General features: G+C 44.8%; 1 protein-coding gene and 2 pseudogenes across 1 annotated transcript; 1 reads left to right on the top strand and 2 right to left on the bottom strand.

Annotated features, from left to right (window-relative positions):
- Positions 1-25,675: 25,675 nt before the first annotated feature.
- On the top strand, positions 25,676-26,702 carry LOC105744656 (EKC/KEOPS complex subunit LAGE3-like). The gene is made up of 3 exons (XM_012519472.1): positions 25,676-25,960; positions 26,299-26,393; positions 26,591-26,702. Exons 1-3 carry the CDS (start codon positions 25,676-25,678, stop codon positions 26,700-26,702), a joined length of 492 nt encoding a protein of 163 aa, XP_012374926.1.
- Positions 26,703-31,234: 4,532 nt separating this feature from the next.
- Positions 31,235-112,131, bottom strand: LOC131277141 (seizure 6-like protein; annotated as a pseudogene).
- Positions 112,132-140,511: 28,380 nt separating this feature from the next.
- On the bottom strand, positions 140,512-141,586 carry LOC101423680 (very-long-chain (3R)-3-hydroxyacyl-CoA dehydratase 3-like; annotated as a pseudogene).
- Positions 141,587-144,179: the final 2,593 nt, after the last annotated feature.

Raw genomic sequence — 144,179 nt, 5'->3', positions numbered from 1 at the left:
ACTGAAGTGCATCCCAGCAACCCCCACTGTTTGCCCTTGGCTGCATAGTGTTGACCATCAGTAAGGAGTCCCTGAAAGATGACAACTCAGACCAAGGAGAGCCCCAGGGACAGGTGGAGCAGGGAGAAGAGTTGCCCTACACTTACCTCTCTGAGAAGCCTGAGTTTCAATTTGTAGTGATTCACATGGCCAGATTCAAGGAGGAAACCCAACACTCATATACCAACCCTTCACTTTAACTAGAAAAGCCACACCCCACCATACTCTTTAACTGGAAAGCCACACCCCACCATACTCTTTAACTGGAAAGCCACACCCCACCATACTCAGAGAAGCCTCAGGCCATGACATACCACTTCCAGTCCATCATACAGACCCACAAACCCACCTGGGCTGAATGTGAACAACTTATGACTTTACTCAACTTTGAGGAGAGAACACGAGTCACACAAGGGGCTCTAACCTGGCTCAAAGAGCACTCACCTGAGGGAACCACGGACAGCGAACAATATGCCTGCACACCGTTCCCAGACCAGGACCCCCAATGAGATCCCAATGACATGACCAGTGTCAACCAACTAGAAATTTTCCATAGGGCCTTAGTTGAAGAGTTTAGAGCTGGGAGTCTAAAAGCAGTAAACATGACAAAGACCACCCAAGTCTTACACTCTCTCAATGAAAGTCCAGCACAATTCTATGAGAGACTGTGCAAGGTGTTTCATGTATACATGCCCTTTAACCCAGACACTCCCAAAAGCCAAAATTAACTTTAACGCCACAGGGAAATGCGCATTAACACTGGGATTGCCAAACCCTCCGAAAATAGTTCTACCTCTCCCTCTACAGGAAGAATGGCTTCCTCAGTGAAGCCAGCCGATCTGTGGCCACACAGATCCCCATCAAAGATGTACCTGAAGTATGGGCAGAGGGGAACCCAACAGGGATGGTACATAATATTCCTCCAATTACTGTTGAAATAAAGCCCACAAACAGCTCAATAATCATAAAGCAGTATCCAGTTCTGCATCAAGTGCAAGAAAAAGTCTGGCTACATATTCAGAGATTGCTGAATGAAGGCATAATAAAGCTGTGCCAGTCTCCATGGAATACCCCACTCTTCCCAGTTAAAAAGGCTAATGGGGATTACCACCCAGTCCAGGCCTTGAGAGCAGTCAACTCAGCAGTATTAACCCTACATCCAGTTGTCCCCAAACCTTAGACTCTGCTCAGCTTAATACCCTCATTGGCAGTCTACTTTTCATGCCTAGATCTTAAAGACACCTTCTTCTGCATTTGGATAGCACCCTGGTGTCAACCGATTTTTGTCTTTACATGGGACAATCTGAGCTCCAGTGAAAAGCAACAGCTAACCTGGACACAGCTCCCTCAGGGATTTAAAAAAGCACCCACTATTTTTGGACAAGCCCCTGCCAGTGATCTCAAATCCTTTAAACCAGAAAGCCATAGTTGGTTTCTCCTCCAATATGTAGATGACCTCATCCTCAGAAGTCCCACCTACCAATATTGTGCTAGCACAACCCATGCTCTTAAAACATCTGCAACAAAAGGGGTATTGGGTGTCCAAGCAAAAAGCCCAAATCTTCCTACATCAGGTCAAATATTTAGTTTATAAAATAGCACAGGGGCTCTGTCAATTGGGACTTGAAAGAAAAGAGGCAATTTGTAGCCTCCCTGAACCCAGCACTCACCAAAATTGTGAGAATTCCTCAGAGCAGCTGGATTCTGCCACATTTGGATCCCCAATTTTGGGGTCCTCATGCACCCTTTGTATGAAGCCACAAAGCGGGGAGATCATCATCCCCTGATCTGGAAAACCCACAGAAAGATGCTTTTGCCACTCTCAAGCAGGCTCTGATGGAAGCATCGAGCCTCAGGCTTCCAGATCTCAGTAAACCATTCTACCTATACATTCATAATCACCAAGGCCTCACAGCAGGAGTACTCACTCAATACCTGGGTTCCTGGCAAAGACCTGTAGCCTTTCTATCCAAATAACTGGATACTATAGCATAGGGATGACCCTCATGTCTGAAGCTGTAGCAGCTGCAGCAGGGGTAACTCTTGAAGACATAAAATTAACTCTTGGGAAGCCTATAATTGTTCAGGTTCCGCATGCAGTAATCACAATCTTAGAAGCCAAAGGAACACACTGGCTTATTAACAGCTGCCTGGTTAAATACCAAACCTTATTATGTGAAAATCCATCTGTCCATCTGGAACTCATAAAAACCCTGAATCTTACTAGCCTGCTACCCATTTGGCCAGGGGTTCCAAGCCATTACTGCCTGGAAACATTGCAAGAAGTGTATTCCAGCTGGCTAGACCTCCAAGACCAGCCACTACCAAATCCGAACATGGAGTTCTTCATGGATGGGAGTAGCTTTATGCAGGGCAGTGACCAGTGAGCAGGATACACATTGTAGTAACCTCTGAAACCACAGTGGAGGCCCAGTGCCTCCCAGATAACACCTCAGCACAAAAAACTGAACTCATTTCCCTCATCCGAGCCCTACAACTTGCAGCTGGGGCCAAGGTTAACATCTACACAGACTCCAAATATGCCTTCCTTACCCTGCATGTGCATGGAGACTTACACAAACAAAAAGGACTCACTAACTAGGGAGGAAAGAGCATTAAATATGGTAAACAGATTCCGGGAATACTAGAAGCAGTTTGGGAGCTCGTTAAAGTGGCTGTGATGCACTGTAAGGGACTCCAGACATGCCACAGCACCATCACTCAAGGAAATCAGAGGGCAGATGCTGAAACAAAAAAAGTGGCACGGGAAGGATCCCTATCTGAAAACCTAGCATCTGCCCTCATTCCTCCACCTCTTAATTATCAGAAACTCCAGTATACACTGCGTGCTCTCATCCTGCAGCCTCTGAATCACAAGAAACCACAATATACTCAAGACAAAAGAGAATGAATACACTCTGAGAGTGGAACACAAGGAGCAAACGGGTGGTGGACATTGCCCAGAAATTAAAAGTGCAGCCCAAGAAGGGGGCTTCTGGTGCAAATACATAGGTGCATATTACTGCCGCTACTGATCCTGTGTCACCTGGGCCACCTGGAATACAGACACAACTAAACAAACAGCTGTCCTCACCAAAGGAATGGCCCCGACTAACAGTCTTCGTGGTCAGTGTAACCCCTTAAACCTCATCATCCTAAACCCTGAATCCTGGCAGACTCAGGGATTCCAAATGGGCCTCCACATTGACCATAGAAGAGTAGACCCAGGAGCCTACATCCAGGCTGGGTATAGGTAACATCCACTCACAAGTAAAGCCCACTCACTCTGTGTTCCACTCCTTTTATGAAGAAATGGAAAAGCCCTTTGCCATTCCACAAGCAGCAAAAAACCTCTTTATAAACCTAGCTGAAGTAGTAGGGGCAGCCTTAAATGTCTCCTCGAGCTATGTAGGTGGAGGTACTAATATGGGAGAACAATGCCCCTGCGAAACTAAAGAATACAATTACAAACAACCTGTAATGAAACTGGCCTCCCAGCTATCGCCTGAGATAGTATGTGGCCCTTGCAAACTTCTGTCATAGGAAAATATTGTGCTTCAATGGCCTACCTAAACTCCTCTATATCTGCTGGAAACCTAACATGTATGGGGGGAAAATTCCAAAATTACACCACCAATACAATGGAGCCTTGGGGAATATGGAATGAATGTGACCTCATTCTCATAAGTATACTTTCCCCAAATTAATCACAGTGTGGAACTCCACCACAAAGAGCCCCCTTTACTGCCCCAAACAGTCTGTACTGGATTTGTGGAAAAGTTGCATTCTGAGAACTTCCCTGAAACTGGTGTGGTATTTGTATGCTTGGTTCAATAAAACCCTCCTTCTTCCTCATTCTCTCAGCAGAAGGGAAAGAGCTAAGCCAACCAGTATATCAATACATAAGAGAAAAAAGGGCTGTCATTACCTGAGTAGGTAAAAAATGGCCCCCTGAGCATATAATCCATTACTATGGGCCAGCAACTTGGGCAAAGGATGGCATGTGGGGTTATCGAAGCCCTATCTATATGATAAACCAAATCATCCGCCTACAAGCCATGGTAGAAATAATAACTAATGAAACCGCCTATGCTCTAAACTTACTAGCCTAACAGCAAACTAAATAAAAAAATGTTATCCACCAAAACTGTCTCTCCCTAGACTTATCTCCTCGCCGCTGAAGGGGGAGTTTGTGGAAAATTAAATAGCTCTAATTGCTGCCTTGAACTAGATAGCACTGGAAAGTTTATCAATGAAATTACAAACAAAATGGTAAAATTTGCTCATGTTCCAGTGCAGACCTGGAATAGTTGGAATTTAAGTAATCCCTTTGGAAACTGGCAGTCAAGAGCAGACAATTTCAAGCTTCTAGTGGGAATAACTGCTTTCTTCATAGGAGGATGCACCATACTTCCTTGCCTTCTGTCTTCTCCCTTTCATCGTAAACATGATACGTGCCCTAATAAATGGTATAGTAAAAATGCAGACAGTTGCCCATCTTATGGCTCTATATACACACCAGTCAGTCCAGAGAGACTGTAACAATAGCGATGCCAAAGCTTAATAACCTTAAGCAGGCATCAAAGGGAGGAAGTAATATGGCCTGTGCATAAAATCAAACTTATTCTATATCCAAGTATGCCTAGTTCCCAGAAAGCCAATTGTGAGGTAAAAGTGCTATAGGCTTTGGATATTCAGGGAGGATGCAAACTATGTGTTAATTCAAGCTTACCTGGAATGTGTGCAGTATGTGTTAACTCAAGCTTACCTGGAGCATATGTGTTAATTCAAGACCTATCTGGTACTCAGATAAAACACTTGAAACTCTAAGAAACTAACAAAAATTAAAGGGTCCTTTTGCATATAAGCACCATTTGACTCCCCACTCCTACATCCTCTGTATAAAAGGAACCAAAAATCCTATTTGGGGCTCAGTTTTTTATGAGGACAGGAGTCCACGGGCCCAGCCAGTTTTTAATAAACCTTCCTTCTCAGCTTCTCACATCCTGGACTTCAATACCGCTTACACATGACTTCTCTCTGCTACAACATCTCAATAAATAAAATTTCATTTAAAAACTGTGCGCTTAACACAGTAGGTGTTTAGAAATGCAAAGGTAAATTGTATGTAAATGTACCTATGTTGTAGAATTTGAGAGAGGTTTAATTATTTGCATATAGAGAGGCCAGGACTCAGGAATGATTTTGAGAAGGAAAAACGGTTTATTGACAGCCGGCCAGACTCAGGAGCTTTCTGTTTGAATCCCGAGCCCTGAACAAGATTTTCAAATGTCTTTTATACAGAGAGGAAAGGCCAAATGGTCGCTTTGTTTCAGTTCTCAATAGGCTTCAATTAGCATATATATCTTCCACATCTTAGGTAAGCTTTTAGCATGGACTCCAGACATTCTAGATAAGCTTTTAGCATATTTTGTTTGCATTTCCCCAAAATACTTAAAGTTTATAGACCTTGCATTGTTAAACTGTTTCCTGGGACTGGAGTCATTGCCATTGTCACTAAGGGCAGGACAGTAGCCTCTTACCGTTCCACACCCACAAGTCAAACAGCTTAGGTTATCTCTGAAGAGACAAAGAGCCTCCCACCCATAGCCCACATCACCTACACATGTCATAGGTAAATTGCTTAAAGAAAAAAATCTTAAAAGTATCCAAAGAGAAAAGACAAATTTCTTTCAAATGAGAAAGAATAAGAGTGATGGCTACCATTTGGACAGAAAATAAAAATTAATTCCAAAACAATAGAAAGATATCTTCTAAATGCTGTGGGAAAGTAAAAGAAAACATACAAATGTAGAATTCTATATACAGCAGAACATGCTTAAAGTATGAAGTTGCAAAAAGACGTTTTTAGTTATAACACAAATGAAAGAATATTTTTCCAGAAGACATAAACTAAACAAAATGCTAAAAGAGGGAAGCGGCCGTGGCTCAATCATTGGGGCTCCTGTCTAGCATATGGGAAGCCCTGGATTCGCGTCCCAGGGCCTCCTTGTGAAGGCAGGCTCGCCCGCATACTGCGGAGAGTCACCGGCCCAGGCACCACGGAGTGCCACCCAGTCCCCAAGCTCCACGGAGTGTTGCCTCACCCTCAAGCACCACAGAGTGTCACTGTCCCGCAAGTGCCACAGAAAGCCGACTTAGGAAAGTGATGCAACAAAAAGGAAGACAAGCGAAAAAAATGCAGAGGAGCGCACAGCGAACAGACACAGAGAGCAGAAGGCAAAAACAAAACAAAACAAACAAACAAAAAACAAGCCATAGGGGGGAATAAATAAAAATAAATACAGACACAGAAGAATGCACAGTGATTGGACACAGAGAGCATGCAAAAAACACAAAGGGGGGGGGGATAAAAATGCTAAAGGAATTTTTCAAATTTGAGGAAAGTGATTGCAGACAAAATTACGGAAATACAGAAAGAAATGAAGAGCAAGGGATAGGGTACAAATGTGAGTAAATATAAATGGATATAAATGAATACTGAATATATAAAAATCATTCTCATTTGATGATTTAAACAAGTCAAAGGAAATGGTGGCATTTTTAGGTCTGTAAATATTTTATTTCAAAGATACAAATAAAATTCTTTTTTAAAGTCCTGAGCTCTGGAGATCCACAAAAAGCAAATAAATTGAGAAGCATTTATTCATGAAAAAGTGTTAGAAATTTGGGTAAGAACAGTGGGAATTTGCAGTTATCCATCCCCCAGATTGATCAGTGTGGTAGTTTTATCAGAGTCGGGCAGGCTGTGAAAATTATCAGTTTAGCTGCCATATTGACTTCCTTCATTTGATTCAGCGGTCAAAAACTCACATGCAGTAGAGTTGTCATTAAAAGTACTAAACTCAGAAAGAAGTGAAGGCAGAAACCTGCAGTTCTGCTATCCTGACATTGTGGTCCTATTTGGGTTGAGTACTGATGCAACCAGAAATTGAATGGAGAGTATAGAAAATAAGAGTGCTCTACAAATGCCAGATAAACCTCCATGTGTCACTGACTGTGCACACATGCAGGGGACACTGGATTTCCAAGCAAAATGTAAAACCAGGGCTGGCTTGAAAATCAACTGAATTCTCCTGAATATTTTCCTCAATCTACACCCAAATGCATCAACAGAGGGTGGAATCCATACAGGCTTGAGGCTTTTGAGCACAGACTTAAAAATAAAAAGTAAAAAATATTGAAAAATAGGAGAAAAAATTATGTGAATTTGCACTTTACCAAGGAATGACCAATAAGCACATGAAGAAAAAGTTCAACAACATGAACTATTGAGGAAATGTAATTAAATAATTTAATCTAAGTAATTAAACCTCAATGAGAATTCAAACACTCCATCTAGAATGACTATGGTGTAAAAACTGACAATGCAAAGTGCTGGTGAAGATGTAGAGAAACTGAAAATGTCATATAGTACCAGTGGGAATGGAAATTTGTATAGCTAATTAGGAAAAAGTTTGGCAGGTTACTAAAAATTCAAACTTACTTTTATCATTCAACTCAGGAACTTCGCTCCGAAATATCTAAGCAAGTGAAATGAAAACATATTTCTACACACTTATATGTTAACATTCAGAGTAGTCTTATTCATAATAGCCCCACAATGAAAACAATCAAAATATCTGTCAATTGATGAATGGATAAACAGAATACGGTATAGCCATACAATAGCTATACTTTTAAAAAATAATGAACTATTGTATGTGTTATAACAAGGATGAATCCCAAATGTACTATGATAAGTGAATGACTATAGACACTAATGACTGCAAGTTTTGGTTGCATTTATATGAAATTTCTAGAAAATATAAACCTATAGTATATCAGTGACTGTTTGTGGGGAGGGGATGGGGAGCAACGATTATCTTCAAATTGATTATATGGAGGTATTTCGTCTGAAGGAAATGCCATACAACTGGATTGTGGTGGTAACTGCACAAATTAACTAAAAATCATTTAATTGTACACTCACAATTGGTACATTTCAATAGTATTTGCTCCACATGCCAATAAATCTCTTAAAAAATTAATTGAATGAATGAAGATTCATGACAGCAATAATAAAAAAAGGACGGATTATAAATTGGGCTAAAGAATTCTTACTTCTTATTTCTTCTCAAGGTCCTGGTCTTCCGTGTGCAGGTGCTCTTGGGACAGAAAGGCAGGTCGAGGGCCCGGACACTTTGCAGATGCATCGAGGTGCAGGGAGGGCTGGGGTCCGGCCCGCCGCTTGCCCTACTGGTGATGCGACCCTGCGAGGCGCGGCGGGAGGCCGGTGTGATGGCACCGGCTGCGAGGACTAGACGGAGCCACTGGATGGCTCCGGCTAGCGGTGAGGGTGCAGTCAGCCCGGCGGAGCTGGAAGACGAGGAGACCCCGTCAGGGGCGAGGGCGCCGAAAAAACTTGCACCTCTGAGAGCTGCGCAAGACCACGAGCCAGGTGGCCAAGCAGCGCAAGCCGTGGATGTGCAAGAAGCACCTCCAAAAGATGCCCAAGAAGTAGAAGAGCAACCAGGCCCTGAGTGGCGGCTGCAGTGGAGGCAGGGGGCGGTGTCAAGGTGGAGGATAGAACCCTCACCAGCGTGAAACAAAGGACGAGATCTTTTGGCAATACCCTGCAAGACCTACTATTTTAAGAACAAGTGCTAAATCAAAAAAAGGCTGTCCGTTGGGAGTATCTACACTGCAGACAAGACAGTTCCATCCACCTGACCCATGGAATCTACACTTCTCAATAAGAAGCACTGTGGGGAAATGGACTTTGGCCCAGGCGTTAGGGCGTCCGTCTACCACATGGGAGGTCCGCGGTTCAAAGCCCGGGCCTCCTTGACCTGTGTGGAGCTGGCCCATGCGCAGTGCTGATGCTCGCAAGGAGTGCCGTGCCACACAGGGGTGTCCACCGCGTAGGGGAGCCCCACTCCCAAGGAGTTCACCCGTAGGGAGAGCTGCCCAGCTCTAAAGAAAGTGCAGCTGAGGAATGGCGCCGCCCACACTTCCCATGCCACTCACTACAACAGAAGCGGACAAAGAAACAAGAGGCAGCAAAAAGACACAGAGAAGAGACAACCGGGGGAGGGGAGGGGAATTAAATAAAAATAAAAATCTTAAAAAAAAAAAGAAGCACTGTGGGCATCACCATCCCAAAATCCTCTGAGGAATGAGCAAACATAAGGGGAGGAATGCAACTACGGACTAAAGTAGGCTTAAGATTATTCCAGCAATGGAAGAGCTTGTATCATTGTAAAAAAGGCAGTGGCCACCAGAGGTTCTGAGGGGAAGGGGAGGGAAGAAGAAGTGCTACATGGGGCATTTTGGGGACATTGGAATTGTCCTGCATGATATTGGAATGATGGCTACAGGCTCTTATATATTTTGTCATAACCTATAAAATTGTTCAGGGCAGAATGTATACTATAATGTCAATTAGAGTCCACAGTTAGTAGCAATGCTCCAATATGTGTTCATCAATTGTAACAAATGTACCACACTAATGAAAGATATTCATGGGGGAAAGGAGGTGAGGGGAGGTAGTGGCGTATATGGGAATCCCCTATAATTTTGATGTAACATTTATGTTACATTATGTTATCTAAAGCTTCTTTAAAAATAAAAATTAAAACTTAAGAAAAAAGACTGCTCTTACTAAGAAGTCCTGAAGTTGTACAATTTTCACTGAAACAGCAACAATTACTAAACCAGCAAGTTTGGGGCAAAGACAAGAGTTTCCAGGAGCACCCGTGTGAGGGAGCTTATCAAGAGTATCTACAATTTGCATCCATCATCCATGTGGAATCTATACCCCCTCTTGATGTAGAGAGGGACTGGACATAGCCATCCCAGGTCCACAAGATGGAGGAATAGAGTATGGATTAGAGTGGACTTACTGGTGTTCTGCTGGAAGAAACTGTAGTAGTGATGTGGAGAGGGTGGCCACGGTGGCTGCTGATGGTCGGGAGAGGGAAGAAGAGATATGGAGTGGGGACATTTTCAGGAGTTGGAGTTGTCCTAGGTAGTGCTGCAGGGATGGATGCTGGCTGTTGTGTGTCCTGCCGTGGCCCACTGGGTGGACTGGTGGAGAGTGTGGACTACAATGTGACCACTGTCCATGTGCTGCAGCGGTGCTCCAGAATGTATTTGCCAGGTGCAGTGGATGTGCTGCGATGGTGGAAGAGGTTGTTGATGTGGGAGGGGTGGGGTGGGTGGGTTTGGCTGTATAGGGGACTTCATATTTTTTTAATGTAACATTTAAAAGAAAATAAAGAAGAAATAATTAAAAAAGAGTATCTACATATTTTTTATCTTATTGTAATAGATGAACATGTTTTTATACTAAAGATAAATGGAGTAAGATGGCAGTAAAGAATAGTCATTTTCCTGTAAATGTATGTGTGCATTTGGAGATAAGAATTGTACTTTGTGCATCTAAACATTTCACATTGCCATGAGTTTAAAGAAATCGGCTTACTTTTCCAAAATGACATTTAATTACAGTGGTTTATTTAACAAAATGTTCCTCTTCCGTCACTGCTACTGAAGATAAAAAGCAGTCACTTTCTGTGGAAGTCATGAAGTTAATAGTTATTAATCTTGAATCATCTAACTCGGTATTTCTCATTAAGGGGCAGTTGGAAATGTATGGGTATGTTTATTGGTTGTCACAGTGACCTTGAAGACTGCTGAATTTTAGTGGGTGGGCCAGGGATGCTAAATGCTCTGCGGTGTCTGGCATAATCCCACACAGCTAAGAGGTGACCCACTCTCAGTGCCAAATAAAACCCGTCTGGAGAACACTGGCAGGTACTTGTGGTGGTGGCATGGAGCTGGGGCAACTAGACCTGGGTTCTAGCAATAACTTTTTCTTTGCAGTTAAGACTGGAACTATAAAGAGGTAAGCATATTTTATATCTCTAAGGAAAGTGATTGTTGTTAAGTATCTGTGAAATTAGGATGTGCTGGTAAAATCTAACGAGGATGAACTAAGTACACTGGAGTGAACACATCACCTAAACTAACTTCTCTACTTCATGCTATCAACTAGTCTTTATCTCTTTTAAAGCAGACGCTCTTTTATGCTGAATTTGTGAACAGTATAGATATGCCTCAGTTATCCCACCAAACAAAATTGTTTTTCTCATACTCATTTCCTTTTCAGAAAGAGATCCTGAAAATAAGATCAACACTTCAACATTTTGTCAGTGTTTTTCAAAATTGAGCTATTTTAAGACTGTGCTATTCCTAAGTAATGTTCAAAGAATGATGGGTAATCTGGATATATGTTACTTTTTCTTGTATTTTCTCCTAGGAAACTTTAAAAAGGCAAATAAGAATAATGAATAAATATCAAGAGAGTGTTTTCAATATTAGGATAATAAATGTAGGTGTTTTCAGTTTAACTGTGCAAATACCTAAAGATTTGTTAGTTTCTTATAGATGGTTTTTAATCTATGAAATATATATATAATTAAACTTTGGCATGGCTGTTCTAAGAAGTACTTATGTAAAGAAAGGATGTTCTCATTCATTTTTGTGTGGTTTGCATGTCTGTGCAAAAACACTAGTACCCAAATTAATAATTAATGTCCATTTGTTGACAAAAAATAGTTCCTAATTCCTAGCATTTTGGGGAATATAGTAAACGTTATAATTATCCATCAGACAATAATAATTTGAAGATCCATATTGGATATGTATCTTGAATAACTACAAAAGAAATAGTAAAAAACACTGACTTCAAGGCAAATAGAGAAGAAATTCAATAGGCATTTTTGCCCTTCACAGTCATAGAGATTATAAATGAAATCTGAAAATGAATAAGTCATCACTGAAAATGAGATGTGTAGTTTCCATGCTGTGAAAGTCAATAAAATTACTTTCTCCCTCTTTTGTTTCATATAAAAAGGTTTAAAATATTTTTAAGAATAACATTATTCTTCTTAGATGGTAGACACCTTCAGTAAATTTCTGGCATTTATCACATGTTGTCATGCTCCAAAATGTACTCACCAAATGGAATGAATGTACCATGATGATGAAAGATTTTGTTGATGTGAGAGGAGTGGGGTGAGGGGAGTGGGGGGTATATGGGGACCTCATATTTTTTAATGTAACAGTAAAATATAAGGAAAAAGTTAAATTCTGTTTTTGAAGAAGCTACATGTGCACAAGAAAGTATAATTTACTGTAACTTTCCCAATGGACAGTTAGTGACTGAAAACTCTAAATAAGATATCAGAAACAAGTATCATTAAAATCATTAAAGATTTTTGAAAATTTAGCAGAATAAGAAACTCCAAGGCAGTGTTCCCCCAGAAAAATAACTAAAACCTAGCAAAAACTGTAAGAATCAAATTTTACAGAACTCTGGAATCCGGTCAAAAACTTCAAACAACCAAGGGGAAGGTTAATGAAGAAAGTAGCTGCTGCACTGAGATAAGAGAGCATGTGTGGTGTTTTATATTGCTCACCAAACATTCCCCACTCTCAAGACCAGCGGAAGCCTTCGGAACAACAGGCCGTACTCCTGTTGCAGGTTGCTGTACAAGAGTGAGCAAGAGACCTTATTTCAAAATAATTGTGGTTGTGTGTTTTGATCAGTCTGGTAGTTCCCTGAAATATTGGACCAAGGGCTTTTTTTTGTTGGCTAAGGCAGAGTTGCAAGCTGCTTGGTTAAGTATTGAAGGAGCACCTAAATAGGGCCATCTGAAAAACTGGCAGATACTTTGGGGACTTTTTTTGGCTCCAGGCATTTGAGAAAACTCTGCCAAAATACTTGTGGACTTCAGTGGCCACACAAAATAACAATGCAGACTTTATAAAATTGTTTGGGAAAATTCACTAAACTCCTAACAGTAACATGCAATAAGCAGCAACAAATAATCCTGTGGAGGAAGGACAATCTGATTTCTAGAGTTGAATTCCAGAGTTGATTTCCAGGGTTGGATATTAAAATATTTTAAATGCCCAGTTTTCAAAGAAAAAAAAATGCAGGTATGCAAAGAAACAAGAAAATAAGGCTCATTCGCAGGAAATAAAGAAATCAATGAAAATTGTCACTGAGGAAACCCAGGCATTGGACTTAATAAACAAAGACTTTAAATCAACTCTTTTAGATAAACCATGGAAAAAGTCTAAAAGAAACTAGAAGAACAATGTCTCACCAAATAGAGAATAACAATAAAGAGAGCGAAATTCTACAAAAGACCCAAACATAAATTCTGGAGCTTTAAACTACAATAGATTAAATGAAAATTTCATGACAGTTTAAACAGCAGATTTGCAATGGCAGAAAACAAAAGAATCAGTGAACATGAAGATAGTTCATATGAAATTATCCAGTCTGAGGAACAGAAAGGAAAAAGAATGAAGAAAAATGAATAGAGCTTAGGAGGACTTTGGGTCTCCATCCAGAATATGAATATATGCATCCTGGAATTCCAGAGAGGAGAGAGAGAAAGGGACAAAAAATATTTGAAGAAATAATGGCTGAAAACTTCTCAAATAATGAAAGACTTAAATATAAGAATTCAAGACACTCGATCTACTCCAAGCAGGATAAACTCAAGGATATCTACAGTATTAGGGTTTTTTTCAGCCCCTTTAGAACCCATTATAGTGCTTCTGACAGTTTGATTTTGGTGAATACCAGAAAAGTTTGTTTTTGAATCTATTATTGTGGGTGTGAGGCCCTGTGATTGCATTCAATCTAGTTAAGGGAACTTTGATTAGATCAGTTGTTTAAATCACTTTAGGGCTTTTGATTGAGCTACATCAGTGAGATGTGACACATAGTGGGTCTCTGCCCTCTTACTGGAGTCTTATATAAACTGAGAACTGAAAGCAAAAACACACACAGAGAGCAAAAACAGACAGAGAACAGTGAGCTCTGTCATTTTGACCTGGCCATGTGAGAGAGAGGATTCCAGGTTCACCTACAGCTGCAAAAGAAAAGGAGGTGCTCAAGGAGATGAGGCCCAGGGAGAGATGCCTCATCACCCACAGCTACGCTTGAGGAAAATGTAGAGACTGACCAACTCACTGTCTTGCCTCACCACATGGCAGGACTATAGGACCTGCTAGCAGCCGACCTTAGGTGAGAAAGCATCTCTGATGATGCCTTGATTTGGATATTTGCAGAGCCTCAGAACTGTATGCCTTTGCCCCAAAATCCCCTTTATAAAAGCCAACTCTGGGAAGCAGATGTGGCTCAAGCTGTTGGACACCCGCCCAGCATATGGGAGGTCTGGGTTTGTTTCCCCGTGCCTCCTAAAGAAGATGAGCAAGACAGCAAATTGATGCAACAAGGAGACACAATGAGAAACACAGCAAGTGGGGAGCAGATATGGCTCAAGCAACTGGGCACCTCCCTCCCACATGGGAGGTCCCAGGTTCAGCTCCTGGTGACTCCTAAAAAGAAGACAAGGAGACACAGAGAGCACACAATGAACAAACACAGAAAGCAGACAATGAGCACAAACAAGGTGGGTGAATAAATAAATCTTTTTTTTTAAAAAAAGCCCAATGATTTCTAGTATTTTGCATTGGCAGGCTTTTGCAAACTAAGATAGTGCTTTGAGCTTAATCAGTGTTTTTCAATTAATTGGTGAAAGAATTTGCATTTCTTAATTAGGCACCATTAAGTACTCATAACATAAAAGCTGATACTATACATCTACAGTTTAATTTTTTTTAAAGTTCAGCAGCTTTAGGTCTATAGAAACATCATGCATGAAGCTCTGATTTTCCACATTCCTTGTGGTGGTTTGGAGTATGTATCACAGAAAAATTTGTTCTTGAGGCAGGCTAGTTTAGGAAAGGGGAAGACAGGTCTAAGACCTGGCAGAAGAACATGTCTGGGAAACATGTGACCCTGGAACCCTGCCTGGAAACCCCCTGAGGGAAAGACCACCACCAAAAAGGTCATAGGAAGGACTCCATGAGAACCCTATGTGGAACAAGATCTCATTCGGGGTCAAGGAAAAGCCCCAGATACCCTCAATGGGCCTCATCTTTAGGCCTCCTAGGGAACTGAAGGGTGGGATAATCAATCAGAACAGCCGACAGCCAGGCCCCCTCCCCCAAACATAAGCAAGGAGAGAACTAAGTAATAGCTTAAAAGGTGAAGGCACAAGCCAAATCTCACTCTCTGCCCAAGGAGGCTGCATCAAATCTCAGGGCATATTTCCATCCTTCTCTCACATTTCTCAGCAAGCTCTGTTCTTTTCCTCATTTCTCAGCAAATTGTTTTAACTGACCGAACTGGTGTATTCTTAAATTCTTTTATGCAGCATAGCCAAGAGCCTAGAGGAATCCAAAGCTTCCCCAATTTCATTCTTAAACTTAATCCATCCTTTTGGGTATGAGCTCTAGTAAAATAAGACCTATTGATGAGGTCGTTGCAGTGAAGGTGGGGCCCAGATGACTCAGGATTGGTCTTTTGTGATTTTTTAGCATTTATTTATTTTGTATTATATTTTTTGAAGATACATAGATCACAAAAAAACGATACATTAAAAACTATAAGAGGTTCCCACATGCACCACACCCCCCACTCCCCCTCTATGTGTTTGTATGTGTGTGTGTGGTAATTTATATAAAATCTAAATTTCCCTATTTTCCCCTTTTTGAATATACGATTCAATGGTTTTAACCACATGTGCTTCCGTCCCCATCATCTGCCAAAACTTTTTCATCACACCAAACAGAAAACTCAATATCAATTAAACATTAATGCCCCATTCCCCTCTCCCACTTGGACCCTTGTAACCTGTATACTAGTATCTTTATTCATGAATATGCTTATACTGCTTATTTCATATAAGTGAGACCACACAGTATTTATTCCTTTGTGTCTAGCTTATTTCACTCTTATGTCTTCAAGACTCATTCATGTTGCAGCATGCATCAGAATATGATATAATTTTAATATCTTTATGGAGATGTAATTCACCTACTATAATGTTCATCAATTTAAAGTATATAATTCAATGGTTTTTAGTATATTTACTATAGTGCAACCATCACAATAATCTAATTTTAAAACATTTCCATCACCCCAAAAGGAAACCGTGTACCCATTCATAATTACTTCCCATTTTCCTCTTCCTGCTCTCTCTCTCTTTCCCTACCTTCAGCACCCTCAGTCTACAAAATCACTAATCTACTTTCTATCTCTATAGATATGACTATTCTGGACATTTAATATAAATGGTATACAATATATAGTCTTTTGTGCCCGGCTGCTTTTACTTGTCATAATGTTTTTGAGATTCATCCATGTAGTATAATAGCATGCTTCAGTACTTCTTTCTTTTTCATTGTCAAATAATATTCCATTTGTTTATCCATTCATCATATGATGAACATTTTGGTTATTTCCACTTTTTGGCTGTTACGAATAATGCTTATATGAACATGTAGGTGAAGTTTTCATGTAGACATATTCGCATCTTTCCGTCCTAAATTTCTAAGAGTAGAATTGCTGGATCTTCCATTTGGATCAAAAATTATCTATAATATGATAGCACATTATTTGAATTATCATGTTCATTTGTTTTATACCCATGACTATTATATTCTATTTGTCCAGACCATGCATTGGATACCTGAAACTTCCATGTTTTAAACATGTCATGCGTCTGCTACATTTGCAATTTTTTAAGGGTGTCCATTTTTGGCCTGCAATTTTAAAAAGTACAAAACCGCAACTTCCTAATCAATAGCTTATTTACATAAAAGTAAAAATATATGCACAGAGATTAGAAAAGCATGTGTGCTCATGGGCTACTCAACAATGAGTTAGCCTGGCAGCACAAATCAATCTGTTTATTGATCTTCAAAGAATTCAATTAATTTACATAATTGAATCTGTGTGAGAATTGTATTTCTGTTTTGTTGTAATCAATATGTTTCAAACTATGAAAATCAAACCACACATTTGCATAATATCGGATATGCTGGTAATCAGTAGAACATAATTTGAAAAACGATGATTCACCATAAGCATGCAGGCCAAACTTATTCACTGACTTCTCTCTATTGTTAACAGCCCTGCCATAGTCCTCCCTTCCACTCCACCTGTCCAAATCATTCAAGGTACAACTCACTTTACACCTAAGCAGGTGACTTTTGTGGATTATTTTTCCTATAATAATTTAACAACATGTCTTCTTTCTTACTGTTATTTTCATTATCCACTAAATGAAGTAAAACACCTAGCTCTTAGTAGATGCCTAATAACTCTCATGAGACGTGTTTTTATTTTTCATTTAATATTGTTTTCTTTTTAAACAGGATGGAAGTAACAGATATTAAAAACCCAGATTCTATACAAAGTGCTTCTTTTTTTTAACTTTTTTGTCTTTATTTATTTTTTTATTTTACATTCAATAAATATGAGGTCCCCATTTACTCCCCACCCCCCTCACCCTACTCCCCCCCCCATGAAAACAACCTCCTCCATCATCATGAGACATTCATTGCATGTGGTGAATACATCTCTGAGCACCGCTGCACCTCATGGTCAATGGTCCACACCATAGCCCACACTCTCCCACAGTCCACCCAGTGGGCCATGGGAGGACATACAATGTCCGGTAACTGTCCCTGCAGCACCACCCAGGACAACTCCAAGTCCCTAATACGCCCCCTCATCACATCTCTTCCTCCCACTCCCTAACCCCAGCAGCCACCATGGCCACGTTCTCCACACCAATGCCACATTTTCTTCAATAACTAATCACAATAGTTCATGAATCGAATATAAATAAGTCCAGTCTAATCCATCCTCTATTCCTCCATCCTGTGGACCTTAGAATGGTTGTGTCCACTCCACATCTATATCAAGAGGGGGCTTAGATTCCACATGGATGCTGGATGCAATTCTCCTGCTTTCAGTTGTAGCTTTGTATTTTTAAGTGCAGAACATGTTCTTCTTAACTTAGTCTGGAGAGAGAGAGAGAAAGAGAGAGAGAGAGCCAGTGAATGTGTGGAATCTTCAGGAATTTGTCCTTTAGGGTGGAAAATTTAAGAATAACTTGGTATTCTTTTAAATTCTGCTTTTAGGCCAAGGATAACATTTTAAAAATAGTTTCTCAGTTATAAAACAAAACTGTCTTTGGAGTGATAAATTACAGTTGCTATTTATTTAAATTTTCATTTAAAAAAACTTAGTTTCATAAGTCAATATTTCTCATACTGCTGTGCTCATACTCCTGGGGGATTCAGAAGAACAATTTTCATAATTTTTCTCTAATGGAGGTCTGTCTGTTACTCATATTTGAGGAAAAAATTTAGAAAATATTGATACAAACTATATGTTTGAAGGCTGTTGTAATTGGGATAAAACCCATTAAGCTTGTCAATTATATGCTTTTTCTATTTTTTAAAGATATTTATATCACAAAAACTGTTACTTTAAAAAATATGAGGTTCCCATATACCCCACCCCCCACCCTACCCACTCATTCCACATCAAAAAATTCTTTCATCATTGTTGCACATTCATTGCATTTGGTGAATACATTTTGCAGCACTGCTGTACTGCATGAATTATAGCTTACATTGTAGTTTACACTCTACCCCAGTCCATTCAGTGGGTTATGGCAGGATATATAAAGTCCAGCACCTGTCCCTGCAATATCATTTAGGAAAACTTCAAGTCCCAAAAATGCCGCGCCCCCCCCACACACATCACATCTCTTCTTCCCTCTCCCTGCCCTCAACAAGAGTGGGCATTACCATCCCAGGGTCCACAAGATAGAGGAATAAAATATGGATTAGAGTGGACTTACTGGTATTCTACTATGGAACTAATTATAGGCTTTTTAAAAAAGATTTATTTATTTTTATTTATCCCCCTCCCCTGGTGGCTTGCTTGCTGTCTGCTCTCAGGGTCCATTCACTGCATGTTCTTCTGGGTCTGTTTGTCTCCCTTTGTTGAGTCATCTTGCTGCTCTGGCTCTCCGTGGGTGTGGGCCATCAGCTCTCTGCAGGCACGGGCCATCAGCCTTCCGCAGGTGCAGGCCAGCTTGCCTTCCCAAGGAGGCACTGGGACGTGAACCCTGGGCATCCTGTATGGTAGATAGACACTTCCTAATTATAAGCTTTTTATGTCCCAGTGCTTTAAATGTCATCAGCCATATCCTAGGAACCCTAGGTATTTTTAAGTATTTTTAAAGAAATTTGAAGGAGGATAAATGAATATTTTGCAACAGGGTATGTGCCATGCAAAGAGCTGAGAGAAGAACATGCCGAAGGAGAAGGTGTAGATGGATGGGAGAGAGTAATAGATGATGTGCCTAAGTATCAGGATGTAGACAGAATAGAGACTATGAGGTTAGAGGAGAGATGATGCCAGAGGCAGAGAAGGTTTACATTTACCTTGATTTTAAATTCCACCTTTCTAATATAACACTCACACATGTAGACCTAACTGTAACATTTCACCTCCCTACATTTACCAAGTGTGATTTGCTTTGGTTTTAATCAAATAAAACTTATTTATTGCTCAATATATATAAAACTGTAATAGATAATCTTTACCATTATATAATACTAAATAAATTGCCTATTCAGTGCTAGATAACTTTGCCATTTTATGAAATATTAGCACTAATGTACTGGGAACACATCCTCCTAAAAGCAACTGTATTTTAGGGTATGTGGGCATTTCTAAACATTGGGAGAAGTGGGAAAATAAGATTAGGAGATCCAAATAGTCTTAGTGCTTTTCAAATTCAGAAGCCATGAAAAATGTTTAAAATGATGCAGATTTTCAAATTAGGTGAAAAAACAGATTTAAGTTTGTCACTTCAATTCTATGCTAATTTTTAATTGCTAGAAAGGATATTTGTTTTTTGGCACTACTGAGAAATCATGAAGATATTGCACTTTGATTATGAAAGAAAGTGCAAATATTCTGCCCAGTTCTTTATGCAACCCTGCATTTATGTCTTTGCACTTGACATAGGTGCCAACCATTTTCCTGTTTGCTGTCATATCCATTCCTTGTTTTCACCCTCCTCTTTTCAGCTCACAAATAACATTTTCTAGGTTTCTCTGCCCACTTGTTTCAAGTTAGTTTTGGTCAATGGGAGGGACTTATGTGAAACTGGAGGGCAAGAAGGAAGAAAGGGGTGTGGCTTTCCTGCCAGTGGCTAAAAATCCTCTGGGATGCAGACCCCGCCAGGGGTCCTCTCCTCCATGGTTCAAGCTCCAGAATGGTGGGTCGAGCCTCCTAAGTCCTCAGCTGTCTCTTCCTCCAAAGTTTTGGCTCTGTCTGGGTAGTCCTGGATCCTGTACTCTGGCATTACCACCTCCTTTCCTTCTCCTCCCACCTCTGGATTTGATAAGGGCTGCAGGTGTTAACTCTTAGTTGACTCATGTTCCCCCTACTCCTCTGTGACTAGTTCCCCTGTTAAACTCCCATGGATGAAATTCATAACATGGAGTCTGTTTCTCTGACTGGAGGCTAATAAAAAGTAGTTTGGTAGGATATGTTAACATTATTATTTATTTCATTATTTTAAGACTATGTTGTGGCTTATTAATGCTTTATATAGCTTCCCCAAGAAATGATTATTTTTCACATATACTCCATTTGGATTTAAACTAAAAATCACATGTAAAATTCAGTATTATCTGATAAAATCATCTGACTCATAAACTATCTATCTTAACCTGTACATCATTAGTTACTGAAATAATTCATTCTCTTCAAGAGGATACAAAATGTGGCAGGAAGACAATTTGCTTTTCAGAAACTTCTTTGTATAGAATCATGCTTGCTCACTTTATGACTGATTTTATGCTTTTCAAAAACAGATGAAGTATATAGAAATGTTAAAATAATCCTGCTGTTCCAAGTTTCTCTATATATGACCATATCAAATCCAAAACTGGAAACTGCACATTTGCTGGAGGGAATGTCAATTGGTACAAAATTATTGGAAAAGGATTTGGCAATTTCTTATAAAGCAAAGCTTGTGCTTACCATTATGACCCAGAAATCCTACTTTTGGGTATTCCCCCAAGATAACTGAAAATATATGTCCACACAAAGATAGTATGTGAATTTTTATATCAGCTTTATTAATTATAACCCTAATCTGGGGGCAACTCCAAGGTCCATCAATGGGTGAATGTTTAAACACATTGTGGTTCATGCATACAATGAAATACCAGACAGCAATAAAAAGGAATGACTTAATGATACAAACAACAACGTGGATGAAACTCATAATCATTATGCATTGTGAAAATAGAAGTACACTGAACAGAGTACATTCGGTATGATTCCATTTATTTGAAATTTTAAGAAAGACAAACACACAGTGAAAAAATGCAGAACATGGATTGTCTAGGGCAGAATGTGGAGGAGGGGCTTGACCAGAAGAGACACAAGGGGAAATGTTGAGGATGAAATGTTCTGTATCTTGATTTAGGCTGTATATATGTTTTCCTATCTCATGGAACTGCATACTTAAGATATGCCAAATTTTTGAATGTAAATTTTCCTGAATCAAGTAAAAACAAAAGAAAAAGGATAAACAAGGAAACGAATAGTAGAAGAGTAGAAATATCATCCAAACTTCAGTAATTATATTAATATTAAAAATATTAAATGTGAATTTGTCAAACACTACAATTAATTTCAGTTCCAGAAAAATGGCATCAAGTAGGCAGGCAGGGCTCAAGTCTCTCACAAAAACAATGGGGAAAGGTCAAAAAACTGTCCAAGGGACCTGCTTTGGGGATCCACAGTCTAAGACAGTGCTGCACAACTTCCAGGAGGGCAAGGGACAGAGAGATGAAGCACCTGGAACAACAAATGTGAGTTACCAACCCCCATGACTGCTGAGAAAGTCTCCCATCCCCAAGACATTAAGCTTGGATAAAACCCTTGGCTCACTACAGCTAACTGAGATGGGAATGGTCATCTTCTTTCCTGTCAGCAGTTACAAGGGAAGAGGGAGGGTGAGTTCGAGGGTTTCTTTTCAGTGAATTTGGCCAGCAGAGCCTGCTTCAGGTCTCAGCTCTGGCCAGACCAGAAACACTGGAAAGCAAGGGCTGAAAATAACACTTCTGTGGAAAGTTTCATCAACGAATGTCATCTACTGGCAGGCCAGGAAACTACAAGAATAAAAACTGTTTTTAGGTCTCTCTTTTAACCCCCTGGGAGGAAACCTGCACCATGTTAGTGAGTCTCTGGCCTGATTTTGATAATTTACGCTGGGCAATTTTAAAGACTCAGAATAAACTGGGGGAGAGTGTAAACTACAATGTAAACCACTATCCATGTGGTGCAGCAGTGCTCCAAAATGTATTCACATAGTGCAGTGAATGTGCCACGATGATGAAAGAGGTTGTTGATGTAGGAGGAGTGCAGTGAGGGGGGTGGGAGCTATATTAGGACCTCATATTTTTTAATGTAACATTTTAAAAAAGCAAATAAAAGAATAAGTTGAACTAAAAATCAAAGTAAAACTGTGAAAAAATACATTCAGCAAAAGGAAGAAATTGACCATCAGAATAAACTCACCAAAATATTCAGGTGCCTACACATGAGCAAAAAATTAAAAGCCAAACTAGAAAACAGGAAGAGATGCCCAGCCAAAGGGGAAAAAAAAAAAAGCAAATATCAGGCAAAGATTCAGGATTTAAGACAATTAATCAACAATAATGAACACCTCTCCTAAATCAAAGAATTGAAGGAAAATCTAATAAAGAAATAAAAGATATTAAGAAGACACTCTGTGGAAATACAGAACAATTCAAAGAGAAGTGACAGAGATGATCGGAATGAAAGGCAGAATGGATGAGATTAAAAATACATTAGAGGGTGGCAGATGTGGCTCAACTGATAGAGTGTCCGTATACCATATGGGAGGTCCAAGGTTCAAAACAAGGGCCTCTTGGCCCGTGTGGTGAGCTAGCCCATGTGCAGCACTACCTGCCATGCACAAGGAGTTCCATGCCATGCAGGCGTTTCCCCCGCATAGAAGAGCCCCACGTGCAAGGAGCGCCTACCTCGTTGAACCACCCTGCGCAACCAGGAGTGGTGCCACACACATAGAGCTGACCCTGCAAGATGATGCAACAAAAAGAGACACAGACTCCTGGTGATCCAGAGAATGCAAGCAGACACAGAAGAACACACAGCGAATGGACACAGAGAGCAGAAAACAGTGTGGGAGGGAAGGGGAGAGAAATAAGTAAAATAAATCTTTAAAAAAATACATTAGAGGCACACAGAAAATTTGAATTGCTCAAAGATAGAATTATTGGTTTCAGGGACAGAACAAAAGGAACTGGAAAAGACAGGAGAACAGAAAGGGACAAGAATTGAAAAAATGAAACAAATTCTCAGGGAGTTGAATGACAATGCAAAATGCACAAACATATGTGTTATCCATGTTCCAAAAGGAGAAGAGAATGGGAAAGGGATAGAAAGAATATCTGAAGAAATCATAACCAAAAACTTCCCAACCCTTATGAAAGACATAACTATCAATATCCAAGACGAACAATACACCTTAAGCAAAACAAATCCAAATATACCTACTCAAAGACACTTACTATTCAGAATGCAAATATCAGAGATAAAGAGAATTCTGAAAGCAGCAAGAGAAAAACTAAGTATTACATACAAGGGAACCTCAGTAAGATTAAATGCCAACCACTCATCAGAAACTGTGGAGGCAAGAAGAAAATGGTTTGGATGTAAGGTACTGGAAGAGAAAAACTGCCAGCCAAGAATTCTGTATCTGGAAAATTCTATATTTGTCTTCACAGACAAACAAAAACAAAGAGTATCTTAACAAAACACCAGAATTGCAAGAGATCCTAAAGGGCGTGTAGCAGTATGATGAGAAGGAAAAAAAAAAAGGTGAGAGAAGAGACTTGGAGAAGAGTATATAAATGAAGATTTGGAAGGGTACATTAAAGGGTAAAATAACAGATATTAATAAGATGAAATCAGAAAGCCAAAGACAAAATGAGCTTCAGGGTTAAAAGCTTCTCTGGGCGCTTCATTTCTTACTGGATTCCTAGTCCATAGAATAGTGCCAGGCAGAGGCTCTCAGAACAAATACTTGCTGAATGAACCAACTGGATGTGGGAGCAGGTCTCCTCCCCAAACTTCTGGGACCACTCCCACCCACCCACCTACCCACCCCAGAAAAACAGCAGGAGAAGAAGCAGCTAGCTTTGAAAAATGATGTTTTCGTTGCTATGTTTGCACTGGCTTCTACACTACACTGATCATGTCCCCACAGGGCTCCTCCTCAGCCAGCACTCCAGGTTAAGCGGGATGTGGGAGAGCCTCCTCTGTCTCAGGATGTGACGAGACAGACATGGGTTAAAGAAGGAACACAGAAAACTTCAGATGTCAAGAGCATCAGTCTTCAGCTCAGAGCTGGACCATGTGCAGGACCCCTTCCCTGGGTGGTGCACTTCCTGCCCATGGCAGCCCAGCCCAGGGAGCAGGGTGTGGAGGCCTGGGTGTCACCCCAAGGCACAACACTGTGTCCTCTCACCCACAGGCTTGTAGGCACAGGGGCAGGCCAGAGAACCCCTGGATGACTCCACCCTTGCAATTTTCCTTCCACCCCATGCTCAGCAGCAGGAATCACACACAAACACTCACGTTCCCTGACTCGCATGCTAGGCAGCTTGAAGTTCTGGCTTATGAAAATGAGATCTAGGAATTAACAATCATTGGCAGCGGCAGAGGAATGAGATGGGGGCTGAAAGGAAAAGCAGTGGCAAGAAAAGCGACAGTTTGGACTTTCGTCTCTTTTGGATATACACAAGAAGAAAACTCACTCTATTCTCAACTTTTTCCTAAACACAGAACCAAAAATCCCACTCAACCCTTTGCCAGGAAGGAACCACCCACAGCCTGACTGCCTGCAAGGTTGCCAGGCACAGCCTCCAGAAGGCCTGAGAGACCCAGGCTGAGCACCAGGCCTCCGCCCCCTTAGCAATTTCGAGAGGATGACTCAGTCTGTGTCCCATACACAATCTTTGTCGGCAAAGTTGGGAACTCGTCACGTGCCAGCAGCCTCACTAGAAGGCTGTTTGCACAGGCACACTTGGGTGAAGTCCCATGCTGAGGGGGCTCAGCCTGACCCGTTTCCTGGGCATGGGCAGAGGCTCCTTGGCCGAATAGGTCACGTGCCCTGAGGCCTCACCAAGGCTCCGTTTGCGCATTTGAACGGAGTCCTGCGCTGAGGGTTAGAGAGTTTCATGAGTGAGGCTCAGTTTGATGTGGTTTCCAAGCCCTGTGGCAGGGCCCTCTTAGCGAGAACCAATCACTGCCCTGGAGAGTTCCTAGGGGCCTGTTTGCGCATGCGCATGAGGGTGAAGTCCATCTCTAAGGGGCGGAGCTTCGTGAGTGCTCTTGAGGCCCTCCACAGCCAGGGCAGGGCTGCCTTGGCGAGAACTGTCCTGTGCCTGGGAGGTTTTTTGCGCAGGCGCACTGAGAACCCACACAGCCCAAAGCGCTAAGGGGCGGGGCGGAGCTTCCATGAGGAGGCACAGTCCCTGGGCTGCGGGTAAAGACGGAAGACTTGTTCCCGCAGCTGTGAGTGAGAGGGAAGGCGGAGGCGCGGCAGCCATGCAGGCGGAGGACGAAGGCGCAGGCGCTGTGGGTGAAGCGGCTTACCCTGAAGGCCAGGGTGCCATGGGTGACGCCGACCGCCACGAGGAGCCTGTGAGTGCTGACGACCAGGGCGACCCCAGCGGCCCTGATGGCCAGGGTGGCCCCGGCCGCCCCGTCTGCCAGAGCATCCCTGCTGACTCCGAAGGCTCGGGGGTCCCCAGCGGCCCTGGCAGCCCCTGTGACCCCTGCGACGCGGGAGCGGAGGGCGCTGCCTCCCGGGATGCGCCCTGGGCCGCGCAGGCACCACGTGCCCTGGGTTCTGGTGGAGTCGCAGTGCCGGGGGCTGGAGGAGCAGGAAGCCGACTTCTGACCTTGTATCCTTTACAGGGGCCATGGGGGGGCCAGGGCCGGCTCTAGGTGGAGGGGCTGCCGTGGGTGCTGGTCTAGCGGATGAAGGGGGGATGCGTGAGGGCTCAGAAGGGGGAAGGAGGCAGGCCAGAGCTGGTGTGAGCTGACAGGAGGGCGGAGAGTGGGTCGCGTCCCAGGGGCCAGGTGGCCCAGGTGAAGGCAGCAGAGGATGGTCCCTTAACCGCGCCTCCCCCAGCACCCTCACCATGCCCTTCGGGTCTGCACTGCAGGCGGAGATGGCCTGCAGGTCCTTGATGCTAAATTCCAACCGCCAAGGGCAAGCGGTTCAGAAGGAGTTCATCGTGAATGGCAGCGTCCTGGCTGTGTGAGTTCTGGACGGGGCCGGTTTGGAGGGTGGCGGCGGGTGTGGGGCCCATCTCACCCCGAGGAAGGTGGTCTGAGGAAGGTGGTCATGGAGACGGGGAGCCACCACAGGGTTGGGTCTCTGGAGGGAGCGTGGGGCCCCGGGCCTAGGGCAGCGTTCTCACCTTCTTCAACTTGATATTCGCCCCTCACATGTAGGAGATGGAGTGCCGAAGACCTTGGTATTCTCCGAATTGCCATCAACACCTTGTTCAACCAGCTCTCCCTGATCGAGTGGAACATCCAGCGCCTTGGGCCCCTGTTTCCGTGAAGCCTCGTCTGGGAGAAGAAATCTGAGACCTCCTTCCCCAGGGCATGGGCCCTGTAGGCCCTGACACTTTATTGTGCTCACCTAATGTGAGCTCCGGGCACACTTGTTTTGTGTGGCACTTAAATGTCTGTTAACTGCATACAGTAAAGCTGAGTTGCTATTCCTTGTCTGAATTTCTTTTCATTTCCTGCACATTCAGATTGTATTACCTTGTCTTCAGGTCGAAGGGGTCGATCTGGAATTCAGGTATGCAAGTAATGCAGAGAAAATAAGGTAATTTAGAAAATGTGAAAGCATTTAAAATCAATTCTGTTCTGTCATTTAGCTTCAACCACTGTCAGTACCTTGGAATGTTTCCTTAGTTCAGTGATCAGATTTAAATATTAAATATATAACAACCATACTGTATGCTTGATAAAGTTTAGCATTAATTTTCCCTGATTTTTTCACTTACTATATGACTTTCACTCTTTCTAAAAATCAATTGAATGGATGCTTAAAAAACACTTTATACTCTAATTGTTGATTAGTTAAATTGTTTCCAATTTTTCCGTATTATAGGTAAATATAAAATGGCATCCTTTTATATTTTTGCAAGAATGTCTACTTACTTTAGATTCCTAGAGGTAGAATTATTGAGTTAGATTAATTTTCTATTTATTTTCAGAGCTCTTGGTGTACAATATAAAATTCTTGTCCAGAAGGTGAACCTCCCACCAGAAGACTGGTGATAGGGGTTGACGAAGCCTGATATGAGACGGCCCTCTGTCGTCTCTCCTCCCATTCTGCCCCTTCTCCCTCTGACCCAGCCACACTGGGCTTCTAGTCCTTCTCTGAAGCAAAGTAGGCCCACTCCTGCCTCAGGGTTTTTGCACTGGCTGTTTGCACTCAGGCAATCTCTTGCCCAAGTTTCCACCTGGCTCACTCCCAGACCTCCAGGTCCTGCTCAAATACTACCTCTCAGCCATATCTTCCTAGCCACCCAATTGACAATGGTACCCACCTCCCCACCTGCCTTGCCCCCCCCCATTGTACCCCCAGCTCCTAGAGCAGTGCCTTCCTGCACAGAGTAGCTGGACACACTCACTCCTTCATCATATCTCATCAAATTCCATTTCCTCGACCCAGAACGATCCAGGTCTGTCCCAGCCCCCACCTTCACCCTCCTTTTACAGGTGTGAGTGTAAGAGGTAGGCAGGGATGTGCCCTTGGAGGGAGATGCAAATGGGACAGGAAGGAGCTGCCAAACTTTAAGGAGTCCTGGGAGCAACTGAAGCCCTGCAGGGGGGTGAGCAGAGGGGGACGTGACTTGCCTCACAGCTTTGCAGGATCCCTCTGCCTCCCCGTTGAGCACAGGCTGAGGGGTCAGGGCCGACGTGGGGAGACTGGCTATCCACGCAAGAGGAAACAGTGGCTTGACCAGGGTGGGGACAGTGGAGGTGTGGAGAAGTGAGGAGATTGTGAAGAAATCCAGAGGGTCGAGACAACAGGAGGTGCTGATGGACTGGACATGGCCTTGGACCTCCCCAGAGTCCTGGGGAAATGGCCCTTTCCCACACAGAGAGAGCCCAGCTCCACTGCATCCCGATGGTTCTCATCTCTCACCCGTAAGCCACTCCAACTCCAGAGCTTTCTTCTCTTCTTCTCAGTCAGGGTGCACCCCCTCCCAAGAGGGTTCTGGGCTCTCTGTCTGCGATTCCTCATTTCCAGTCCCACCTGACCCGCCTCTCTCACCTCTGCCATTGGAGTCGTTCCTGTGCTGTCACTGAGATCTTCTGGGCCCCATCACCTGTCTAGAGAGCTCGTGGAAACTTCTAGATGTACCCAGAGGAAGTGGGAGGAGATGTCTGTGGGTGGGAGTTGACATGGGCCAGGAAGGGTCAGAACTCAAGAAGCACCCAGGACGGCCAGGCAAAGCTGGGTGCTATGCCAATTCTGTACACTTTCCACTTGATGAGCATGTGTGTGTGCATGCGTGTGCACCACGTGGAAGATGCACATACAGATACCTAATACATGCATGTGGAGCCACGTGTGTGTAGGGGAGGAGACGGCTCAGGGGCTCAGTAATCCTGGCCTGTGCAGGAGACTGGTCTGACCTGCCCACAGCAGGCAGGTGTGTTTTAAAGGTACAGTTGGCTTTGTCTGTGATCATACATGGGTGAGGCCGATGGAGGGAGAGTGACCACTTCACGCGCCAGTAACTGATGGGAAGCCAGTGGGATTTGGAGTGCACTTGAGGAGGATGGGAGCCCTGCCCTGGGAGCCTGCAGGAGGGGGCTTATGGACTTGGTGGCCTGGGCAGGAGCCTGGAAAGAATCAGAGTAACCCTTCTTAGAGGGCTTGCACCTGCACCTGCACCATCACCAGACGCGGACCTTCCTTTCCTCAGAGCCTGGGGACAGGGGATGCCTCTTCCCTGGTGAGGAGCAGGAGTGGCATGACCAGAGAAGCCCTTGCACCTCCTGGGCACTGCAGCATGTCAGAGCGCTTGGCACTCCATCCAGGGATGCCCTTCCCATGGGCACAGGCGGTCTAGTGGGGGCTCGGCCTTCCACATGACCCCAGAAGCGGGACACCAGGCAGCTTGGTGTGTGCAGAATGCGCCTCCAGATTTACAACTTGGTGCGCAGGCCCAGGTGGGGGCCTTGAGAATTCTCAGGGCAGAATGGAGAGGGGCAGGGAGGCCCAGGCAGAGCTGGCCGCTGGTCCAGGGGGCCCAGGCAGTGCATCTCAGGGAAGGGACTCGAGGGGTGATCACCATAAAATTAGTCTCAACACTTTTCAAAGAGTTTATATCAGAAAGCTTTTGAATGTGGTGCAATTAACATAGAAATCAATACCAAGAAGAAAACACAGAGAGAATTTTCATGTGAGCTTTTGTGCACGGTATTAAAAGGAAGAGTATAACTTGAAATGTTTCTCTTTCCCAACAAAGAATAAGGAAGGTGGCATCCCTTTTGTAAAAATGACCTTTTATTTTGCCAGGTCAAAAAACAGGAACCTCTGAGTGAGTTGATTTGTTGCAGCAAATCTAGGAATTCTGAACTGGAGAAAGCCCAAAAGCGGCATTCTAGAGAGGTGGACAAACAGATTTATTATGCGTGGGGCCAGGGGAGAGTCAATCTCCAAATTCTGAACCCCGCTTTTCAGTTTCATAGGTTTATATGGAATTTCAGGTGTGATCAAATTAACGTTTGCTCATTGGCTAAAGTGTTGCTAGGTGAAATTTTGCCAGTAGGGGATTACAGAGGCCGAATGCAGCTGGAAGTTTGCAGAATGATTTATAGAAGGGGGGAGGTGATTGGAAAGCCACTCGTTTGATAGTTTGATATCTTTCTACTAGATCATGTTTTCACAGGCTGAATTACAGAAACAGGGCAGGAGTTAGTCACTTGATTTTCTCTTGCAAGGCCATACCCTCACAGGCGGATCCACAGAAGTGGGGGCGGGAGTGACTTGTTAAGATACTTTTGTATGGTTATGCTTTTTGTTTCTCAATATTTTCTCTCTCTGATGCCCCTATACATTTTTTATAGTTTGTGTGTTACTCATGCTCAGTGGAAAAACAAGTTAAGGAAGTAAAGCATTCTAGAAGACACAAGTATGCTATTTAGATTAGTGCCCTTTCAGCTACACTCCACTTTCTGGGAATTGTAGCTGCCAGTCTCGTTCCAAACTCCCAGCCGAGCAGTCCGAAGAGGAGTAGGAACCAAAGAGAAGAGGAGTTCATCTAGTCAGGTGATAGCTATAATTGGTGGGTCTGGGTAATTCAGATTTTCAAGGGATAGTCAGTTACAGGGTGTATTGTCCTGTTGTTTTGTTTTTCTTGGAGTGTATCCTTTTAACCCTAGTATGCTGAATCCAAGGGCCTGTACCTGAACCTTTGAGAGCAGTATGAGGGCCCATCCAGGTAGGTTAGAGGGGCTCTTTTTCAGTTTGTTTTTTTACCCAAAGTATGTTTCCTAATGGGATGGGATCCTGAGACAGGACAGCTTTACTTATTTATGCTAAGATATTTTAACTGCTAGAGGATGCAAGAATTCCCTTGAAGGTTTGAATAATTCACTGTGGTTATTTAAACAGAACTTCAAAAGGTAAAATGCCTGAGGGTCCTGGGGTGCAGTCTGATTTAAAGAGGGCTAATGGGAGTAGATTTACTCACAGGAGGCCAGTTTTTTTAAAATTTTTTACAGACCTTGGCTAGGGTGGTTTTAAGGGTTTGATTTATGCATTTAATTTTCCCTGAGCTTTGGGGCCTATGTTCTGTGTGGAGTTTTTACTTAATTCCTAATGTTTGCTAGGTCTTGTTAAACGGCTGACCGGGCGTTGTTGCCGCTTATGGATAAAGGTATCCCGTGCCAGGGACGTGACTGTGGGCTGCCTCGCTCCTTCCAGTACCCTCTGAGGAGCGCTTCTTGACCCTGTTGAAGGGCCGCCCCTGAGCTGTGACAGTCCCAGGCCGGCTGGGCTTCCGGGGCCGCCTCTCGGGCCCTTTCCTCTGGCTCCAAGACACCTGCGCGGGCCTGTTCTCACCACCACTTTCTGGCCTCCGTGAGGATCCGGCGCCTCTCCTCTGTATTGACCAGGCTTAGGAGGCGTTGGCCGCAACCCTCCCAAGTGGGGCGGTGGGTGTGGAAAGTGGACTCCATGAGGTTGGTAAGAGCCTGGGGCTTTTCTGAATATGAAGGGGTGTGGTGATTCAGGTTTAAGAGATCTGCATTGTGAAAGGCTGATGAAACAGGATTGGCCTCCTGGGTTGGACAGTCCATTCTGCACTGATCTAGGCTGGGCCATGTTTAATGGAGGGCCATCTGAAGTGCAGGCTGTGTGAACCGAAGTTTTCTTGCCAAAGGGGTGTCAGGATCCCCCTCATGGGAGGCTGACGGGCCCAGGGAGACTGAAGGTGGAGGAGCCTCCGGGAGATCTGCTTACGGAGGCTCCAGGGCAGGAGATGGCCTGAAACAGCTGGAACATAAGGCAGGGTGAACTGTCTTCCTCCCGAGGTCCTCGTGGAATAATAGGCTTTCAAGGTCTGGCCACCTGCGCTACTAGGGCCCTGCTCTGACCCTTCCTTTCAGCACAGAATCGAACCTAATGGGGCAGGGTTTGGGCAATGTTTGACCAGGAATTGATGTGGGGAAACTGATCAGGGTGGCCAGGTCTTCAGTGACTGCCTGCCAAACTGCATGAACTTTCGCCGCCTCTAGGGTTTTCTCTGAGGGCTAACTAACACTAAACTTAGGTCACTCGAATTTGCACAGAATCCGGAGAGTTCTGGGGGACATACGGACACTATAATCCCAGGAAAAGCCTTTTTTGAAGTTTTTTTTTTTTTTAACATACACTCTATAATTTCTTTTTAAAACAAAAGGAACAAGGGTGGTGGGGGCTGGAAGGGGAGGAGGGGCGGAGAAAGGCGGCAACAATCTATGACTGTGAGTTTGGACTGTGATGATCACATCCCTGAATCGGTGTCGCAGAACAAGCAAAGAAGGGGGGGCATGCACAAGGCCACTCAGATGCCCACCAATCCGTGTCTTTCACAAGAACATAGACTCATATTAGCTAAGGCGTCCATGTAGAGTCCGAATTAGCCACTATGCCGTATGACGTAGCTGCGGAGTGCAGTTTGGGGTGCACTCGGACTCCATAGTGTACAACGTGGAGCCACAGACAGGATCAGCAGAGGCAAGCCTCTGTAGGCTCCATTCATTCACTCACTCAGAGGTTACACAGTCCCACCCAAGGGACTACTCTATCCTGGAATGTCGAATCTTGAGGTTTCAGAAGGGGATCATTCTCCCCTTCTGTCCATAGACGGGTCTGACTGGGACTCAGAACCCTGCCTGACATCTGATATAATTCGAGTACAACCTCATTTCACTTTTACTAAATTGAACTATTTACAAACATAGAGTCTTCATCGGAACTGAACTTAGTTTGGAGAAACAAGCAAACCTAGCTTTGATTCTGACATTTGGCTAATTATGAAATTTCTTAACAAATGAAAATCTCTACTCTGTCTTTCTATGAAGTAACAATGTGTTCAAATGTTTGTAGTGAACTAAAGAGGTGACCATTTATCAAAATAATTACAATAGATAAAATAGTTAAATATTAAAAGGAATCTCTAAAAGTGTAGCAGAAAAATAGATAGAAATTTCTCAGTTTGGGGGTAGGAAAAGCTATTGAAATCATAAACACAAGTGAAAAAATCCTAAAAGTAAAGTAATAAATTTGAAGCTATAAAATTTACAACCATAAACAGAAGGCCAACTGCGAATTGGGGAAATATTTTACAATATAGGAGACAAAAGGTTAATATTGTCAATATATAAAGAACATATATGAAACAATAAGAAAAAGATGACTGTAATACAAGAAGGGACAAGTCACATAAACAGTCATTTCACCAAAGAGAAAGACAATTGGCCAATAAAGAAGAAAAGAAAGACTGGATCTCAAAAGGACTTTAAAAACTAAAACACAGAGATAGAGTTTTCTCTTACCAAATTGGTAACATATATTTTTTAAAAATAATACTCTCTACTCTTGATAGGGTGAGGGGAAATAGTTTCATATACTTCTGTGGTCAATAGGAACAACCTTGCCAAAGGGCAGTTTTGTACAGGGATTTAAAAATCCAAATTCCCATTAACCTCATAATTATGCTGGGAATTTACGCGAAGCCTCTGAGTGTTGGCCCCTTTCCCGTCTCTCCGTGTGCTCCCCCATCATCTTGCCTTGTGTGGTGGTTTCCTGATTTCCACATCCACCCCTGCAGCCTAAACGACTCCCTAAGCTCCTGGCTCTTATATTCAGACTCAGCATCTCGACGTGGGTGTCTAATCGGTGTCTCTAGTTAACACATCTGTGGTAGAGACTCAATTGTCACGAGTACTGGCTCTCCCTTTCCTGAACAATAGTATTCCTGCATGTTAGGAATACATGAATGCACATTTTCTGCAGCTTGATGTGTTCATGGGATTAGGTTCTGGCCAATGGCATTGTGTGGCAGGAAGGCTACTGCTGCTAAGAAGTGCTCCTAACAAAGGTGTCTGCACTTGTCTTCATCATTCCCTCCCTTATATTTTTTCCCTTGCCGGGGGGAAGGGGGAGTGGGGGTGGGGGTGGGGTTCATTCACTGTTCTTTTTTCCATGTGAGATGTACTTGTTTCTCCTTAAGATCGATGGATCATTGATCTGCAGCCTCCTTTTTTCTCTAATATATACATTTAAGGTCTAAATTGCCCTCTCTGAGCAGATTTAGTTGCTATTGGCTACCACATGGTTTCAGATATAACATTTTCATAATCATTCAGTTAAAAGTATACTCAATTTCCACTGTGATTTCTCCTTTGATAACAGGATATTTTGAAGTATATCCTTAAATTTTAGACATTTTGAAGTTTTCTGGTTACTCGTATTCTTTCTAGCCTCATTGAACTCTGGTCAGAGAAAATATTCTGTATGATTTCATTACTTTGCAATTTGCTTTAGGTCTTAGCATACAGTTTGTTTGTGTAAATGGTCCATGTGCATTTAAAAAGAATATATCGTGTAGTTTTTTGGTATGGAATACATGGGAGTATGCATATTTATTGCATTGTTCAACTATTCTGCATCCCTAGTGATCTTTTTGTGTGCTTGTTTTACCAGTTACTAATTGAGGCACCCTAACATCTCCATTAGGCATTTATCTAATTGTCCTTTTAGTTCTGTCATTTTTTACTTTTGAAGGGAAACTAATGAAATAAAAACATGTATAGAATAGTAAAGAGAACAAAGCCAAAGTTGGTTCTTGGAAAGCAGTTAAATTTTTACAAGGTCAGTCCTATCAGAGTGGCACTCATCTGCCCCCAACTCTGCCCCTTCCATCCTCTCCTCCCCTCTGCTCTGGCCCAGGAACTTGGCTCCAGGCCTGCTGACATCTCGAGCCCCACCCTCCCTGCAGCGCCCACGTGCTCCAAGCTCACTGACCTTCACCAACCCGGCCGCAGCCACTGACCTTCTGTGTGTCTTCTTCTGGAATTTATTCTTTTATCTTTTCAATTTCAATATGAACTTATACTTACAGAAAAGAAGCAAAGACAGTACAGAAGTTCCCATATAATTCTTACCCACTTTTTTTTATTCATTTTTTGAAAATATTACATTAAAATATGAAGTCCCATTCAACCCCACTGCCCCCACCCCCCACTCCCCCCACAGCAACACTCTCTCCCATCATCATGACACATCCATTGCACCTGGTAAGTATATCTCTGGCCATTGCTGCACCCCATAGTCAATGGTCCACATCATAGCTCACACTCTCCCACGTTCCATCCAGTGGTCCCGTAGTTGTCCCTGAAGTACCACCCAGGACAAATTCAAGTCCCGAATAGGCCTCCCAATCTCATCTCTTCCTCCCATTCCCCGCACCCAGCAGCCACCATGGCCACCCTTACCACAGCAATGCCACATTTTCTCTGTGGACATTGGATTGGTCATGTCCATTGCACATCTATGTCAAGTGGGGGCTTAGAATCCACATGGATGCTGGATGCAATCCTCCTGCTTTCAGTTGTAGGCACTCTAGGCTCCATGGTGTGGTAGTTGACCTTCTTCAACTCCATGTTAGCTGAGTTGGGTAAGTCCAATAAATCAGAGTGTAGGAGCTGGAGTCTGTTGAGGCTCAGGACCTGGCTATCATATTGTCAGTCCAGAGATTCAAATCCCCTAAATATATCTTAAACCCCAACACCAACTACAATTCCAGTAAAGTAGCATGAAAGTCTTGTGAAAAGAGATTCCATCTGAGTCCAGTTCTATCACGCAGAAACACCAGCTCCAAAGAAGGGCCATCTGACATGGCAGTGAACCCCATGTCCCATGACCATAGAACCCGTGGGTCTCTTTAGCCCTCAAAGGAACCAATACCTGGGGTTGTATCTACTTTATCTGTCTCTGAGACTCTGCTCAGATGTGCATAAGGGCAATCCTTCTGACAGCCTCCAGACTCTTTTTTAGAGACTCGTAGCCATATAAACTCATTTCTCCTTTCCATTTCCCCCTTACATTAAATTCTTACCCACTTTCAACTATTTTTAACATCTTGCATAATCATGATTTAGTGATGAAAACTAGGAAATTAACATTATACGATGCTGTTAACTAAATTCCAAACTTGACTAGAAAATCTTTTTAATCCCGGGGCAGTGTGTTTGGAAAAGGGTGGGGTGGAAAATAATGGAAAGAGCAATACTGAGCTGGCATCACTGCAAATGAAATTGTTGTAGAATTTGGATATTAAAAGTGATCCCCATGGTAACCACAAAGAAAATAATTTATAAGTCTACACAAAGAGAAATGAGAAGCTATCCAAAGGGCTCCTTACAAAAGATTGTCTAAACAAAATGAAGACAGTAATGAAGGAAATGAGGGACAAAAATATAGAAGACATTCAATAAACAATTCACAAAATGACAGAAATAAATCTTCCTTTATTGGCAGTTATCTTAGGTATAAATAGATGAAAATTCCCAAACAAAAAGCATAGATTGGTAGAATATATTAAGTAAGATTCAACTACATGCTGTTTATAAGAGACTCACTTTAGAGGGAAACAAAAACGTAGATTGAAAGCTAAAGTTGTAAAATATTTTACTGATTAGGAAACAAAAGTGAACTGAGATTACTATACTATCAGATGACATAGTCTTTAAGTTAAATAAGTTACAAGGGGCAAAAAGGCCATTAAATATTGAAAAAAATGGTCAATTCCATAAGAAGATATAACGATTATAAACCCATGTGTACCTGCTAGCTCCACTCTGCATTTGAACCCCTCTAGGGAGTTTTTCATCTCTGTTGTTATGGCCTTCAATTATGTTTGGTTCCCTTTTATAATTTCCATCTGTCTATTGATATTCTCTTTGTCTCATCTATCCCTTTCCTGATTTCCTTTAGTTCTCTGTCCATATTTTCCTGTAGATGTTCAAGCATACTTACCTATATTAAAAAATCTTTTTCTGGAATTTCCCAGTTCTGATACTCCTCATTTAAGGTCTCTAATGATTTAATCTTCACCTTTGCCTGGGCCATCACTTCCAAGGGCCTAAATATAAGAGCAAAACCCTAAAATGCTTACAGAATAATATAGGGGGAAATCTTCATGCCTTGTGCTTTGGCAAGGAATTATTAGATATGACACGAAAAGCACAAACAATAGATAAATCGATTTCATCAAAAGTAAAAATTTTGTGCATTGAAGGACATTATCATGAAAGTGAAAATATAACCTCTAGAATGAGAGAATAATTTGCAAACCATGTATCATTTAAGGGCTTAATATCCAGAATAGATAAAGAAGGTTGACAATGCAACAAGAAAAAGGAAAAAAAAATTAAGAAATGGTGACCCAAGAAGATCCAGGTTTCCATTCCCCCGAAGAAAACTGAATGACTAGCAAACATTGGCAGAGTCATCTTCCTCAGAGCTCTGGAAAACAATGAAAAGGTTGCAGTAACTGGGCAAGTACTGAATCAAGAAAATGCCACTTAAAACTAAACCCTGCACCCCCATGTGAACAAGTCTTGGTTAGCTACCTGGATTATGTGACCTAGTCACCTTCACTGCTGCAAACAAGAGTCAGTCACCAGAAATGTGAGTGAATCCATCCTAGACCCACCAGCCTCCAGTCAATTCACCAGTTGACAAGAGAGGCATGAACAAACAAATCCATGCTCATTCCAGCCTAGCCCAGAATTAATACATGATTATTGTTTTAAGTTTAAAAACAACTACGAAGAAGAAATTAACAGACGTTTTTCCAAAGGGGATATACAAATGGCCAGTATGAAAAGATGTTCAGCATAATTAGCCATTAGGGAAATGTAAAAAAAAATGAAAACAGGATACCACTCCATACCCACATGGATGGGATGCCTGTTAATAAATAAATTTTTAAAAACACAGTAAAGAAGAAGTGTGGGAAGGGATGCGTAGAAATTAGAATTTTGGGGCATTGCCAGTGGGAATGTAAAATGGTGTGACCACTGTGGAAAGCAATATGGCAGTTCCCCAAAAAGGTAAATGCAGAATTATCTTATGACTCAGAAATTCCACTCTCAGTTATATATACCCGAAGATAGTAAAAACAGGGTTTCAAACAGATGATCATCCACCCATGTACTTAGCAAACTTATTCACAAGAGCTAAAAGGTACAAACAACCAAATCGTACACCAATAGATGAATGAATAACAGAATGTTGTACCTATATACAACAAGGTATTATTAGGCCTTCAGAAGGAATGAAATTCTGAGTCACGTTGCAACATGGACAAACCTTGAAAACAATATGCTCAGTGGAATAAGCAAGGTGCAGGACAATTATTGTACAATGTCAGTGATATGAAATATCTAGAAATAGCAAATTTGCAGAGTCAAACAGTGGGTTAGAGGTTACCAGAGGATGGAGGGAGGGCGATGGAGGGATTTTTGCTTCGTGAATATATAGTGTTTATAAATAAAAGCTAATAAATTCAAAATGACAAAGAAAAGAATGGCAATGTGCTAGAGTGACAGTCTTTGGTAGACAGGGCTGAGTGAGCAATGCACGTTCTCTGCAGTGCCTTGAAACGGTCATCATTCATTTATTCAGGCAATATTTAGTGAGCATTTCTTTTTTTTTACTTTATTATTATTTTTAATTAATTTAATTTTAATGTTACATTAAAAAATGAGGTCCCCATATACCCCCCAATCCCCTCTCCCCCAGTCTACCCAGTGGGCCATGGAAGGACATACAATGTTCATCATCTGTCCCTGCAATACCACCCAGGACACCCCCAAGTCCTGAAAATGCCCCACATCACATCTTATCTTCCCATTCCCATCCTCAGCAGCTACCATGTCCACTTTCTCCATCTCAACGTTACATTTACGTCCACTACTAATCACATTAGTTCCAGAATAGACTATCAGTAAGTCCACTCTAATCCATATTCTTTTCTTCCATTCTTTGAACCCTGGGATGGCTATGTGCACTCCACCCCTCTATCGAGAGGGTGCCTCAACTCCACTTGGACGATAGATGCAGTTCTCCTGTTTGCAGTTGTAGGCACTCTTGGCTCCTGGTGTGGTGTTTGACCTTCTTCACCTCACCTCACTTTTAACTGGCTTGGGTAAGTCCAATAAACCGGAGGGTAGGATTTGCAAATCTGTTGAGGCTCAGGGCCTGGCTATCACATGGATAGTCCAGAGATTCAGGTCCCCCAAGTATACACTAAACCCCAGCTCCAACCACAGGTCTGGTAAAAGTGACAGGAGAGGCTTGTGAACAAAGATCACACCTGAGTCTAACTCCATCACACTCAGGACCACAAGCTCCAAATTAGGGCCAACTGACATGGCGCTGAAGTCCATCTGCCATGACCATAGAACCTGTGGGCTCAGTAACCCTCAGGAGAACCAATACCTGGGCTTGTATCTAAGTTAGCTGTCTCGGGGACTCTGCTGAGGTAAGCATAAGGGCCACCCCTCTGATGACCTCCCAGCTCTTTTTAGGAGACTCATAGCCATATAAACTCATTTGTCCTTTCCAGTAACCACTGGGACCCTGAACAAGTCTGCTAAACTCCCAGAGCTTCGGGCTCATTTTCTGCAGATGCACTAACCCTTCTAGACCCAGGTGTTGTGATGTGATGATGCAACTCTAGCAGGAAATGGGGGTGCAGGGCAGTGAGCATTCCCTGCCCCTTGCTCCCTGCTTTCTGAACTGTTCCTTTAGGAGGCAATTGGTATCAGTTTAAAGCTGCCTACCTAAATATGAAATTCAGCACCATTTTAGAACTCTCTGACAGGGCAGGGCATGGCAGGGTGGGACAGACGGCAGGTGTCTAGGAGCAGAAGGACAGGGTTAACCGGCTCTCACCCCTTTTACCCTCTTTAGCTCGACCCATCCCCACAGGGGAGCCAACATGACAAGTGATGAAAGCAGGGTCTCTGCGGGGCACTGGGCCTCCCTGTCCTGACCCACGTTCCAGCAATTGCCCTAAGCACCTCTCCCGAGGGGTCTACCCCCACTGCCCCATTGCTCCTTAAGTCTACCTCCCGTCAGGAGACAGGCCTGCCCTGTGACTTGATGGATGTGGGGGTTGCTGTCAGTATCCCCATTTTGCAGATGGGGGTCTGAGTCCCTGGGAGGTGCTGTTTTTCAATTGCAAGCTTTAGCCCTTGGTGCGATAGTCAGGAATAACCCCAATGTCTCCTGATTGACAATCAGCTCTTCTTTCTCCCCCATCAGGGTTCACGCCGTCCTTCCTCCCTAAACTCCCCACACACTTTGAAGGTGCCCTGCTGCCCTGTTCTCGGCGGCCCTCCAGAGCGATTCCCCCTGTTCCTTCAGCGTCCTCAGTAGTTGAGGACGTACACTCTGGTCCCTGCTCAGGGGACTCCCTGCAGGATGTGCCGCTGACAACTGGGGGAATGGGGCCTCCCTGTGTCCGTCCTGATCCCGCCTCTAGCCCACTGTTATCTAACAAGACTTTGGTTCCCGCAGTTCTCAAAAGCTGTGATGATTACAGTGCCCCATTAGGCCCTAGGGGCAGGTTCTGTCTCAAAGCTGCGGTCTGTAAGGGGACATGCCAAAGGCAATGACAGGGACAGAGAGAAGGCGCAACACACGGTGACAGAAACAAGTCTTACAAAGATAGGGGGAGACAGAAAGTATGACAGGATGAGCTTCACAGACAATGACACAGAGAGGGAATGTGACAGTGTGTGAGACAGACCAGGAATGTTTCTGAACAAAGTAATGTGACAGAGAAGGATGACGTGACTGAGAAAGTTAGAGACAGAGGTGACAGAGAGTTTGATGCAGACATAGTGAAAGAGTCACTTTGTGGCACAATGAGTCAGAAATGTGGTCTAACAGAGATAAGAATGTGACAGAATGTGATTGAGACAATGATGGAGTGACATAGGAATATAACAGAGAGTGTGTGACAGAATTAATATGACAGCCATGCATGAAACATGTGTAAGTCAGAGTGTGTGAAAGAATGATTCTGATAGAGAGTAACACAGAATATGATTGAGGTGTGACAGATTGAAACAAAATGAATGTGACAGCGAGTGTCTCACAGTGAGTTTGAGATAAACACTGTAACAGGTAGAAGTGACAGAGAGATTATGTGACATAGGAAAATTATTCCAGAAAGTGGGTCAGACAACACGAGTATAAGTGAATGAGTGTGACAGAGACAATGTGGTGATAGAGAGGATATATCAGGGACAGTGTGAAAGACAGGGTAACTGAGTGACTTTGAGACAAATTGGGGCACAGTGTGTAACAGAGAGAGTAAAACAGGGAGTGTGACAGAGAGTGTGTGAAAGTGTGACAGGGTGTGACTGAACAAAAATGTGAAACAGAAAATGTGGGAGCAGAGGAGAAAGTGAAAGAGGCAGCCTGTAAGAGAGAATTTAATAGATGGGGGAGAAATTAGGTGATAGAGTTTGACAGAGAGATATAAGCTAACAGGAGGAGGGTATGACAGAAAAAAGATATTGGAGAGGTGCAGAGAGACGGTGCTTGTGTTGCAGAAAGAAAATGTGATGCAGAGATAATGACAGAAAGTGTGACAGGAAAAAATATTAGAGAGTGTATGAGAAGGTGAGAACCAGACCAAAAGAGCAGCAGACAGTGGGTATGAGAAAAAGCATGTACTAAACTCAAGAAAATTGAGTTGAGTAGAGAAACAGTAGGAGAGATGGACTCTGAAAAAGCTTCGGTTTTACATAGAAAGAGTGCAACTGAGAGTTTGAGAGAGGCAGTGTAATAGTGTATATGAAAGAGACGATGACACAGAGAAATTGTGACAGCAAATGGATCAGAAAGCAAGTTTAACAAAGAGTGAGTTTGAAAGAGAATGTATGACAGAGAGGATGTGACAGGGAGAAAGTGTAAAAGATTGTAATAGAGAATATGAAGAACAGAGTGATAGAGTTGGAGTCTGACAGGGAAACAGTACCGAAACTGAATGTAAGACAATGTGATGTACAAATTATGAAGGAGAGAGAGTGTCAACAGGCAAGAAATCCGACCAGGATATCTTGGTCTGTGTAATATGACAGTGTGTGAAAGAGAGTGTGACAGAATTAGATTAAAGGATAATGAGTATGTGTGTGAAATGGGTGACAGACATGATGTGAAAAAGATTGTGAAAAATATAGGGTGAGAGTGTTTCTAAGTATGACAGGGAATGAATCTGACCAAAAAGAATGATAAGGTGTAAGGGTGTGACAGGAAGACTGTGAAAGAGTGTGACAGATATTATTTGGTGAAGAGAAAATAGAGACAACCTATGACAGAGTGTGATAGATTTTCCCTGATAAAAGACTATGACAAAGATAACATGATAGTGTTGGAGAGTGCAACAGGCAAACCATCTGACGGGAGCTAGAGTGTGACCGGGAGTGTGTAAAAGAGTGACTGGATGGAAACAATTTGATGAAGATGTGAGAAAGTGTGTGATAGACTGTGTGGAAGAGTGCGTGAGAACATGACAAGGAACGAATCTGAAAGTTTAAGGCGACACCCTGGGTCAAAGTCTTTCTTAAGCCCCAACCCTTCCCTTAGCTGGGCTGTCCCAAGGTCCAGGTGGGCGGTAGGGGTTGGCACGTCCCCTTGTCCCTCCCACCTAAGCCACATTCTTCCAAATCAGCCTTAGAAAGAAGTGATATTTTTGTTGAAACATGTCAGAGACTCATTTTCAGACGGAAAGCTGACCAATTTGAAAGGGATGAAAAAGGAGTCCACAGCAGGTGTGAGTCGAAGATATTAGTGAACTCCTTGGAAAGCAAATGTTTCAGCTTGTCCAAATAACGAAGCCACGCGTTTTTCTCAGGAGGAAGCAAAGGGGAGGATCAAGCCCTATTGGCCAACCCTTCAAACTAAAACCCTCTGCTCACAGCTCCACCTTTGCACGCCCACAGGATAAACTGGAACAGAGCATTTGTTTTGTCTCCTGTAATTGATTGCGAGGGTTGAAGTCCCACTTAACTTTGTACAAGGGCATATGCAGATCTTGCTAATCTTGCTGCCCACTGCCCATTACTCAGAGAAACTTTTTACTTGCTCGCTTTCTTCTCATGTTTGCTTCTCTGGTCAGAGTCTTAACAGAAAGAGTCCCTGAGGAAGCACAGATTGTACTTACAATCTCAAATCAGAAACCTAAGGAACTAGTAGAAGAAGAGTGCACAAATTCAAAACTATCAGAAGAGAGAAATAAGAAAGATTAGAGCAGAGAGGAATGAAATAGGCAATAGGAAAACAATGGAGAAAATCAACAAGAGCAGAAGCTGATTATTTGCAACTATCAAAAAAAATTGGCAATTTTTCGTCCAACTAAGGAAAAAAGAGGTTGTTGATGTGGGAGGAGTGGGGGCGGGTTGGGTTTCTGAGGGAACCACTTACATTTTATGTGGTCTATGTACCATAAATAAAATAAATTTTGTAAAAAATATAAAGTAATGCAGAAAAAACTTACTTGATATAACATCCAGATGATGACCTGTGAGTACTTTCTATTTTAATTTTCATAAGATTCTTTAATTTCTTTGCTAAGCACATATTATTTTCACAATAAAAACAATGGATGGCATTTGAAAAAATCAAAAAAGAAAAAAAGAAAAAAGGGACAAAACTAATAACTAAAATCAGAAATGGAAGTGGGGGCATCACTACTAAACTTAAGAGAAATAAAATGGATTGTAAAAGTATACTGTGATTAACTGTATACCAGCAAATTAGATAACTTATATAAAAAGGACAAATCCCTAGAAACACACAAACTAGCAAAACTGACTGAAAAAAGAAAGTCTGATCAGACCTATTGTTGTAGCATTTGAGAGAAGTTTAATTATTTGAGTATAGAGAGGACAGGACTCAGGAATGATTTTGAGAAGGAAAAATGGTTTATTGACGGCCTGCCGGACTCGGGAGCTTTCTGTTTGAATCCCGAGCCCTGAACAAGATTTTCAAACTTCTTTTATACAGAGAGGAAAGGCCAAATGGTCCCTTTGTTTCAGTTCTCAATAGGCTTCAATTAGCATATATATCTTCCACATCTTAGGTAAGCTTTTAGCATGGACTCCAGATATTCTAGATAAGCTTTTAGCATATTTGGTTTTTGCATTTCCCCTAAATACTTAAAGTTTATAGCCCTTGCATTGTTAAACTGTTTCCTCGGACTGGAGCCTGTTGCCATTGTCCCTAGGGGCAGGACTGCAGCCTCTTACCGTTCCACACCCACAGCCTTCAGCTTAGGTTATCTCTGAAGAGACAAAGAGCCTTCCACCCATAGCCCACATCACCTAAGCTGTGTGATATAGAATGTGATGACCCCTTAGCTTTGCGATGTAGAAGGTGAAGGTCCCTTAGCTATTTGACTTTGGCTTATTTAGAAGGGCGTTCTCCCTGGGTGGACCTGACCTAATCAGACATCTCTGTGTTCAGAGACTCTCCTGCTGGCCTTGTGAAAGCGTGTGGATGAGTCCCATAATGGCAAGGAAAAGAATTTTGCCAACCACAATGTGAACTGGAAAGAGATCCCAGACCTCAGATAATACCCCAACCTTATCCAACACCTTCCTTGTAGTCTTGAGGCACCCTGAGTAGAGGACCCAGCTAAATTGTGCCTGGATGGATTCCCCTCCCATGGAGACTGTGAGATGATTAATTGGTGTTGCTTTAAGCCTCTGAGTTTATGGTGATGTGTTACACAGCAGTAGAAAACCAGTACACGTCCTGGAGGAGTTCGGAGAATCTCTGGATCCTTTACTAGGCACATGCAGAGAAAGCTGAAGAACACAATATATGTGTGTAAGCCAACCTGTGCCTATAGGCATCACATCTTCCTATCATGTTCAAACGGAACAACTCAGACCCCTCTACCTCATACCACTCAGAGTGTTGAAGGCAAAGCAGACATTTTGAGATGGGAAAAAATGCAGGTTTCCCCATCCAATGTAGTTCAAACACATCTGACTTATCTGATTTAGAAACAAAGATGAAACACAAGTAAGTAAGATTAGCACTGAGAATGGGAAAGAGATTAAGTGTAAAGAATTGAATCTATGTATGTCCTCCCATGGCCCACTGGATGGAATGTGGGATAGTGTGGACTATGGTGTGGACCACTGACCAGGAGGAGCAGCGGTGCTCAGAGATGTATTCACCAAATTCCATGAATGTCTTATGATGATGGAGGAGATTGTTGCTATGGGCGGAGGAGGGGGGTGAGGGGGGTGGGGGTATATGGGGACCTAATAATTTTTTAATGTAATATTAAAAATATATATATAAAGACAAATGCAATAACAACAACAACAACAACAACAAAAAGAATCCACCACCTACCACCAGGTCTTGAAGGTATTTTCCAGTAATTTCTTCTAGAATTTTCTTGCTTTTATTTTTAGTTTTTTGATCCATTTTTAGTTAATTTTTGAATAAGGTGTGAGATAGGGGTCCTCTTTCCTTCTTTCAGCTATGGATGTCTAATTCTTTCAGCACCTTTTCTTGAATGGATTGTTCTGCCCCAGCTGGGTAAGTTTGACCAGCTAGTCAAAAATCACTTGACCATACCTGTGAGGGTTAATTTTTGACCCATAAGTTTAGTTCTATTGGTCTACTATATCTGTTTTAGGTCATTACCATGCTGTTTTTACCACTACAGTTAGGTGTTATGATTTAAAGTCTGGAGATGAGGGTTCATTTTCCTTTTTATGACTTGTCTGATTTTTCAGGACTCCTTACCCTTCCAAATAAATGTAATGGTCATGTTTTCAATTTTTCCTTTAATGCTGGTGTTATTTTTATCGGGATTGCATTAAATTTGCATATCAATTTGAGTAGAATTGACATCTTCATGATATTTAGTCTTCCAAACCATGAGCATGGAATGTTCTTAAGGGCTTTTTTGATTTCTTTTACCACTGAGTTGCAGTTCTCTGAATACAAGTGCTTTACATCATTGGTTAAGTTTACTCCTGACTATTTGAGTTTTATCTGTCATATTTTATTTTCATCACTCTTTTGACACTTTCAGTTACTTTTATTAATATAGTCTTCATTTCTAGACTCTCTTCCAGGCCTCTCACTACTGTCTTTTCTTTTCAGGCTCTAGCACACCCTTTGGTATTTCCTGAAATTCTGATCTCTTGCTTAGAAATTCTCTCAGTTTCTGTTTATCTGTGACTATTCTAATTTTGCCTTCATTTCTGAAAGACAGTCTTGTTGGATATAAGATTCTTGGCTTGAAGTTTTTCTCTTGCAGTATCTTAAATATATCAGACCACTGTCTTTTGCCTCCATGGTTTCTGGTAAGAAATCAGCACTTAAACTTATTGGGTATCCCTTATATGTTATGCATTGCTTTTCTCTTGATGCTCTCAGAATTCTCTCTTTGTCTTTGGTATTCTTATAAGTATGTGTCTTGGAGTTGGTCTATTTGGATTTTTTCAGGTGGGAGTGTGTTGTGCTTCTTGGACAGGGATATCTATGTCCTTCAGTAAGTTTGGGAAATTTTCTACCATTATTTCTTCAGATATTCCTTCTGCCCCTTTTCCCTTCTCTTCTCCTGCTGGGACACCCATGACACATATGTTTGCACACCTCTTGCTATAATTTAGTCCCCTGAAACCTTGTTCAATTTTTTCGATTCTTCATCTGTTCTATTGTATGTTCACTTCCAGAGGCCATTTCTTCTAGCTCACCAATCCTTTCTTCTGCCTCCACAGATCTGCTATTATATGAATCCAATGTCTTTTTTAGTTTCATTTATTCTACCTTTCATTCTTATAAGATCTGCTATTTTTGTATTTATGCTCTCAAATTCTTCTTTGTGCTCATCCAGTGTCTTCTTAATATTCTTAATCTCTTTAGCAGGTGTCATGACAAAAATCAGAGAGATATCCATCAACCAGTCTCCTGCAGAAAGTGGGTTGGGTTGGGAAGCAGATTTGGCCCAATGGATAGGGTGTCTGCATACCACATGGGAGGTCCAAGGTTCAAACCTAGTGCTTCCTGACCCATGTGATGAGCTGGCACACAGGCAGAGCTGATGTGCATAAGGAGTGCAGTGATGTTGTAGTGGAGAAATCGGGTATGCGCGGTATCGAAGGCCAGGACACGAGAATACTGAGAAGGAAGGTGGTTTATTTCGACTGGCCGGGCTCGGCGGACTCTTGTCCTAATAAAAACCGAGCCCCGAACAGCCTTTTCCAGACCCTCTTATACAGAGGATATAGGATTAGGAAGACTAACAGTGATGGTAAACAGACCTTTGGTTAGGTTCTTCAGTGTTTGATCTTAGTATCAGATAGGTTATTTCCTCCAGGTGAGTTACATATTCTCCACATCCAAGCCAGTTTGGATTAGCATATCTTCCACATCGTCTGGAGGCAGCCCTGAATACACACTCAGTCTCACATCCCTTCTGAACATTCAAAGACTGTAGGGCCTATATTACTTATTTGGCCATCTTGGAGACTAGGTACTCTTGGAAATAATTTTGATTTAATGCACAGGCTATATCAGTGTCTTCTGCATAGGGGAGCCCCAAATGCAGGGAGTGCACCCCACAGGGAGAGCCGCCCTGCAGGAGAAAAGTGCAGCCTGCCCAGGAGTGGAGCTGCACCCATGGAGAGCTGATGCAGCAAGATGATATAACAAAAAGAGACACAGATTCCTGGTGCTGCTGACAAGAATACAAGCAGACACAGACGAACACACGTGAATAGACATAGAGAGCAGAAACCTGGGGTGGGGAGAAGTGGAGAGAAATAAGTGAAAAATAAGATAAAATCTTTAAAAGAGATTAAACAAACTTGTCAGAATAATGATTTGGCTTAGTTTTATGCAACCATAACTTCTCTGCATTTTAAATACCTAGTAGCATGCAATTCTGGAACATTGATAGTTCAAAGGGGTTCTTCTCAGTGATATGTTATGAAACTTACAAGGACACATTTCATGAAACAGCTTACTGGAGGCAAGTTATCAGAGGTGCTGGTTGCTATCAGGGCTAAGTCATGATTTAATTTCAGGTTTACAAAAGCAGATGGCATTTTATTTTATAGAGTTGTCTAATTCAAAACTTACCAAACTTAAAAAACAACAATTTCCTTAATGTGGTTATCAAGACCCAATTAGAATTAACATGGAAACAGAACAGAGAACATTAATGTTGCAAAGTTTTCCCACTTCTGTAGCCGTGCAGTTAAACCAATTCAAGTTGTGATTTCTTTGACAAAACGAATCCAATTGCAAGATAGTACAGAAATTTAAAGATTCATTTTTACGTTACTTTTCACTGTCATCCAATTTATGCTCTGGGCAGGCCACGTTGTAATAGAAAATCTTTTTTTTTTTTCTGAAGGGGTTCCCTCCAACTTTAGACCAATTCTCTAATATACAACCCAGGGGAGACATAGCTATCACATTCCGAGTGTTTCCCATGGGTAGGCCACCACAACAAAAGCCACAAAGCACACCAAGAACTGGAATGCCTCAGTCAGCACGTTCCTCAATTCAAAATACAAAATCAGCAGGCAAACCCTAAATATGATTTATGAGCTTGTAGGTATGAGCAGACTGACAAAGTGAAAGAAAGCCCAGAGCAGAACCAAAGAAAAAGTTTCACATACTTGCCTAGCACTGGGAAAGACCCAGCTTCAAAATCACCTTCACACGAAGCTCTCAGCGTCTGTCCACAGGACCAATCTCTCCTGGAATCTCTCGCTTTAGTCCTCCAGGGAAATCCCTGGGCAGATGCTGGGCATGGAGCTGAGAGATCCAGGGAAACCCCATGGCCAAGGAGACACGGATTAATGTCCCTCAGGGTCTGCATCCCAGAGTAGTATGGCTCCTAGCTGTCTTGCCAAATTTTTGTTACCATAAGCACAGCTATATGCAATAGAAGCACTTGCCCAATCCGGCGCCCCAAAGGAGAAGCACGTCTCTCGGTGAGAAGGTGATTTATTGTGAGTGCACAAGTAAGGGACTGGAGTAATATACCCGAAACCAGTTCAAAGTGAGAATGGGAGCTAGGGTTTTATAGGTAAAGGCAAGGGAAAGGGGAGAAGCAAAACAAGAAAGAAAAAAACGAACAAAACAAACCAGTGATGTCAGGGATGTCTGAGAAGATCTGGTTAATTGGTTAATGTTTGGGGAACTAAGAACAAAGAGTAAAATCTTCACATTAGATTAATAGAAAACTATCTCAGTTATGTCTGGGAAGATCCAGAGTTGCTCATGTGAAGAAATTTTTAATAAATACATACTGAAGCTATCAATTTCTCCACCCCTTAAATCTGGGCTCTGCTTGGTGACTTGTATTGACCACAGGACATCAGCAAACTTCCCTCAAGCAGAGGCCTGAAGAGCACATGCACATCGGGGCTTGCCCTCTCTCCTTGTTGCGAACACTTTTTGACCGTGTGATCAAGCAGGCGCCAACCTCCTGTAGCCTGAGAGATCACATGAAGAGAAGAGCCAGACATCTCAGACATCATAACCATCTTAGACACGTGAATGAGAACATTAGATCCTCCAGCTCCAGGCCAATTAGCCTAAACCAGAAAAATTGCCTAGCCAATGCACAACACTGAGAACAATAAGAAATCCTTGTGGTTTGAAGCCATTAAGTTTTGGGTGATTTGGTTTGCAGCAAAAACTAACCCAATGAGTGTCCATATATATAGATTTGTTCAGCCTTATACAATTAAACTTTTTTCAGAACTTTCAGAAAAACAGAAAGGTTACAGTGTGCGATGCGATCAAAACAAAAAGTTGAGTTAAATATTTATGTGCTTACATCACAGTATAACAACATTCTTAACTAATCAATAATAGAAAATATGTAACTGTCCATTAATTTCATGAATTCTGAAAGAACTTCCAAGATTAGATGTTTGATAGGCAGTTGAACCAATTAAACCTTATTCCAAATAACGTGTAATGCCCTAAGAACTCTTAGAACTTATCTCTCTGCAAAAGTCTTTTATTAGATTTGATGGTCTTACAACGTCCCCATTTGATAAATTCTGTTATCTGGCATGGTCAGGAGAAGCAGAAACCTTCCTTATTTTGTTTTTTGTTTTTGTTGTTATCCCCCCTTGTGGCTTTTTTTCTGTGCTGTGTCTCTCTGTCCATTCACTGCACATTCTTCTGTGTCTGTATTTATTTATTTCCCCTCCCCCCTTCTTGCGGCTTGCTTGCTGTCTGCTCTCTGTGTCCCTTTGCTGCGAGCTCTTCTGTATTCTCGCTTGTCTCCTTCCTTTTTGTTGTGTCACCTTGCTGAGTCAACTCTCCACGGCATCTGCAGCCAGGAGGCTCTCTACTGCGTGAGGGCGAGCCTGCCTTCTCAGGGAGGGCTCGGGAAGCAAACTGGGGGCCTCCCATGTGGTAGGCGGGAGCTCCTCTGATTGAGCCTCAGCCACTTCCCCTCCTTTTTTAGTTTTTGAACATCGAAGGAGAAACTGAGTTGGCGGATGTGAAATAAGGGGAGTGAAATGCCACATGAGGAACTGATGGCAAATCACAAAAAAGAGAGCCACAATGACATGATTTTACATAGATGCTGATAAAGCAACACAACACAAAAGAGCAGCACATGCCACAGCTAACCTTCAGGTATTTCCATAACTTGTGTTACATTTCTCTTTTCCTACATCAGGATAAAAGGGAAAAATATCCTATATTACATTATCAAACCCAAATAAAACGTAGGGAAAGAATGGGGCAGAAAGAAAGGGATAAAAACAGGTGTTAGTAAATTACTTTTTTTCCACTTACAAACAATACAGGATAAAAGGTAGAAAGATGGAAGATGCTACTTTCTAATAGCTTGTTTCAGTAATTCACTTCACAAATATGCCCCAGCAAGGAATGAAACAGCAAAAAATTCCTAATTGCATCTGAAATGTATTGAGGGAGAATATTTGCACAATGTTTCATTTCAAGAAATAAGAAAATGATAAAGAAAGAAAATGAATTTAAATTAAACATTTTACCAGAAAGAAAAGAACAAAATACTGCTAGAATAAATTCCTTACTTAATTATTACTAAAGCATCTGTCAAGCATGAAGCAGTGAATGCAGCACACTTTAAAAACGTGATGTTTAATTAGCTGTTTAGGCATCTCCCTCATTTCCCAGTCATTTAAATGACAAAATAAGTATTTTTTTGGTAACCCAATTAAGGCCTAGAACCATGCAACTCAGGTTCAGAGTGGAGTTAGGGTCTAAGAAAGAGTTCAACAGCACAACGTACGTCGTGGGAGTTCAAAGCCTTCATTTGCATATCTTAAAATCCACTAAAAGAATCTCAACACATAATTCTTTCTCCTCCCCTATCCACTTTTATAGCACCAGGCAAATACACACAGCACTTCCCGGATTTCTTCTCACTCTTCTCAGTCTTTTTCTTTTTTCCTGAATTATATAGATCGACCTAAGCACTGTTTAGCAAAAAAAAAAAAAAAAAAACTCCTCTTGTGACTCTGTACCTAAGGAGAAAACAAAGGAAGTTACAAGATTCTCTTTGGCCCTGAAGGAGGGTGTTTTAAAACTGAGGCCCGACTCTGTTCTAAATTTTGTTCTATGACATTTCTTGCAACAATTTCAACAACACAGAATTGCCTAAATTCAAATTGTATTTTGTCTTCATGTTTAATCCCAATATCTGATTAAATTTTATTAACAAATTGATTGGTATCTGTCATCAGTTTTTCCCTTTATTACAGAAAAATACACAAACATATTTACTTAAATGGAATATATCTATGTTCCTTCTACGTAAATATACCTAGATGGTTGTTCTTGCAAGAGAAGGAAAGAGTAAAAGAGGATGGGCAGACAAGCCAGAATACCTCAGTCATATGGCAAATGAACTTACAAAACAGGAGCATCTACTAATTCAGTACAATTGTTCACATTGCTGTAATGTAATCACTCTCCATCTCCATAAAACTTACAAAATCAAAAATCATGTGTGACTGTGTGTGTGCACTTGGGAGGCCAGGAAAGAGGGAACATTCAGGAAATGACAGCGATCCCTGTCTGGGCAGATGGCATGGGAGAGGAAAGAACTTTCCTGTAATGCAGGGAGCGGGGGGAAATAAAGGAAGAACTCAGAGTGGACAGGCAATTGGAGGCGACCTTGGTCATAGGGTCATAATGCGCTGAAAATCCACTGAGTTGTCATTATTATCACTGGATGCTCCATAGACCATAGAACAAGAGTTGAAGTCACATTTCTTAGTTTCTAAAAAGCAAGGTGATCAAAGGCAATATGTATGTCCAACTGTAATAAAAATATTGCCCTCCACATCTTAATAAAATTAACAAAACCTATGTTGATTATAATTTTCCCTTCTTTTCTTTATCCCTGGGAATTGCCGGAACTTGATGTTTCTCAGTACGTTTGTGATAAAGATTGCTTATTTTTTATCACAGATGTACAGATTAAAAGCAAGTTCTGATTTATAAGAGGCTGCCAAAAATTTAAAATGAGATTTTAATTGCTATGAGGATAGAAAATTAACAAGGAGAGATTGTATCTTGCATCATTCAATGATTTTATTCATGCAATCCAAAGGGAAATTTGAGAGGACGTGTGGTGGAGGTGAGTGAAAAGGTAAAATCATTACCAAGATAAATTGTAAGCCTTTACATGGATGACGAGGCTTGTTTTGATAAAACATGGATAGGTAAATAGTTACGGTGTTTGTGATTGGGGACTATTTTGATTGCTTTCCTGAGTGCACAAAGGTAAAAACATAGGGTGATCTCGAGGTATTGGTCAGAACCCATGTTTCTCTGGCTATAATCCAAGAGTAACAAGGGTTCCATGCATCACGGCCATGGAGAGGGCAGGCCTCTATTTTCATTTCATTTTTATTGCTTACTTTTTTGTAAGATTATATCTGAAGAAATTACTCGATATCTAAAAATAAGTTTTATAAACCAGCCAGCGAGCCAATGATAGTATTTTAATTTGGAATAAGTAAGAGCAATGGACTTCAAATTATATATCTTTAACTATTCTCCAGTACAGCACCTTTTTTTTTTAATTGATTCTGTAAAAATATTACATTAAAAAAAATATATGAGGACCCATTCAACCCCACCACCCCCACCCCACCACTACCCCCCCAGCAACACTCACTCCCATCATCATGACACATCCATTGCATTTGGTAAGTACATCTCTGGGCACCTCTGCACCTCATGGTCAATGGTCCACATCATGGCCCATACTCTCCCCCATTCCGTCCAGTGGGCTCTGGGAGGATTTACAATGTCCGGTGATTGCCCCTGAAGCACCACCCATGGCAGCTCCAAGTCCCAAAGACGCCTCCACATCTCGTCTCTTCCTGCCATTCCCCATACCCATCAGCCACCATGTCCACTTTTCCCAATTCAATGCCACCTTTTCTCTGTGGACATTGGATTGGTTGTGTCCATTGCACCTCTATTTCAAGAGGAGGCTCAGATTCCACATGGATACTGGATGCAATCCTCCCGCTTTCAGTTGTAGGTACTCTAGGCTCCATGGTGTGGTGGTTGTCCTTCTTCAACTCCATCTTAGCTGAGTGAGATGAGTCCCATAAATCAGATTGTAGGTGCTGGAGTCTGTTGAGGTTCAGGGCCTGGCTATCACATTGTCAGTCCAGAGATTCAGATCCCCTAAATATATCTTAAACCCCAACACCAACTACAACTCCAGCACAGTAGCATGAAAGTCTTATGAAGAGAGATCCCATCTGAGTCCAGATTCATCACGCATAAACACCAGCTCCAAAGAAGGGCCATCTGACATGGCAGTTAACCCCATCTGCCATGACCATAGCACCCATGGATCTCTTTAGCCCTCAAAGGAACCAATACCTGGGGGTTGTATCTACTTTATCTGTCTCTTAGACTCTGCTCAGTTGTGCATAAGGACAATCCTTCTGACACCCTCCAGACTCTTTTTTAGACACTCGTAGCCATATAAACTCATTTCTCCTTTCCATTTCCCCCTTACATTAGGTCAAACAGCATTTTAAAGTCATGTTATTTTATGTAGACAGGGATATTCTGCTGATCCGCATTGAACCTTCCTTTCCAGGTCATTTTCCAGTTGCATCATCAGTTGGTAGTTGATAGTGATCCCTCGGTGCCAGGGAGGCTCATCCCCGGGTGTCATGACCCACGCTGGCGGGAAGGCATTGCATTTACATGCTGACTTTGGCTTCGAGACTGGCCACATTTGAGTAACATGAAGGCTGTCAGGAGGAAATTCCCAGGCACAATGCTGCTCTAGGCCTTGTTCTTATTTCAGGCATATCAGCTCACAAGCATAGTCATTAGCGTCAGGGGCTCACTGTTGGACCCTCATTCCTTCCCCGGTCCTTGCTGCTGCACCTGGGAGACTGTCGCTGCTCCCCTAGGGACCACGACAGAGCACCTCCGGCCAGGAACCCAGTACTCCCCCAGCTGTAGTTTTTAATTGTTGCCACTATGAATATATCCAAACATTACCATGCACCCTAGACATATGTCCTGTATAGCTCCCTGTCAGCCATATATCACCTGTCAATAGTATCCTATACCAGTATTCCTCCATTGCCATTGTTGAACCACTCTGTGATCCAGAACTTCCTGAAAATTGAAGCCCAATATAATGTCAGGATCCCTTACTAGCTAAATGGCATATAGCGATGGGTTTAAAGGTTAGATATAGAATACGTGTTGACTTGGAAAAAATTCTACATCCTATCTTTATCCTTTTTTTTTTCCCCTAATTATTGAACTTCTCTTAACAAGAGCCCTAGACCACAGCAATTCATATATATAATATACAGCACTCCCACACATCCATCACAAAACCTTTTCCCTTCCACAGCAATACTCTTACACCCTATTCACATCATATTTACTTAAATTGATGTATAGAGTCTGAGACAATAGCTTTCAAACAAAGTGACATCTGTGCTTACATTGTGGTGCATACTTTAGGATACACAGTTTTCTAATTTTTTAGTTATCCTATGTTTTACATTATGGTTTACATTATCAGTCTGTTGTCTCCTATATGTTATGGTGTAATATTACATGTTTTATATCCATCCTGTGTACTCTCGCGAAACTCCTCTTACCCCCCATTTACCTTGGTTCCACACATTTAACATCCATTTTCCCATCCACCTTGGTGCCCACGGTGACAGCCAACCTCCGTTTCCCGAGGAGCCACGTCCAGAGATAGTTGGAATAGTGTTCAGGGCCTAACTTGCTCAACTGCCCCAATGCCCTGGGAGCCACCCTTTCTCTCGAGAGATACAGTTCCCTCTATTTGATGGCATTAGTCCTCCCCAGGATGTGGGTCCACCCCCACTCTCACTACTTGGGTCTCTACCCAATGGTGCCACCCACTCTGGCAAAATGAGCATTCAGACATTCCCCAGGAGACTGTCCCGCATTGGACCATCCCCTCCAAGCATTCTAAACAGGTAACCCTCTTAATTATATTTTGATACGATTTTCTCGGCCTTTTACTCTCCACCAACACCTGACACTCTCCTATGTTCCTATGCTACCCCTCCCTCCCCCTACTTTTGGGCAATATTACCCATCCGCCCATCCCCAGCCACCCTCAAACCCGCAAAGCCCCTCCCAAAGGCAACCCCTTGCCCCCATTTTATCTCTTCTTTGTGTTCATACTTACCACCAGCTCGTAGTAAATTCCACCCCTGCAGACGTCGGCTCACTTCCTTCCTTCACCCCCCGATTTCCTGTAAGCCTATCGTTCAGTCTCTTACTCTCTGAGGCAGCTTGCTTATTTCATATCATTGAGGTCATGTAGTATTGTCCTTCAATGCCTGGGTTGCTTCACTCAACATAAGGTTCTCAAGATTCATCCATGTTATCACGTGTGTTTGTAGTGTATTTGTTCTTATAGCCGAGTAGTATTCCATTGTATGTATATACCACATTTTATTGATCCACTCATCTGTTGATGGGCATTTGGGTTGATTCCAACTTTTGGCAATAGTAAACAATGCTGCTATGAACATTGGTGTACATATATCAGTTTCTGTCCTTGTTTTCAGTTCTGATGGGTATATACCCAGCAGTGGTATTGCTGGGTCATATGGCAAATCTATGGCTAGTTTTTTGAGAAACCGCCATACTGTCCTCCAGAATGGTTGGATCCTTCTGCATTCCCACCAGCAGTGGATGAGTGTTCCCCTTTCTTCACATCCTCTCCAGCGTTTGTATTCTTCTGTTTTTTTCATAGCTGCCAATCTTATGGGTGTAAGATGGTATCTCATTGTAGTTTTGATTTGCATTTCCCTGATAGCTAGAGATTTGGAGCATTTTTTCATGTGCTTTTTAGCCATTTGTATTTGTTCTTTGGAGAAGTGTCTGTTTATCTTTTTCCCATTTTTTAAATGGGTTGTTTTCTTTTTATTTTCAAGATATAGGAGTTCTTTATATATGCAAGTTATAAGTTTCTTATCAGATATATGGTTGCCAAATATTTTCTCCCACTGTGTGGGCTCCCTTTTTACTTTCTTGACAAACTCCTTTGAGGTGCAGAGGCTTTAATTTAGAGGAAGTCCCATTTATCTATAAGTTCTTTTGCTGCTCGTGCTTTAGGTGTGATATTCATGAATACATTTCCTATTACAAGGTCCTGTAGATGTTTCCCTACACTGCTTTCTAAGGTTTTTATGGTCTTGGCTCTTATATTTAGGTCTTTGTTCCATCTTGAGTTGATCTTTGTATAAGGTGTGAGATGGTAATCCTCTTTCATTCTTCTACATATGGCTATCCAGTTCTCCAGACACCATTTGTTGAATCGGCCACTCTCTCCCAGTTGAGAGGGTTTGGTGGCTTTATCGAATATTATGTGGCTATATATGTGAGGTTCTATATCAGCGCTTTCAATTTGATTCCATTGGTCTGTGTGTCTGTCCTTATGCCAATATCATGCTCTCTTCACCACCGTAGATTTGTAGTATGTTTTGAAGTCAGATAGTGTGATTCCTCCAATTTCGTTTTTCTTTTTCAGTAGGTCTTTGGCTATTCGGGGTCTCTTTCCTTTCCAAATAAATTTCACAGTTAGTTTTTCTAGTTCCTTAAAGAAGGCTGTGTTGATTTTTATTGGGATTGCATTGAATGTGTAGATCAGTTTTGGTAGGATAGACATCTTAATAATATTCAGTCTTCCTATCCATGAATAAGGAATATTCTTCCATTTATTTAGGTCTTCTTTGATTTCCTTGAACAGTCTTGTATAGTTCTCAGTGTATAAGTTTTTTACCTCTTTAGTTAAATTTATTCCTAAGTATTTGATTTTTTTACTTACTATTGTGAATGGTAGTTGTTTCTTGATTTCCTCCTGATCTTGCTCATTATTGGTGTACAGAAATGCTACTGATTTTTGCACCTTGGTCTTATAACCTGCGACTTTACTAAACTCATTTATGAGTTCTAGAAGCTTTGTTGTAGATCTCTCAGGGTTTTCTATGTATAGGATCATGTCATCTGCAAATAATGAAATTTTGACTTCTTCCTTTCCAATTTCAATGCCTTTTATATCTGGTTCTTGCCTCAGTGCTCGAGCAAGTACTTCTAAGACAATGTTAAATAGGAGCGGAGACAATGGGCATCCTTGTCTTGTTCCTGAGTTTAGAGGGAAGGATTTTAGGATTTCTCCATTGTAAACAATGTTGGCTGTAGGTTTTTCATATATACTCTTTATCATGTTCAAAAAATTTCCTTGTATTCTGATCTTTTGAAGTGTTTTTATCAAGAATGGGTGCTGTATTTTGTCAAATGCTTTTTCTGCATCTATAGATATAATCATGTAATTTTTTTCCTTCAGTCTGTTTATATGGTGTATTACATTGATTGATTTTCTTATGTTGAACCATCCTTGCATACCTGGAATAAATCCCACTTGGTCTTGGTGTATAATTCGTTTAATGTGTTGTTGAATACGATTAGCAAGTATTTTGTTAAGTATTTTTGCATCTAGGTTCATTAGAGAAATCGGTCTGTAATTTTCCTTTCTTGTGGTGTCTTTGTTTGGCTTTGGTACCAGGGTAATGTTGGCATCATAGAAGGAGTTAGGCAATGTTCCTTCTGTTTCGATTTTTTGGAATAGTTTCAGCAGATTTGGTGTTAGTTCTTTCCAGAATGTTTTGTAGAATTCACCTGTGAAGCCATCTGGCCATGGGCTCTTCTTAGTTGGGAGATTTTTAATGACTGAGTCTATCTCTCTGCTTGTGATTGGTTTGTTAATATCATTAATTTCTTCTTTCGTCAAAATGGGTTGCTTATGTGTTTCTAGGAATTTGTCCATTTCCTCTAAATTGTCATTTGTTGGAATATAGTTTTTCAAAGTATCCTCTTATGATAGTCTTTATTTCTGTGGGGTCAGTGGTGATATCGTCTTTCTCATTTCTTATTTTGTGTATTTGCATCTTCTCTCTTTTTTTCTTTGTTAGTCTCGCTAAAGGTTTGTCAATTTTGTTGATCTTCTCAAAAAACCAGCTCTTTGTCTTGTTTATCTTTTCAAGTGCTTTCTTATTTTCTATTTCATTTAGTTCTGCTCTTATCTTTGTTATTTCCCTCCTTCTTCTTCCTGTTGGGTTACTTTGTTGTTGTTTTTCTAATTCCTTCAAATGTGCAGTTAGTTCTTCAATTTTTGCTCTTTCTTCTTTTTTGATATATGAGTTTATGGCTATAAATTTCCCTCTCAGTACTGCTTTTGCTGCATCCCATAAATTTTGTTATGTTGTGTTATCATTATCATTTGTTTCAAGGTAGTCATTGATTTCTTTTGGGATTTCCTCTTTGACCCACTGTTTTTCTAAGAGTGTGCTGTTTGATTTCCAAATCATGGTGTGAAATCTGGGCCTCTGTCCCTTGCAAATTTCCTGCTTGACTCCACTGTGGTCCGAGATATTGTTTTGTGTGATTTCAATCTTTCTGAATTCATTCAGCCTTTCTTTGTGGCCTCGCATATGGTCTATCTTGGAGAATGATCCATGTGCGCTTGAGAAAAATGTATATCCTGCTGTGTTTGGGTGTAATGATCTATATATGTCTATTAGATCCAGCTCCTCTAATATATTGTTCAAATGTTTTGTTTCTTTAGTGATTCTCTTTTGAGATGTTCTGTCCAGAGTTGATAGTGGTGTATTAAAATCCCCCACTATAATTGTAGATGCATCTATTCTTTCAATTAGTTTTTCCAGTGTTTGCCTCACATATTTGGAGGCACCCTTGTTAGGAGCATAAATATTTATGATTGTTCGATCTTCTTGACAGATTTCCCCTTTCACTAAAATGCAGTATCCTTCTTTGTCTCTCACAATTGTTTCACATTTAAAGTCTATTTTGTCTGATATTAATATAGCTACTCCTGCCTTTTTTTGGTTGTTGTTTGCTTGTATGATTGTTTTCCAGCCATTCACTTTCAACCTCCATGAGTCTCTGTGTCTAAGATGTGTCTCTTGTAGACAGCATACGGATGGGTCATATTTCCTTATCCAATGTCCCAGTCTGAATCTTTTGATAGGTGAGTTTAATCCGTTGACATTCAGTGTTATTACTTTCAAGGAATTGTTTGTGTTAGCCATATTTTAATTGTATTTGTGTTTGTCATATTTTCTATTTTTTTTCCTGCTATTTTTGTCTTTTTTTCTTGCTCTTATACTCTCCTCCAACTCTGCCTGTCCTGATTTTTCCTTTCTTCCTGCAGAACTCCCTTTAGAATTTCTTGAAGGGGAGGTTTCTTGTTGGTATACTCTTTCAGTTTCTGTTTGTCTGTGAATATTTTGAACTCTCCCTCCATCATGTTTGAATGCTAGTTTAGCTGGATAGAGTATTCTTGGTTTGAAATTTTTTTCCTTTAGTACCTTGACTATATCATAACACTGCCTTCTTGCCTCCATGGTTTCAGAAGAGAAATCAGCACTTAATCTAATGGAGCTTCCCTTGTAGGTGTTGGTTTTCTTTTCTCTTGCTGCTTTTAGGATTTTCTCTTTGTCTTGAGCATTGGATAATTTGACAAGTATATGTCTTGGTGTGGGCCTGTTGGGGTTTATGACCAGTGGAGTGCGCTGTGCTTCTTGGATATGTACATCTTTCTCTTTCAGTAGATTTGGGAAGTTTTCAGCCATTATTTCCTGCAACACTCCTTCTGACCCCTTTCCCTTCTCTTCTCCTTCTGGAATGCCTATAATACGTATGTTTGAGCCTTTTGCATTGTCATTCAGGTCCCTGAGTCCTAGCTGGATTTTTTCTATCTTTTTATCCACCCCTTCCACTATCTGTTTGATTTCTGATGTACTGTCTTCCACGTGACTAATTCTCTGCTCTGCCTCTTCTAGTCTGCTGATATTGGCTGCAAGTGTATTTTTGATTTCTTGAACTCTGGTGTTCATTCCCATCATATCTGTTATCTTTTTGGGTATGTCTGCAATTTCCCCTCCAAGTGTTGTCTTCATGTTTTTAACCTCTTTCATTACTTCATCAAATTTGTCAGTCATAAATGTTCTGAGATCTTTCATTGCTTGTGCGAAGTTCTGTTCTCCTTCCTGATTTTTAGTTTGTTGATTGGATTCAGCCATGTTTTCCTGATTACTGGTTTGATTTGTAGTTTTTTGTTGCTGTCTTGTCATCATTTTATCTTGACGGCTTTATTCAGTTCCTTAGCTTCTTTGTCTACTCTTGGAGATTAGTTAGCTGTTGTTTTTGCGTAAGTGTTATATCTTCTCTTTGTCACTTTGTTCTTCTTATTCTAATTTCTTGTTGCTGGTTAAGTTCACTTTAGAGGAAAGTGTTAGTGCCAGGGAAAGGCAATTGCGTAAGCAAGGAAAACGTGTAAAGTAGTATTGGTGATATATGTTAACAAAGCAAGAATATGAGATCTGGGACAGTGGAGGTTAGATTCGTGTAAATTTTGTAGAGTTATAGCAGTAGGTAGAATACCTATTATGAGGTAGATGACTGAATATGGGAGGAATATGGTATGCGCTAAAAGCTATTGTTTTCGTGAGAGAGGGAAAGAGAAAAGAAAGGTAATAGTTTCAAGAGTCTATAACAGACAGAATACAAAACAGAGGTATTAGAAATTAAGAGTTAGACACTTTGTGGATCAAAGAAAGGGAGGTGGGAGGTGGAATATAGGAGAGACAGTAGATGATGGCAGATATCAAGATGTAGGGGAAAGAGGATAGTGTTGGTAGCCGAAGTCAGTTCACACAGAAATGAGGCAGTGGAGGATGCGAAAACCCAGCAAATGTGAGGTTTTCCCAGCAGCACTTATTGTATAATTGATTTAAAATGAAATAAGTAGAAAAAAAATTTTTTAAAACCCTAAATAACTGAATAAAAAAAAGACTTTAGGGGATATGCTGGGAGAAAAGACTAGAGGATAATGCAATAGTAGCAATCAGGACATTAAAAAAAATAAAAAAATAAGGTAAAATGAAAATAAAAACAAAACAAAATGAAACGATAAAGAAAAAACGCAAACGTTGAAGGCTAGGGCATTCAAGGGTCTCAGATGGACCTCAGGGCGTGATGGATTCAGTGGTGGAAATTCTGAGTTATTGAAGACTCAAGAGGTGTGAGTCTCGGGTATGGGCCACCAGAATTTAGGGGATTCAGATCTGGCAACGTCAAATCTGGTCAACAGGAAGCCTAGGAGCCCCGCCATGTAACACAGCCCTCAGGGAGCCCCGCAGCTGGGTGTCAGCCCTATAGGGGAAGTCAGATCCGCAAACTCTATATTATGTCTGAACCCTGCAATTCACTTACTCAGTAGGGTTTTTTTTTTTTTTTTAGGTAAATCGACAATTCAGCTTTTGGACAGCTCCCACCCTATGATTCCCAAAAACGGCCAGCTGAGGGCGCCTCTACACCGCAGTCAATTGACTGAAGCAGATCCGAAGCCCGCCGAGGGTTGGGTTACGGTTGGAAATGCTGAAAACGGATTCCAAAACCGGATTTCCCAAGCTTGACGAAATATTCCCCAATTGGCTTCCTGACGTGTCCCCCTCCCTCACCGCACCCTGAAACTACCTCCCAATTACGTCCCTTTGTTACTAAGAATCTAATTTCGTTGCATATGGGCAGCCCGGCCTGGGGGGCGGGGCTCCAGGCGGAAGCGCTATTATTTGTGTCCGCAATCAAAAATTCCCCCGCTTTACAAAACACCGTCTGTCTCCCCAAATCGATCCGCAAAGGCGTCCGTTCCCTCAACCTCCCAACAGCCCGCCGAGGATTCGCGAATTCCCCAGCACCGCAGAGCCGCCAAAAGCGCAGCCGGAGGGCCGATACCCCGGTTCCCCGCCCCCCCAAGGAGTGAGCAACCCGTCTGCCGGTCTCACCTCCGGGCAATAGAAGCCAAATTATATCTTATAGACCAATCCTCTCCGTTACCTTTCCACCAAATCAATGTCCAGACACTTCCTGCCCTGCAAAAATCCTGAAAAAGCCCGGCCTCAGAGAATCTCCAGCGGCGCCCACCCTCCTTTTCCCACGAGAGACTTCAAGGCAAGTTCACTCAGCCACCATCTTGGACCCTCCCCTACAGCACCTTTTAATAAAATTTCTAATACTTTATATCTCAGTGATATTAAGAAGAATGATTCTCTAACAAAATAAACCACAGTTTGTCTAATACGACATCACACCTTTTTTTGTAAAAATTTAATGTGGATTCTTTGAATGCACTAACATTCATTCTCTCAATGAAATAAATGCCGCTGAGATGTATGTTCTCTTTTGAATGAACACATATCTTAATACAATTTAAACAATTTTTTCTCGGGACACTTTTTACCTATCAGGCACGATCATAGGAAGTAGACAAATCAATTAGACCATTTGCGCCTTGTACTCTTTCGGAATTCAAATAAAGTGCTTCATACTCCTTTTGCAGAATCCGTTATATCTGTCACTCCTAAGAGAAAAATGACCTGCCGTAAATTTACTGGATGTGCTCTTTTAGTAGCTATTAACTACAGTTGATCAAGACACATTAGAGGCTCATGAAATTAATTTACTGGTCTTAGCTAGAAGGTATTAGATCAGAAAAGTTTAGATTGTATTGCCTCTTACAATGTGCTGTGTATTTCTTATGGTGGTTTACGTTTTTAAAAAGTGTGGATAGCGCTGAGCTAATGCATGCGCTGCTGAGAGGTACTCTCTGGTTTGCTCCTGGAGCCTTGGGCTTTTACAATAAATTCCATTCCTCAGCACTTTGGCAGCTTCCCCTTGAAACATAATGCTAAATGGAATAGAAATTGTGAGCCTACGCTCTCATGTGGATATATGAATTTGGGCCAGAGAAGAAGCCCACTAGCTGGAGAACCATGTCGTTCAGCCCAATACAAGAAATGTCACTGCTGCCTCATTAAAATCCTATCCCCTGGAGACTGGCATTCAATAGAGTGTGTGTCCATTTTCAATCCCATCTAGGAAAAGTTCATAAAAGACCTAGGGACTTGCTTCAAGGCAAGTTCCAAAGCATGAACTTCAAGAAACATATTTTAGAGAAAATCCAGTGTTTCACCAAACATGAATAATGATGGATTTCTGAGGCGATCCCCTTCACCTCCTTCCCGATAAGCCTGCTGTTTCCATTTATCAGCGCTGGTTGAACACGTGGGTATGGCACGCCTGGATTTGCATCCTTGACATGCAACCTTAATTTTTTGGCTCTGATGTTCAGCAAGGTCTATAACTTCTTCAAGCCACGTTGTTTATTCTCATCTGTAAAGTGAGTAGATTAATGTTTTTTGCCGTTTGGTTGCTTTGAGAATCAGATGAGAATGAATGCCAAAGCGATTGCACAGTAGCTCACACCCTGAAAGTGCATAATAATTGTCCCGAGGAGGGATTCAAGATGAATAAATTGTTATTCAAGACTTAATTTTTTGAGCTACTCTGGGACACATAATTCCTAACACGAAATTGTACTGTTATACCAGATTTCTGTAAGGCACTTCAAGATGTGCAGTACTTACTAGCATCTCCATTTCTCTCTTTGCTTAATACATCCCCGTTCCCTGTCTCTGCAGTGAGCAGTCCCGCCAGATCAGATATTTTTACAGACCAACAGCTCGAGATGCTTTGTCCTAGGTTTGCTAATTCCCTTCATTCCCAGGGAGATGGGTCTAAGTATAGGCCTGTGTGTAGTTGTGTGTGCGTGTGTGTTTTGGTGGAAGGGGAGAAGGAAAACTACAGACTGGTTTAAGTGCCTTTAAAGAAAGACAATGACATTTGGAGTGATGGAATCTTCTCTTCTTTGAAAGGCTCCCACGGGTGTCTGGGAACCAAGGCCAGTTAGAGGGCAAGGGCACAATCCCCAAGAAAAAATAGAGTGAGTATAACTAATTTTAGAGTCTTCCCAATGTTTTAAATCCAAGGAATACTGCACCTTCACGAGCAACTTCACCTACATTTTTAAATTTACCAACATCAAACTGTCTCCCCATTAATGAGGGTTTCCTAACATATTAATTTTTAAAAATTTTAAACTAGGAACAATGTGCCCAAACGGTCTCCATATTTTAATGGCCTAACGCAGTACTCTGCAAAATAAACTATCCAAGCCCTGCCCCCAAAAGTCCTTCTCAGGTGTTCAAGTGTGAACATATGTTGTCATGTTTATGTACACACACACACAAAGAGAAACATGGGCTTCCATGTTATTTTGGAGAGGGTAATGTATTGCTAATAAAAACGATGTTAGAAGATTTAGATTTGAGGTCTAGATTTGGTTGCATGATTTGAGGCAGCTGACCAGCGATACGCAAATACAAACCCTATCTCCTCGTGTACAGCAGTGTGGGCCAAGCAGGCTAATATGTGTTTACACTTAGGTGGACAATTGTAAACTGAACTAGAACTTAAAAGGAGGTGGGTTTTCACAAGATAGGAGGGGGAGAAAGGGTTTGGAAGCCACAGTGAGCACTGACAAAGCCCTCTCTTGCATCTAGAATCTGAAAGTCCATGGGGTGGGAGAGAAAGAGCTGCTTCCCTCTGACAAACAGGGCTGCGGAGGATCCTCAGGGGAGAGCTGGCAAGACGGTGAAGACCATGCTTTGAGAAGAAGTTACAAACATAGGGCAGGGTATTAATGAAATAAGGTCTCATTGGAAACACGATGAGGCCTTATGTCTCTAAATCCCGGTATCAACCTTGTGAAGTAGGGGTCATTATTTCCATTTTACAGGTAACAGAAAGCAGGTTCAGAGGGGTTGATCGCCTTGTCCAAGGTCACACAGCTATTGATAGGACTTTAGGGCTCAAATCCCCGTCCTTCTGATTAGAGAGCCCAAGATCCTAAAAACGACACATATTGACTGTGCCAATATGATAAAGGACCTGGGTAGCACACAAGTCCCAAATTGACCAATCCAGACGAAACCATCCTGACCCGCATTTGAACACAGAGAAAAAAGGGGACTGAAGGTGCCACCTACCTATGTAGTTCATGATAAATCCCTGACCCTTCCCAAAGATGAGGCCAGCAGGGTCCGAGTGGAACGGGATGTTCAGCTGGGGCGTGGAGGGGGACAGCTTCTGGGGGCCGCCGTTCCCCTGGCACTGCCCCGGAATGTGTGGCCCGGCCTCGTCACCATCGTACATGATCAGGATGTGGCTGCTGAGGAGGGTCAGGCTTGCAGGGCAGAGAAAAGAGGGGGGAGGGTTCTGCAGAGCGACAGGCATTCAAAGAGGCTTTTGTTTATTTTTTCAGGCTATCCATGTTCTCCAAAGAATTCTTAGGGTCAGGCCCTGGGCTAGGAACCGGGGGCGAGGCAGGCAGAGACCAGAAGCGGGAGGCAGCCCTCCTGCCAGCGCAGCACACAGGGGCACGCAGGTGAGTCGGGTTTCCAAAGAGGCGCTTAGGAAACTGTCTTGCCTGCCAGCTGCCCTGGGGGCTGAATTGAATGCTGCACGGAAGAATGGCCTGCGACAGTCCCTTCCTCCCCTTCCACAACCGTGTAATGAGCGACAAGGATGCGGCAGGCACGGGGCTCCTCCTTCTTCTTGGATGTGGAACTTGCTGGTGGCTGGAGGGTGATAACTTGCCTTTTTGAGCAGGCGTGTGGCATGACTGAGCAACTCACTGCCAGAGGACAGGAATTCCAGGACCTGATGCAGACTGTCCACGGCCTTCCCACCCACAGCCTCCGCCAATGTCCTTGATGGACGTCCTTGACAGGTGCCTCAGCAGTGCTCCTTCTCCTGCCCACACCCAGCAGCCGTCTTTGCTTCCAGTCCTGGAAGGGGAATGGAAACTCTCCATGTGGATGCCTCAAATGGTACGAATCAGAAGGAAGTAGAACAGAGATGCAGAGCACATCGATGAAGGGTTGCCTCTGGAAGGCAGGACTGCAGTGTATCCATCGACGTAGCTTCTATCACACCTCACACAGGGCTTTGCATGAAGCTTCCCCAGGGCTTGTGTGGGGAGATTCCAATGGCCCCCACAATCTCCATCAGTGTCCCCCAAACCATCCCTTTCCCTCTACATCAAAGCTGTCTGCTTGGTTTGCACAGGTGGCTTCAGGACAGAGCCCCTAGGATTCCCGCCCCCGCCAGTTTCCAGCTAGACCGCAGCCCCTACACCCCTACTATATTGAAATTGTGGAGCCACCCCTTTCCCTTGTACACAGAAGGTGCTCCATAAATGCTATCATATGCAAGAGGGGGGCCGAGGCCTGCTCCTGACCTATGGGAAGGAAGAGCCTCTTGAACTCTGAGTACCGTGAAAATACCAATAGCTCATGAACGGGGTGAATTCGACTCGTGTGAGGCGTGGGAGGGGGCAGGGATTTACTCCTCACGCCGACCTCACAGCCACCCACTGCTAACAGCGCGCTCCAGACAGCGACCCCCTGGACTTCATTTATCAGTCATCTCCATAACATAACTGCAGTAGAAGGATCTTCAAAGGTGCAGATAGCTTCCGTTTTAAAACTCTTTGTTGTGGGTCGCACAGGAAGGAGCAGGGCACTGGAAGGAGCACCGTGGCTTGGAAATCAGGAGGACTGGGTTTGTTCTCAGCCTTGCCACTTTTAGGGAGAACATGGGGGTTTCCTGAAGTTCCTTAGCTCTGAACCGTGGTGAATATTTGATGTTTGAGTTCCTCTGGCTTTGCCCAGGCTGCTCGAGGTGGGGGGGGGGGGGCTAGGCGGACGCACAGCGGGCGCGAAGAATGCTGCGGAGACGGCGAATGGTGGCAATGTGCAGTCTGCTTTATTCAGGAAGTGCTGGACAATATATATTGTGGGGTGAGGGGACGGGGCAGGCAGGAGACGCGTGTGGGGCATTGGTCGGTTGGGGCTGGTGGGAGTTAGGCAATGTGAAAGTTGGCCGGCGGGGATTGGCCGGTGGTCATTGGATGGCATGGCCCCGGCGAGGGGGAAGAGGGGGAGGCAGTAGGTCCGGCTCGGCGGTGAGGCGGGAACGGTCGAGAGGGCGTGGCTCGCCCGTACCCCGGCAGAGCGGGCGGCCCGTTCGCCAGACAGGGAGGGCGGGACTCGCCCATGCCCCTGCGGAGAGCAGGAAGCCCGTCCGTTCTACCGGTTCCCTCGGCCCACCGCAGCCCGCCTAGATAGCCTTCCCTCAAATATTTCCTATTTTTGTCATGGCTTTGGGAATAAAAGATCTGGGAGCAAATCCCAGGTCCATCTGAGCAGCCTCAGTCTCGTGCTTTGAGCACATACTCCAATTTCCTTACCTGAGGAAGGGGCGCCACCACCGCCCCCATCATCCCTCTCTGGATTCCTTTCTATGCCAGATAACAGCATGACATCAGATGACTTCAATCAGGTTCTCCACTGGGTGCAGTATGGCCACCCCCACCTGCCAAGAGACACCTGGCAAGGGCTGGAGATGGTTTTGGTGGTTACAACTGGGGGTGGGAGGTGTGTTACTGATAATCTAATGGTAGAGGTCAGGCGTGCCACTAAACGTCCTAAATTGTACAGGACAGTCCCGCCCCTCCCATCCCAGAAAATAATTCTTGGATCCAAAACGCCCGTCGTGCTATAGCTGAGAAACCCTGGCTTCCGTGATTGCGCTCTGTAAAGGGTATGTCACACACGAGGCACTGCAGCTCCTGTCGTCCTGGAGTGTCATCGGGGCCCCCTGAGCTGAGCATCCCTCTTCCTAAAGGGAGATACTGAACCACACTGAGCAGAGTCTGAGCAGACCTGGGGTGCAAGTGTCTTCCCTGGAAGGCCACCCCAGCAGGTACTGGTGGGGAAATGCGAACAAGGAAGGCAAGAGGAGGAGCCGACGCAGGGGCCATCTGTGAGCAGGTGCCACGGCGGGTGCTGGACTCAGCCCTGCGGGAACTCTGAGGGATCAGGCAGAGGACAACTGAGAGGAGGGGGAGCTGGGGTGCTTAGCCTGCAGCTGCCACGCCTCCCAGGCTGGGTGTGCCCAGTCGCCAGCCCCTCTGGCCCGCCCCATGGCACAGGCTTGGGTGGAGGCCCGCGGGGGCTCCTGTCTTGGTACAGTGGCAAGTGCCGCAGGGCATGGCTAGGGCCCCAACGGCACCTGCTCTGCCCTCGAGGCAGCTCTTCCAGGTTGAGGGCTCCCCCAGCTCTAACTAGAAAGAAGTCGTCAGTGTGGGAGGAGTGAGGGGTGGGGAGTGGGGTATATGGGACTCTCATATGTTTATTTTTTTTAATTTTTTATTCATTTTTTAAAAAAGTATTACATTCAAAAAATATGAAGTCCCATTCAACCCCACCGCCCCACAGCAACACTCTCTCCCATCATCATGACACATCCATTGCACCTGGTAAATACATCTCTGGGCATCGCTGCACCCCATAGTCAATGGTCCACGTCATAGCCCACACCCTCCCACGTTCCATCCAGTGGGCCCTGGGGGGATCTACAATGACCCGTAGTTGTCCGTGAAGCACCACCCAGGACAACTCCAAGTCCCGAAAACGCCTCCCCATCTCATCTCTTCCTCCCATTCCCCGCACCCAGCAGCCACCATGGCCACCCTTCCCACACCAATGCCACATTTTCTCTGTGGACATTGGATTGGTTGTGTCCATTGCACATCTATGTCAAGTGGGGGCTTCATATGTTTTAATGTAACATTTTGTGTGATTTATGTATCTTTAAAAAAGATAATAAAGTAACAACTAATGTAACACATCGATTATATGTAGTAGTAAAAAAAAGGAACAAAAGAAGACTGAAATTGTCCTCTGTCGTTGAAGAGGCTGCCTTGGGGGGAGCTGTCACTGTGGGCGGAGTATCACAGGAGGGGGGTCAGAGCATCACTGTCACCTTAACTCCGTGAGAGTGGCTTGGCAGGCTTCCGTGGGAGTTTGAGGAGCAGTGGCTGGATTTGATGCTCGCCAAGGCAGGAAGAGGGTACAATCTTATTGGAGCTGCCCACCCGCCCAGGGGCAGGGCAGAGAGTGCAGGGGTGTTGGGAGGGGGCTTCCTGTCACGGAAGAGGGCAGGGCTGCTTCCCGGGGATCAGCTATGCACCCCACAGCGGTGCCTGACAGGGTGGCAGGGCCCCAGGCAGTGGAAAGTCAAAAGCCCTGGTTCCAGAGGCTTCGGCCCTCATGCACACCAAAGCAGAACCCTAGAAACCCGCATTTTCATAACTTCCAAAGCACAAGTGCTGTCAAGGTCGGTTTTCCTGCGTCTTTACTAAGAAAACAGCAGCCCTTTCTCCTGCAGATTTCCCAGGCTGAGAAGCCCCTGCAGAGGGAGGTGTGAAGTTTCAACACAACTAAGATTGAGAGTTATGCAGTTGTTAGACCGAACTGGACTTCTTGTGACCAGAACACCTATGAAATGAAGACTTCACCCTGAGAAGCAAATTAAGAGAATGTGTGTGAAGGAGCAATGAGAGAAAGAAAAATAGGTACTCTCTGTTGCTTCCTTCAGAATCCACCACCATTTATTTATGTATTTTTAGTATCATTATTTTCACTTCATCCCGAGATGGCTCCCTCATCTGTTTGCTTGTTTTCTCTCATTGTCTGCTCGTTGTTGTTTTCTTGCTTGTTGTCTGCTCATTTTTTTTCTTTAGGAGACACTAGGAACTGAACTCGGGACCTCCCATGTGGGTGGCGGGCACTCAACTGCTTGAGCCTCATCCACTCCTACACGTTTGTTTCTGTCCATTGTCTGCTCGGTGTTTTCTGCTTCTTGTCTGCTCATTGTCTTCTTTAGGAAGCACCAGGAGCTGAACCCGGGACTCCCATTTTGGTGGCGGGAGCTCAGTTGCTCGAACCACATCCGCTCCCTTCTGAAACCACGACCGTTTTTGATGGATAGGTTTCACGCATCTACACAAATATTAGTGATCTGGTTTTTTTCCCCTCCTGCAATCCAAAGACAAGCCTGCATTTTTGCTTGCTCATCCAGCAGCATCTGACAGGCCGAGCGCATCCAGGGTCTGGGCTGTCCTGCACAATCAGGGTGGAAATGCAGAGAATTATGGATGAGGAGACTGGCCACAGGGCAGAGCGCGGCTTACTGCTGAGATGTGGAGCCAGATCTAATGCCCATTGCTTGGCGGTGAGAAATCGGGGCGCAGTTTGACTCCAGCACAGACGGGGGATGGAGAGGGGCTGCCAGGCAGGCGGGTTGATCTGACTGGAATTGGGTACAGCAGGATCACCCTTGGGGAGAATCCCAGGGCAACCCGAGCTTCCCAAGGCCAGCCCTTCCGAGCTGCCGGAGGGAAAGGCTTCCACCTGCGCAGCCTGCAACCTCAGCTGCTGGGAGCCCCCTGCAGCCCGCCCCTTTCTCCTGGGTCCAGTCCCCGGGGTCTCCGCCCTCTTTCACTGACCTGCGGGGACGGCCCCTCACCGCCTCCAGGGCTCCCTTCCTGCCTTGCTCCCTGCGTGGGGCGGGCGAGTCCTCCCCGCGCAGCAAACTGGCCCCTTCATTCCCTTGCTCAAAACTCACCCAGGTAAAGCGCAAGCCTGTGGGCCTGGCTTGGTTTGCTGACCCTCCCCGCCCCATCCCTGCATCCCGTCTCCTGCTACCCCTCCATCCTGCTCTTCTGCCCTCCAGCCAGAGTGGACGAGCTTCCCCGTCCTGGGTTTCCACCCGCCCTGCTTCCTCCTCCCTCCCTGTCTAGACCCAGGCCGCCCCTGCCCACCACCTCCGCCTCCCCTGATCCCCTCACCCGAGGCCCCGCCGCCCCCTGAGTCTGGGCTGGGAGCGCCCTCTGTCTTGTCCCCCACAGGGAGCCCGTGTGCCAGGCTCTCAGCACAGGGCTGGGTGGGTGGGGCGGATGAGGGGCAGCCTGCACCGAGCGTGGCCCTGGCCTGGTCTCCGCCTGGGACCCCGAAACCCCAGGACTCTTAGCTGCTCCCGCCTCGGGAGGGGCCTCCTCTCCTCCCTCCTTCAGCACAGGTGGCCCCCAAGGATTGCCACCCTCCTGCCCTGCCGGGCTCCTGCTCCCCACCTCCTCCATTCTTCTTGAGCTCACAGGTCCCCAGAATCAAGTTCGATGCCCCCGACACCCTCTTGCCCATCACATAAGAATCTGCCCAAGGGAGTGGGTGTAGTTCACGTGGTTGAGCACCTGCCTCCCATGAACGAGGCCCCAGGTTCGATCCTCAGTACCTCCTAAAAACAAACAAACAATAAAACTAACTTTCACTGTGAAGACGATGTTGCTCAGTGGTTGTGCACCTGCTTCCCATGTAGGAGGTCCTGGGTTCGATTCCTGGTACCTCCCAAGGAGAAAAAAATCCAACTTAGTCCTCAAACCTAGGTCCCTTGGACACCAAAACTTCAGCCTGGAACCACTATTTTATAAACCTCCCATGAAAGACGTATATACAAATCTCTAAGACGTGTGGCCAGGTTCAGCTCCGTGTTTGAAAATGTGGGTAACAGCGGGAATTCTGCCGCATGAGGGAGCCGCATCTTACTGCTTCCCCCACCTGGCAGGTCTACTTAACTACTCTTAAGGTTATTTGCTTAGACCTGTGATTTCTGACGTTTAATTTCCCACCAAAGTCCTCTTTCTTCTCTCACTTTGGAACACCAGTTTTAAAAAGATTTTCTCTCTGAAATATTTTATCTTTACTGGTAATGCTGAAATTGATCTCGTTTTGTTGTTGGTCATGCACAACAGCAGTAAAATCACTGATAAATTTGTTACTTATTCTGGGTGGCTTTCTTTTGGTGGATATGAGATTTCTCTTACGGTTTTTGAAATATTTTTAAAAAGTCATGGAAGAATACATAAACAACTAGTTACAATGTACTAGCTACAGAAAGTACAAACTACAGAAGGGAAAACAGAGTGGGGTAGGGGCTTTTGCTGGGGAAGGGAGAGAAACGTAATTTCCACAGGATGCCCTTTCGTTCCTTAGAATTTTGAATTATGTGAGTGTATTATCTACTCAAAAAGGATAAAAGCAGCCTGAGGGAACTTCATTATTGCTTTCACTAGGGTCTAGAGAGGGGAAGAGGTGAGAGTAGAAAACACATTTGAACATTTTTGGTCTTTATTTTTTGAACGTTACATTAAAAAAATATGAGGTCCCCATATACCCCCCACCCCCCTTACCCCACTCCTCCCCCCATAACAACAACTTCCTCCATCATCATGAGACATTCACTGCACTTGATGATACATGAGCTGCACCTCATGGTCAATGGTCCACATCATAGCCCACACTCTCCCACAGTCCACCCAGTGGGCCATGGGAAGACATAGAGTGTCTGATAACTGTCCCTGCAGCACCTTCCAGGACAACTCCAACCCCAGAAAATGCCCCCACATCACATCTATTCCTCCCACTCCCCAATCCCAGCAGGCACCACGGCCACTTTCTCCACACCAATGCCACATTTTCTTTGATTGCTAATCACAATAGTTCATGAATAGAATATCAGTAAGTCCACTCTAATCCATTCTCTATTCCTCCATCCTGTGGGCCTTGGATTGGTTGTGTTCACTCCACATCTATATCAAGTGGGGGCTTAGATTCCACCTGGATGCTGGATGCAATTCAGTTGTAGGCATTCTAGGCTCCCTGGTGTGGTGGTTGACCTTCTTCACCTCCATGTTAACTGAGAGGGGTAAGTAATAAACCACAGTTTAGGAGCTGGAGTCTGTTGAGGCTCAGGACCTGACTATCACAGTCTAGAGGTTCAGGTCCCCTGGGTATACCTTAAACCCCAGCACCAACTACAGTTCCAGTAAAAGTAACAGGAGAAACTTGTGGACAAAGATTGACACCAATTAGGAAGCCTTTCCCTGGTGAAGTAATTCTTCTCCTCGCCAGTGGAGGGCAGCGCACGCTCAAGCATGGCATAGACTCTAACCCCTGCAGCAGGCTCGCACCCCCCCCCCCACCTCTTACTCCAAAAAATCAGGAGCCTGGATGTGTGAGCATGTGGGGGGGGGGGCGGAGGTGGTGGTGGTGGGTGAAGGTTTGTAATTACTGAGATGGAGTTAATACTCACAGAAGGCATGAAAAGAAATGATTAGCAAGCCACCTTGCTTTTCTTTATTCCTGTGGCCCTTCCAGGAATTTCTCACGTGGCCATGCCCACAGCATTTTCTCCTTCTGGGCGATTTGTAAAATTAGTGGGTGGGGCCCCAGCCCTTCTACATTCTAAGTCAGGGTGCAAGAGCTGACCTTGACAGAAGCATAATCAGAGGGAGAGGCTGGATTTGTGTGCCTCTGTTGTGTACGCACGTGTGGGCTGTGGGCTGTGTGCACGGTTGTGCGAGGTGTACAGTGCGTGCACGTGGGTGCGCATGCACGGCGGGAGGTGGGACACGGGTCTGCTTTGCTGGAGGAGGGTTCTAGAGCCTGGGTTCTTCACCAGGGGTCTGTGGGCTTGAATTGAAATTCAAAAAACATGATTCCTGTGGGACGTGTTGGTGCATGTGTGATAGCTTTATTAAATAACACAGAACATAGGAGTCCGTGGCTTTTACCTGACTGGCAAAGGGGCCCGTGGAACGGAAAAGGTTAAGAAGCCCTGCTCTAGAGCTTTTCCCAGCAGGAATTGACAGTGGCAGATACACATTTCCTGCCATTTCAAACCCCCAGCACCCTATGTTCTTGAAGGCGTCCCCTCGCAAGGCCTGGTCAGCAAACCCCACCCAGGAGGCCACCCTAAGGGGACCCGGGTGGGAACTCTCCTCCTGGAAAGACAGGACCCTTTCAAACCCGGGGCTTCCACAGGCCCTGCCCTGTCGCCTGCCCGCCGCTTCGCTTCCTTTCCCTTCTTGCCAGAGGGCACCGTCTGAACCCCAGACCTGCCCACAAGGCCCACCTGCTGGCAGCTCTCTGGAGTGACAACCACCTTCAGGGTAAGTTTGGTTCTGCTGTGTGAGGCAGGGTGGAGAGGCGATGGGGGGCTGGCACCCTAAGTGCACCTGGCGAGCCATGTGACTCACCCCTCTGGGCCCCAGTTTCCTCCTCTGCAGCGTGGGGGAAATAATAGTACATAGCCAATGGGGCGTGTTCAGGACTAGAGCGCTGAGCAGACAGGAAGGCTCCACCCCGGGAGTTGTTTCTAGAGCGCCGGTCATCTAGTGCAGGATTAGCCACAGCGGGCCTCAATAAAGACCCGTGGAACAGTAAACGCATGAGCCTGGCCCCTGGCAGGGGTTCACAACACAGGCCATCGTGGGTCCCTGAGGTGTCGGGTGTCATTGCATGGGAACGCATGGGGCTTGCAGGGATGCGCCGGCAAAGCAGCGTCTCAGCCCGAGCCAGGGGAGCAGATCCCACCCATGGCTGCTCTTCCCCTCACTGAGGCTGGGAAGAACCTGGCAGGACCTATTCCAGGCTCGTATTAAAGATGCCATGGCAATCCCATGTGAGCTGGGCAGGCGGAGGTAACCCGCCAGGTGGGATACCTGTGCATGACCTTCCTCGTTCCCGCCGGTCGTGCCCAAACCTCAAATGACAGGTCAGGGGCAGTCCTCCTCTGGGAAGGGGCTGTTTAATGGCCCTCAGTCTGTGCATCAGCCATGGCAGGGATTACGCACCATTGTCATCCTAGCTGCAAATTAAGTGATTGAATGCCAAGCGTTTCTGCACCAAGTGCCATTTCATCCTCCCAGGAGCTCTAAAAGGTGAGTACCATTATTGTCTTCATTTTAAGGACAGGAAACAGGCTTAGAGAATCCAGGGACTTATCCAAGGTCGTGCAGCTGAAAAGTAGAAGAGTTTGGATTCGAAGCCAAGACTTCCTACCGCACACAAAGACCATTTCCTCTTCCCGAGAAAACTCTGGATCTTCCCAGAGTGTGTCCACATGTTGAAAGCATCATCATGTAGAGAAATGAACATTTTCTGAGCTTTCTATATGCCAGCACCACACCCTCAGAAAGCTCTAGGAAAAATCCTGTCTCCTTCCCTCGCCACTTGTGGGAACATAGGCAAACTCCCTTACTTTTCTGAGCCTCAGTTTCCCCATTTATAAAAGGGGATAAAGATCCCTACATCTTAGTATCACTGCACAGAATGATGTCATGGGACGTTTGGACCAAAACCTGCAGAGCTGAGTTCTAATCCCTAATCCTCTTTGACTAGGATAGTTGGAGTTCAAACATGGCCCTAAGTGTCCAGTAATCTCTACCCACACCCTTTGCAATGAGGCATTGAAGAGTGTCTTATCAAGAGGTGGAATCTGCTTCCCCATCCCTTGAATCTAGGCTGGCCGTCTGACTTGCCGTAGAACGTGGCAGACGTGCTGCTCTGCCCAGTGCAAGCCTAGTTTCTCAAGGCGTCTTGCATGCTTCTGCTCTCCCTCCTGGAACCCTGAGCACCTGCCATGATGAGAAGCCTGAGCTAACTGTTGGAGGCTGAGAGGAACATGGAGCAGAGACGAGCCATCCTGAGAGAGAGGCCAGCCAAGAACAGCAGACCCACCTACCCCACCAGGAACAGCCTACAGATACACAAGTGAATCTAGGCGAGACTGGAAGAACCGTTTTGCTGATATGTGCTTGCTGTTTCATGGCACTGGGCTGGGGGTTAATTTGTTAGGCAGCAATAGCTGACTGATAAAGTGATCTTGTGGCAGTCTCTCCCCATCCATATGCCTCACTTCCCGCCTCTATAACATGATAGAATTTGGGCTCCATCAAGTTTGCTGTTCCATTTATGAACCCTTTGAATTTTTGACTCCAGACAGATGTGTCTCTTGCTAATGGGTTGGAAGTTCTGGGTGCAGCCAACTTTATTTTATGTGCCCAATTCACCCATGATTTCTGCTGGTATCTGGATATCTATCCTCCTGGGACGGATGATGCCCTAAACAGTTGACTCACTCCCCTGCCCTGGCAGGTCCTCAGCCTGAATTTGGGCAGCTGCAAGCAGGTATATCTCTACTTGAACGACTTAAGTACCTCTGGGCAAGGCACTTAATTTTTAGAGCGTGAAATAAACTCAGCACAGAACAGGTTGGCAGCAGCTGAAGAGAACTTTTCTGCAGAGACCAGTCATGTAGTTACGGGGTTTTGTTATTAGGTCTTTTATTTCCTGGTTCCAGCACTATGTTGGGGCCCATAAACAGGGACAGATATTGGGGATGGGTTCAGCTGTGCAGCCAAGGAAGGCGACGTGGAGATTGGCTGAAAATTCTTTCTTGCTGAGATACAAGAACATAGGCAATAACTGCCCGGGAAAGAGGGTGAGGAAGACCTCCCTGAGCATGTTTCCTCTTCTTTAAGACACGGCTTGAAATTTCTCCTTCATACGCTGTCCTCCGTCATTTCATTGGTGATTTTGATGCAAGCTTTGTTCCCTGAGAACTGGGTTCAAATTCTGACTTGGCCACTTCTTCGCTGTGTCTCTATCTTTGGGCAATTGACTTGATCTTTCTTGGCCTCAGTTTCTTTTTCTGCTAAAAGGGTTGTCATGGGGATATCACATGTGATTCTTGGTAACAGTTACACTAGTTAATAGTGCCTGGCACTATTACAGTTACAGCTACACTAGGTAATAGTGCCTAGCACACAGCAAGCACTCAGTCAGACATGGATTTTTATGATTCACCAATGAGATAATGCATGCCAAGTATTTAGCACAGTATCCTACAAATGGGGTGAAAATAATATTAGCTAAGGTTAGCATTTGCCTGTTTTATGCCAGAAACCTTACTAGGAAATTTCTAGGTTATTTCATTCATTTATACTCTCACCATATCTCTCTTCTATATTCAACAGGTATTTTCTGGAGCACTTACCGTGTACTAGGCACTGCGAAAGAGGTGGCCAAAATACCGCAGGGTGAGACAGAGCTAGTGAGCTGCAGGGCAGGAGTTAAAGGCAGCTCTTTTTAACTCTAGAAGAGTTTGTGCTTTCCTCTTTCACATCAAGTTTGGGGCCCCTGTGCATGCTCCTGCAACCAGGCTGTATTTCTGGTCTTAGTGACTTGCTGTGTGATGATGGGCAGGTCACTCCACCTCTCTGGGCCCCTCCCAACACTTTGTTCTGTGATGTCTTTACCAGTAAGTCCTTATTTACCTTGTTCTCCTTTTCTTTATTTTGAGAAACTCATGTGCACACCCTCACCCACAGAGAGGGAGGGGAAGAAGAATTGAGGAAATCCGGTTTAGCATTTAAAAGGACCATATTCACCTATGCTTTTAGGGTGAGGAAGGTTCCGGATGAATCTGGAAGGCATGTAATGGGACAGTCACTCGGGCAGTGAAGGTTGAGTCAGGAGGCTCCTGAGATTTCTAGATGGCCACCTGACCCGCGCCCCTCCCAGCATCAAGAATGCAAGACAGAAGTCGTACTTCATGCCACATCTCTGGACACCCATTCCATGCCTCACCGTCACCGCTCTCATCGCTTGAGTCCTTTCCTGGAATGCCCTTCCCCAGTGCAGGAAGGCCAGCTTCCACCTATCCTCAAGATGCTGCTGGAATGCCATCCTCTCTGGGGCATTTCCACAACTGCCGGAGATAAAGCCTGTGCCTTCTGCCCCACCATCCCCCAGCCACAGCACTTTGCCAGCATCCCACCAGGCTGTCTGTCTATAGCTCTACTTTGCTCCCTGAACTTTGAGTTTCTGGACGCCCAGGAAAGTCCTTGCCTCATTGCTGAGTCATAGAGCGGGCCCCCAAAAAAGCTGTTCAAGGCAATGAAATTGGAGCCTATGGGGTACACTCGCGTCCAGGTACCGCCAGCCCTGTGCTAGCTGTGTGACCCGAGGCAGCCGCTTAACCTCTCTGTGCAGTCACTTCCAAATTCATAAAGACGTGATGATGATAATACCTGCCTGATGCAGGGAATCCTGATCATCACAATCTCCATTCATGAAGTGCCAACCACGTGGCAGCAGATGCCACATGACGTGCTCTGCATATATTGTACTACTTTGGGTAATTACCCCTCTGTAATTATCTTGACTCACATTAGCTCTAATTCATGTAATTATTATCTCTAGATAATAAGGTTCACGTTCATTATTACTTTGGATGTAAAGTCCACAGATCAGGGCCCAGCACATAGTAGGTCCCTAATAAATGGTGACTAATTTCCACTGTTATTCAGATGCCCACATTATCCAACAGACCTGCCCAGTGGGCGAGGCACTGGGAAAAGTCCCCACTAGACGGGCACACCTAGCATCTCTCATGTCCTCCCCAGTCAGCAAACACTGGCCCAGCACTTAGTAGGGGCCACCTACTCAGCAGTATAAATTCCTGTCCCCTTGCTGATGTGATAAATAACAATGACAAACACTTAGGTAATGCAGAGGGGCCCTGAGGATGGAATTATTTTTACTTTCAAATCCAAATTGGTTGACTGAAACTGTCAGTGGATACCAAGCAAGATACATTACACTCAGCAGCTCTTGGGCATCACGTAGTACTGGCTGCTGAGATGCTATTTTCACTCCCACTGGGCGAGGGAGGAAGTACCAGGCCCAGATGCCATTCTGCCACGCGTGTGCCTGAGTTTGCTGGAGAGAGCCTGAGGCTGGTGGCCGAAGCCTCAGCTCCCTTCTGCAAAGCTTTAATCCCTGTTAAAGCTCAACACCCTGGGAAGTAGAGGTGGCTCAAGCAATTAGGCTCCTTCTACCATATGGGAGGTCCAGGGTTCGATGCCCGGGGCCTCCTGGTGAAGGTGAGCTGGCCCGTGTGGAGAGCTGATGAAACAAAAAGAGACACAGAGGAGAGATGGCGGGGGATAGAGCAAGAGGTGGCGCAAGAGAACGAGCACCTCTCTCCCACTCTGGAAGATCCCAGGATGGGTAATCGAGGCTGCCTAATGAGAAGACAAGCAGGCACAGGAGAATACACAGCAAATGGACACGGAGAGCAGATGATGGAGGAGGAAGGGGGGGATAAATAAATATATCTTAAAAACAAAAAAAAAGCTTTATCCCCTTTTCTTTCTTCCCACAATGGGCAAGCCCATGCTCTCTAAAGTGGCCATCCTGTCCTGCATCTCCCAGACCCAAATACACTTCCAAATGCTTTGGGAGGATCCCAGGTGCTGGAGACACAAGTCCCAGGTCTGATGCTTCCTGACAATGTGATCAGTAGCTCCTCTTTTACCTCTCACAACCCCAATGCACTCATCTGTAAATGAAGGTAAGGAAGGAACCGACTGCATGTGCTTATGCAAGCTCATTTATGTCAGGGGGTCAGAGGAGGCGTACTACGTGAGCTGAGACCCAAAGGAAGCAAGGGCATGGCTAGCTATGCAGGATTTGGAGCAGACTATTCAAGGGAGAGGAGAGACAGCCAGTGCAAAGGCCCTGAGGTGTGTCCGTGGAACAGCAAGGAGGCCTGTGTGCCAAGTGGAGAGAGTGGAAAGAAGTGACGGAGATGGATGGAAGCCAGATCATACAAGCGCTGCAGATTTTTGTAAGGATTTGGTTTTGATGCTGAATAAAATGGGGAGCTTTTGTAGAATTTGTAGTAGAGGAGGATGCAATCTGACATTTAAGTCAATGAAATCTGCTTTTTAGTCTTTCGGAGATTTTAGCAGCGTGGTACAACTTGAACAGAAAGATAGTGAAATTTCAAGGCTATGGAAGCAATGTATTTGGCCCCTTTTATTCACTCTTCAGGATGGACAGAAATTTCCAAAAGGTACCAAGTGTGAGTGTTAACACTGGAAAAATATTGATGAAACTCATTTAGTGGCACCACTTAGGGACCAAGCACAACACAATAAATACAGAATTGTTTCATCTTTTAGAAAGGTTGCTGTAAGTTGAGCACATTGTTATTAAAGAAAGAGGATCAGAGTCCTCGTTGGAAATCCTACAATCTGCAAGTGAAAAGACTGACTTAGGTTTTCATGAGATGAATCAGGGTGCTGGGTTAAAACCAGCTCAAGGGGGCGAAGGCGTGAGCAGGGAGACCAGGGAGGGACTTTGGGAGTAATCCTGTGGCTTGGACGACATAGTAATGGTAAAGGGGTTCAAAAGGCTTGGATTCTGAGACTGTTTTGGGGTTTTTTGGAAATAATAATGGCAGTAGGGGATCGCTTTATTTAATTTATTTTTTAACACTTTATCCTGAAAAGTTTTATTTAGATGAAGCAATGATTAGAAACCGTGCCCTAATGAGATTTTCGCCTTGAGGTACTTTCATCCATAATTTACCCATTAGTCCCTCCTTTAACTTGACCTCTGTCTTGAAGCTGAGTAGAACGGGGCCTTTGTTTTTAAGGATTTTCTTATACTTACGTTTTATATTTGATTTGGAGAGGTATTTCTTTTTGATTCCTGAAAAGCCATGAATTTTTAGAATCAACAGGATTTTCTGAAGGTTTGGATAAAGCGGACAAGAGAAAGAGAAGAATCCAGTTGAGAGCGTGCAGGCTGGAGTTGGCTCACAGTGGCTGGGGAGAGTGGATTGTTAAATATCCGGGGATTATGTGCCACCACTGTGTTCATGTTGGTAGCCTGAAATGGGCCATGATGATAGTATTTGTACCATGGAAATTGGCAAAAGCTACAGATCGAGGTGTGTTCCCCCTACCAAGGCCCCCAAGGGGTTTTGTCTGTACAGCTGGAATCATGGATTCCTTCTTAGTGAGGCCGAGAAGATTCTGTGGAACAGAGCATGGGAGAGAAAGTCAAGCAAGTTTTCTCTGAGATTGTGTCCTGGACATAAGCCAAGAGGGGAGAAAGCAGGTGGATGTAAGCTGAATACAGCAGTTGTATGTATTTGCGGATTACTCTGAGGAGTGAATGAATGAATGAATGAATGAATGGAAAGAACCCAGCAAATCCTAATTTTGGGTAAGTGATTCAATGATTGGGTGACATCTGTTAGAATCCTTTTCTTTCCTAGAGACTTAATACTCCAGCTTTGACGCTGCAAAGAAGCCAGGGCGCTCGAACACCGTTAGAATCCAGAATTCTAAGGTTCTGCGATTCTGGAAGTGTAGTAGAAGCCCTGTGTCATCCCGTGTATTCTTAGTACTCACGGTTCCCACATTGGCTCTCGGCTTCCTCCGCAAACTCTGAGATTCTCTGCCTGAGGGCTTTTCCTGGCCAGGCCTGCTCACCCAGCACAAAGAACAGTGGACCTGTCATTCCCGTGATGGATGGGGAACAGCGGGTCAATACTGTGAGCTCCCAGGTGCGCTCAACACAGGCTACCAGAGGTCCCCGGTGGGACTGAACCCCAGTTGCCCACAGCAGCCAACAGTTCACTAAGGCATCCTTTCCCAGCCTCACTATTCATGTGGCTATCAGTGTTCTCTAGGATCAACTCCGAAATAAACTACTTGACCTCACATCTTCACCTGCACCTCTGTTTCCAGGGGTACCCAACTGAAGTCAGTGAAGTTAAGCATCTAAATACCAGTTTTCTAGAATATGCAAGTTTTAAGATTCCGGGTTCTATGAATACTACTTAGAGTCCACAGATGTGCTCTTGCTTGGATTTTGCCTTGTGCTGTTCCCCTGAATTGTCATGCACATAACTCTATTTTCTCTATTTCAACTTTTCTGTCACACCAGGAATCAAGGTTCTCTACTTCTGTCCTGCTTTCCACAGAGCCAAGTATATGGCTCAGTACAGAGCAGGTGCTCAGTAAACACCCCCACTTTCTTCAACAGCACAAAGGGGCATGCAGGAGAAAGAAGGTGGCAATGCAGGAAGGCGGAATTCCATTTCCTTTTTTTTGCCTCTTCCCTTACTCTAAAGTGTGGCCCAGGGCAAGTTTAGATGCCCTAACTTATTCATCTGTAAAAGGAGGAGGCTGGAGTTGACATCTCTGAAATCCTCCCCATCTTTCCCAGTTCTTCCTTTCCTGACTCCCTTGAAACAAAATTTCAGCAACTTCAAGCCTCCAAATCTCTGGGCACACTCGAACTTTCTGGGAGGGCAGGGGGCTGGGCAGCGACCCACTGAGGGTTACCTGTCCTTGTCATTCAGCAACAGCCTCTCAAATTGCAGGTGAAGCCTCTGACCCTCCCGGGCTTCGATTGTCCCCAAGCAGAACTGGCTCCTTTGCAGTTTCCAGGGTAGATGGGGGAGGTCGCAGCCAATGTTGGCGTTGTGCCCTGCTGCACCACAAGGCTCTGGGTCCAGAAGCAAGGTGAGTGGGGAAAAGAGATGGATTGAGAGAGAGAGAGAGAGAGAGAGAGAGAGAGAGAGGAAGTGAGTGTTTCCTCTTCCCTGATTCCTGCCTCCACTCCTTAGCCAGGGTGAACCGTCAGAAGCCTAGGTAGGTGAAAAGAGGGTGGGAGAGGGAGATGACGGTGGGGACCTATTCTCCTGGGGAGGGTCTCCTATTTGATGGGGCGTCTCATTCGTGGTAGGGAACGACTAGGATTCAAGAACTCTCCGGTGCTGAAGGGCCCTTGATTCTTCATTATGGAAACGGCAGTGAAGAAGGGCATACACAGGCAGCTCACCCAGGAAGAAATAGACATACTTAGTCAGCTCTAAAATGTCAGCCTCACTGGCAATAAAAGAAAGGCAAATCTAAACTGTGCTGTATTTCCAGCTATGTAATTGGTAAGATGAAAAGCAACAATAGAATCCCGAGATGGTGGAGGTGATGGGAAATGCCTGCTCTTGTTCACGGCTAGTTAGCATGCAAACTGCTGTGAACTTTAAGGAGGGCCAGTCAGAGTAAAGACTAGAACATATGTACAAACCCTTTGACCTAGAAATTACGGTCCTGGGTATTTATTCTATGGGAAGATTCAGAGATTCCCACAAAGATTTATGAATGTGGATATTCAGTGCAACATTGTTTCTAAGAGTGAAAAATGAGAAACTTCACAAATGTCCACTCACGGGTGTTTGTTGAAACAAATTACATGCCATTCATAAAGTTATCAAAAATCCATGTTCTCAAGGAATACTTAAGAATATAGGAAAATGTTCGCTATTTTTAGAGGAAAAAAAAGCAAGTTAGAAAGTGCCCTGCCGAACCCTTTTCAATAAGCTACTTGCAAATATCAGCTGAGACCATGAATATAAAAGTGATTTGCTTCTGTCTTTTCCACTTACGTATTTCTTAAAATTAATTTTACAAGAAATATAGGTTATACATTTATCATAAAAATCCAATAAAGAAATATTAAAAAGAGATTTGTGACATGGGAAGAATTATATGCATGCGAGGGGGGTATTCTTAAGCTTATTCTTGAGATATAATCAGTTCTTAGAAACTGTTTCCTGGCCATGGTTTAGGAGAGCTGGTGGGCAGCAGGGACCTCTCCCTAGACTCACTAGTCAAGGAGCAAGGGGTACAGAGCACACTCAGGCAAAGCCCCCACCCAGGCCAGGATTGCAAGCCTGGGAGCCACCCACACACATTTCTTAGGAGAATCAAAGCAGACTCACATATTTTTTTTTTTTAAGATTTATTTATTTATTTAATTTCCCCCCTCCCATGGTTGTCTGTTCTTGGTGTCTATTTGCTGCGTCTTGTTTCTTTGTCCGCTTCTGTTGTCGTCAGCGGCACGGGAAGTGTGGGCGGCGCCATTCCTGGGCAGGCTGCTCTTTCTTTTCACGCTGGGCGGCTTTCCTCACGGGCGCACTCCTTGCGCGTGGGGCTCCCGCACACGGGGGACACCCTTGCGTGGCACGGCACTCCTTGCGCACATCAGCGCTGCGCATGGCCAGCTCCACACGGGTCAAGGAGGCCCGGGGTTTGAACCGCGGACCTCCCATATGGTAGACGGATGCCCTAACCACTGGGCCAAAGTCCGTTTCCCCAGACTCACATATTATCTTTCCCAAGTACAGGTCCCTGTCTCCTCCCCCATCTTTGGAGCACTAGAAGGCCAAGCAGCAAGAGTGGAACTGGACATTTGGAACAAGATCACAGAGGCTAAAGAGCTTGAACTCTGCCTTGTGGACAGCATGCCCTCATCCTCCTGGCTCCCTCTCTCTGCTCCTACGGATCACTGCTAAGACGGGGCCTCCCCTCACCATCATCATCGTTATTCCATTCAGTCTTCACGGCACTATCACCAGTTGGGAACAGAACATACCTCTCTTGTGATGGAGTCCTCCATCTAGACTAGGTAGGCTTCACAAGAGCTGGAACGCTGGATTTTGTTTTGTTTTCTTTCTACCACTAGCACCTAGAAGAGTTCTTGGTATGTAGTATGTGATCAGTGCACAGCTGCTGAATAACCGTCTAACATCATTTTTGCATAGCAGGAAAAAGAATCAATTCAGAAGCTTCAGACCACTTGCTCAAGGACACCCAGCTAATAAGTGGAGGCATTGGGATTTGAGCTCAGGCTGCCCTCCTCTAGGACCTGTTACTGTAGCCACTGATCCTCTGACTGTGTCTTATTCATGATGATATTCCTGTGAGCCAGAAAGGGGCATAGAATATAGTAGGTGCTTTATAAATATGTGTTGAATGAAAACATTTTTTTCTTCATCTTTGAACCTGCAGCACCAACACAAAGCTTTGCACCTGGTGGGTGTTCATTCATCATCTGTTGTACAACTGCAAGGCTGAGTGGGGCTAGCGGCAGGAGAAAATGGAGGGCAGCCTCCTCTCTGCTGTGGTCAATCACAAAGACACTGCCAAAGGGGCGCTGTGCCTCTTTCAGGACCAGAAACAGAGCACTGGGCTCCTTCTGTCTCTCCTGGTTGCTGCCTGCCTTGAGTGGAGTATTGTCCTCTCAGTCATCTCCAGTAAGCCAGACCTAGGTTCAAACCAGGGCCACTTACCTGCTGTGGCTCTAAGACAAGGCACTTAGGCTCCCTGCACCTCAAGTTTGAGCCCCTAAAATGGTGGTAATAATTCCATCCACTTTAAAGACTGGTGAGAAATCAGCACGGTGATGCATGAAGAGGGCTCAGCATAGTGTCCGGCACAGAGTAGATGCTCCAAAACGTAGCCAACACTATTGGAAGAGACAAAGGACAGTGGTCTCTGGCAGAGCGGCCTCGGCAATCTGTCCTCCCCGAGCTGCTGCTCAGCTGCTGCCACTCAGCTTCCCTTCCTTGCCTTATTAAGCCGACTGATCGCTCTGTTTGGCTTCAATTCACCAGCCTTGGCTCCTTATCCATCTTTCTTAGGGCAAATTGGGGCTTCATTCCTCTCTGATTTCACACATAGGAAACAATTAACATGAGAGAGGTGTGGTCACCAGCTGTCTTATGATTTGGGTTTCTTTTTTCCCCCTTTATATAAAAAAGAAAAGAAAAACTCTGGAGGAACTGGGAGAACATACTACAACAAAATGAAATCTCAGAATTGATCATCAGCTCTCATTCGCTTCTTGGATTCCACTTGACTATGAACTTCTGCAGGGCAATAATTGGATCTTCTTTTTCCCAGGATTCTCCTTGAACAGACCAATATGGGCAGCCCATACCCTCCCAGTCACCAGCAGGATTTTTGAGAGTCTACTAGGGTTGTGCCCTCTAGATGGCTGGAGATGGTCAAGGTTGTGCCAGCTTAAGCTGACAATGGTAGACCAGTGCTTCTCAAATTAGAATGAGCACATGAATCACCCAAGGGGCAGGAAAAAAATCCAGACTCTGACACAGGTGGCCCAGGGAAAGGCTCAGTCTTATGCATTTCTAACAAGATCTATGGCCCATGAACCACAATTTCAATCATGAGAATGGAAGGGAACACCTCAGAAGAGAGGGCTGTGATGGTGAATTTTCCCTTCTTTTTTTAAAGATGTATTTATTTGTTTATTTATTTATTTATATCTCTCCCCTTCACCTCACCACCCCAGTTGTCTGTCCTCTGTGTCTGTTTGCTGTGTCTTCTTTGTCCGCTTCTGTTTTTGTCAGCGGCACGGGAATCTGCTGTGTTTCTTTTTGTTGCGTCATATTGTGTCAGCTCTCCGTGTGTGCGGCACTATTCCTGGGCAGGCTGCACTTTCTTTCGTGCTGGGTGGCTCTCCTTATGGGGCACACTCCTTGCGCGTGGGGCTCCCCTAACTGGGGGATACCCCAGCGTGGCTCAGCACTCCTTGCGCGCATCAGCACTGCACATGGGCCAGCTCCACACGGGTCAAGGAGGCCCGGGGTTTGAACCACGGACTTCCCATGTGGTAGACGGACGCCCTAACCACTGGGCCAAGTCAGTTTGACTAGGTCATGGTGTCTGTTTGGTCAAACCCTGGCCGAGCTCTTACTGTGGAGGTATTCCATAAATAGGATTACCATCTACAGTCAGCTAAACTTAACTAAAGGAGGTGACCTTCCATTCTGCAGTTGGGCCACATGCAATCAGTTGGAGGCCTTCCCAGCAAGAAATGAAGGTTCCAGGGAGTGAAGAACTCCTGCCACAAGACTTCAACATCAAACCTTACTGCAAATTCCAGCCTGCCAGCTTCCCCTAAAGAATTTGGACTGAAGACTTTAACATCACCTTTCCTGGAATTTCTGGCCAGTTTGGAATTCAGACTTGCCAACCCCCACAACTGTGGGAGCCAATTCCTTATAATCAATCTCTTGACACCCACATGCCCACACATCTACTGGTTCATTTCTCTGGAGAGTCCTGATGAACACAAAAAGTCTGTTTTCACTTCTTTTGGATTCACTCCTGCCACATTAAGGAACTTACTTTCCAACTCTTTCAGGCTTGTTCTCAACCTGTTAGTCCTGCATGCATAGTCAAGAGCTCCTGTGAAACAGCAGATGCTGTCCTAACTGTTCTCCTTGGGTCCACTCTGACCACCCCAATCATCTGTTTGCCACCTAGAAGGCAAACTTAAAATGCAACTCTGACCACGTCACTCCTATGATTAAATCCTTTCGAAAACAGTCGACTCTCATTCTTCGTGCTAGCTGTGTTCTAGAAAGTTGCCACAGACTCTGAACCATTGCTCCCAGGGGAAATACATGGTTAGGTTCCTGCAAGCCTCCATCACAACATTTCTGCTCACTGATGAATACGTGGCTCGTTTCATGTGGGTTTCTGTTTAAAGGAATCTTCTCGAACATATATTGATGCTTCATGAACATTGAGCTTACGGCCCAAAGCAGTATGTAACTCACGCCAGAATGAAACTCGTCTAATACAAGTATTTTCTCTGTATGTCACATCACAGCTTTCTTGCACTTGGGAATACTAGACAGCACTTCAGCACTATGTAGGGGGAAGATTTTAAACAGCAAAATCATCACCTATAAGCACAAAAATGCAAACACCATGGCATTAAATATGCTGTGAAAATGACATTTGTTTACAGTAAAAGAGCTCAAGACAGAAGGCAGCGCATTGCCTGGTTCCATCTCAGCTGGAAACTCATGCATTGTCTAACTCAGCTGTTTTGCTGCTCAGCACGGATCCACGCATGACTCTGAGTAGTGGTGTGGGGATTAGAAATAAACTTTAGTGAGAAGGTGAATTCATCATACAGATGATGGGATAAGGATGGACTGTATTTCCTGCCTGGTCCACATATTTCCTAGAAACCCTGAGCAATAGTGTTGCTAACCCCTACCCCAGCCTCATATCCTGCAGTATTCTCTGCCCTTCTGGACAGGTGGATCCTGTTTCACGCCCTCCAGCTCATCAAGTTCCTTTCCAGGTCTGCATCTTAGCATCAGCTGGTTTCTCTGCCTGCAACAGTCCTCTTTCTACCTTCAGTACAATTTCCCCCTCCTCAGCGTCCAGATCTCAGATTAAGAGTCTTCTTCCCTGACCCCTCTCTCACCACTGCTCTCCCAGGTCAGGTCCCCTGTCCATTTCATCCCTGCCCTGCTTCCTCTTTCTCCACCGTAACGCCTCTCACAACCACAATGGATGTATCTCTTCTCTCCCATTTACTCTGTCACTCTACCTGTTGATTTCCTTCCTGATCCTTTAGTTCATTACTTTCTTGTTGCCTCATTTCTTTACTTGTTTCTGCACTGCATCTTGCACTAGACTAGAAACTCCATGAAGCGGGGACTGGTGCAGGGTCCCCGCAGTAGTGGCAGCACCAGGCACAGCGCCCTGCACTCACGGAGGATGCTCAGTGGATGAGTGTCGAATGATCACTCAATAGGAAAAGCTCTCCATGGCATAAGAAGCACACATGTCGGCTTAGATTACGTCTGTCCTTTCAGTTTCAGATTGATCTGTAGCCCCAGGAAGCCGAATTCTCATTCCTACTGGGAGTGAGCGGGGCTAGGAGGCTGCCTTCAACAGTTCCTATCTTTTGACTTAGGCCAAGTGTCATCACCTCCATGAGCCCCAGTTTCCTCCCATGTCAAACAGGGAGAGTGGTTGCCTCTATATAGGATTTCTGTGAGGATTAATTGCCTCCTATAGGCATGGCCCTCAGGACATCATGACCAAGCTCAAAATATGGCAGCAGTCACCCCAAAATCACAAGCAACAAAATAAAAAATAAACTGGGCTTCATCAAAACGAAAAACTGCTATGCACAAAAAGGTAACTATAAAGAAAGTGAAAAAACAACCCATGGAGGGCGGGAAAATATTTGCAGATTATGTATATATAAAAGGTCCAGTATCTAGAATATATAAAGAACCGCTACAAATCAACAGCAAAATGGCAAGCAACCCAATTTAAAAAAGGACAAAGGACTTGGGTAGACAGTTCTCCAAAGAAGATATACAAATGGTCGATAAGCTCATGAAAAGATATTCAGAATCCTTGGCCTGTTAGGGATATGTAAATCAAAGCCACAACGAGAAAACACCTCACACCACCAGGATGACTGTAATAATAACTATTAAAGGAAAATAACAAGTGCCGGTGAGGATGTGTAGAAACTGGAAATCTTGTACATTCTGGTGGGACTATAAAATAGATGCACCGTGGAAAACAGTTTGGCAGTAGCTCAAAATGTTAAACATAAGAGTTTATCATATGGCCCAGCAAATTCCACTCATGGGCATATTCTCAAAAGAATTGAAAACAGGTGTTCAAACACAAGTTGCCCATGAAGGTTCACAGCAGCATTATTGACAATAGACAAAAGTTAGAATTGATCCAAATATGCATCAACTGAGGAATAAAAAAACAAAATGAGGTATATCTACACTACAGAACAGTACTCAGCCATAAAGAATGAAATACTGATACGTGCTACAATGCGTTTGAGCACTGAAAACACTTTGCCAAATGAAAGGAGCCGGACACTGAAGGCCACGTATTGTGCGATTCCATTCATAGGAAACATCCAAAACAGGCAAATCCATAGAGACCGAAAGGAGATTATCGGTTGTCAGGGGCGGGGGTGAGGGGAACAGGGAATGTCTCTCTGGGATGAAGGAAATGTTCAGAAAAGTGAAAGTGGCGACTGTCACGCACTATTGTGAATGTACTAGAGGTCGCTAATGCTAAATATTTTTTTGAGCTTACTGGCTTTATTTTATGTTTGTTTTCTTTTTTTTCTTCTTCTTCTTCTTTATTTTCTTTTAAATGTTACATTCAAAAAATATGAGGTCCCCATATACCCCCCACCCCACACACGCCACCCCTCTAATTTTATGTTAAATGTATTTTACCACGATAAAAAAAATAAAAGAAACAGCAGCAGACATCTGAATTTGGAGCACCCCCTTCCCTGGCTGGTCAGCCATTCCCTAGGTTCAGTCCCGATGCCCCTGGGGACAGGTCTCTCCCCTCTGGTTGGCCGGCCTGAGGCTGGCACACAACTGAGCAGGTGGGCTCCTGGGTGATCCAGGGGGACTTGGAGGTGTAGAGGCATATCAGCGTCCTGGCGCCCTGCAGCTTGTAGCTCAGGTGGCAGGGGAAGTGGGCCACCCCGCCAGAGTGCAGGTCCATCATTGTGACATCCCCAAAGTCGGGCTGGTGGGGAAAGTGTCAGCTCAGCATGAAGGCTGCAGGGAAATGCAGAGGCAGACACAGTCACTGTGCGGAAGGGTTGATGGAGAATGTGAACCCCCTCCTGGGAGCCCATTTGTGCTGAAGAGAAATGATGAGGATGCTGGGGACCCTGGAGTCACCAGAGGAGGGTCCTTCTTTGACTGCTGTTGATCACGTGGTGCGGAGAGTGCCAGGCTTGCCCTCCCCCTGGGCTGAAAACTCCCCAAACTGCCTAACCATGGATGGAGGTTTGGGGTGCAGAAGAGTTTCCGATACCTCATCTCAGTCTCTCTCCACGTGAACAGAGAAAGAGCCTCCTTAGAGCAGTGCCTGGCACGTAGTCAGCCCACACTAGAAGAAAGAGTACTCGGGGTTCTGCTCGGGGTCTCAGCTTTCATATGGAGAGCGGTACCCACCCTAGCTCCTGCACCATACAATACCTGTATACTCTCCCCCAACACAGACCACCTACATTCCCAGTATTAACTCATCACTGATTGTGCCTCAACAAGCTAATTTTTAATTAACAAAGACAACAAGGGAGCCTCACTATTGAGAAAGTTGTAATGAAATAGACAGTCCCATCCACAGTTGACAACCTGTTTCAGAAACATCTAGGGAAGAGCTACCCGTGGTTTCCAGGGATCTGGTCAATTCAATGGAAATGTGGATTGTCTCTTCAATACCCAGACATGGGGCTAACAATTTCACTTTCTAAATTTTGGCAGAAGAGGAACTCCTAGTAAAGCACAGGAGGGCTAGAGGCCCTAGAACTGCTCAGTAGGTAAGTAATGTATGCCTGAGAGTGAGGAAGGAGTAGATAAGAAAGCGTGAGAAAGAAGGAAGATTTGAGAATGGAGGGTGGGAAGGAAGCGAGGAAAGGAAGAAATAAAGGAAGCAAGAAAAGAGAGAGAGAAAGAGAAGGAAGAGGGGCAAGAAGAGAAAAGAGGGGTGAACAGAGAGCAAAAGAGGCTTATTTTCATTAACTCTACTAAATTGATGTTTCCTTCAATCATGAATGGAAGTAACAAACCACAATATATGGATCTAACCCGAGTCTTTGCCACCCAAATAAATTGCAGGTATTTTCATACCACAATGGATTTCTTGATGTGTTTTATGTTTCTCAGTACTTTGAAACTGCAGTCATTATCAGAACCATCACTAGATCTTCTTATTGAATGTATTAATAAAGGAGCACATGGATTACTAAGTCATAGATTGAAATAATATTTTGACAACTGCAATTCAATATAAGCAGTTTCCTTTTTAAATTGTATATATTTTATTTTATGCTTTTAAAAACATTATTCTGAGGCACGGTTCACAGAGGGATCCTTGGACAAAAAGTCGGAGACCTCCTGCCTCCAGAGGGAAACTGAGGCAAACGCCGGCATCGTATCAGCCTTGGCCAGAGCCTACCCTGCTAGTGCAGCTGGAAGCTCCTAGGGCCATCATGCTGGGAGGTCGGGAAGTAGAAGGTGGGGCTGTGGATCACCTGCCCCTCCACCAGGAGCGTCTGATTGGCCCAGACGGTCACCATGCGGCCGCCCACCCCACGTTGGGGAGCAGCTCTCCCTCCGACAGTTTCACATTCTTCACCTGGGGACAAGTGACTCTCCTCTGTGAAAGCTTCCCTGGTGGCCAGAATTTGCTGTTGCCTCCAATGAGATTCTACAGTGTCCCCTATAAATATCAACTAGAGTTCTTAACACACAGCATTCTAATGTCCTTGAGGCGTGTCTGCCTCAACCATGAGACCGGAACTCCTGTACGACAGGCACCGCATGATTTCTGCTCATCACAATACCCCCTCAATGTGCACAGCTGTGCTTGGCACATAGTAGGTGTCTGATAAATGGCTCCATATAGGACTAGACACAGAGTGGGTCTCTTCATGGTATGAAAGAAAGGGTCCTTCAGGCAAGCCACAACTCTTCTCTAGGTTATTTTAGTTCCACTAACGTTTAGGAAGCATCTACTCTGTGCCCCCCACTGGGCTCAGCTCTGGGGCTGCAAAGACCACCAGCTCTGCTCCTGAGGGGCATCCCTTTTATCCTTCCTGTACGAGTCAGGTACTTTTTCCTAAAGTACAGTTCAGATCGGGTCTTGCAACCGACCCAGCTCAAAAAGTTCCAAAGGCTTTTTGTTTTTAATAGTTCATTTTTTAAAAAAACAAATCAATTGCATTGATAAAGCATACGATTCCCAAAGGCTTTTTATTGTCCATAAGAAAAGGAAACCAGGCAGCGCTGTAACCTTGGCCTAGAGGGTCTGCCTCCACCCAGCACCAGCCTCCTTTTTTTGGCTTCAGTGCCCTTCCCCTGGGGAACAGTAAACTGAACAGCTCATCACTCCCCAGGCAGGCCTCTCTGGTCCACTTTCAAAAGGACTTCCACAGATAGGGCAGTTGGCTAACAGCTGGCACCAGAAGGGTTGCACAGTGAGGAGACCTGCTGACCTGCCAGCAGCTCTCTCTCTGCTGGGCTCTGGCTGACGCCTCTATATTCAGGGCTGCATTTACTCCTCCCTGAAACTCAGTAAAGCACCATCATTATTATCCCTAGTTTACTGATGGGGAAACTGAGGCTCAGAGCAGTCCCTTGCTCAACATCTGCACACTCCACTGGCAGTGCTGGGCCTTAACCCCTGGATGGCTGATCCCAGAACCCAAGCTCCTACGCACGCCCTGCTTTGCCATTCTCAGCTCACAGGCCACCCGCAAGAAGCAAGTGGCTCAGGCGGGGCTCCCGGGAGTGTGTGTGCACGGAAAGGGCCACGCACGTGTGTGATTGAGAAGCGGGGCATCGGGGGATGGTCACGACGATTCGTCAGCACGGCGCCTCCACGTGCCTCCAGCTCTTGCAGCTGGGCACTCGACAGAGAGAAACAAACTGAGATTGGTTAGGAGGGAATCACCGAGGCTGACTCGGACAAACGTCCAGAGGCCTCCTGCTGGGTGGGGCTGCCAGGGCAGGGCAGCTGCTGCGGTGACCTGGAGCTCCACCAGGTAGCCGGTGTAGACGGTCACGATGTACGTGCACTCCAGGAAGTTGTTCAGGGGCAGGGGTGGGTAGTCTCTGGAGTCGATGTACGCCTCGAGGTCAGAGAGGCTCACACTGCACAGAGATGGAGGAAAGACTTTAATTAGGGCCAGCGTATCTATGACTTCTCAGATGGCCATTGCGGGGGCAGGGGGGCAGCCTCTGGAGGAACCTTTGTTCTCCTGTCCTTCACCCCACTCTCCCATTGTTGCTGATTCTCTTTTGGCTCCAACATCCACATGACAATAAAAATAACAACGTGAACATGCCATGATCACTTAGAGTACCTGTTGCAGGGCACGTGCTAACCAGTCCATAGGGGAGACCCCATTTCATGGTCTTAGGTGCCAAGATTTCAACCCCATTTTAGAGACAAGAAAACTAAAACTTGCATACTCAATATATACCTCATAAAGTTGTAAAATCAGAATATACGGAGGGCATTATGCTTTGTATACTCTTTATCTTCAGGGTGAACGTTATTTTTAAGCTGTAACTTACATCATGTAAAACTTGGTTAAGTAAATTAGTAGGTAATTGACATTTCAGTAGAATCAAGAGAAATATAAATGAGGAAAAAAACTTGGCAATATTTGTTTTTGATAATAGGAAATAATGCAATAATGAATCCAAATGGAACATAAGGCCAGTGTTTAAAGTTCCTAACATCTAAACAAACACACAAATCATACAAAAATTATTTCTGAATGTAATATAAAAAAAGCCAAAAAAATAGAAAAAATTATTTTGGTACCCAATTGTGCAGAATATAATTTGGTGTAGGGAAACGGACTTTGGCCCAGTGGTTAGGGCGTCCGTCTACCACATGGGAGGTCCGCGGTTCAAGCCCCGGGCCTCCTTGACCCGTGTGGAGCTGGCCCATGCGCAGTGCTGATGCGCGCAAGGAGTGCCGCGCCACGCAGGGTGTCCCCCGCGTAGGGGAGCCCCACGCGCAAGGAGTGCACCCATAAGGAGAGCCGCCCAGCGCGAAGGAGGGAGCAGCCTGCCCAGGAATGGCGCCGCCCACACTTCCCGTGCCGCTGCCGACAACAGAAGCGGACAAAGAAACAAGAAACAAGACGCAGCAAAAAGACACAGAAAACAGACAACCGGGGGAGGGGAAATAAATAAATAAAAAATAAATTAATTAATTAATTAAAAAAAAAATTTGGTGTAAATAAGGTGGACAGATTTCCAATACGGATTGATAGCCAGTCAACAGCCTTTGAAAACATGTATAGCCAACTAGCAATTTCCTAAGACAATGTGTGTTTGCAGTGAAAGATTCCTACTAAAAATCAACTGTATTTAAATGTGTCTTACTCAAGTAGGATGTTCATGATACTAGCAATCTTTTAAAAGTGAATACAAAACAGCTATTACAACATTACTATAAATAAAAATTACAGAAGAAAAACCAGCAAAAATCTAAAGCTCAGAGTGGGGCAGTGCCTGGGCCGGACTCACACAGCAAGCAGATAGCAGAGCCAGGGTTCCAATCCAGAGCTCTCCCTTTTCAATGACTGGCCACATTGTGTTTGTCCTAAAGTGGATGTATGGTTGAGGCTTCCCTGTTCGAAAATGGAAGAGAGGATGGAAGGCGGAAGAAGAGACCCCTCAAGTGCATTTTATAATCAAGTCTGGGGAAGTGGAGGGGAGGATGATCTGAACGCAGGCTGAAGAGGCCGGTGTCCTCTAGATGTGTGGATTCTGAAAGGGTCTGAACCCGGCTGGCTTTCACTGTGTGACCTCGGGCAGGTCGAGGCACGTCTCTGGGTCTCAGCTGCCTTTAAAATGGGGAGAGCAATGGAGAGCTTGCAGGGTCAAGCCCTGGGCAGGTTCTCAATTGGACGTGACTGGCCTGGGGGTGCGGGGTCCCCGGAGCTCCCTGTCCCGTGCCCTGCGCACACGAATCCCACCCCCCCGGGCCTGCTCCGTGGTGATGACGGTGGACGTCGTGGTCTCCTGGCTCTCCTCGGAGGCTGACCCCGTCAGCTCCTTCTCCCCTCCCTTGTCCGGCCCGGCCTTGTCTGGGAAAGCCTCGGGGGCCTCCTGGGATGCGGAGGGGTCCGGGGGGCCGGGCCCCTGGGGGGGTGGTGTGAGGGCTACGAAGGGCTACGCTGGGAAGAGGGCGATCTGCAGGGGCGCGGGCATCGTGGGCCCCGCACCTTCCTTCGCTTCGGCGGGCAACTCTCCTCCCAGGGGCAGGAGGGGCGGGTCCCCCTGGGGGAGGCCCGGGGAGGAAGGGACCAGAGGGCATCTTGCCCTCTGGAGGTCAGCCGCCAAGGTCGCCCGGGGCCTCAGCTGCCTCCAGGCCGCCTTCACCTGCTGCGGAGAAGGCGGCCCTGCTTGGGGGTTGGCGTCAGCGGGAGCGGCGTGCGCGGGGGGCAGGGAGCGCGGCGGGCGGGATGCGCGGGGGGCGGCGTGCGCGGGGGGCGGCGTGCGCTGGGGGGACCCCGCGCCTCCAGGGGCAGTGCCGACCAGGCGAGAGCGCCTGTAGGGACCTAGGGGGCGCCCCCGCCAGCTGCACCTCGAGGAGGCTGTCCCATCTGGCGGGCACAGTTCAGCGGCGTTGGGGTCACTCTCTTCCCCGCGCTCTGGGCTCCGGCTCCTGCTCCTTGGTGCGCTAGAGGACTGAGGGTACGCGGCCAAGGAGCCGGCGTCTCCATCGGGGCGACCATCTGGGGAAGAGAAGTAAAGGCCAGTGAGCTGGGCCTGGGGGGTGGGGGTGGGGGCTTATATCTTCTGCCTTCTAGCTGTCAGACAAGGAGGGTGGGCCTCCTGGGGGGTCCCAAGGCTTGCCAGGAAGCTGGCACAGTCTGACAGATTGGAGGTGCTGCTTCAAAAATCCCCTTCTTCCCTTTTGATTCCTTCCTTTCTTCCCTTTTACCTCTTTCCCTCTTCCCCCTTCTTTTCCTGTCTTTTTCCTTCCCTCCCTCTCTTCCTTTCCCTGACTTAGGAGACTTGGCATTGACTCTGCAAGGTGAGCTAGGGGCCAGGCTCTGGCAGGTTCTGTGCACGCTGCTAACTCACTGCTCTTTAGTTTTGTCTTTAAAGTCAAGTCATAGAAGAATTTCAAGTGAGCCTTGACCAGAGCCGCTGTCTGGCAGAATTGTGCCTGCAATGGGCTTTGTTTACTTATTGAAGAACCAGTCGCGCCAACCACCTGCAAGCTGGCAGGCGGATTTGCCTCTCTGAGCCTCAGTTCCTTCAACTGTAAAATGGGACTGTTATTTGCCTTCAGGTTGTCATTCGAGGTGTGTCATGTCTCACCTGTAGTGAGGACTTAGTACATGCCAGCCTTCGTCTTTACACTCATCATTGTACCCAGAACCGTTGGGTGGGAAGTTGGTGGGGCCAGGAAGCTGATGAGGTGATCTCCAGGTGGAGAAGAGTTACATCGTGGAGACAAAGGCCCTCGAATTGATAGCTCCCCTTGTCGATTTTTCTGCAGAGACACACTCACTCAGTCCCAGTTTCTGAGTTTTTCAGTACCGTCCTTTAAATTTATTTCAGCAGCCACTGGCAAAGCTTATTTACTTTCATGGATTTGGTGGCAGTGGCTTCATCTATACATACCGCAGCAGTTTGCAAGTAGCATCTACGAATGTTCCTGTTGTGTAACACTGATGACCAGCCAGAGTGCATTCCAGGCTGAGGGGAGCGCTGGGGCAGGAGAAGGCTGGGAATTGGGTAGGAGTGGAATTGGGTGTGTGGATGACCTGAGGGCAAGTCAAAGTCGATTGGGAGCCAACCTGGCTTCCTGATCCAAGGTGGGAAGCATCAGGGCTTTAGAGTCAGACCTGTGTTCAAATCCTGCCTTTTGCAATTACTAGTTAGATTTGCCTGGGCAAGCCAGGGAACCTGTCTGGAGCATAGCAGCTGTTCTTGGTAGAGAGAGAATTCCATCCACCTCAAAGATTAGATCGGATGTGGAGCTGCTCAAAAGTAATGGTTTTTAGGCTCAGTGTTCCTTTTCTCAGATGATTGATGTTGCCCATCTCTGTAAAGTGAGAAGAGGGTGATGGGACAGAGAGAGTAAGAGGGAAGGGGTCAGGAGACCAGTTCCTGAGCCTCTGCTGTGGTTTGATGCAAAGAGATTGGCCCGGGAGTTGAGGGACCTGAATAGAGGGTCTTACTCTTTCTAGCTTAGCTGTGCATGGGTTTCCTCTTTTCCCATCTTCTACCCCTGTCTGTCAAAGGGGAAGCCAGGCTAGATGAGGTCTAAGACCTTCCAACTATAACACTGCCGGCTTTTGAAATGACCACGCAACTGACAATTAGAATTCGAACCATTTGTTAAGAACCAAGTTGACAGTCTCAGGGCAGACCCCGGTCTGTGAGTCTGTTGGGTCCTTTAGCCTGCCTTGGTCCCAGCCAACCCCTTCACAAACACATCCCCTTGATTATGACAAGGGACAAGCGAGAGAGAGCGATTTGGAAAACACGTTATGTCATCTTTATACCTACGAGGACGGTAACAAGCATATTACAAATGACTGAAGGCTTGTCTATGCCCCTTGACCGTAATACAAGTGATATTTGTAATGTACATTTTCTTGCTTTATTGAGTGCAAAATAAGTGCAAAGCATACACTGAACTCTTTGCGTTACCTCATTTATTTCTTACTCAACCTTATTAGGTAGGAATTATTATTCCACTGTTACAGATGGGGAAACTGAGGCTTAGGGATATTAAAATCATGCAGCAAAACCAGGTCTCAAGCCGAACTTTTCTGACCCCAAAGACCATGGTATTAATCTTTTAACAATAGGCCGTTTTGTTATCACTTGACATCTCCTTCCTCAGGTTGAACAGCCTCTCCTCCCTCCCCACCTCCTTCTTTCTAAATTCTCATTTTTGCATTTTCAGGTGAGTGGGTTTGAGTGGATTTTTTATGATTTTAAAAAATTTATTCTCTCTCCTTCCCTTGCTGTTTTGCACTATTTAACATCAGCTCTCTGAGGCGGCGCTGGCCAGCTTGAATTCACCAGGAGGCCCTGGGAATCAAACCTGGGGTCTCCCATATGCTGGATGGGCGCCCACTCACCTGAGGCACATCTGCCTCCCTTGAGGGTTTTTTAAAGCTCCTTTATAAGAAATTGCCCCCATGTTCCTTGTTAAAATACAAATTATTAGTCCTTCTTACTGTCCCACTGAATCTGAATCACCAGGGGTGGGGTTGGAAAGCTGCAGTTTCAAAAGCTGCACAAGTGGTTCCTATTATCAGGATTATAAGAGAAACCCTGGAAGCTGTGATCTAGTTTGCCTTTCATTCCACATTATCCTCATAAATGTTGCCTTCTAGGTGCCTGTAATTGCAGGTGATGGGAAACGGTGTTTCTTTTTGCAGGAGGCTGTCAATCTTCCCGAGGCCTGTGACCTCTCCTGGTTGACCACAGCCCACCAAGTCCTGGACACAGCCAACAAGAGCAGAAGGCAACACAAGAAAAAGGATTCCTCTCACGGCCACTGGTCCTGTCCCACTGGGGACCCTAACCATAGCAGATGCATAAACCCAGCTGGGCCAAGATTCAGTCTTTTCCCATGAAAATCCTGGCTGCCAAGAGCACTGAGTTTTTGTAAATCCATCTCCCCACCTGCCCCTTAGGGAGCATACCTGCACACCCTGGGACTTGATGGCTCCAAATTTGTGGCCATGTTTAGGGGAGCTGCGTGTGTTTCTGTGGTCTGCAAAGTCTGGTCGGGTAGAGGAGATGGTGGCCAGAGGAAAGCTGCTCAAAGCCAAGTCCCACTGGGGCTTGGTCAAGGATTCCAGGGCCGCAGGGATCCAGGGCTATGGGTTGAATCATGTTTCCCCCAAAGATATGTTGATGTCTTAATTCCTGGGTCTGCAGAATGTAACATTTTTGGAGCAAGGGCCATGACAGGTGGAAATAGGCAAGTTAAAATGAAGTCATTAATGCATTAGGACTGGTGTCCTTCTACGAAGAGTGAGAGACAGAAGGACATGAGAGGGGACGGCCATGTGGAGGTGGAGGCGGCGATGGCAGCGAGGCTGTCGCCAGTCAGGGAAGGCCAAGGCCAGCCCCGCTGGAGCCAGGAGGGAGGCAGGGCCAGGCGCTTCCTGGTGGACCTCAAGGGGGCGGGGCCTTCCTGCCTTCCTTCTGGAACTCTGGCCTCCAGAAAAACAGGAAAATCGACTTCTGGTGTTGAGAGCCACCTAGTTTGTGGGACTTGGCTAAAGCAGCCCTAGGAAATGAAGACAGCGGCAGCTTGTTAACCTGCTCTAATAGGCTGTCTTTCCTGGGTCCCCTAGGACCACTGCATTCAATGAACTCTTTCTCAGAGCACGGAACAGCTTCTCAATTGCAGGCTTACGTTTCGTGCACACTCACTTCCTTTACCATGTGTATTGGGCGCCCCACTCAAATGCTGTCACTCAATCCATCAGTGCATTACATGTTGAGCGCCCACTGTCTTCTCTGAGTGATATTAAGCAGGAGGAAATCATTGCTGTAAGACATGGCTCCAAGAATTAGGAAGGCAGACACCCACTGACAGCCAAGTACAGGACCAAACAGAAGAGCAGGAGGTTTCATTAAACACATGCTGATGTTGCTGTTCTCCCAAGGACAGTGCCCCGTGTCCTTGAATGGAAATTCGAAACCATTCTTCTTGTGGGGTCGTGTTGATGCTGGTGTGAGACATATATTCAGTAACACACCATGTAGTGTGGACTTCTAGGGGGTCCCTGGTTTTCCCTGCCTGGCAAAGGGGCCTGTGGAACAAAAAAGGTGAAGAGCCCCTGGTCTAGGGAGAGCTGAGCAACGTAAAAGGCAGCTGAGCCTTTGTCCTACCATACAGGGAGATCATCTCTCTCTTTTTCTAACTTTGAGGGGGAGATTAGATTGGAAAACATCCCATTAAAGTGGAAAAAGCACACGTTCTGAAGCAGAAGGTGTTTAAAGAGCCAGCAGCAGAGGGATGGCTGGAAAAGACCTGGAATTCTAAGCGATAGCCTCTCGTCCTGCAGACACACAGGGATGTGAGTGGAGGAACAAGGCTGGGGGATGCTTCTGCTGTTATGTTCAGTGTAAAGAACAAGACATAAAATTCTAGACCGTGCATGAAAATGACTAGAACAGCCAGGTAAAATAGATAGCAATGGAGAATTGTTTCTTTTGTTTGAAGGCATGACATCAAAACAGCGATCCCGATAGCCTCTGGTTGGTGGAACTGGTGAGGTTGGCATTTTCTTCCTTTAAATTTTCTTCAAAATGTGAATAGTAAGCATTTAATACTTTATTGAATGGGAAAAATTACTTACAAAAACAGATGTGACTCAACCTGTTGGGCACCGGCCTACCACATGGGAGATCGTAGGTTTGGATCCCGGTACCTCCTAAAGAAGATGAGCAGATGCTTGCACTCACCGCAACAAGCTAGACACCACACGCCCACAACAAAGAGATGCCTAAACAAGCAGAGGCCACAAGCCAGCAGACACTGCAGCTCCCCATGTCAGAATGGGGCTCGGGCATTTGGGCACTCGCTTCCCACAGGGGATGTCCTGGGTTTAGGTTCCTGGTACGTCCTGAAGAAGCTGAGTAAACAGTGAGCAGACAGATGAGAGAACCATCTGGATGTGGATGAGGGAAGAAAGAAAGAAAGAAATAGAGAGAGGAAGGAAGGGAGGAAGAGGAAGAGAAGAGAGAGAAAGAGAAAGAAAGGAAAGGAAAGAAAATAAATCTTTCAAATAAAAGATGTGGGTTAAATGCTGGCTTTGGCATGTGGCAGTGGAGGCCTTTGGAAGGCACACACATTTGTAATTAAGGAAGTTTCCTTTGCTGACATTTACCTCATTGGAACTGGTAGGGACAATGAGAATTCCTCCCTCATAGCAAGATTCACACAATGAGTACCTTTAAGAGGTAGGTTGGCAGGTGAATAAGCTGAGATATTTTTGGTAAAGGTCCTAAAATACATTCCTCTCTTCCAATCCTTCTTATACATCCATGATACAGGGATTTCTTGTACTCTGAGGATCCACAGTGAGGACTTGCCCAGCCTGCCCTGGTTAATCTGGCTCCAACGGGGACAAAATCACAAAGTAGAGATTGTATCTTAAAGCTCAAAAGGCTCCCCTAGATCGTGCTGACCAACTGCGCAGGTGCAGAGAGGTGCAATGGGCTGCCCAGGATCACACAGCTACTTAGTGCAGTTACAGAATAAGGCTAGGAGAGGCTTGAGAAACCACACCGAACAAACAGACCACACCAGAAATAAAGCCGGAGGCACGAAGGGAGTAGTTTTTGGACGACCTGGAGAATGCCACTTAATTCTCCTCTGCCTTCTCCACTGGGCTGGCTAATTCTTTTTGCCCTGTAAGATGTGGTGCAGCATCCCTGGCCTCCGCTCATTAGATGCTAGTAGCACTCTGCCTCCCCCAGTTGTGGCCATCATAAAGGTCTCCAGACATGGCCAAATGTCCCCTGCGGGCCAAATCGCCCCCCAGTTGAGAACTCCTGGGTGAACCCCAGTCAAGAAAACAGAGGCAAGCTGGCACTGCCTCTAGATCTGAGCAGTTCTACCCCTTTCGTTCCCCAAACTCTGATCAGCTTTGTTTCCTTCATCGATGAATTTTAGGGTTGGAGAGAAACTTCAAGATCAATCCCCATTTTGTAGGTAAGGAAACTGGATTGGGCGCTGTCTGAGTCTCCTCCTACCACTCATGTTTGATGGATGCTTCGTTCATTCCTTCAGTCATCCAGGTCCTACCACGTGCCAGTCACGGGGCCAGGCGTCAGGTGCTGGCCCTCCAAGGTCCTCCTGGGATGGAGAATGACTGATTGACACAACCCATTCCTTTCAGCCAGAGAGGACGCGGCTCACTGGCGCCAATCCTGGGGAGGTGAGGACTGTGGGATGCACTCCCGGTGCTGATGCCACCTGAACTTGGAGAAGGCTTTCTAGGTCAGAAGGCGAAGGGCGGGGATGGGCTTGGGGGCGGGGGCTCTGGAATCTGCTCCCTCAGCTGCAGCCCACGCTGACCGCTCTGATGAGATAGAGATGGACGCTTTACAAAGTGCATTTCCAACCTCAGCCCCATGGAAGCGTCCAGCCGCACCGTGAGGTTGACATTTTGATTTTCCCACTTTATAGCGCAAACAGGGATAGAGCTGGACACTTTCGGTCACAGTTTCCTTGTGCTCTTTCTCACACCCCCAGATGTTCTTTTCCGCTATAAGATGGCTTATTCGGAAAATGTGAGAATATCTACAAAAGGTAGGAAATCGGAAGTCTGAGTGCAGCCCCATCTCCCCTGCCCGGCTCAACAACCCTGCCCTCTAAAGGGAATCCCTGTTAACAGCATATTGTTTAATTTCAGAGAAGAAAGGGCAGCAGCGCTGAGGAGTGTGCAATTGGGAGTGAGAACTGCTCGTGTTCACCCCTGGTGAGATGTGGCACGGCCCCTGTCCCTCCCTCGTCCTCACTCTTCTCACCTATAAGGTGGCCGATACCAGCCCTTTTCTCTTAGGGCCATTAGTAAAATGAAATAACGCCTGTACAACACACCACCTGCATCCCGTCAGCTGTCGTGAGAGTCATGGTTATTTTCCGTCTATCTGAATGTTGACCAAAACATCCCATTATACATATTGTTCTCACACCTACTAAGACATTTATTTTGACTTATTTCCATCATTCAAAAACCTAAAGACTAAGACAACAAACACCCATAACTCCAGCCTAAGAAAAGGAATATAACCAATGCAATGTGGGTGCTTCCCCTACCGGTGGACCTACCTAGTGTCCTGAATTTGGTGTTTGCTCTCCTCATGCATTTGCTTATTGCACGTGTCTCTACACCTGAACAATATATGATATTGGGTGGCATGTTTTAAAACATTATATAGGGAAATGGATGTGGCTCAGGCAATTGGGCTCTGGCCTACCATATGGGAGGTGTAGGGTTCTATGCCCAGGGCCTCCTGGAGAGGGCAAGCTGGCCCATGTGGAGGGCAGGCCCATGCGGGAATGTGGGCCTGCACAGGAAAGCCGCCCTGTGTGGGAATGCTGCCTCACACGGGAGCGCTGGCCTATGCGAAGAGCTGGCCCAGTAAGATGATGCAATGAGAGACAGAAAATAAGAAGATGGAAGAGGAGAGGAGAGAAAAGAGGATGTACCAGAACAGGGGAGCTGAGGTGGCTCAAAACAGTAATCCCTCTCTCCCACTCCAGAAAGTCCCAAGATGGGTTCCTGGAGCTGCCTTGCATGAGAATACAAGTAGAAACAGAAGAACCTACAGCAAATGGACACAGACAGCAGACAATGGGGGAAATGGGGGAAACAGGGGGAGGGGCTGAGAAATAGATAGAAAAAAGTAAATCTTTTAAAAATATTTATATAAATGCTCTCATCCCGTAGGAATCCTCCTGCCACTTGCCTTATTTTTCTTGCTTAACACTTTGTGGGATTAATGCATCCTGATAAGTGTAACTCTGATGAATTCATTTTTCACTGCTGCGTAGTATTCCACTTACTTAGTGTTCTACCACCAAATTTTTATTTAACATCTGTCATGGAAATCATGGGTATCTTTTCATGTTAGCTATCATTGAATGTAAGATTTATTCTTTGCGAGAGTATCCTAGAAGTTGCATTGCTTGGCCAAAAGATTTACCTATTAATATTTGAAATACGAATGACACTGTAAAATCACCCTCCACAACAATCCAAATCTCTTTCTCTCCTCAGCAACTTTATATGGGAGGGCTGCTGGCCCCAGCATTGCCCACTTCTGATGACTTTTGACTAGACCATCTATATTGGATCTGGGGCAGTCAGACTCAGGCACAGCGCGTTTCTGAAAAGCTCGTAGGTGATTCTGAGATGCTCTCTACCTTCTCTCCAGTCACTTCTTCCTACCTGAAGCTGTACCCACAGTAGGAACTGACCTGTCACCTGCCTCACCACATTGTTTTCTCAAGAGCAGCCTGGAGCCAGGGCCTATGAGGATGCTTTGCAGGCCCACCCTGCATCAGCCAGAGTTATGGAACAAACCAGGCCAATGAGGAATAGTGTGGATATAAAAGCCCAAGAGCATTTTCGGGGGTTGGAGTTGTCCTTGGTGGTGCTGCAGGGACAGTTACCAGACAATGTATGTCCCCCCATGGCCCACTGGGTGGACTGTGGGAGAGTGTGGGCTATGATGTGGACCAATGACCATGAGGTGCAGCGGTGCTCAGAGATGTATTCACCAAGTGCGATGCATGTCTCATGATGATGGAGGAGGTTGTTGTGATGGGGGGAGGAGTGGGGTGAGGGGGGTGGTGGGTATATGGGAACCTCATATTTCTTGAATGTAATATTAAAAAATAAAGACAATAAAATTATATACTTAAAAAAAAAAAAAAGCCCAAGAGCAAAAGGGGCCCATTTATACAGCAATACTTTTCTAGAAAAATCAGGTGCTGAGTCATGGCCCATATCTGGTCATTGGTATCCACTAGAAATGTACATAATAGTCAAAACACAAAGTATTATTTGTAGACATGAAAATCCAGAGGCACCTTACACGTCTATCCATAGGACACAGTTCAATGACTTTAGAAATGCACAATGAAACACACTCAGTGTTCAAAGGCATGAGATGAGGCCACTGGTGAATTACATGAAGAATAACATGGCACTAAATTTCAAAATCACAGGCATATCTTTCCTTTGTCTCAGCCAGTCCATTTCTGGCAATTTGCCTTGCAGAGATATTTGCACATTTACAAAACGAAAACATGCAAGGTTAAGCCATGCAGTAAGTGCTAGAGACAAACCAAGTAGCTGTCAATAATATGAATCAATTTTGGAAAATTCATTCTGCAATGCTGGGCAACCGTAAGAAAGAAAGAGGAAGTATACAACAAATTAAAATTTTAAAATGACAGTTATGTGCCAACACGATTCAGTATCAAGTGAAAAATATCAAGACTGAGTAGAGTTTGTCTACTAGCTCTCAACGTGTGTACAGGGGTGCATTGGAACACAGTAATGGGGTTGCCCCAGCAGAGCAGGACCGAGGTTTGGGGTTGGGGAAGAGCCTCGCTTTTCGTCATGTATCCTTTTATATGGTTTGATTATTGTGCCATATGCATGCTATTTTTTAAAGACTTACTTATTTATTTCTCCCTACCCCCTCATTCTTTGTACTTGTCTGTTCATCGTCTTTGTTTCATTAGGAGTCACCAGGAACCGAAAAGGGACCTCGGATATGGGAGGGAGGTGACTAATTGCTTAAGCCACCTCCATTCCCTGCTTTGCTGTGTCTCTCATTATAGTTTTCCTCTTTGCCTCTTTTTGCATCACATTGTCGCGCCAGCTCATCATCCTGCTCGCCTTCTCTTTAGGAGACACTGGTAACCTCTGCCTCCTGCTTTTGTTTTGTCACGCATTTTGTTTTCCTTATTGTGTCTCTTGTTGCCTCACCTTGTTTTCTCATCTTACCACGCCTGTCCATTGTGCCAGCTTGTGGTCTTCTTTAGGAGGGACCAGGAAGTGAACCATGGACCTCTCATGTGTTAGGCGGCAGCCTAATTGCCTGAGCCACATCTGCTTCCTGCATGCAATTATTATAGTCACAATTAAAATAAAAATAATAGCCTCCCTTAGTTTCATCACCACAATTTCAGAGCAGGGCAAGAACAAACCCCAGAAGAGGTAGCCTTTATCTGGCTGTCTAATTGTTCTCACATTCCCATGGGAGGCAGGAAATTCTACCTTCCTCATCTGGCAGTGTCCAGGAAACAGACACCTCTGCTCCTTCTTTCCGTCTGTCCCTTGCTCACCTGGGGGGGAGGAGGGATTATCTGGCTGAAGGTGTCAAGGCCTCGCTGGTGCCCATCCAGTAAGTCCTGTTTCCAAGGCCGGGCTACTGCTCTGGAAAGTGACAGGGTAGCACTTTCTCTCTCTCTACTTATATCTGGGTACCCAAGTTGAATCACTTGAAGAGGACACTGTGGAAAAGTCCACTTGGTGCTCAGGTCCCAGCTGTGGTCTGCAGCCCAGCCTGACCAGTACTAAAGGTTATCCCATGTGGCTTCTTGAGTCTGTTTTCCCGTTGCCCAAAATCATAGATGAGGGGAGTGGATGAGCGTCAGGTGCTTGAGCGCTTCTTCCCACATGGGAGGTCCCAGGTTGCATCCCTGGTGCCTCCTAAAACCAAACAGCAAACAACAAGTGAACAAACAGAAAAACCGACTCAGGGGAGCCGATGTGGCTCAGTGGTTGAGCTCCGGCTTCCCATGTACAACATATACAAGGTCCTGGGTTCAATCCCCTGCCTTGGTACCTAAAAGCAAAAATCAGAGATGAGGGTTGGTGAGGTGGATGGAGACCATAACCGCCCCCCCCCCTGCTGACTAAGTAGTGCTCAGAGTCTCCAGAGCCCCTTCTAAGACATCTCCATCACCGTCTTGTTTACTATAGTTATGCAAAGCCCAGGTAACGTGGCTTCACCTAGCAAACCACGCTGTTCCGGGGAGTACTGGCTGTGTGGTTAAATCAAGTGACCTCGTGGTCCTCCACTTTCAGTAAGACAGATGGGAATATTCAGATGCACGTCGACCATCAGACACGGCAGATTTTCCACCTCATCTCTGAAAAGCATCTCCAGTTAAGATTTGTACCAGAGTGCTCCAGGAAATGCTCAAATAATCAAACACTCTATTTTAATTTGGGGGAAAAATCATCAGGAGTGGGACTTCTTTTAAGTTAGAAATAAGATCATAGGGCCTCTTAGCTTGAAACCCAGCAGTGGCTTCCCATCACATCGAGAATAACATCAAAATTCCTTTCCATGGCCTACAAAGCCTTTCGCATTCCAGCCTGGGACCGCCCTCTCCTTTACTACAATAAAGCCACACACAGGTTTTCTCTGTTCCTTAACCCTCCAGATTCATTCTGCACCCCAGCGCCCTTGCACATGCGGTCCCCGCTTCTTTTACATCTTTGCTAGACTGGGCTCTGCCTGGTCATTCAGATCTCATCTCACCTTCCCAAGATGCCCCTTAGCACTATCTAGCTCACTGCACATTCCCCGGTTGAATTTCCTTCACAGTGCTTATTGCAATCTGAATTCATCTTGATGACTTGCTTTCTTGTTCATTGTCTGTCTCCATGAGATGATTCACCTCCATACTCATCGCCTCTCCTGGCCCCACGGTAGAGTGACTGTGACAAACAGGCACCGTGTAGGAACCCCAGGATCCCCTCTGCTCTTGTCCCGCCTGCTGTGTTGTGCTCTGCCCTTCATTCTCTCCTAAAGTTAAGTTCCCTGAGTGCCGGGGAGAAAGTGAAAAAGCAAAAGCATGTAAACTTCCTTTATGTTGTCTCCCCTTCCATCCCCCACCACCTACCACAGGGTCTTCCACGTAGAAGAAATCCAGTAAATATTTGTTGAATCCATCCAGGAAGGAAGTCAGAAGAGCAAGAAGAGAAGGAAAGATGGGGTGGATGGGAGGAGGGCAGGCGAGGGGAGGCTAGTGGTCGTCTAGACTTCCCAGAGCGTCAGACACCCAACCACTGTCAAGGGAGAAGACACAGGGTGCAGTGGGGTGTTCAGCAAGGTCCTAGAAGCCGAGGAGGGTTCTCTCTAATCCAGAAATCTCAGAATTCTGTGTATGTGCGTGGGTGCTGGGGAGCATGGGGTTGGCCTCACTTACACAAGGCGACGTGCCCGAGCCTCGTCATTAGGAAAGCTTTGGCAGCCTTGTTCCCCACCTTCTCGTGGGACAGTTGTTCTAGTTTCCTTCCTTTTCTCCCAATTTATATACTGCCATTTCCCTCCACTGCCAGGACCTCAGTGGCAGCGAAACGAGTGTCAGGAAAGGGGAGACGAGAAGGCTGGGAACATTGACTGGCTCTCTGTGATTAGACCCCGACATCGTGAGCCAAGACTGCTAGCCTTCCTCTACTCTCTGGAGTGGCCATCACCGAGGAGAACGTGGCCCCCAGGAAAGCTCTCTACAGGCAGTTGCTCTCCATGTCAAGACACATGGGAAAATCCCCTCAATACAGATCAGCCTCAACCAAGAGTTCGACTCCACCAGGCTCAGGTGTCCAGGGCTCTGAACAGAACTGCTGAAGGTGATTATTGGTGGTGCCATCGTGCGGTCATAGACCAGATGGGGACTGTCAAGGTGGGCCAGTCCCCTGGGGCAGTTGAGGGACCAGGTTCTGTTCAGCACCATACAGGGAGCTGGACTTTTCATTTTTACAATACACCAAAGGGGCTGGTCCTACCAAGAGAGAAGCAAAGCGGGCCCGTGTTATCTTCAAAAGACATTTTGGGATAGCCGCTTGTTCCTAGTCTTCACTCCCTAACCCCCTGCTGACCGTCCTTATCTGACCTCCAGCAGCCTTTTCAGTGGCCTCCCTGCTCCCACTCTTGCCCCTCAGCCACTCCCCCCATGACAGCCAGAGGAATCCATCTAGACCACTCTCCTTCAGCGGCCAGTGGTGCCCTCTGGGTAAAGTTCCCTGACTGTTCCTCAAAGTGCCCCGGGGATCTGTCCCAGCAATCTCTCCCATCCTCACTTCTTGCTCTCGGCCACATCACACCCCAGTCCTTTCAGGCCTCCTAAGCTCACTCAAGCAATCAACCTCAAACTCTTTCCCTCCCCTCTGATCTCTCCGACAGTTCATAGCTGCTCTTACCTCCTCCTGGATCACACTTCTCTTCCCCTAACTCCTAATGTCACGAGGAGGTAAGGCGCGGCACTCATCACGCTGCCTTGTAATTGTCTGCTTACTTCCCTGTCATTCCTCCTAAAAGTAAGTTTCCTGAGGGCAGGGGTCCTTCGTGCCCTCTTCTTCACTGTCTCCCCAGAACTCATTCCATGGTCATGGGCCTGAAACATCGTAGTCCCCTAATGCATGTCTATTTAAAGGATTAGGAACTAGGAACGTAGCTACTCAGAGAGAGCAAGCCTCAGCCTATCAGAAGACACCAAATCTTTAAATAAGGGATTACAGAATCTCAGGTGGTTTGCACGCCTAGCCATCATAAAGGTCAATCCTTGGTAAAGCGTAATCCTAGTAAACAGGCTTCGGATGGAGAGATGCCCAAGGTGAAGATGCAAACCTACTTGTTCTAAAGACAAAATACCACTTCAGCAAGGTCCAGGCAGAGAGCCAGAAGGCAGCTCAGCCACCTCAATCACATGCTTTTTTTCCAAACAGAAGCTAGTTGGTGAATTTCCCAGTATGTCTCTTCAGTTTTCTGGCACCGTGCAACCCGTCACCGTCACGTCGATGGAGGGGAACTTTTGGCACAATGCATGCGTCTGTCGTCTAAGCAGTCCACCCAAGGGCCCACCCAGACCCCCTCTGAGGCCACTGCAGAGCCCAGGGGACCGCCTTGGACTCTGGGCAAGTGTTGAATGTATGAGCTTGTTCAAGCAAGAAAAGACCCTCTCAGTGTTTCAGCTACAAGAGTAAGTCTCTGATCCTTGTCCTCTGTGAGCCGCTTCTCCCCCATGGACGGGCCTCCTTTGTCATTCATGTTGAGTTCAGAAAGCTTTGAAGGCTCTCAGTGGTGTGGAGGTTGGGTGGTGTATCCAGCTTCTCCATGAAAGAGCCCAAATAGCTGTTGGGACGGGGTGGGGGCTGGCAACCTGCCCTTGTAGCTTTAACCATCTGATTAAGTGTGGCTGACATCAGTGCCAGCTGATTAGCTTTTAAGCACTCCTCTCCCTGCCCACCTCCCTCCCCACCCCACCTCCATTCATAGCTGAGGTGTGACTGTGTGATTTCTTGCTGGTAGTGAGGGGGAGAGAGGAAAACCGTGATTTGTGTCCATGGAAATCACTGAGTCTTTGAGGATGGACTCCGGCAGCCCAGGAGAGGAAAGCCTGGAAAGGAAATCTCTCTAGACTGGATCACATAGGTACTCACAGAGGCCAAGAGAATGCGTGGGGAAGAGCAAGCCAGTTTAAGAGACATCAGGACTGAATTCATTTCCTTCATTCAGACCTGCTCTTTGCTCAGATTCACAGACAAGGACAATAGCAGGCCGGCACCCCAGCCCGCTTTCAAAGATGTGCTCCCAGATGGAGAAGATGCAGGAAACCAGGAGACCAGCGTTCGAGCTCAGGCTGTGCCAACATGCTCCTTTCTGACTTGGAGCAAATGCCAATTCTCTAAGTCCCGGTTTCCTCCTTTGTACAGCGAGGATGGCGCTCTCTGCCCACTCAAATTCAGAGAAACCAAAAGCGAGGCCGAGGATGGGAGGGTTATATGTACGATCACTTTTGAAGATGTTTAAGGCTGTTTTACAGCTGCAGTGCTCAATTTATTTTATTTGCAATGAGAGCCATTTTCTCTTCAAATGTAATGGGGATAATAGCATCTTTGTTGCTGTGGTCATAACAGATTCTCCTTATGCCTTGCCAGAGGGCATTAAGACGTTTAGTTTTGTTTTTCTGAGTAGCAGGTATTGCTGCTCTCCTTTTAAGGATGAGAAAACCTAGGCCAAGATAGGTTCCATAGTGGCTAAGGGGCAAAGTCGGTATCTGATCCCAGGGCCATCTGACCCTTTTACCCATACCCCAACGAGATGAAGGAAAGGGCTCCCTTTGCTCTGTGTCGCTCCTGCAGCTGGCTGTGAAGCCTGGCCTGACTGCTTCTGTGTCAGCTACCATGAATAAAGCGAGGATCTGCTCTAAAAGACCCCTGGAGACCCCTTGGGGCAGAAACCCTGGGGATGAAGGAGAGTGCTGGATGTGTGCAAAGAGTCACAGAGAACCAGGTCTTCTTTCCATGGACGGGGCTGCAGAGAAATGCAGGGAAACCGGCTTCCACCAAGGCATACCCCAAAGGCCTCCTAGAGGAGGGGGATCTGGTCCAGCACCCTCTCTTTACAGATGGGCAAACCGCGACCTGTGGTGCCAAGGAGAAAGCTCTGGGTTGGGACGGTCAGGAAGCCCCTGTGGCCTTGTGGAAATGTCTGTTCTCATCTCTGGGACTCGATTTTACCATCTGTTCAACGGAATCGTTTCTTCACATAAAACCTCAAGAGGAATGACACACATAATTGGTCAAAATCAGAACCACGTGGATGTAATTGGGAGTCTGGACCAGAAGCTGAGAACTGCACCCCAATTTTCCCCCCTACCTGAGTGAACTTTGATGATCATAATGATCATGACAGTCATCATGGAGAGGATGGAGAGGATGGTGGTGAGGATGGTGATGGAGAAGATGGTAATAACGGTGGCTACGGGTGATCAGTACTTCTGATATGCCAGGCCCTGTAGCAAATGCTCTTACATGGGTCATTTTATTTACTCCTCTCAACACTCCTGGCAGGTAGGTGATATTATGACACCTATTTTACAGATGAAGAAACCAATGCTCAGAGTTTAGTCATTTACCAAAAGCAACACAGCCAGTAAGGTGTGGGTCTGGGGTTCGAACATAATTTGAAAAGCACTAGACAAGGTGGTTTCTAATATCTCTTCCAGATATGACCTTTTATGGATAGGAGATTCTAAGCGACAATTTTTGGGGAATTATGGTTGAAAATGTTGAGTCTTGGGGGAAGACATAATTTCTGCTTTTCCCTACTATTCCTCTGCTCTCTAGGGGGACTATGTTTATGCCACGTGCACACCTGCCACCTTTTATGTCAACGCCAAGGGGTATTTAGGTCCCACATAGAAGAAGCAAAAGTCCTGAGTCATTACAATCCATGCCATTCCACTTCATCCAATTCCACCGCAGTCATCCCACCCACTCCATCCTATTCTACCTCACCCCATCTCATCCCATTTCCTTCCACCTCATTTCATCCCATTCTATCCCATTCCATCCTACCCAATCCCATTCTATTCCCCATCCCAACCAATCCCTTTCTTTTTTTTTATTCATTTTTTAAAAATACTACATTCAAAAAATATGAGGTCCCACTCAACCCCACCACCCCGACCCCACCATTCCCCACACAGCAACACTCTCCCCCATCATCACGACACATCCATCGCACCTGGTAAGTACATCACCGGGCATCGCCGCACCACATGTTCAATGGTCCACACCATAGCCCACACTCTCCCACGTTCCACACAGTGGGCCCTGGGGGGATCCACAATGTCCTGCAACTGTCCACGAAGCACCACCAAGGACAACCCCAAGTCCTGAAAACGCCTCCACATGTCATCTCTTCCTCCCATCCCCAGCACCCAGCAGCCACCATGGCCACTTTTCCCACACCAATGCCACATTTTCTCTGTGGACCTTGGATTGGTTGTGTCATTGCACATCCATGTCAAGGGGGGGCCTAGATTCCACATGGATACTGGATGCAATCCTCCTGCTTTCAGTTGTCGGCACTGTAGGCTCCATGGTGTGGTGGCTGGTACTCTTCAACTCCATGTCAGCTGAGTGGGGCAAGTCCAATAAATCAGAGTATAGGAGTAGAAGTCTGTTGAGGTTCAGGGCCTGGCTATCATATTGTCAGTCCAGAGATTCAAATCCCCTAGATATATCCTAAACCCCAGCACCAACTACAATTCCAGTAAAATAGCATGAAAGTCTTGTGAAAAGAGATCCCATCTGAGTCCAGTTCCATCACGCAGAAACACCAGCTCCAAAGAAGGGCCAACTGACATGGCACTGAACCCCATCTGCCACGACCATAGAACCTGTGGGTTTCTTTAGCCCTCAAAAGAACCAGTACCTCGGGTTGTATCTACTTTATCTGTCTCTGAGACTCTGCTCAGGTGTGCATAAGGCAATCCTTCTGACAACCTCCAGACTCTTTTTTAGAGACTCATAGCCATATCAACTCATTTCTCCTTTCCATTTCCCCCTTACTTTAGGTCAAACAGCATTTTAAACTCCTGTTATTATATGTAGAGAGGGATATTCTGCTGGTCCACATTGAACCTTTAATTCAAGGTCATCTTCCAGTTGTATCATCAACTGGTATTTGGTAGTGATCCCACGGCACCAGGGAGGCTTATCCCCAGGTGTCATGTCCCACGCTGGGGGAAATGTATTTCATCTACATGCTGAGTTTGACTTTGAGACTGGCCATATTTAAGCAACACGAAGGCTGTCAGGAGTAAAGTCCCAGGCACAGTGCTGCTCTAGGCCTCGTTCCTATTTCAGGTGTATAGGCTCACAAGCATAGTCATTAACATCAGGGGCTCACTGTTGGACCCTCATTTTGTCCTGGTCCCTACAGTTGCACCTGCGGGACTACCGCCGCTGCCCTAGGGACCATGACAGAGCACCCCCGGCCAGGAACCCAGTACCCCCCCAGCTGTTGTTTTTAATTGTTTCCACTATGAATATATCCAAACATTACCATGCACCCTGGACATATGCCCTGTGTAACTCCCTGTCAACCATATATCGCCTGTCAATAACATCCCATACCAGTATTCCTCCGCTGCCATTTTTGAACCACTCTGTGATCCAAAACTTCCCGAAAAGTGAAGCCCAATATAATGACAGGTTCCCTTACTAGTAAAATGGAATATAGCGATGAGTTTAAAGGTTAGATCTAGAATACGTACTGATTTGGAAAAATTCTACATCCTTTTTCTTTTCTTTTTTCCTAATTATTGAGCTTCTCTTCACAAAAGCCTTAGATCACAGTAATTCATACATACAATATACAGTACTCCCACACATCCACCATAAAACCTTTTCCCTTCTACAGCGATATTCTTATAACTTATTCATATCATATTTACTTAAACTGATGTACAGACTCTGAGACAATAACTTTTCAAACAAGGTGACATCTGTGCTTACATTGTGGTCCATACTTTAGGATATACAGTTTTCTAAATTTTTAGTTATCCTATGTTTTACATTATGGTTTACATTATTAGTCTGTTGTCCCCTATATGTTTTTGGTGTAATATTACATGTTTTATATCCATCCTTGTGTACTCTCGTGAAACTCCTCTCTTGCCCCCACATTTACCTTGGTTCCATCCATTCAACATCCATTTTCCCCTCCCCTTGGGGCCCACAGTGACAGCCAATCTCCATTTCCCGAGGAGCCACGTCCAGAGATACTTGCAACAGTGTTCAGGGCCTGACTTGCTCAACTGCCCTAATGCCCTTGGAGCCACCCTTTCTCTCGAGAGATACAGTTCCCTCTATTTGATGGCATTAGTCCTCCCCAGGATGTGGGTCCACCCCCACTCTCACTACTTGGGTCTCTACCCAATGGTACAACTCACCCTGGCAAAATGAGCATTCAGACGTTCCCCAGGAGTCAGTCCTGCGTCACACCATCCCCTCCGAGCATCCTAAACAGGTAACCCTCTTAATTATATTTTGATACGATTTTCTCAGCATTTTACTCTCAACCAACACCTGACCTTCTCCTAAGTTCGTATTTTGCCCCTCCCTCCCCCCAATCTTCCGGGCAACATTACCCATCCGCCCATCCCCAGTCCAAGTCAATCCTGCAAAGCCCCACCCGAAGGCAACCCCTTGCCCCCATTTTATCCCTTCCTTGCGCTCACACTCACTGCCAGCTCATCATAGATTCCACCCCTGCAGACGTAGGCTCACATCCTTCCTCCAACCCCCGATTTCCTGTAAGCCTATCCTCCAGTCTCTAGCTCTCTGAGGCAGCCTGCTCATTTCACACCATTGAGGTCATGTAGTATTTACCCTTCAATGCCTGGGTTGCTTCACTCAACATAAGTTTCTCAAGATTCATCCATGTTATCACGTGTGTTTGTAGTGTATTTGTTCTTAAAGCCGAGGAGTATTCCATTGTATGTATATACCACATTTTATTGATCCACTCATCTGTTGATGGGCATTTGGGTTGATTCCAACCTTTGGCGATAGTGAACAATGCTGCCATGAACATTGGTGTACATATATCGGTTTGTGTCCTTGTTTTCAGTTCTTCTTGGTATTTACCTAGCAGTGGTATTGCTGGGTCACATGGCAAATCGATGGTTAGTGTTTTGAGAAACCGCCAAACTGTCCTCCAGAGTGGTTGGATCCCCCCGCATTCCCACCAGCAGTGAATGAGTGTTCCCATTTCTTCACATCCTCTCCAGCATCCGTACTCCTCTGTTTTTTTCATAGCTGCCAATCTTATGGGAGTAAGATGGTATCTCATTGTAGTTTTGATTTGCATTTCCCTGATAGCTAGAGATTTGGAGCATTTTTTCATGTGCTTTTTAGCCATTTGTATTTCTTCTTTGGAGAAGTGTCTGTTTAAGTCTTTTTCCCATTTTTTAAATGGGTTGTTTATCTTTTTATTTTCAAGATATAGGAGTTCTTGGAAACGGACTTTGGCCCAGTGGTTAGGGCGTCCGTCTACCATATGGGAGGACCGCGGTTCAAACCCTGGGCCTCCTTGACCCGTGTGGAGCTGGCCATGCGCAGCTCTAATGCGTGCAAGGAGTGCCGCGCCACGCGAGGATGTCCCCCGCGTGGGGAAGCCCCACGCGCAAGGAGTGCGCCCGTGAGGAGAGCTGCCCAGCGCGAAAAGAAAAGTGCAGCCTGCCCAGGAATGGCGCCGCCCACGCTTCTCGTGCCGCTGACGACAACAGAAGCGGACAAAGAAACAAGACGCAGCAAATAGACACCAAGAACAGACAACCAGGGGAGGGGGGGGAATTAATAAAATAAATTAATTTTAAAAAAAGATATAGGAGTTCTTTATATATGCAAGTTATAAGTCTCTTATCAGATATATGGTTGCCAAATATTTTCTCCCATTGTGTGGGCTCCCTTTTTACTTTCTTGACAAACTCCTTTGAGGTGCAGAAGGCTTTAATTTTGAGGAAGTCCCATTTATCTATTTGGTCTTTTGCTGCTCGTGCTTTTGGTGTAATGTTCATGAAGCCATTTCCTATTACAAGGTCTTTTAGATGTTTCCCAACACTGCTTTCCAAGGTCTCCATGGTCTTGGCTCCCACATCTAGGTCTTTGATCCATCTTGAGTTGATTTTTGTATAAGGTGTGAGACGGTAATCCTCTTTCATTCTTCCACACATGGATATCCAGGTGTCCAGGCACCATTTGTTGAATAAGCCACTCTCTCCCAGCTGAGAGGATTTGCCAACCAATCCCTTTCTATCCCACCCCATCCCACCCTATCCCATTCCATTCTATCCCACCTTATTCCAACTTATCACATTGTATTCCATCCCAACCCCATCCCATTCCATCCCACCGTATCCCATTCCATTCCATCCAATCCCATTCCACACTGGCCCATTCCATAATCATGTATTGAGTGCCCACTCTCCTGGGCAGATGCACAGATGCCTAACTCACCATCTCTCTTTCCAGTCTCCATGGTCAAGGTTCTTGCCAGGCAGATATGGCCCCATGCATGCTGTAGTGGGCTGGCACCAGACCAAGCCCCGGGCCCCACCATTCCCTGTACCCTGGGCCTATTGGAGTCCAGCCAGCATCTCTCCAGAGCCTAATGAGCTCCCCAGGCCCACAAGAGCAACACCTCGTATGTGTGTGGGCATGAGGCCAAGGTGCCGCCCAGAGCACCCCTTCATGGGGCTCCGGCCCATGGAGTAGGCAGCTGGTGGATGTGGGACTGGGTGAAGCTCTGGAGGAGGAGACTGAACGATCCTCAGAGCAGCCATTGTCAGTCCCCTGACTTGGCAGGGACTACACAGAGAGCTTCAATGCCCCGGGCCCACCTTACTCCCTTCACGGACACTGTGCCCACAACCGTGGCTCTGAGCCATCTCCTGGGAGTGGGGGAAGAATGCCAGGGTCGGCCAAGCACACGTGGGACTTGTGGCACAGACAGAGAAAGAGAGACAGAAAAGATGGAAAAGGAAAGACGCTCTCTCCATTTCTCACATACAATACCGTGGTTTCATTCACAATACCAGGAGTTTCTAAAAGAATGGCAATGACGGCCACCACATTGGAAGCCTTATCACGCGCAAAGTGTCTTACTTAATCCTCAGAACTATCCTGTGATGGAGGCAGTATTACATTCCCCATTTTCCAGATGAGGAAACTGAGGCTCCGAGTGGGAAATTCACTAGACCAAACTGACAGAGTGTGATAGAGCGGTGATTCAAGGCCAGATCCATCTGATATATTAACTCCTAGCTCTAATTCATCTCAGCGCTCCAAATCCATAATCTTGTTTAAACTTCACAACTGCAATTCATTCATTCATCCATCCATGCCCTCATAGAGTCATTTAACAAACACTCACTAAGTAACCCCCGGTGCCTGCCCTGTGTCAAGCAGTATGGAAGGAGATTTAAATATAGCTGTCCCGTTCTGGAGGGAGGAGGTGAATGGGAAGTGAGCTCGCTCCTTTGCACCAATGCCTGTCTGAAGCTGTGGAAATGGGAGCAAATGGTGCCCTGAGGTTTAGCCTTCACCCCTGCCTGGACCGTGTCTGGTTTGCCACTTGTCATAAGATAACCACATGCAACCTGGGCAAGAAGTTGGGTGTCCTGTGTCCAAAACCCAAAGGGGCCATATTAAAGTCTGTTGGTCCCACACCTACCACTTAATGTTCTTCATAATCTTTCATGGCAGTGTAATGGATATATACAAAAGTCTATTGAATATAAGACTATAGCTTGATGATCTTTCTCAAACTGGACATTCCAAAAACCAGATCAGCTCCAGGGGTAACCCTGTTTTGCCTTCTACCACTGGAGATTAGTTTTCCCTGCTCAAGAAGACATTAGATTGGAATTGGAAATACACAATTGTTGCATGTGGCACTTTTCACTCAGCATTATGTTTGTGGAAAGTATCCACGTTATGTGTAGTGGTAGTTCATTTCTTTTTTATTGTTGCATAGTATTCCATTTGATGACAATACCACAATTGATCCATTCTGCTGCCAATGGGCATTTGAGTTTCTTCCAGTTTTAGGCAATTTTGTATATTACAACTGTGAACGTTCTATTACATAGATTTTTGGTGCATATGTATGCCCATTTCTGTTGGGTATATTCCAAACTCAGTGCTGGTTTTGGGGTATGGAATATTCATTTTTGGTAGATATTGTCAAAGATACACTACAATCTTCCAGTTTCAATGAAATAAAATTTATCCAGCTGCATTCCAGTGATGCAAAACCAATAGACCAGCAGAATTTAAGGCTGTTTATGTAAATTCTAATAATTTTTTTAGTATTATTGCTGCTCCATGGTACTTATCCTCCAAGGACTTGGGGGAAAGACACATACTAAGTGGCAAAAGAATGTTTTGGATAAAAATCCAAACCAAATGAACATCTAAATAGGCCAAGCACTGCTGGGTGCGGGGAATGGGAGGAAGAGATGAGATGGGGAGGCGTTTTCGGTACTTGGAGTTGTCCTGGGTGGTGCTTCACGGACAACTACGGGACATTGTAGATCCCCCCAGGGCCCACTGGATGGAACGTGGGAGAGTGTGGGCTATGATGTGGACCATTGACTATGGGGTGCAGCGATGCCCAGAGATGTACTTACCAGGTGCAATGGATGTGTCATGATGACGGGAGAGAGTGTTGCTGTGGGGGGAGTGGGGGGTGGGGGCGGTGGGGTTGAATGGGACCTCATGTTTTTTAATGTAATATATTTTTAAAAAATGAATAAAATAAAATAAAATAAAATAAAATAAAATGGCCGTATCATGAAAAATAAAATAGACCAAGCAGGCATGATTCCAATATGAATATCCATTTTCCAAGGGTCAGCTGGTCACACGTCATCCGCGTTCTTGGATCATTAGTGGACACCTCATGACATACTTGAATGGGCATTGCTTATCGCAGCCATCTCTTTCACTAAGCATGAAGTGAATCTGGTGACTGGGCTCGCCCAAGATGAGGTTTTAAGATGGTGGCCCACTTACGGGGTTAGGAGGCAAGTGGAAAGGATTTGAGGCAGAAGAGGGATGGGAAGCATCACAGGACCTGCCAGGAAGGGCCTCCCATGGGAGCCAGCCTTAGGCAAATAGGCTTTAAAAAGTTCTTTCTTTTTTTCTTGCCTCCCCCCCTCCCCTTCCCCGTCCCCTGCCCTCGCCCTGCTGTTGTTGCTGTCTGTGTCCATTCGCTGTGTGATCTTCTATATCTACTTCTCTTCATGTCTGCTCTTCTCGTCTTTCTCTTCTAGGATTCACCAGGATTTGATCCTGGGAACCTCTGATGTGAAGAGAGTTTCCCTGTCAATTGTGCTACCTAGGTTCCTGGTCTCTGCTGTGCTTCACCTTGACTCTCCTCTTCTTCTCTCTTTTGTTACATCATCGTCTTGCTGTGTGACTCACATACGCGGGCACTGGTTCACCACGCGGGCACTTGGCTTTCTCTGTGGGCACTCAGTGCGTAACACGGGCACTGGCTTATTGTATGGGCACTCGGCTTTCTCAATGGGCACTTGGGGTGCTGTGCGGGCACTGTCTCACCACGTGGGTACTCTCTATGAGCAGGCACGTTTTCTCTTCCTCTTTGTTACCAGGGGGCCCCAGGGATTGAACCTGAGTCCTCACATATGATAGGCAGAGGCCTTATCACTTGAGCCATATCCGCTTCCTGGCAACGAAGTTTTGAGCTGGAGGCAGTGCACCCCCCATAGCCCAACCTGACCTCCTGCTGGATGAGGAAGAGCTGGAAGAAAGGGCATAAAAATCGAGTTGCCCAATTCTATGATGGTCTATTATTAGATCTCCAAGAGCTCTGAATCCATGCCCTTTTCTGCAAGGCCCTGAAGACAGAAATTGCTCTTACGTTGCCAAATTGCTTCTTCCCTTTTTTTGCCATCATGTGTTTGCTTATGCTGTTCCTTTTATTAGGAACGCCTAATTCCCTAAAGACACAGAAACACACACACACAACCATCAGCACCCACGTTTCTTAGCTCACAAATTTCTGATGATTCTACTATTACAACTTAGCCCTCTTGCTTTTTGTCTTTTTTAAAGAAATGCGAAGGAATTCTCATTTTATAGCTGGGGGAAAGTCATTTCCAATGTTGCTCAGGAAGATGACAACAAAACAGCAAAAACAACAATCAAAACTGACCTTTATCAAACCTTTACCACGTGTCAAGTGCTAAGCGCAGCACTCTAACGTATAGCATCTTTAATCCTTATGATGATCTTCCATGTCAGCTCCGATGTTTTGCCCATTCTGCAGTTAAGGGAACTGAGACTCAGAGCAGTGAAATGATTGGCCCACAGCTAATGTTTCAATATGACTAAGAATGAGAGTTATGCAGTTCTTAGACCGAACTGGACTTGTTGTGACCAGAAGACCTATGAAACTAGGACTTCAACCTGAGAAGCAAAATAATAGAGAATTCTGTATCAAAGAGCAATGGAAGAAAGAAAGAAAGGTACTCTCTGTTGCCTCGTTCTAAATGCACCACACAACCGTGTGTAATCATTTTTGTGCCATGAATCCTCTGACTCCTTCTCCACTGCCCTTCTTTTAATAACATTCTCCTCTTTCCCTCTTGGATGGCATCTCCTCCCTCTTTTTATTTTACTACTGTCTTCTCCCTGTGTGGAGGAGGCCTGTAATATGAGAATGACAATTCCTTCAGTACAGCTGGAACCACATCCGTGGGCGAGATGATATCATATTGATCTTCCCACGATAGACTCTGTTCCTTGTTGCCAAATGGGAGGGAGATTAATGCAGGACCCTGGCTCCTGGACAAACAGCATCTGTGATGAGGCTTCTGTGACAGGAAGGAGAACGTGCTTTATTAGCCTCATGACAAGACAGTGTTTTACCATGATTTTTGATCAGAGGCGGGGGCATGTTAGCATCAAAATATGTTTGGGAGGCGGAGGTCATGGTGCAGAAGTAGCAATTGAAAAATAAAGTCAGTGGTGGTTGCTGGTGGGCTGGGAGTTGGTGTTCACCTCAGTTTTCCAAAGGTACAGGGAAAATGCAATGAGACTGGTGTTCTGAGGCTGACTCTGGGGCAGCATTGGTGATACATTTTCCTTCCCACATGCCAAGTTTATGCATCTATTTAAGTTCCGAATCCTCTGCCAGAGAGCCATTGCTAATGCAGAGTCTGGGGAACTCAAACCTTCCCTGAGACCATTGTTTCTCACAAGACCACTTGCAGCAGAATCTCCTGGGCTGGTTTGTAAAATGCAGATTCCTGGGCCCCAACCCAGATCCCCTGAATTAGATTTTCTGGGGGTGGGACAAGGAGTCTGCATTTTTATCAAGTATCCCAGGTAACACATACACCCACTGCCATTTGAGAATTGCTTTAGGGAATTCTGGGCATGGAGAAAACTATGTCCCAAAGTAGGCCCATGATCATACTATTATACCAATAAAGTTGCCTTGAACTGTGGGATAGGTAATTATGTAATATTTTTGCAGCACTTTTACAGGTGCAGTGACAGGAATGCGGTCACCCCTCGGGCTGAAGTGTGGCCCGGTGGGGGAACGGCCGCGGTAGACCTAATTCCCCTGCCCCCATAATAGGGTGGTTGGTCGGGCCCACCGCCACCCCTGAAGGAAGCTCGGCATGGGCGCAGAGTGCCCTCGGGTCTCCCCTTCTCGGCAGCCATGCTTCCACGGCCGCCCCTCCTCCCAGATGGCGCCACACGATGCCTTGTGGGGCAGCACCCTTCTTCTTCTTTCTCCCTGCGCAGGCGCAGGGCGGAAAATTCCAGTCTGCCCTTTTCCCCTCCCCCGACAGCAGCAACAGCCAGGCATGAGCGGAAAAATCCAGTCTGCCCTTTTCCCCTCCCCCGACAGCAGCAACAGCCAGGCGTGGGCGGAAAAATCCAGTCTGCCCTCCACCCCAGCAACAGCAGTCACCAATCCCTAAACCCTGCCCCTTCCCCCAGCAACAGTGACAGCCAATCCCTAACCACCACCCCTCCCCCATCCAGTACCGCCCACTGACCTTTCGCCGGCAACCAATCAGAACAGGGCGTAGCTTCGACCAATCAGCCTTCCCCAGCCCCTATAAAACTGTTGCCTCTCTCTCAATAAAGTTGACTTGCGTGTTTACCTTGTCTCCGCGGTAGTTCTTCTGCCGTGCGCCCTCCAGTCCTGAGAGCCCCCGACAAGGGCCTGGCCTCCCTTGACCCCAGTTCGTCGCCTGCTTCTCCGGGCGACCCCTTCGTCGCCGGCTTCGCCGGGCGACCCCGTCAGCCGAACCGCGCAACCCCTGTGAGACCGACCCCTCGTCTGCTGCCGGACCGACCGCTCCTCCCAAGTGGGACCGACCCCTCGTCCTGAGCTGGACCGACCCCTCGTCCGCAGCCAGACCCCACCTCTACTGACCGAGCAAGCCGTCGCACAGGAACAGCCATTGCTCTATTTAATCCTGCAATAAATAATCCCATGGGTGAGAACTGACCCTTCCTTCACATTTTCTAAATCAGGAAACGGAGGCTCAGAGCGGTAAAAGACCACGCCAAAGCCATCATATCTGGTAAGCAAACCAACCAATGTGTGCTCCTTAAAATTCCTTCTAAGGCATCTTGCTGTCTAGACCCTTTCCCCTAGCTTAGGGGTTCTCAAGGAGGGGGTAATTTTGCTTCTGAGATGACGTCTGCAAAGTCTGGAGACATTTTGGTTTGTCACAATTGAGGTGGAGGGGTGCGACTGGCTCCCAGTGGTCCAAGTCCAGAGATGCCGCTCCACATCCTACAGTGAGCAGAACAGCCTTCTCCCCTCCAACAGCAAGCAAGGATCTAGCACAAATGTCAACAGAACTGACACTGAGTCACCCTGTGCTAGGTGCACTCTGCTCCATTCCACCTAGATTTTTCTTTTAAAGATTTATTTTACTTATTCTCCCCACTCCCTTGCTGTTTGCACTTGGTATATCTGTTTGTTTTCCTTGTTTCTTTAGGAGGCACTGGGAGGCGAACCAGGGACCTCTCATGTGGAAGGGACGTTTCCAATCGATTGAGCCACCTCTGTTCCCTGCTTTGTTGTATCTCTCATTATGTTTTCCTCCCTGTATCTCTTGTTGTCATCTTCTTGCATCAGCTCACTGCACCTGTCCATCATGTCAGCTCATTGTCTTCTTTCGGAGGTACCGGGACCTGATCTAGGGACCTCCCATGTGGTAGGTAGGAGCTCAGTCTCTTGCGCCACACCTACTTCCCAACCCATCTAGAACTTAATCTAATTTTAACTGGTGATCCTGGGGAGATTCTAGCACCAAGGTGTTATAGGATCAGATTAAGGCACTGGATACCTCTGGCTGCTGAAGGGAGAGTGGGCTGTAGTGCAGAAAGAGAGAAAGCAGGGAGACCCATTTAGGAACCATATTTAATGGTGGTGTGACCTTGGCCATCCCTCCTCACAGAGCCTCAGGTTGCTCTTACGTAAAACAGGGCAGTGAGTTTAGGCTACACAAGACAGCTGCCATTGCTAACATTTTTTCCTAGGATCTAATTTTATCTCATTTTCTGTCAACGCCACGTGAACTCCTTTGAAAGGGGAGACGAGATCAGAGAGGAGGGCTCTTGTGAAAGGCCGAGTCATTGTGCAGTTTGGCCAATCCGTCTTCCTGCCTCATCAGCCAGATTTGCTCCATGTTCAAAGCAACTCCCAAGGCAGAGAAAGCTTTGGAAGGAAATAGGATTAGAACTGAATTGATGGCCTGGGCACTATGCCACAGACTTTAAATTGCCTGGAAAATCCAGGCTATTGTTCTAGACAGAAGCAACATGGCTTTGTGTGGCTACTACTGTGGGTATTAATTCAGTTTCTTCCCTGCTGGACCCTCCATGAGTAGAAGCCTCTCTTTGATGCCAGTGGACCAGATGCAAGCCTGTCCTGCCAATGACCTTAAAACACATCCTGGCTAGGTCGGCCTTGGATGCAGCAGAGCCTCCAAACTCTAACTGCTGCCTCTTAGTCTCTCTAGGCTACCATCTACCCTGCAGCCCTGATGTCTCCTCTCAGCTGCCTTAAAATCTCTCCAAGGACTCTCCATCATCTATGCCAGCAACCCCCAATTCCACTATTCCATGGGCAATTGAGAGGTGGGCCACAAAATTAAGTTCAAAGAGGCTTTCTCCTCTTCTTGGACAACAGCAATGCCCACCTTCAGGAAAAGGCTCTGACAAGTCCTGCAGCAAAAAGAAAATGAGCTCCAGAGTACTATATATTGCATGATTCCATTTATATAAAATATAAATATAAATCAATATATAAAGATGAAATTAGATTAGTGGTTCTGTAGGGCTGGGGAGGAATAATAAGGGACATGGGTTCTTTCATTTTAGAGTAATGAAAATGTTCTAAAGTTTTGGAGATGGTTAGTATACAACATTGTGATTATACTAAAAGACATTGATTATACACTTTGGATTGATCATATGGTATATGAATATATCTCAATAAAGCAGCAATAAAATTGCTTAATAAACAAATAAATAATTACGCAGGAATAGCCAGAAATACCTGCTCTGTACAGCAGGGGAAACAGTGCAATTCAGTGGTAATGAATTTTCTGTTTGCCTTTTTTTATGATTAATATTATTACGGAGATAATGAAAATGCTCTAATAATGACTGAAGTAATGATTGCACAACTATGTGATTATACCAAATATGATTGATTGTACACTTTAGATGAATTGGATGTTTTATTAATATGTATCAATAAAATAGATTTGTTAAAAAAAAAGAAAATGTGTTCAACTTGGTTTAAACCATACTGCCCAAGTCATTTGCATATGTGTTCCCTTCTCTTTTCCCCTTTCCCCACATCTCAATCATTTCCATCTTGTAAAACAGGGTTCCAAAGAATTTCTGTTTGGGGAACACTGACCTATCAATGGAAATACTAAATATTTTTCCTGGTATTCAAGCCTCTCTATGGAAATTCCTACCTTCCAACACTCCCCTTCAGACATCTCAAACTCCAGGGCATTTTCCAAACCCTACGCTTTGGTAGGCCAGGCAATAAATCCCAGTGGTTTCAACTGAACCTGGAGTTACACTTCTGCCACTTCTTAGTCATGTAAGCTTAGGAGTTCACCTCCATGACCACAGTCTGCTCATCTGTGAAATGGGCATAAGAGCAGCCCTGCTTAGGAGCGTTGAGAATTCAATGAGCAGATGCAAATAAAGAGCCTAGCACATAGTGAACACTCAATCAATGTTATCTTTTCATTTAATTACAGGACTATGACTTTGCACACATTATTTTCTCTATTAGCAATGCCTTCACTTTCTTTGGCCATCCAGTAAACCTCTGCTCATCTTAAATATCTCAGCCCTGACATCATCTGTCAGTAGAGTCTTTGCCACCTCCCTTCGGAAGAGAGAGGTACTCGATCTCCTGTACTCCTGCAGTATTTTGGCTTCATTCAATCATAGGTTTATTTCTTCTTCCTTTATTCACTCAATTTTTCTTGAGCCCCTTCTCTGTGCCTGCACTGGGGACACAGTGGAAATAGGACTGTCTTGTTCTGCATCCTCCTGCTTCTGGCAGTTTGGAGGGGAGACAGACAAGAAACACTAACGTAGCTAAATAACTGCAACCAGGATGAGAGCTATGGGGACCCTTACCAGGAACCCTGGTTTCTATTTTGGTTCTGAGTATGCTGTGATTTAGTGACTTGTTTTCAGATATATCTCCCCAGGCAGACTGGAAGTCCCTTCAGGGAGTCAGAGTGATGCCAGGAGCCTAAAAGTTGCACGTGAAATATTTGTTAATTAGGAGAAGGGCCTGGGAGCAGTAAAGGTTGGGAATGACCCCTGACCCTCTGGTCCCTTTAAATAGACATGTACCAACTAGCTACTGAGAGGTCAAGGCCAGCCACCACCACTTGCCACCAACTGCAAACCCAAGCCCTTAAAGAGAAGAAGACAGACTGCCCTGGTTGATTCTATTTGAAGAACTCAGAGTTCCCAGTGCCCTGGGAGGCTTTCTAAGCTCCATTATTACTGCTTAAAGAAAAATAATAAACCAGGTTAGCACTAAAGAAGATAAATAGGAATAGAAGCAGGCTAAATGGTGGACTGCACCTCTCTGAGGTGCTTTCCTTGTCAGTTCCAGCACGAAGGAGAGAGAAAAGACATGATTCTTTAAATAGCCTTTCTCATTTTGAGAAATAAATAATCTTCTCAATTAAAACACAGATCAGAATATTTAATGGCACAGAAAATGATTTTGATGCTATTTAAATAATTTCCCCCTGGAGAACATGGGTATTACTTGGCCTAATTTGGTGGAAACATTCATTTCCTTCCCAGCTCAAAATCTGCATGCAGGAGGTTCTGTTTGCACAAGGAACTCTGGGATTCCTATCCGCTTCAGAGGACTCTCCTAGTCTATTAGAAGGAAAAGGAGCCTAAGGATGGTGACTCAGGTCAGCCAGCAAGGTGCATCTGGTGGGTTAAAGAAACTTGCCCCTGTTCTACCATCCTCGCTTCATTCCAGGGTCAATTTCTGGGAGGGCCAGCCACTTGGAGGAGCTTTTAGGCATTGGGATTTCGGGGTCCTGTACACACTGTCCATGATGTCATTAAGAGCAAGGCTCAGATGGAATGGGTCAGTGATGGATGGTCTCACATGTACATTTCTCCCTTCCTGAAATATATACGGTGCAGTTTGAATTCAGAGGACTGGCGGGACATCCATACACTGGTTCTCTCTAGTTGCCTTTCTTGGAAGAGAAGATATGAAGAAAGAAGGAAATGAACATGTATTTTTACTTAGCCACGCAAAAACCTAGGCATTTGCAGCTCCTCTATGAAGATTCCACATCAGAATCATATCTCCTTTTTTTTTTTTTTTTTTGAGGTACCAGGGCTGGGATCTATCCCGGGACCTTGTCTGTGGAAAACCAGCGCTCAACCGTTAAGCCACATTGGCTCCTCAGAGTTGGTTTTTTCATTGATTTGCTGGTTGTCTTTTACCTTTTAAAGATTTATTTATTTATTTCTCCCCCCTTCCTCCGTTGCTCTCCATTTCCAGTTGTTGTGTGTTCTCCTGTGTCTGCTCGTATTCTATTTAGGTGGCTCCAGGAACTGGAAACTTCTGGATGGGAGAGAGGCGATCATTCTCTTGCACCACCTCAGGTCCCTCATCTGCTACATCTCTTAACTCTCCTCTGTTTCTTTTTGTTGTGTCATCTTGTGTGCCTGCTCTCCATGTGGGCCAGCACTCCTGGGTGGGCCTGCACTCCTGTGTGGGGCAGAACTCCTGCACAGGGCAGCACTCCTATGTAGTGCAGCACTCCTGTGCAGGACAGCACTCTGTATGGGCCAGCACACCTCTGTGGGGCAGCACTCCTGTGAGGAGCAACACTCCTGTGTGGGGCAGCACTCCTGCATGGGGCAGCACTCCTGCATGGGCAAGCACTCCTGCATGGGGCATCACTCCATATAGGCCAGCACTCCTGTGTGTGGCCACTCCTGTGTGGGCCAGCACTCTTGTGCAAGGCAGCACTCTGTGTGGACCAGCACACCTGTGTGGGCCAGCACTCCTGTGAGGAGCATCACTCCTGTGTGGGGCAGCACTCCTTCATGGGGCAGCACTCCTGCATGGGCAAGCACTCCTGCATGGGGCATCACTCCTGTGTGGGGCAGCACTCCTGTGCGTGGCCACACTCCTGTGTGGGCCAGCACTCTTGTACAGAGCAGCACTCTGTGTGGGAAACAGTCTTGTTTGGGGCAACACTGCTGTGCAGGGCCACACTCCTGTGTGGGGCAGCAATCCTGTGCAGGGCCACACTCCTGTGTGCGGCAGCAATCCTGCGCAGGGCAGCTCTCCATGTGGAACAGCCCTCCAGCCTGGGCCAGCACTCCTGTGCAGGGCGGCACTCTGTGTGGGCCAGTTCGCCACACGGGCCCAATTGCCTTTCACCAGGAGGCCCTGGGCATGAACCCTGAACCTCTTATATGGTAGATGGAAGCCCAATGACTGGATCCACATCTGCTTCACTTTGCCTTTGTTTGTTTGTTTGTTTCAGGAGGAACTGGAAACTGAACCCAGGAGTTTCCGACATGGGAAGTAGGTGCTCAATCACTTGAGTCACATTCATTCTCCTCTCTTACATTTTGATGAGGTAAAATCCATGGGTTCTAAAGCAAGTTTTGGCAGACTATAGTCTACGTGCCAAATCTTGCCCGCTACCTATTTTTTTAAATGTTTTATGTATTTTTTTTATTTTTTTCTCTTCCCCCTCCCCCCCCACTCTGCTGTTTTTGCTGTTTGTGTCCATTCACTGTATGATATTCTGTATCTATTTCTTTCTTTTTTGTCTTCTCTTCTGATTTTCTCTCATGTAGGATTTGCCGGGATTCGATCCTGGGTTCCTCTGATGAGGAGAGAGGATTCCTCTCACCAGTGCAACCTCAGTTCCTGGCCTCTGCTGCACTTAACCTTGACTTTCCCCTTTGTCTCTCTTTTGATGCATCATCATCTTGCTGCGTGACTCACTTGTGGGGGACTGGCTCACTGTGCAGGCGCTCAGCCTGCTGTGTGGGCACTCAGCTTGCCTCCTGGGCACTGGCTCACTGTGTAGACACACTTTATCTCTTTCTCTTTTATTATGAGGACCCAGGGATCAAACCCGGGTCCTTCTGTATGGTAAGAGGAAGACCTATCACTTGAGCCACGTCTGTTTCCGCCACCATCTATTTTTGTAAATAAGCTTTTATTGGAACATGGTCATGTTCTTTATTTTGTTTTTTTAAATGAGGTATGGAAATAGAACCCAGGACTTTCCACATGGGAAGCAGGTGCTCAACCACATGAGCTACCGCCACTCCACGATGCGTTATTCCTAGCTGCTTTTTCCCTACAACAACTGAGTTGAGTATCAGCAACAGAGATGGTATGGCCTGCAAACCCTAAAATATTTACTCTTGGCCCTTTAGAGGAAAAGTTTTCTTAACCATGTTGAGAAATATAAACATGTGAAATTATCATTTTAGTCAATAAAAAAGGGTCAAATATCTGCAGTTTCACACAGTTCAATCTACTGCCACATTTTAGTGTTAAACACTATAGTTTGTACAGCTCATTTCATCTATCTTTTTCATTTGCGTAGTGAACAGGATTGAGGCTCAGAGATGTTAAGCGACTGGTCTGAGGTCACACAACTGTAAAGCATCAAGCTTAGGGCAAAACTCAGGGGCCTGACTCCAAGGTAATGGCTCTTTCTGCTCCCCAGGCTTCCTCTCAGCAAGCCCTCCCAAAGGGTGTGCTCTACTGTCAACCCCTGTGCCCTCAAAGTCATCAAATAGGAACATCCTCCCCTGCAGTCCTTGCCCAAGCATATGCACCTTCGGTGTCTGCCAAGGATCCAGAATTGGAATGACCCTGAGCTTACTCATTTAGTAGCCCTGAACTTTGTGATTGGAAACCTTGATCTGAGAGATGGCTAAAGCTCATCTCGGCAGCCGGCGTTGAAAAGTAGACATTTTCCTAAGAGCTATGGGGTATCAATGAGGAGTTTTAAGCACGGATGTGAAGGCGACATAACCATGTAGCAAAGATCACTCTGCTTTCTGGATGGAACTTTCAGAACATGGAAGCAAAAGACAAGTCCAGGTGAGAGATGAGGAAGCTTGGCTAGCAGTGGAGACTGAAAAGTGAACAAAATTTAGCAGAGATCTGTTTAGAGCCAAGAGGTCTTGGAAGTGGATCAGATATGGTTTGAGGGAATGATTGAAGGAGCAGAAGGTGTCAAGGATGACACCCTGGTTTCTTTTTGAGAAGTCATGTGGAGAGTGGTGACTTTTCTGAGAATGGCCCAGTTTTGGCAGAGAGATAAGACTTGTCATGCAGGTCACGGCAGAAAGGGAAATCTGTCTATCTCAGATGTTTGTTGGTAGAATTAAATGAGATTGCATTTGTGCAAAGCTGAGCAGACAGTCTGTGTTTTTAAAATGCATGGTGCAGAAACATGAAATGATATCAACAAAGCCATTGTGGTAAGAAGGAAAAACTTGGATTCTGGAATCATGGCATCCTGAGTTAAAATCCAGCGACAGCCACTTCTTCGTCACATGACCTTGAATACCTTATTTCACCTATCTGAGTCTCAGGTCTTCTTCTGGTTATGGGAGATGAATAGAGTAGCCACTGTGAGCCAGGGAATGTGCTATGTGATTGACAGGCATGTCTCTGTGAACCCTCACACCCATCCTGAGAAGGATCCCACTGTCAGCCTTGTTTAATGGACGAGGCTCAGAGAATTGAATACATCTGTCCTGGCTTATACGAATACTGGCCTGCAGGATCTCAGCATCTCAAGTGCTCAAACTCTATGCTAGATTGTCTCTACCGTGATGGGTATTGGGGGAAAATCATCTGCCTCCTGAGTGGATGTAGGAATGAGATCATTGGGAGGGCTAATGTGGTATCTGGCACTCAAAACTGTGAAGTACCAACAGCCCTTCCCACACGAGTTTATTGGATGTGGGGACACTCGACCTGAGATGGCATGGTAGTCAACCTAGCCTGGCGAGACCATGAGAAGACTAGGACAGATATTTCTACACCAGTGTTCACAGCAGCATGATTCACGAAAGCCAAAAGGCAGAAGCAGAAGAATGGATAAATAAAATCCATTATTCATATAGAGTACAATATTATTCACTTGTAAAAAATAAATGAGTTTGGGAAGCAGATGCGGCCCAACAGATAGAGCATCTGCCTACCATATAGGAGGTCCAAGAGTACGATATCCAGGGCCTCCTGGCTCATGTGATGAGCTGACTGACATGCTCTGCTGCTGTGTGCAAGGAGTGTAATCTCACACAGGGGTGCTCCCACATCGGGGTGCCCACCACTCAAGGAGTGGCCCCTGTGTAAGGAAAGTCACCCCATGTGAAACCACAGCCCAGCTAAGGTTGGCACTGCACACATGCAGAGTTGACACAGCTAGATGACGCAACAAAGAGAGACACAGATGCTCAGTGCCGCCTGATGAGAAAAAGAGAACACAGTGAATGAAAGAGCAGACAACAGGGCAGGGGAGGGGGATAGAAATAAATAAATAAATCTTTTAAAAAATGGAGATTCTGATACATGTTGCTAAATGGATGAAACTTGAAATCATCATGTGGTGTGAAATAAGTCAGATACAAAAGAATAGATATTGTACGATTCCACTTGTATGAAATAGCTAGAATATGCAAATTCACACAGAAAGAAAGTAGAATATAGGTTATCACAGGCAGCGATTGGAGGTGAGGGGTCATGGGGGTTAATATAAAATGTGTATAGGGTTTCCATTGGAGGTGAGAGGAAGAGTCTGGGAATGGTTGTTGGAGAGGGTATTGTGAATGTGCTTAATTCCACTGAATGGAATGCTTGGAAGTGGTTGAGACAGGAAAGTTTATGTTGGATATAAGTTTCTCCAGTTTTAAAAAGAGAGAGAAAAACCTAATACTTATTTGAAAGACAAAGAATAAAAGAGGGGAAAACAGGAAGTTGGATGTTGCTGTTCTGAAATACGAGATAAGTCAGTTGAGGCTTGAAAGGGAATAAACGTGCTCAGTCTTGTGCGCAAACCATTCCCTCTTCCTTTTGATTTGCTTTGAGATCCTAGTGACCTCATGCTGGCCTTTCTTTACACTCTGAGCTTGCTCATGAGAACTCACTTGGGCTTCATATCTTTTGGCAGCCCCCTTGAGCCTGTTCACGTGCTGGTCCTTCTTGTCTCAATTTCCTGCCTTTTCTTGCTCAGATTTCAGGCCCTCTGTTAGCAAAGCACCTCCACAGCTTTCTAGACTAGGTGACTTCCCTAGTACTGCGGGAGCTACCTGTGATTCTAATTATTACCTGCTCCACACTTGTCCTTGTCACTAGGAATGAAGCCTGAGTGTGGGAATTACATCTGCTCTTACCAAAGGTTTAACAGCAACTCCGAGTTGGGCACATAGAAGGTGCGAAATAAATATTTGAATGAATAAAGGACTGAATGAGTTTAAAGATTGCATCCTGGTTCCTTATCGTGAATGGTTTAATTTATTTCTCCTTCCCGCAGCTATCTCTGTAGATTGACATGAGATGTGCACCTGGGTTTCACACCTACAATATATGTCCCTCCACTCACACAGAAGCTGAAGATTTTCCTTTTTTGAAACCCAATTCTGCCCCTTGTCACCAAATCACTATTCCAAGAATTACTCTTTCATCCTAATACAACTCACCTGCCCATTGTTGAAAGAAGATAAAACTCATATGGTCTGACTTGGTTTTCAAGACACTCCAGGACTGTACCAAACAAACCTCTCCAAACTTATTTCCTTGTAATTATTAATTCATCTGCGCTTCTCTCTTCTCCACCCCTGAAACATTCACCAGATGGTTGCCCTGTGACCCCCTTTACTCCACTTTGAATAAATCCCACCAACTCTTCAAACCCATCTCCAATCACCCCAGTCCAAAAGGATGTCTCTGAAATCCCTCCATCCTTTTTGTTTGAGCCACTCTTTATGTTATTTTATTCTTGTTTCATCTGTGGATACACTACCCTCACAAATATACAGCTTGAAATGATGAGACCAGGTCTTGGGGAAATTTATGTGCTTATAACACCTGTGCCTTCGATTTAGAAGGCACACACTACTTACCTCCTACGTGGAACACTCATTTCACTTGTAATTACTTATTCAGTGTCTGTTCAGACATTGAATTATATAAGTTACGTGAGGGCAGAAACATGACTCACCTCCATACGCCCTGCCTCCCAATTCCTTGAGGTATCGTAAGTGATCAATAATTGTTTGTTGGAAGAATGGAACAAATACTTGATCCAAACTGGTGTTTACCTTGGAACTGTCTACATTGATTTCCCCCATTAGGTCTCTGAGAACCTTAAGCATGTCAAATCATAATATTGGGGTGTTGGTGGGGATCAGTTCTATATCCAAAAGCATGTCAAATCAGGATATTGGGTTTGAGGGATGAGTTCCTACGCAAAAGCATGTCAAATCAGGATAAGAGGTGATAAGTTCACCACCCAAGTTACCGGAGGGGAAATCATTATATAATTGGTGGAAACATAATCAAACATCCATAAAATTAGATACCTACGCTTGTAAGTCAAGGCTCAGTCTTTTTTTCTCTTCCTCATTAGCACAGAAATCAGTTTTTTCATCAAGAAATTAAGGACAATTATGAGCACTGGGAGAGATGTGACAGATGTGACAAGAATTCAGGATTAGAAGCAGCACGTGGAGCACAACGATATTTCAGGACAACGGACAGCAGCCACATGGGCTTCCAGATGCTTGAACACTGCCTGTGTTGAATACTGACCAAAAGGGATTGTGCCCTTAGGAGCTCATACGTCTGTGGTAAGACCTCAGTGCATCCCTTCAAGTGAAGTCTCCTCCTTGCCCTCTGAATTCTTATTCTGTCATTCACTCTCCTGCTGTCTCATTTCTTTGTCTGCAGGTTTTGCAACTTCCTGATCCCTTTGGGTCTGAGCCTTCGTCTTTCCCAGTAGGCTTTTCCAGCTGAGTTAAGAAGAAAGTCTGGCTAGAGCAAAGTGCATCTTGCAGGTGTGGCCCTTGTGTTCCTTACCTCTACCTGCTCCTCAGGTTGCCCTCCAAAGCAAAGCTCTCTTTTGAGCATCATTATTATAGACATAGCGTAATTGTCCCCCAATTTCTTCCTATATTGTCAGGGATGGGGGGAGATATCAACAGTTAATAACCTACTTCACTGGGTGCCAGGCCATCTCATCCTCATATTCTAGCTGCACTCCTAACCCAAACATCATTTCTTCGCTCATTTGGAGATAAAAAAATAATAATTTTCTTCTCATCTCAGCTATTGTGGTAGTGCTATATCAAGCCAGAAATCGGGAGGCTCCCATTTTTTCCCTCTATATGCAGGCAATCACTAAGTCTTGCTCATTTTCTCAAATATACCACTTCTTACCTTCTCACTGCACCATGCCCATTGGTCAAGCCACCCTCACCTCTTGCCTGGATGATTGCAACAGCCTCCTCACTCGTTGCACCGAATCCAATAATTCCCTCCAAAAGATCATCCTTCCAGGGACATTTTTCTACATTTCAAATATAATCACGCTATTCCCTACTTATAGTCACTCTTTGAAGATATGTGTCCTCCAATGACTGAGTTTGAAACCCTCCAATCCTTGCAACATTCCCCTCCCTACCCCACACCCCATTATAACTCAATTATAAATTTACACAGAAATATAGATAATTTTCCAAATAGATGTAGTGTATGCACAGTAGTTTAGAAATATGAGTTCAATAGTCAGACTGCCTGGGTTGGAATCCAGGTCTTCAATTTACTAGCTCTATATCATATCCTTGTAACCACATTTCCTCATTTGAAAATGAGAAAAATTATCACAGTCTACTTCAGAATGCTGTTGGAGTTTAGGTGATATAATTCACATAAAGGCAGGAATACAGCGCTTCTTTAATTATCATTAAATATGCCTGGTTTTCTGTGCTTTGGTTCATGCTGACATTCATGACCTCTCTTCTCTGCCTGGTTCCGTCATTGCTAAATCCTCATGTTCAATTCTCAACTCATGCATTGCATCTTCAGGAAGCCTTCCTGGACTTGTCTTGGTAAATGACTTTCGGCTCCCTGCTCACTGCTCACACTGTACTATGATCATTCACACATCTGACACATCCGACATGTCTGATCGGAGCCCATGTGAGTGGGGCTGTGTCTTTGCTTTTCCCATACCCGAGTGCCTATCACAGTGCCTGGCCTATGGTGCTATGCTTGGGTTGCATCTGTTGAATGAATATGTAAGAATCTCCCTCTCTTATGAGCTCCTTGTCTTTCAAAGGTAGAGGTTGTGCCCTCAATCCTGTCCCCCCAGCGCTCTGGGCAGAAACAATGCTCACAAAAGACTTTTTAGCTTGACTGAATTGGAAAGGACAGACTAATTCCAGGAGTCCTCACGTGCCCATCGTGATGGGGTTGTGGATGGCTGGCTGGCAGGAGCATGTAGATAAAGCAGGTCAGAGTTGGTATAAGCCATTTATTCTCCTGAAAGAATTAAAGCTAATCTTTCATGAGCAGTCTGGTAGGATTCTCATTTCTAATATAGAGGCTATCAGGGTGTTAGTTGTGATAACGTCCCTGGGCTTTCCATAAGACTCAGAATGCCACTGGAGTTAAATGCCTCTTCTCCTCCTAGCTCTGGGAGCTCCCTCCAGATCAACGAGAGGCAGACACCGACTGCAGGGAAATGCCAGATTCTCCTTGCAGGCAGGAGTAACTGGGATGGGAGAGCCCCTGCTCCCCATGGCTGCCCCTCTTCACTCTCCACATTTCAGCCTAAACCTCACCATGCACTTCACCTCTTTAGCAGGGCCGTCTCCAGCCAACTGAAACAAAGGAGTTTTACTTTGAACTCATGGGGCAGAAATCTTCCCATTCCAATCCACCAGGTGCATCTTTCCTTCGTATTACTGAGTCTTCATGTAGCTTTGTCTAGCTTTATGCAATTAAACTTTTCTCAGAACTATCAGAAAAACAGAAAGGATACAGTGTGCAACGCGATCAAACCAAAAAGTTGAGTTAAACATACATGTGCTAACATGACAGTATAACAAAATTCTTAAATAATCAAAAATAGTAAACGTGTAACCGTCCATTAATTTCATTAATTTGGAAATAACTTCCAAGATTTGATGTTTGAAGGACAGATGAGCCAATTAAACATTATTCCAAATAACATGTAAAGCCCCAAGAACTCTTAAAAGTCATCTCACTGCAAGTCTTCTATTAGATTTGATGGTCTTCCAAGGTTCCTATTTGATAAACTCTGTTATCTGGCATGGTCAGGAGAATCAGGAACCTTCCTTATTTAATTTATTTTTTGTTATCCCCTGTCCCTTTGCGGCTTTTTTTGTGTGCTGCCTGCTCTCTGTTCATTCGCTGCACATTCTTCTGTGTCTGTATTTGTTTCTTTCTCCTCCCTCCCCCCTTGTGGCTTGCTTGTTTTCTGCTCCTTGTGTCCATTCCCTGCGTGCATTTCTGTGTTCTTGCTTATCTCCCTTTTTGTTGCGTCACCTTGCTGATTCGGCTCTCTGCTGTATCCGCAGGCCAGGGTCTCTCCGCAGCGGGTGGGCGAGCCTGCCTTCGCAATGAAGCCTTGGGACGCCAACCCAAACCCTCCCATATGGCAGAAGGGGAGCTCATCTGATTGGGACACAACCGCTTCCCCCCCTTGTTTATTTTTTGAACATTGAAAGAGGAAACCGATTTGGGAAAAGTGAAGTAAGGGGAGTGAAATGTTACATAAGGTACTGATGGAAGTCACAGAAGAGAGAGCCAGAAGGACATGGTTTTACATAGGTGCTGATAAAACAACACAACAAAAAAGAGCAGCACGTGCCACAGCTAGCCTTCAGGTATTTGCATAACTCGTGTTACATTTCTCTTTCCCTTCTTATAGGGAAAGAATGGGGCAGAAAAAAAGGATTAAAACAAGTGTTAGTAAATGCCTATTTTTTCCTTCACAAGCACTGCAGGATAAAAGGTAGAAAGATGTAAGATGCTACTTTCTAATAGCGTGTTTCAGTAATTAAATTGGCAAATATGCCCCAGCAAGGAGTGAAGCAGCACACAATTCCTAATTACATCTGAAATATATTGAGGGGGATATTTGCACACTGTTTCATTTCAAGAAATAAGAAAATGACAAAGAGAGAAAATGAATTTAAATTAAACATTTTACAAGAAAGGGAAGAACAAAATACTGCTAGAATAAGTTCCTTACTTAAACATAACTAGAGCATCTGTTAGGACTGAAGCAGTTTAGTGCAGCGCACCTTAAAGAATGTGATGTTTAATTAACTCTTTAGTCATCTCCCTCATTTCCCAGTCATTCAAATTTCAAAATTAGTACATTTTTGGTAATCCGATTAAGGACTAGAGCCATGTAACTCAGGTTTAGAGCGGTATCAGGGTCTAAGAAAGAGTTCAAAAGCACAATGTACATCGTAATAGTGCAAAGCCTTCATTTGCATATCCTAAAATCCACTAAACCATTCTCAACATATAATTCTTTCTCTGCCCCTATCCACTTTTATAGCACCAGGCAAATACACCCAGCACTTTCCAGATTTCCTCTCCCTCTCCTCACTCTTGTTCTTTTTTCCCGAATTATGTAGATTGACTTAAGCACTGTTTAGCAAAAATGATCCTCTTTTGCGTGTGTATCTAAAAAGAAAACAGAGGAAGTTACAAGATTCTCTTTGGCCCTGACGGAGGGGGTTTTAAAAGTGCGACCCCAACTCTGTTCTAAGTTTTGTTCTAGGACATTTCTTGCACCCATTTCAACAACACAGAATTGCCTAAATTCAAATAGTATTTTGTCCACATGTTTAATTCCAATATCTGATTAAATTTTATTAACAGATTGATGGGTGTTTGTCATCATTCTTTTCTTTTTTATTACAGAAAATACACAAACATATTTACATAAATGGAATCTACCTATGTTCCATCTATGTAAAATATACATAGATGGTTGTTCTTGCCAGAGAGGGAAAGAGAAAAAGAGGATGGACAAAAAGGTGAGATTAACTCATTCGTATGGTAAAATGAATTTATATTGTAGGGTTATCTAATATTTCATTAAAATTGTTCACATTTTCGTAATGTATCACTCTCCATCTCCTTAAAACTTACAAAATCAAGAATCATGTGTGACTGTCTGTGTGCACACAGGAGGCCAGGAATGTCGGAAAATTCAGGAAATGACAGCGATCCCTGTCTGGGCAGATGGCATGGTAGAGGAAAGAACTTTGTTTTTCTTTTTTTTTTATTGTGAATGTTTTAATAGAAATTCACCATCATTTTTGTTTCTCAGACAGAAATAAAAGGGTTTGTAACAATCACTAAGTATTCAGTATTCTGTCACCAGGATGAAGCATAATCTACTGCATGCTGATACGCCCAATTACACATAGGGCCTGAGTTGAAAGAACATCAGAAGTCAGTACAAATAAGTGTTGACAGATTTACAGTCATGCAAAATACCCTGCAGTGCAATGAATTTTTAAAAAATCAAACAGCCTTTGATAATTAGATGTTTTAGTTCTAAATTTCCATCCTGGGCTCAAAGAAACAGCATAACTCCATCTCCTTTCCCCAAAAACAATGGGAATAGCAGAGCTGAAAGAACGATTGTGCCTTAAGTCCTTTTACACAAGCATCACTTCTTCTAAACTTTTAATTTACTTGGTTTACTTGGAATGTATTGGAAGAAACTGATTTTTTTGTTTTGTTTTGTTACTTACTCCAAATTTTTTTATGAAAAGTTTCAATCCTTTAACAATATTTCCCATTAACATTTCACTAAACTTAATCACATACCTTTATATTCCTCCATCAGGTCTTCATATTTTTAGTGCATTTCAAGGTAAACTGCAGACATCAGAATATTTCCTCCTAAATACTTTGTCATGCCTGTCATTAACTGCTGTTCAATATTTACAGATTTTTCTTTTAATGAGAAATTTACAAAGAGTAAATATACAAATCTATATACGAATCTTAAGGAAACATTCACTGAGCTTTTGCATATACATATATACACACATACACCAGCATAATCCCAACCCCTTTCAACATATAGAACCTTACTATCACCCCTGAAAGTAGTCTTTTTTTTTCCAAATTCTACTCAATTTATTCACTTTTTTTAAAGATATTACATTAAAAAAATATGAGGTCCCCAGTCGCCCCCACCGCCCCCACCCCACCACTCCCCCCACAGTAACACTCTCCCCCATCATCAAGTCACATCCATTGCGTCTGGTGAGTACCTCTCCGGGCATTGCTGCACCCCATGTCCCGTGTTCCACACCATAGCCCACACTTTCCCATGTTCCATCCAGTGGGCCATGGGAGAACATACAACATCTGGGAATTGTCCCTGGGGCACCACCCAGGACAACTCCAAGTCCCGAGAATGCCTCCACATCTCATTTCTGCCTCCCATTCCCCACACCCAGCAGCCACCATGGCCACTTTTTCCACATCAATGCTACATTTTCTCGATTATTAACCACAATAGTTCATGAATAAAATATCATTAAGTCCACTCTGATCCTTACTGTAGTCCTCCTTCCTGTGGACCTTGGCTTGGTTGTGTCCATTCCACATCTATGTCAAGAGGGGCTTAGATTCCACATGGATATTGGATGCAACCCTCCTGCTTTCAGTTGTAGGCACTCTAGGCTCCATGGTGTGGTGGTTGACCGTCTACAACTCCATGTTAGCTGAGTGGAGTAAGTCCAATAAATCAGAGTGTAGGAGCTGCAAGTCTGTTGATTTTTTTAAAATAGCCAACCTTCATAATGTCTACGTGTTTTTCCCTTCCCCTGTTGTTGGTGTGTTTCTGCCAGGAATCCTTTTTTAAAGGATCAGCTGGTGGCTCTACAGCCATTGTTCACCTTCAGTTTCCACCGTAATACTGCACACAGGTGAAAAAGCCAATCTAACAGTAGCAGGAAAGAAACAGGCATTTTCAAAAGCAGTCCTACCACTCACTCTGATAAGCATACAAGTACATGGACACAATGAGTGCAGAGGGAAAAGAACTGACATTTTCATGTTTGTTCACAGCTTAACACAATTTTGAAGGTGTTTTTATTAAGTCTGACCTATTCGAATGCCTCCAGTTTGCCACGGGCATGGTCAGCAGCTGTCTTACTCCCAGTTTAACCCACGTTTGCTCCCTTGGGTTCCAGGAGCAATGTGAATTTGGAATCTTTCATAATGCCATCTTTTTCTAAATGTTTTCTCTTTTTTAGTGTTGAAAATAGTTCAGATTAAGTTAGGAATGAAGGGTTCACAATGTTAAAAGGTTCTGATCGGTTTCTCTCAAGTCCTTCTGGGCATCTCCAAATCTCACCTGGTAAGCACTATGCCATTTAGAGGCCCAATAGATGTCAGATCTGATAGCCGTTCTTTAGCCACCACCCTGACCAAGAAATACTGTATTAATGACTAAACCTAACCGAATTACCAAAAGATTAATGCCAGTTCATTTAACAAGTAACTCCTTAGGTACAGAATATACTAGGTCCTACGTGAGTCATTTTTTAGCTTCTATTAAACAATAATCTTGCTTTTCTTCATAAGCAATAGCTGAGAAGAACAAATCCCAACTGTGAGAATGGCCATTACATTGTAGGATAGGGCACTGAAGAAATATCCCTGGCCCGTATGAAACTGATTGACTGGACATGGAATGAGATAGGGGCAGGGCTGAGACTTTTGCTCTCGATAACTGAATACACAAAAATGAACCTGTCATCAGATATCAGGAATCCACGTGATGCAACTACTACATTAAGATGATACAGTAATTTCAGTAACGGTGCTGGGGGAAAGGGAGAGCTCCTCACTGAGAATTTAAGTGTTTACAAAACAAAACTATTACATCAACACAATACAATACAACTGTAAGAATCATAGAGTAAGCTCCAACTGACAAAAAGCCACAAAAAGAAATCTCTTTTTAGTGAATCTTTTTCATTTTTTGTCCATAAATCTGCCTGCGCTGTTTATAAAGTTGACAGAAATTTATGTATAACCCTAAAAATGACATTATAAGTTAAATCTGAAGAAAAAAGGAAAATCGAAATTTGATTTTCATTGCATATGGCAATGTGAAACTGAATCTTCCTGTTTCATTGACTATTGGAATGGACTGGATCTCTGTGACAGCTTCGCTCAAACATCGCAGAGGATATAAGGGAATCCACACAGTGTAGTGACGCCATGTGAGCACTTTCCAATCCAGATCAATGCAGGAAAGCATGTAAAGGGGAAAACCAAAATTTCAGTTGTGCTCCACAGATAAAACACAAAGAAAACCACAGCACTGTTTTGCATTTCTTCCATGGTGCCAAGGATGATAAACAAAATGAAATTTCTTCCAAGAGGCTAGCTAAAGGGAGGCAATACTGGTGAATTAGTGACTCCAATCACTGCATTGATAGTTTCCACAGCTGCCACCATCTGGCAGAAATGCATCATGTCAGCCAGGGTGTCTAAAGTGTCAGAGAAGGACTCTTTCCCAAGATAAAGAATCGCACAGTCCAATTAACAAAGATACACGAGGATCCCAAAAACTGTACCAAATTATGCATGAACAGGTATCCTTTCTTCAAGCTTGCAAGAGTTTCAGGGGAGCCTTCGCTTTCAAGTCTGAGTTTATTTAGGCATTCTTCTTCCTTGGCTCTGAGTTCCATTTCCTCGTCAGACTCATCTAGCCAGCTATCAAAGTCAGGGGCCAAAAACAGTGGATGCTTCTCCTGCTTGGTGAGTCACTCCCACCTTCTTCTGTACTGTAATGTTTACCTGCCTCTGGGTCAGGTTGTAAAGGGGCTCTGGCTTCACAAGTTCAAAGAACTCCAAGTGAAATTCATAGATGTTGTCCCTTTGGCTCCATGTCATTGAGCTTTGAAATGTACAACATTTTCAGTGATGCTGATGGCAGCATTCTGAACGTCACTCAGCTCCACGTGCAGATACAGCTTGCGGTGTAGCTGAGCCAAGTACACGTGCGGCGTCAGCACCTGGTTCTCCATGACCACAGTGCCCATGGAGTGGAGAGGCTCGGCTCACTGCGCCTTGCTGTCTCAGGTAGTGTGCGGCTGGAGAGCCAGAAAAACGCAAGCCGCAAAACCAGCAATTCCCAGAGTCTGCAACCCGCAGCCCCAGAACTTTCATGTAATGCAGGGAGTCTGGGAAATAAAAGTGGAATTCAGTGTTGACAGACAACTGGAGGCGGCCTTGTTCATAGGGTCATAATCCCCTGGAAATCCACAGAAATCTCGTGACAATCACTGGATGATCCAAAAGCAATAGAACAAGAGTTAAAGCCACATTTCTTAGTTTCTTAAAAGCAGGACGATCAAAGGCAATACATGTGTCCACCTGTGATAAAAAATGTTGCGCTCATCATCTTAATAAAATTAACAAAACCAAATCGATGTCGATTATACATTTCCCTTCTTTTCATTATCCCTGGGAATTTGCAGAACTTGATCTCTCTCAGTAAGTGTGTGATAAAGATTACTTATTTTTTATCACCAATGTACAGATTAAAAGCAAGTTCTGATTTATAGGAGGCTGCTAAAACTTTCAAATGTGATTTCAATTGTTATGGGGATAGAAAATTAACAAGGAGAGATTGTTTCTTGCATCAATCAATGATTTTATTCATGCAAACCAAAGGGAAATTTGAGAGGACGTGTGGTGGAGGTGAGTGAAAAGGAAAAATCATGACCACGATAAAATATAAGCCTTTACATTAATGACAAGGCTTGTTTTGATAAAATATGGGTAGGTAAATAGTTGTGGTATTTGTGATTGGGGACCATTTTGATAGCTCTCCTGAATGCACAATGAGAAAAGCATAGGGTGATCTCAAGATATTGGTCAGAACCAATGATTTTCAAGTTATAATCCAAGAGTATTAAGGGTTCCATAGATCACTGCCATGAAGAGGGCAGGGCTCTATTTTCATTTCATTTTTATTGCTCTCTTTTTTGTATGATTGTATTTGAAGAAATTACTCCATATCTAAAAATAAGTTTTATAAATAAGCCAGCCAATGATAGTATTTTAATTTTCAATAACTAAGAGCAATGGACATCAAATTACATGTCCTTATCTGTTCTTCAGTATAGCACCTTTTAATAAAATTATTAATACTTTCTCTCTCAGTAATGTTTGAAGAATGTTTCTCTAACAGAAGAAACCTCAATTTGTCTAATATGACAGCAAACCTTTTTTGTAAAAATTTGAATTGTATTCTTTGAATACACTAACATTCATTCTCTCAATAAAGTAAATGTCACAGGGATGTTGGTTCTCTTTTGAATGTGCACATATCATAATAAAATTAAAAAAAAATTTCTCTAGACATTTTTTACCTATCAGGCATAATCATAGGCAGCAGACAAAAATAATAGACCTTTTGTCCCTTATCCTCCTTTGGAATTCAAACACACTGTTTCATACTCCTGCGGCAGGATCCATTATATCTGTCACAACTGAGAGAAAAATGACCTGCTGTAAATTTATTGGATGTGCTATATGATTAGCTATTAACTATAATTAATCAAGACACATTAAAGTCTCACGAAATTAATTTACTCGGCTTAGCTAAAATGTATTAGATCAGAAAAAAATTAGATTGCATTGCATATTACAATGCACTGTGTATTTCTTATTGTGGTTCATGTTTTTTAAAAGTGTGGATAGCACTGAGATAATGCATGCACTGCTGAGAGGTACTCTCTGGTTTGCTCCTGGAGCCTTGGGCTTTTACAATAAATTCCATTCCTCAGCACTTTGGCAGGTTTCCCTTGAAACATAATGCTAAAAGGATAAGAAGAAGTCATATAGAAATCGTGAGCCTATGCGCTCATGTGGATATATGAATTTGGGCCAGAGAAGAAGCCCACTAGCTGGAGAACCATGTCTTTTAGCCCAATGTGACAAATGTCACTGTTGCCTCATAAAAATCCTATCCACTGCAGAGTGGCATTCAGTAGAGTGTGGGCCCATTTTCATTTACATCTAGGAAAAATTCTTAAAAGACCTACGTACCTATTTAAAAGCAAGCTCCAAAGCATGAATTTCAACATACATATTTTAGAGAAAATCCACAGTGTTTTACCTAACATGAATAATAGTCATATTTTGAAGCGATCCCCTTAAACTTCTTACTGATAAGACTGCTGTTTCCATTTATCAATGCTGGTGGAGTGCATGAGTATGGCAGGCCTGCATTTGCATCCTTGATATGCAACTTTATTTTTTTGCTGTGATATTCAGGCAAGTTATATAATTGCTTTGAGCCACATTGTTTATTCTCATCTGTAAAATGAGTAGAATTATGTCTTCATCGTTTAGTTGTTGTGAGAATTGGATGAGAATGCATGTCAAGGCCATTGCACAGCAGCTGCCACACTGTAAGTACATAATAACTGGCATCAGCAGGGATTCAAGATGAATTAATGGGTATTCATAACTTAATTATTTGAGACTGTCCGGGAAAAATAACTCCTAACATGAAATTGTATTGTTTTATCAGATTATCGTAAGGCACTTCAAGATGTGCAATATTTACTAGTGTCTCCATTTCTCTCTTTGCTTGATATATCCCTTTCC

The sequence above is a fragment of the Dasypus novemcinctus genome, chromosome X (assembly GCF_030445035.2).
Source record: "Dasypus novemcinctus isolate mDasNov1 chromosome X, mDasNov1.1.hap2, whole genome shotgun sequence".
NCBI lineage: Eukaryota > Metazoa > Chordata > Mammalia > Cingulata > Dasypodidae > Dasypus > Dasypus novemcinctus.
This window is presented reverse-complemented; position numbering and strand designations above follow the sequence as displayed.

Coding starts and splice junctions, on each gene's coding strand:
- LOC105744656 (XM_012519472.1), top strand. CDS start 25,676: ATGCAGGCGGAGGACGAAGGCGCAGGCGCTGTGGGTGAAGCGGCTTAC. Junction 25,961..26,298: donor ATGCGCCCTGGGCCGCGCAG/GCACCACGTGCC, acceptor TCTGCACTGCAG/GCGGAGATGGCCTGCAGGTC. Junction 26,394..26,590: donor AATGGCAGCGTCCTGGCTGT/GTGAGTTCTGGA, acceptor CCTCACATGTAG/GAGATGGAGTGCCGAAGACC.